This window comes from Halichoeres trimaculatus, unplaced genomic scaffold (genome assembly GCF_033239565.1).
Source record: "Halichoeres trimaculatus isolate MK-OKI-2021-1 unplaced genomic scaffold, fHalTri1.1 fHalTri1_scaffold_16, whole genome shotgun sequence".
NCBI lineage: Eukaryota > Metazoa > Chordata > Actinopteri > Labriformes > Labridae > Halichoeres > Halichoeres trimaculatus.
Genome location: NW_027437194.1, coordinates 10196121 through 10309919, shown reverse-complemented (window position 1 = coordinate 10309919; position 113799 = coordinate 10196121). Strand labels below are relative to the sequence as shown.

The window sequence follows — 113799 nt, the reverse complement described above, 5'->3', positions numbered from 1 at the left end:
CCAGTCTCCACCTCCACAGGGTCCAGGACTGAGCTTCTTCAGCAGTCTGTTCAGTCTCTGTCTCCTGGATCCTGTCTGCTCACAGCAGGCAAAGCTCCTCCAATGTGGTGCCGGCGTCCGATGACAGCTCTGTCAGCCACGTCCGTGAACAGCACGATGCCGCTGGATTAGCACAGCTAGCTCGTCCATCCCACCGGAGATAGATCCCACGTTCCCAACAACGATGGATGGGAGGACAGGTCCACGTCGTCACCTCCCAGCTCACACCTGAGAACCAGCACGTCGTCCTCACCTCCTCCTCCTCACCTTGAGGGAAATCATCAAGCCTTACACTAGTTAGCATTGACATGCTACAGGCTGCTAACAGCTAATTTCACATGTAAACAATGCAGCCATGGTTACATGTAGGATCTCCAGAAAAACACAGGAGAAAAGTAGTAGAAATATCACTAAAGTCACAAAAAGTTTGGTGTCCATGGCCAACAATGAACCATACAAAGATCCACTCCAAATGCAAAGATAATGAAAAAGAGACGAAAAAATTACAAGAAACGGACAAAGAAGAGAGAGCTGCTGCAACAGGCAGCTACTTGGGCAGTGCCTAGCAACGAAAAAAAAAAAAAAAAAGGTCAGTGGTTGTCCTGTGTAAAGGTCACACATTATGTCATGCTCATCCATCTCGAGACCATGTCAGCAGATGAACTGGTGACAGCCAAGAGAGGTGAAAGAAAAGAGGCCGTGAGCATTTCAATCCAATAATTTCAGCCAGTAAGGATGGAGTCAATACGCACCAAGAGACAGAGCCCTAAAACATACAGAACGTACATTTTACTTATTTATCTGCTTACTTGTGTTTTAGATTCATGAAACAGCCTGGCTGTTAGGTTTGCAGAGGCGGGGCGGCAGGGGTGGGGGTGTGTAATCAGCCGCCAGTATGATGAATGAGATCTTGGGGGCCCAGGGCTAACAGTTCAATGTATGGGCATTAAGGCTCTGTTTCCCATGAACAACAGCACTCACTGTCATCTCACAGCCTGGTGCTCTGAGACATATCCATAATGTGTAATGTGGTGAATCCTGGTTTTGTCCTACTAGCACTCATCTACCAAGCAGAACTAACGTAACCTCACTCTTCATTTTATTGATAGACTCACAAGTTAGAACAGACCACTGCAGACTAACTGCTGCACATGGGTTGTACATGATGACCTTGAGTAGCTCTCTTCTGCTCTGACACCCTGAAGACCAAGAAATCATTTTCTTCTAGAGAAAGAACAAATCTTTGCCGGCTGGGGTGGTGTCATCAAGGAGACTTCTGGTCTAGAAGTAGCATTTCAAAATAACCAGAGAAAATTGGACATGTTTCACAAAAATAAAAAGAAATAAGAAATCAAACATATTGTAAAAAGAAAGAATGAACAGGTGGGACAGTAACAGGCAACATGCACTGATGTTTTTTATGTACCATCCTCTACAAGCTGAAGAAAGTGATTGTTTCCTTCCAAAGTGCACCTCAGAAGAGTCATCTCTAACAGTCTTGTTATTCTGCAGCCAAAGGCACAGGCTCTATCTCTGTCCACCCTTTTTTCAGGGTTCACACTGCAGACTTTAAATTGTGTTTCCTTTGCCTCATTTTGTGATAACACACAGTCTCAGCTGCTGCTGCTGATACAAATTTACTCATTAGCAGAGAAACTGAGCTGCTGTGAGATAAAAAGCAAACACTGACAGATGCAGCTGCCAGGCGCTGACCTCTACGACTAAAAGGACAAAACGCTTCCTGATCAAGGCCTAATTTCTCACGAGGGCAGGTTGGATGTTGTCCGGCAGTTTGGATCATCCTCTGCTAATTTTCTGGAAGTGTGAAGCCTACAAGTGAATTTCGGTCTCTGCGGGACTCCCAGAGATGTACATGGTGGTGATGGGTCTTATTTTAAGCTCGGTGTCAGCCCAGCTCCTGAAATATAATGTAACATGACAAGTACATGGAGATATGATTTTTCCCACCAGCAGTTTGAGTCCCCGATAACAATGGCTGCAGGAGGAGGAGGAGGCAGTTTGACATTGCACACAAAAACAGTGAGGGAGGAAGAAGAGAGGGGTCTGGACTGCATTGGGGTTTACTGAGCATCACCATGCATGACTCAGGAGCATACATTAGCATTACTTTGTTTTATAAAAAGACCAAACATGAGGAGAATCAGAATTTCTTCCAAAGACCAAAAACATAAGGAAAAGCTCATCTGGAGTTTCAAACGGAGCCTCACAGGAGGACATGAAACACATTCCTCCTCCTTTTCTGTCTCAGCTTGTGGCCAAATGCTAAAACAGAGGACCCCCACCACCACCACCACCTCTCTGTTCGTGTTTCCTTGGTTACCTGTGATGGTACCCACACACACACAGATGCTGTTTGTGTCACACTCACACTGAGTCAAGAAGCATTTCAGCAGCCTGGTATGAAATGTGTTGATCCAGATTTTTTTTTTAACGTGAGAGCTGGTCTTTGATCACTTAACACACAGATTCATTATCTACACACACACACACACACACACACACACACACACACACACACACACACACACACACACACACACACACACACACACACACACACACACACACACGTCTGTCTCTGCTGAGACCATCATGGACATAAAACAAAGTCTGTCACTTCAAATACAACATCCTGCAAAAACGTCCCCGCTTGGCATGCGGTGTCCCCACAAAGACAGAAATACAAGCACATAGATAACACAGTTTATCTGCTTCAGTAACTTCATTTCATGACATCATGTCTCAAAGAAGCCTGAATTAAAATTAGGTGGTCTGTTTTTTAAGAGTACCTCTTCAATCATCCAGTCTGAGTTTCTACCATACACACATTCTTGTTTTTCTGTCACAATCAGTTTTATTCCCTTAACTCAAGTTAAAACCATCTGGAAGAAAAAACAATAAAATGAGTATTTCAGATTACCTCTTGCAACATTAGGAAAATAAAAGACCTGTAGAGGCTGACAGGAGAATGATGGCCAAGCTGTTGCCTTTGATGGACAACACGTTTCTCTCCTTTCAGAAGATTTTTACCTTCTTGTTATCGGTCTGTTGAGACTTTTAAATTGGTTCTTTACATGTTTCTTGTGGTTTAATAGTCCTTTACTGCTTTTTTGATCCATGATACACTTCCTTTATTATTCTGTTTGATATGTTCTTATTGTTTACACGATAAACAATAAGAACAAAAATAAGAATTTTTATACTATAAATTTCAAAGCTTTGGGACAAAATTAGTTTTATTCTATCTTATCTTTATCTAACCTTACATCACCTTTTGTGGGCTAGCCCAACGCTGACACATCCATGTATTGTACAAACTTTCATTACATGTGATGTGATGATGTCACAATTCATGCAAATCTCATGTCGATCTCACTAAAATCTCTTGTGACTTTTTGGACCAGCTGGAACCTCACCCTTTACCTCACAGTTTGAAACTTTGCCTGAGTTTAGAATTGAAATACGACATTATAACTACAATTTTTGCTTAAAACAGGCCTATTTTTTCCCTGAAAAGAGGCCTGACACAAAGGGCTTTTCTTAAGGTTGAACCCAAAACGTAGATTACAAAAAACACTGGGGTGCTCTTAGGGACCTCACGGACATGCCCTCGAAGTTTCAGAGCCCCACAGCTACATTTTGTAAACTTACAGCCCATTTGGTGAAGGGCTAAAATCAGGCCAATTTTTCCACGGACAGTGGCCTGGCAAAAAGGCATTTTTCCCACAGGGTGGACCCTGAACCCAGTTTTGGGACCTGGGGACACTCCTAGGGACCTCATGGGTGCACCCTAGAAGTTTTTCGAGCCCTCAGGCTACGTTTTGTAAAGTTACGTCCCATTTGGTTTAAGGCTAAAAACAGACCAATTCATCCCTTAAAAGTGGCCTGGCAAAACAGGCTTTTTTCTGAAAGTTGGACCTGGAGACCGGTTTTCAGACAGCTCAGCTAGGACGGGAAACTCCTAGGGACCTTACAGATGCGCCCTAGAAGTTTCAGAGCTCTTGGGTCATGTTTTGTAGACTTATAGCCCATTTGGTAGAGGGCTAAAATCACGCCCATAAATCCCCATATAGTGGCCTGGCAAAAAGGCAGAAAACCCACTTGGGATGCATGTAGGGACCCTACAGACACACACCAGAAGTTTCAGAGCGCTCAGGCTACATTTTGTAAAGGTACGCCCCGTTTGGTTTAAGGCTAAAAACAGACCTATTTATCCCTTGAAAGTGACCTGGCAAAAAGGGCTTTTTTTCTGAATGGTAGACCTGCTAGGGACTCATGTTAAATATGCAGAAGTTTCACATCCCTTGGGCCACGTTTTGGTTGGTTATGGCCCATTTGGTGAAAGGCTTAAAAAAAGGCCTAGACAATGGCCTGGCAAAAAGGGCTTTTTTCCTGGAAGTTGGACCTGTTGCCCGGTTTTGAGAAAACCCACTGAGGATGTTCCTAGGGACCTCACAGACATGCCCTAGAAGTTTCGGAGCCCTCACCCTATGTTTTGTGGAGTTATGTCCCATTTGGTGAAGGTTAAAAACAGGCCTAATTTTCCCCAGACAGTGGCCTGGCAAAAAGGCCTTTATTCTGAGAGTTGGACCCTGAAACTGGTCTTGAGAAAACCTACTGAGGGTGCACCTAGGGACCTCATGGACATGCCCTAGAAGTTTTTGTTGTGTAATGGCCCAGGTATCGCAGGTATTGCAAAACTGTTTCACCAGTAGTTAGAAATGTTGTTTGAGTGTCTTTTTGTGTGTGCAGGGTGTATGGCTTACTTTGTGACCTGTTGCACCCTGACTTACAGTAAACTTAAGTTCAGTGGATGTTTGATATCTGGTTATGATTTTCCTGCATCTTTATGAATTTAAAGTTTGAGCACGTTGTTTTTAACGGCTCCTCGTGAGTTCATCTTTCCGATAAAATATTAAGCCGGCAGATTTTCCTCTCGTTAGATAACATGCCAAACAGCTCCATGAATTATGGATGAGCCATCAGATAGTAAGTGTGAGCGTTCTTTAGAAATGACTGGGGGCGACAAACTGCAGAGGAGGATGAGTGAGATGAAGATCTAAGAGCAGAAAGTCAGCAGGTGGGGAGCGAACGGTGAGCGTGTCAGTTAATCAGTCCCTCTCTGTCATTATTTAAGAGTGTGCTGACTCCATCCTGCAGCTGTGGTTCATCACCCTGACAGCCATCAGCTTCACTCTCTTATCTTTTCTCTTGAACCTTGGAATAGAGCAGCAGCAAGCGAGTGAATTTTTAGGGCAGCATCGTACTCTGATAAATGATCCTCCTGCAGCCAAGGTCTTCAACCTGCTGAGACGAGAGGCTCTTTGGACACTGTGAGAGGAGCTACGAGGGCGAGGATGAAATATACTGAGAGAAAACAAACCAGTGAGGATTTCAACTCCAACACAGAAAATCTCTGTTTACTATGTGCTTGAGGCCTGGCTACATGGAGGCCCAGAGGTTTAGCATTTGTGCAGTCATGACCATATTTGGGGGGAGGGCTGCAAGGAAGGGATAATTTGAAATGTTAAACTAAACTTAACTTTGTTTGCGATGAGGTGAAGAGGTGGAATTTTTCAATCAGGTCACACCAGATCCAGCTCAGACACTGTATCAGATCTGACAGGTTTTAATTTCCCCCAGGTTCTCAGTATCCCCTCTTTAAGCTGATAATATGTGAGAACCCTAAAGGTGAGTAATAGCGTGATATCTGCCTAAAGGAGGGGCAGTGAGACACAAATGCAAACCACAGTTCTACCAAAAGGAACAACCACTAAGATCAGGAGCAATCAAATTGAGAGATGGACCCTAACACATATCTAAACCTTTAAAATAAAAAACAAGTCATGGTTTTACCAGCCTTTGTAGGAGCAAAAACAAATATTTTTAGTTAGTCGTTAATAATAATTTTCAGGTAAACATGTTTCTAATTTTTTTTTTTTACAGTAAACGGTGGTTAAAAACTTTTTTTTTCTGGTTGTGTAATTTTATTTTGAAATTCTACAGGGAGCATGTTTGTTTTTGGATGAGAGGAGCAGACCTTTATCAGATTTTTGACCTCGGAGTTATTATTGTAACTTTTGCATCTTTTATTGAAATTATTTATGGAAGCTGTCTTTTATAATTTTTGATTTCAGCAAGTAAACATTCAAAACAGACAAGATAAGTGGTGGATTTATTTAATATTTTTTAGCAGCTCGGTGGATGTGGAGTCTGGGGGACCTGAGCGTCAAGCTGGTAGCTTCACAACTACAGACCTGCAGCCTTTATTGCTTACTTCATGTGTTTAATGTTTTCAGGCTTAAATCAGAGACAAATTTCTGCCTTTCCCAGGTATTTTTCTGCTCTCATATTTTATGTCCCGTTCAGTAAACATACCCACTTCATAGTTATACATTACACATTTCCAAAACTTTACACCTTCTAGAAACATGCTCATTCAACTGGCTGGTGAATTATGAAAGGCTGCAATTTTCTGCATTATAGTTGCTGTGAACTTCATCATCCAAAATTATCATTAGTTTCAGCTACACGTCTCTGAAACGAAGAAACAAGTTCTTACCACTGACTATTTATCTCAGGAGTGTTGCAGTAAGTTTGCTTTATCTATAGTGATGTTTGACTGACACCTAGTGGACACTTCATAAACTACAAGTGTGATTTTTGAGTGCATGAATAAAATCTTTGGTGAGACGAGTGAGATCAGAGTAAATGATGATAAAAATGGTGTTGACTTCAGGATACAAAATATTTGATGTAATAAAACTGTGATGTGATAATTTTCCTCCAAAGGCGTCAAAATTTGACTGATATTTACAGAGAAACATATTTCTGCTGTAATAGGTGTAATATTTGTGTATGTGATTTCTGGTGTATCTGCTGCCAGCCCCAAGTGGACGCTCAAGGAACTGCAGTTTGTGGCACTTCAGCATCTATTAAACTTGAATCCCCTCCGTTATGACACGTTTGTTAGACAGTGTTGTTGTTTTTTTTACCATTGTTTATCAGTATCCGATAAATCAAAGAGACATTGAGCAGCAGACATTAACTTATTTATTATACTGAATTTACCAAAAGTAAAAGCAAACACTGGAATAAAGAGTTTTTTTTTTTTTTTTAACATTTGAAGTCTGTTTTTTTCCTATTGTAGTGGTTGCTGTTTTTGTTGTTGTTGATGTTGTTGTTGAAAAGCATTCCACTGTATACAAGGTTGATGACCCTTCACAACCTTATTAAAAAACATCCAGAAGCAGACGATGTGGACTCTCTGAGAGAAGGCAACACAACTCTTTCACAGTCACTGAGATGCTTGGAAATAAGTAGACTCATCCTAGTACACATAAAGAAGAAGGAGGAAGGGGAGGATACAAAAGCAGATTAGCAGCCATGCCGGCTCCAGACTTCATGTCTCTGTACACGGACACGCGTCAGACTTTAAATGAGGTTTTAACACTGAAAACAGAAACATTTCAGGAGGAATGTGGAGTTTTTCTTTGAACCTAATCTTTCTAAAACACTCTGGGTAATCAGACACTTTCAAAATAAAAGTCAACACTTCAACCCTTTCAAATCTAAAAGTTTTGTCAAAAAATATTTAAGTTGTATGCTTATGAGACTTAAATTGTAAAATTAGGAAAATAAAAAAATATAAATTAAGAAAAAAAACATTATCACACGTTTATTTTAAAGGGGAAGATCATAAAAGCAGCCTGAAGAAGCCAGGGTTTAATTAATTATTTTTTGTATCACATCACATCATGTAATATTATTAAAAAATGACATTAGATTCCTAATTCAATCTTGAAAAATTTTGACTCTTTTCTGGTATGACTTAAATTTCCTTAGATTCCAATTTTTTTCACAAAGCATTGACTTACATGTTTGTCTTGTCAAAAACTTTACTGAAGTCTCCGTCATTTAATGTAGCACCGGTCATGCACTTCGGACACCAAACTTCCAACAACCACCAACTTTAAAAAAACAGCTTTATGTTCTTTATAGAAGCTTTAAGAAGAAAAAAAGACTATTTTTGTCCTAAACACTGAAAATCACTACCACACAAAAAGAAGAAAAAATCCTAAATCTCTGGATTACCAAAAATGAAACTTAGAAATGTACGACAGAACAAACAAAAACAGGAGGCTAGTTTGGTTAGCAGCATGCTAAAAAATGCTCACTTTCAGTGGCTGTGTGTAGAAATTACATGTTATGAGGTTTAATGAATTAGCAAATTGACAGAAAAAATAAACCATTTACCGTTTTGATGATCAATTAAAAATGTTTATTTCTGGAGCAAAAACGTCAAATCCTGCTGATTTTGCCTCTCAAAGTGACGATATTCTATTCGGCTCGTGTTTTATGTAAGAGCTTTTGAGTGATTCAGAGGATTATTTAATAACACCTTTATGATTTTACAGATTTTAGGTTTAACCATGAAAACATTTGGCGTATTTTTACATAATTCAGACGAGAGCTTTAAATAACAGTACTTGGAGAGCCTCACACATCTGTCGATTTATCCTGAACAGCTGAGATCCCTCTGTTAAAACCCCAGATTCCTTCTTGAATCGTGTGCGTCCTGACTTTTGTAAACTTAAAATAAAAACCAAGGCATTTTCTACACTTTGTCATTTTTTAATCCCGTTGGCTGAAAGAAAGAGCCAACTCAATGACTGAACATTTTCCTCATCAACACCAACGCGTGACGGCATGTTCATGTAGAAACATTTCATTGGTAATAATGACAGAGAAAGAGAATTCAATCAGTCGGGTGATAAATTAACCGCATTCAATCCGCAGTTTAGGCCAGATATATATATAATACAGTGGTCATCTTCTTTAACCAGATTCCTATAGTACTGAAACCTTTGCACTGTGCCAGCTAACTCATGTCAAACAGACACAAAGGTGACAAAATGGACATCAAATAAAAATCTAAATCTTCGGTCTGGAATGGAAATTTCAACAGTAGCAAAAAAAAAAACATTCAGGTTTATTGACATGTGGTGATATTCTACAGCTCGCAGGGCTGCTGCAGGCAAGACCGCAATACTTCAACGTGGACTAAATTAAAGTAAGGTAGCATGGCCTGCAGGAAGAGTCCACAGTGCTATCGTCTGCCCTCTCAGATACCCTGACGGCCCTCTGTCTGTGGGGATGTGGGGATGTTTGGGGGGTTTACAAGGAGCAGGGTGCCGCCATCATCACCCCGCGGCAGGAAGAAGAGGAGGCCAATAAAAGGAGGTAAAGACCTGCACACATAAACATGTGTTTCTCTGGGAGGAGGAGGAGGGAGGAGAAGCAGAAGGCTGACAGCAGGTTTAGATAAAGACGATGCAGAGGTACCAGTAGTATCTCCGACAGTATGATGAAGAGGAGGGGAGGGGATTGAGGGCAGTTCTGGGGGCTTTAGCGGGTCGCCTGCTCCCCTTTCTAGAAGGTCTTCCTGTGGATGGCACGTGCTCTGTCTTCTTCATATTCCCGCTTTGACACCCACATCTTCTTAAAGGTATCCAACGATGCCAGGATGGAGCCGCTGTCAGGGACGAGGGGAGGGGTTAATGTCACATTTCATCACATTTTAGCATCAAACTTGATGAGCACTGAAGACTGAGGTCTTACCCGATCCATGTGGAGTACAGCCTCTCCTGAGGGGCAGAAATCTGAACAGAAACAAGAGTGACAAGTCAGGAAAACAGATTTGGTGCACTTCAGGTGAGGTCTACAGGTCTGCCACAAATCTCATCTATGCTGCTTGTAATTCAAAAGACATTTCGAGTGTTTCACATTAAAAAACAATACTCTCAAGATAAAAATAATAATAATAACTTTTGATTTTTAAAGCATGCATCTCTCCTTACATCTTTCCAGTTCTGTCACAACTCCTTTCACACATGCACAAAACTCCTGAAAATTTCCTGATTTGATGATTTTTTCACATTTACATTCTTTAAAGATTGCTAAAGTTTTCAGACTGTTTTCTGCTGACAGAGAAAAAAAATAATGACCACTCCTCCTACCCTGCAAGTCTGACAGAAAAGCTCCCACTGTGAGGTAAATGTGGGAACAGAATATCATAAGCCTGGGGCTGAAACGACCTTTTTTCTGTAAGTTGCTTTTTAGCTTGGACTTGGACCAGCTTGGAGATACAGTGAGCCAGGTCCTAATTTATAAGAGGACTTGGCTTAAACAAGACTAGACATCAATTTAAAATTTTTATTCCATTAAGCAGTAAAATGTCCTTTATTCTAGTTTTAAAATCACCCAAACCAACGAAATAATCTGCTTTAAGGTGATCTTGTAGCTCAGAGTAGGTTTAGCACAACGACACACACAGAACACTGCTCCAACTTGGGCGACTTTTTGGGTTATATAAAGCCGCATTGGTCCAAAACAGCCCTTAAACACCCCTGCTACCGTGAATGTACAGAGGGGTGGTCGCAGTTATCACACGTCTTGGACCATACTTCATGTCCTCGTGCTTGTGCACTGCATGAAGTGTACCGTGCTACAGTGGGCCAAAGCAGAGCAGTGAACTGTAATCGAGCATGACACACTTGCGGTCACACTGACCAGACAAACTGGATTTTAGAGTTGAAGTGTGCTTCAGCATGGTACCGTTTGCCAGTGTGATACCACTTAAAAGTTTAAACTTTGTCAAAAGTGCTGATATTTTCCGCTAAACTGTCTTCCTTGGGACATATTTTTGGTATTTTTGGGTATGAGTCATCTCTCTTTTTCCTGCAAATATCAAAGCCTGAAGTCCTGGATTGATTCAGAAAAATTTCAGGGGGTCATTTGAGAAAGCAAACTTTGAGGATGAAACTTAAAACACGTTTAAATACTAGTACTAAAACCAGAAAATGTGGGTAAACTACAAAGTCTGACTCACCTTGATCTTCACGTCTTTAGGTGCCAGCTTCTTGACTTCAGTTAGTAGTCGTTCCCCAAATCCTGAAAAGAAGGATCCAAATATAAGAGTTTTCGGAGTAAAGCAGAGTATTTTTGTTTCTAAATGCCCGTGGCAGTCTGGAGAGACGTGTGTCAAGCATTCATCGTTAAGTCTAAGAATGAACCTTTGATCAGTGTAGATCCTCCACACAGTACGATGGTGGAGAAGAGTGTGCGTCGCAGGTCCATGTCAGATTTCTGGATAGCATAGGCCAGGACTTCGTGGATACCCGAGCTCTCGTCTCCTATCAGGTCGGGTCTGAAGAGGAGCTCTGGGGCTCTGAATCGGGCCGGGCCGATCTGAAAAGGAGGTCATGTTTAAGAGTCTGTGAAGAATGAGGAGGAGGAGGAGGAAAAGGAACATGTCTGGATATGTACTCACGTTTAAAGTGCTTCCATCAGGCAGGACATACTGAGCCTTCTCTGTTTCTAAAGTCTCATCCTTCTGTGGGTTAAGGGAGAGATAGCAGGCTCTCTGCAGGAGAGGAGACACATCAGATCAGGAACAGGAAACATCATGCTTAATTCATAACAAATCTCTGTCCTCTCACCTCTTTGACGGTGCGAACGACCTCGAACTCCGCAGATGTGTTGAAGTTGTAGCCCTCTTTACGCAGGAGCAGACGCAGGTACCTAGACACGTCTCTGCCTGCGATGTCCACGCGCATGATGGAGTGTGGTATGGCAAAGCCTTCGTAAATGGGCACCACATGGGTGACACCGTCCCCAGAGTCCAACACGACACCGGTGGTACGGCCTGTGGCATACCTGCAGGGAACGGAGACAGAGATTACTCTGTGTTCACACTTTGACTCTGGACACTCAGGTTTTGCAGTTAAGTTATGTAAAAGCTTTCAGACATTAACATTTGAGAGTAGACCAAGTTATACCAGCTGATTTATGCAATTCTACGTCTCTTCTGAGATGCAGGAATGAGGTAAAAAAAGGTTAATTTAGTGCTAATGTCTACATGTTTTTGCTGTCTTTTCTCATGCCTAACAGACTTAGTAAAAATGCATTGAGGCAGTTATTCTTTGCAGTGTGGTTAACAGCAGACACATTTCTCACATTCATCCTCTCACTAACTTGAGTCTGAAGTCAGCACTAATGTTCAACATGTGCAAACAACGAGAATCAAACTCACAAGCTGAGGACAGCCTGCATGGAGATGAAGAGTGCGGGGACGTTGAACGTCTCAAAGAAAATCTCAGCAGCCTTCTCTCTGTTCTTGCTGGGGTTGAGTGGAGCTTCGGTTAGCAACACAGGATGCTGTGAAACACAAAGATGCATTCAGAGCTGGATTGCAGAAAATCCACGGTCTCACATGTGACCTTGTTATGATTCAGGGAGGAAGAGGGGAGGAGCTCACCTCCTCGGAGAAAGTCTGCAGCTGCTCCTTGGAGTAGACGTACTGCCAGATCCTCTCCATGTCGTTCCAGTCCTTCACGATGCCGTGCTCCATGGGGTATCGAACTGACAATAAGCCCCGGTGTTCCTAATCAGAAAGAAGACAGAAAAAGAAAATCAATTGAAGCTAAAATGCTTTCCTTCACTATTTCTGGATATTTTTTTCTCCTTCTGCTTGCTACAATCTCAAGGGCGGAAAAATGCAGCTAACCCAGAGGTGCCAAAAGATAGCAGTTCCCTGAGTAACCACTAGAGTCTGTCCCCAGCAATGAGTCAGTCCCCATAGAGCTCTGTGTTAAAAACTTTACGGCAGAAATAAACATGTTTACAGCAGACCAAGGGTTACAGAGAGGGAGAATTAGGAGGGTGTGGCTTCCTTGTGAGAGAGCTTCTAGATGTCCCTTCACACTATGTTTAAGCTACTATGTCTTTAAGAAACATCGCGGCACTTTTGAACTCAGCCATACGTGTCTTATTGGTGGGTGTTAGTTTATGAAGCTCTTAAAAAGACATTCACTTATCTGTGATGCCACAGATTGAGCAAATCTGGTGCCATTCTGGCATAATTCTCCTCCAGCTCACAGCTTGAAATTTTGCCCACCTTTAGTATCAACAGCCAACATTGAAATTTACCGTTTGTCTATGGAATAGTATTGCTAACTATCCCTAGCTTTGTAGCTTAGTCAGTGTTTGTCATACACTGATTTATTTTTATCTTGGAGTCAGGATTATTGTCGGATTCCCCCGAAGGGAGAAGATTACCGCCTGTTGTGATGACAGGATTCATACTTTATTGGATTATTTTAAGCCCTTAAAGCTTCTTTAGTCTGATAAATTAGCATCACAAACAGGGCTGACGGTGGTAAACTATGTCACCACACCAAACGGCACACCCCTGACAAATACATATAATAAACCCAACAGCTGTTTCCTGTCTGCATCAACTGTTTAATGGTGGAGTGGCAGAGACAGGCAGCACAGAAAAAGAGTCACATGACTGCTCATCTGATGTTTGCCGAGAGGATCTTTGGAGAAAGCAGAATAAGACTGCATGATCTGATAAAACCAAGTGTTTAAGATCTCACTCAATAACATGAGGTGGAGGAATTAAACCACTAAGCCCCTACTCAGGGTCATTTTTGCAAAGTTATCACAGAAAAGATAGGCTGGAACTGGTTGTGCTGTACTTCACTGTCTGCATCTCAGCCCTTAAGCTACATACGTTTCCCCTGCATGGTGTTCAGCTCATTTCTGGTTGATGCCAGTTGTAGGAAAACCAATCAACCAATCAGAGACTTGCAGGTGGGATTGACTAGCCTTATGTAGCCTCAGGTCTTGTTTACATGTAGGTGGGTATTTTCAAAAGCAAATATCCCCTCTCAATCGTTTTTAAACACTTTTGTCCACACCCAACTGGGCAAACCCAACAATAAGTGCTGATCAAAGCATGCCAAACCATGTGTGCCGGTGTTTTTCAGACATGTAACCTGTGCCAAATGACCCCAGTCATTTATTGTGACTTTGAAGAACCAAAAACTTAAGTTTCTTGGTGCCAACATGAAACCAGAGTTTTTCAAAATTCACTTTGGTTGGAGCTTTCAGAAAAAGTTGTTTTTAGTGACATAAAGCTACAGTTTTGTGTGTATGAGAGGCCAAGATGTAAAATATGTGGTTTCCCGGATACTCGGCTATGCCAGGACATGGTCTCACAGAACCACGTCCATAAGATCTAAATATATTAGTTCAGACGGTGGAAGTTGGTGTGAAAAATATGGAGTTTAAGTTCCAGTAGTCCCTTCTGCTCCAGTATTGATTGACACGTTTGAAGCATTAGTCATCTTTCAACAGTCTGGTGAAAACAACGCAAAATAATCCAAAAAATCTGCAACTGTGGGGGAGACAGCCTTTAATGTGGACCATCCAATGCATGCCTGAAGTTGCTGGGAAAGCTCTACAGAGTTTGAAAAGTGTTTAAAAATCTCCCTTTTAATGCTATTGCTTTAAAAACTCCAGAGCTGCAGTGGGGTGAGTGCTGGTCTAGAGCTCTCTTTAGCGCGGGTTTTATCTAAAAGTCTCTTCTCTTTGTTTCTTTCCTTCCTTTTTTTCCACATGCATGAAGAGCTGTAAGTGTGTGTGTGTGTGTGTGTGTGTGTTTGTGTGTGTGTGTGTGTGTTTGTGTGTTACCTCTGCTTTGGGTCCGATGAAGAGGTCTCCCTCCAAGGCTCCTGCCATCACGCGGACATGCTTGGGACGTCCCACACTGCATCACACATGCAGATAAATTCAGTCAGACAAGTGAGAACAAACTTAGAATAAACCAGAGTAGGGTCATCTGTTACTTCTTAGTGGTTCAGATCATCAATAAAGTTAATCTACAAAGAAAAGGGATATGGGATGATTCTTCTATCTCTGAAGTGTATATTGTTTACCTTTAGGTTGAACAACAAAACAAACAGCATGTATTTCTCAACTTTCTCAACTATCTCTGAAAACTCTGATGTGTTGGAGATGAGGAATCATCATAATAACTGCAGAATCAGTTGATATCAAAAGGAAATGTTCAATTTTAAACCCTGTGTTTGGGAGGATAAACACTTACTAGTTGGGGAAGCAATATTTGGGGATCTGGTCTCCTGCAAACCCAGCCTTGATGACCCCTGAACCCTGCAGGAGAAAAGACATGTATTTGACATTCAACATCAGAGGTTTACAGCTGAGCAGTGAGCTGCAGTATTTTAATCTCAGAGCAGAGTTAGAGGTCATAAGACACAGCCTAAGGCTAGCAGCAGTCACACACTGTGCCCTGCATCTCTGCTGTCTCAACAGACACTTTGTCCTCAGCTGATAGGACTACAAAGGCTGAGACAGAACCAGAACAGTCGGGGCTGTGCTTGAGTTTGCTTTCTGTTAAAGTTTCTGCTGCTTTTATTCATCAGTTAGCAGAGAAATATCACACAAAACGCAACTTAAGATAAACTATTAGACATTTAATGAGGAGGGGTAGCAACAAGTGCAACAAGGTATTCTATTTTTACGTAAAAACAGCTAAGTTAAGTATGTTGAGTTTGATTTGAGTTTGATTTTTTTTAACCATCCATCAAAGCAGATGGATGTCTGTTTTGCTCGAAACCTTTTTTTTAATCAATACAGATAATAAGCTGCATTTTGTATGGATATTAACTATTAATTTGATCAATCTCTGCAATACTTTCTCACTGTGCCCCTCAACAAGTTTGATCTTGAGTTTTGTTTTCACTCAGTGACATTGACAGTGGCATCATATTAAAAAAATGACCCATCCCAACTTTGGATTTAAAAATAGTACAGCTCTTCAAACTATTCACTTTTGAGGGGCTTAACATCCTAACATGGAAAGCAGGCTTAATTTGTTCTCAAGATATAAAATATTTATTTTCCCTGCAAATGTAATGGAATCAGAGGGTCAATGACCAAACACCCCCCCCCCCCCCCCAAAAAAAAAAAAAAAAACAAGAAGCTACATAATTCAACCCTAACCCTATCGAAACAGAACCGAAAGAGGTTTACCCAAAGTTGGTTTACACACAAACCAGGAATTCAGTGTTTTTGGAGTGAAAAAACTGAAGTATCCTCAGTTATGCTCACAAGTTTTCATATTCTTGTAGAAGATATGAAATTTTAGTGATGTTTTAGAAAAATATAAGAGCATCAAGCAAAACCCTTTCTGTTATTTAGAGCTAGCGGTAACATTTAGTCTTTTATTAACATAATAGTTGTGCTTGCATGCTTCTTTTGGCCCTAATCAAAAGTCGACAAACCCTTGAATGTTTCGTCTGATAATAATCAAACTGGTTTAGATGAGTATAATGGTTAAGTGTTCACACCTGTGACTTCTTTGCTTGTAAACAGAGTCCCTATATAAAGTTAAGTAAGTTTCTAAGCTGCATATTTCATCCAGTGCTGAGTTTGATAAGAACATTTCCAAAGACCTAAGAGAAAAGGCCAAACCCAGTCTAGTGATTCTGTTAAAGTCTCCTCTAGGAGGTGTATGTAAAACCTATGAGTACAGCTGTATAAAGGGTGACAGGAAAAGCTGTATAGTTAAGCAAAAGTGCGAAGACATTACAGTTATAAATACATTCATAACAGTGTTTCATGATACGAAAACATATAATAATGCCAAAACATGTAAACATGCACAAATAGCTATATTTCTGACAATAACAATCCGGTTTTGGTTGTTTGTCCTCCTCTGACAACAATACTAACATCCGTGATGGTCAAAGCATGCTAACAATACCAATGCAAAAACAGATAGCCTGTATCCTGGAGAGCTTAGGGTTCAGGGAATGACTCTCACATCCTCACTGACAGCTCAGCATGCTATGCTACTTATTTAGCATTAGGAACACGGTGCAGATCTATAATACTACAGCTACAGACACACAGACAGCGGGCTAACATTTGGGATATGCACATCTGAAACTGGGTTAGCCGGTGAGCTAACTACGGCTACAGCTAGCGCAGGGTTTTTAAGGGGTGCTACTTTTACAGGCTACAGGGGTAACGTTTGGAGATTTTGGGTGCAGAAATGGGTAGAAAACTGCATATTTAATAAGGCTTTATGAGGCTGTTCACCCGTAGTGTTAGCTGGCGTTATAACACAATAGTAGACCGGCTAACAGGGGCTAACAGTTAGCCGGCGCTCGGCCTCGGTTTGGGTGTGGATGAATGACATCATCATACTTACATTATCAATCACAACCGGCTGGTTAGCTAAGATGTCATAGGACTCCATGACGGACTGGATATTTCAGATTTGTTCCTTTCGATCCGTGCGTGTGTTCCCCTCTGTTTAGTGTTTTAATCATGTAAAGATAACGCCCTGTCACTCTGCACTGAGCCGTCTCGACGCCGCCGCTCCTCTGTGCTGCTGCTGCTGACGGTAAGCCCGCCTCCTCAACACAACAACACCAGCGCGGCGTCCGTATGAACAGCAGGCGCGCCAGCCAATCAAATTAGCCAGAATTTGACGGACAGGTCCTACAGCCTATAATATTGCTCAATCAACAGCCATGCGTTTCGGACTTCTTTGCTGTCAGAGGCAGCATCCAGCGCATCTCTTTGTGACAGTAACGCCCAGTTTAACTGCAATGATTTATTATTTTCATCTTGTGGGTCAAGTACAGGAGAAAGTTATCCTCAACAGTCGATTTAACGGCAACTAGTGTGTACAAAATGTGTCAACGAATCGTAAGTGATGAGCTTTAGGCGATTTCAATTGCAGTGCAAATAACCAAACATTTTTTCCTTTACAATATTCAAAATACACAGTTACTTTCAATGTCATCTAAACATTAATTATTATTTTATCTATTTATTTATCTTTTGTTAATTCTTGTACTTATTTTGTTTTAATATGCGTTGTGTAATTTCTCACTTTTAATTCACATCATTGCTATTTTATTATTTTATTTTGCAGTTTGTTTGTTGCATTGCTGCTGTAACACACATTACTGCGTACATTTGTAGTTTCCCAGACACCCTGAATGCAACAGTCACCCACCAATCAAGAAGCTTCTCGCTAACGTCCTGGTTGACGTCAGAGCTGTATGAGCAAAACAGAGCTGCTCAGAGCCACGAGAAGGAGAGTTGAAGGGTTTTATTTAGAGATTTATTCCTCGTTATCAGGTACGTGATGTTTGAAAACTATTACCAACTGATATTGAATACATTCTAAGGCAATGAATTGAAATATATTATTGGTTTGACAGGTTTATCGGTCGTTAACGAGCTTTATGTCAAAGTGTCAACTCCCGAGCTAAGGTTAGCATTAGCTGTAGAGTTAAGAGTTTGAGGTCAGGGCAGGTGTTTTATAGCAGTTCATCTACTATTACTGAAATCTGTGCTGACAAATAGAAATTAAGTAAGTTAAAATTTCAGGTACAGACTTTTTGTGTTGACATCTTTAATTTCGAATCGTAAATAATTAATGCGTCGGTAATTGGTAATTATTAGTTTCGGTTTAAAACAAGCGACGTTGTGTTCAAGGGCTGGCACAGACTTTGGAACGAAAACTATTTCTATCGGACAAAATTGGTATCAGTAGGTTGGTTTTATGTTCAGGCCAGTGGGATAAGATTAAGACAAGATAGACGTCATAAATCTTAGCTAAAACTCATATATGTGAAATATATAAAGTGAGGTTTAAATGCTCAGTATCCTGCGCAACACTGTATTGAATTGAAGGGCTTCAAAAACATATATATATATATATATATATATATATATATATATATATATATATATATATATATATATATATTTACAATATTCAAGCTCCTATTTTGTTTTCAGTAATTGATTATTCATTTTATTCTTGAAAGTGTTAAATATGAAGAAATGACTAATAAGGGTTTTATGAAGCCAAATGTGTCATGACAACAACCTAAAACCCCTCTATTCTGTTTTTTAACTGTCTAAGATGACACTCAATGCAGGAAACACAACTTTTATGACTTCAAATCAAAAGAAATTTGATGTTTTTGCTTAAAAATTAATGAGACCATCAACGGATAAGCAAAATTTGCATTTTATTACGTTTATTTTGGTCAAATAACAGTTGCAGTTGTAACAGAAAGCAAACAAAACTCATACATTGAACCTTCTGATGTAAATTCAGAATAGTTTTCACAGACTTTGCTGTAGAGAAGAATCGTAGCAACATTAGGCTCTGAGTTTTGCTTTTACATCCCACTAATCTTAGTTTCATTTCAGTTTTGACCTAGTAAAGATGTCTAACTATTTATCTATTTCGCCCTGAATAAAGTAAAAATTAAAGTAGGAGTGTGGATTGTACACAAATACAGTTTCTGTGGTGTTTAATTGAACAAAACCGGTTTCTTACAAAATAATCTATGGCGTCCTCATGCCGTAACATGTTCACCTGCCCCTCCTGTCTTACCTAACCAAATTTATATACGTCAGCTGGTGTAGAACTATCAAACTGAGTACAAAAATGTATGACCAATGACATAAAATCAAACATAAACATAATAAGAATAGTAATTTGCTCACTTAATATTTTAATGAAGAATTTTAATATACACTTATTTTAATAAAGAATCCATAGCTGTGCTTGTTAATCGTTCAGAGAATGGATTTTCTCCCTGCAGGTTCATGTAGCTAATGGTTCATGGTCACACTTAAGAGAACAGAACCCGTTCAGAACCATGGCCCTCGCTGAGGAGCAGCCTGAGAAGTAAGAACACATCACCTGAAAAAGGAATGTTTGATCTTGTGTTGCTGCATCAAAAAAAAGCTGAAAGAAAATTAGAGATTGAGTAAATGTTGCACAAATCTCATGATTTAGTATTACAAAAGCATTATTATGATTCTATGCTGTGGAGCAAGGCAGATTATGTTTGCAAGACTAACTCAGCAGGTTGCAAACGTGTGTTACTATTTACAAAATCAAGAAAAGGAGTAAACAACTCCATATCAGATTTCTTTAATGCACTGTGCAAGTGTGTAAGTAGAAAATTAATAATTTAAGGAAAAGCACATGTTGATGAATAATAATAAAAAAAAAAAAATTGATGATTGCGTGAAAACATCCCAGATGATGATGATTTCTTCTGCATAATTTGAGCAATCTGGCCTTTAAATGCGTAAAAAGCAGCTGTATGACGTATTTTTTAGAGAAAGTAAAAACTACATCCATAATCAAGTTTTATAATTTAGATGACAATTTTGTTATTGAAACAAACAAAATGTTTTATTGTGCTTGAGTGTTCCATGGTTTGAGTGAATGGTCTGTTAATCAGATCCTGCTTTACAGAGACTTAGTTAAACTGAGTAACTGTTTGTGTGTGTGTTGTGCAGACACTGCTGGGTGTGTTTTGCCACAGAGAGAGATGACCACAGTGCAGAGTGGGTGAGCCCCTGCAGGTGTAAAGGCTGCACAAAGTGGATCCACCAGTCATGTCTGCAGCGCTGGCTGGATGAGAAACAGAAAGGGAACAATGGAGGGGCGGTGAGCTGTCCACAGTGTGGCACCCAGTACCACATCACCTTCCCTAAGATGGGTGAGTCAGACTTAATTACAACAAGTTAGGAAGCCTCGCATCTCATGTTGTAACAGGCCGAGTCACATCTGAAAATGGCCCTGAACATTTGTTTATAAAAGTGAGCATGAATCTCCTCTGACTGTCTGTGCTTCAACTCCTCCATAGGCCCGTTGGTGTATTTCTTGCAGCAGGTGGACCGCGCTCTATCTCGAGCGAGCCCTTTTGCTGCTGTCGGCGTAGTGGTCGGGACGGTGTACTGGTCTGCTGTCACCTATGGAGCTGTGACAGTCATGCAGGTGCACAGAGAGGATGCTTGACTTCACATACAGATGGTTAATTCAGAGAGAGTTACAGGTTGTTCACCACTTTGTGTCCCTGTGCAGGTTGTGGGACATAAGAAAGGCCTGTATGTGATGGAGAGAGCCGACCCGCTGTTCATGCTCATGGGCTTGCCCACCATCCCCGTGGTTCTGGTTCTGGGGAAAATGATCCGCTGGGAGGATTACATCGTGAGGCTGTGGCAAAGATTTGCCTATAGGGGAAAGCTGCTGCCAGGTATGATCACACACACACACACAAAGTAGTGATGGGTCAATGTGTTACAGTCAGATTAAAAAGCTGTTTTCTCTTCTTGGGTTCAGGTCGGTATCTGCACCGGGTCCCATTGGATGGACCCGGATCAGGAGACCACCTCTCCGTGTCCAGGACTCTGTGTGGAGCTCTAATCTTTCCCACCATCGCCAATCTGGTGGGACGGCTGCTGTTTGGACGGACAAACTCAAATCTTCAACGCACTATACTGGTATATGACACAGATACAGTGAAACTGAGACCCAGCAGAGAAAGTCACAACAAGTCTAAGACACAGGAAACAAAAATACAGTGAAACTAAGTATCAGGGGAGACAATTACAGTGAATCTAAGACTCAGCAGATATAATCAAAGTGTAAGTGAGACTCAAGAAAGACACATACAATAAAGCTGAGACTTGATAGAGGTAAAGTGACAGTCACAGTGAATCCAAGACTTTTTTAGAGAGAAAATCAGACTTAGGGGGGACAGATTCACTGAATCTAAGACTTTACAATGAAATAATGCAGTGAAACTGGGACTTAATATGGACATTTACAGTTAAACTAAGATCAAGTAAAGACAAATACACTGAAACAAGGGTTCAGGGGAGACAGACACAGTAGGTCTAAGACTAAACCAAGAAAAAACAGCAAAACTAAGACTCTGCAAAGAATATACGGTAAAACTGAGATGCAGTAAATATAAATACTGTAAATGTAGGATTCTGCAAACAGAAATATGGTGGAACTGAGACTCAGTGACGACAGAAATAGTAAATCCATGCCTCAGCAGTGATAGTTACAGTGTAATTGAGACAGTAAATCTAAGACTCAGGAATGAAATACAGCCAAAAGAAACTGAGGCTCAACAGAGACAGATACAATGAAACTAAGACTCTTTTCTGTCCTGTTCTTCCTTCACAGGGCGGCATCGCGTTCGTGCTCATCAAAGGAGTGTTGAAGGTGTATTTTAAACATCAGCAGTTCATCATCCAGGCCAACCGACAGATCCTCAACTACCCCGAGAGAAACGGGGACGGACAATGTGAAGGTGCAGACGAGGACACGGAGGACAGTGGAAACGAGTAGTTTCACTGAAGACGACCAGAAACTGTTGGGCAGAACGAGATCCAGAGATGACTGTAGAAAAGTTAAAGATAATATGCCATATATCAGAGAAATAACCTGTCAAAATGAGGTGAGTGCTGAAAGAGAGGAAGGAAGTTTATAAGTTCTGTGTCTTTCAAAAGTGGCTTTCAAAATCCAAGAAATCTCTGGACATCTCTTAAACATGGGGTTTTCAATTATTACATCTCAGCTGCCAAATCTCAGATTGAAAAATACTGTTAAATGATAAAACAAGAAGTTACACTGTAAGAGACATTTACAATCACATTAAAGCCTTAAACTTTAATCTCACAACAAGGATACCTGAAGAGGTTCAAAATATAAAGTTTCACCTCTAATTTGAAGAAGACATCAGGGATTGGATTGAATTTATGACCATTGAGATTCAACAAGTTTACATTCATCTGATCCTTTGTATTTTCTGAAAAAATGACAAAACCACTCTGTCATGCATCAAACCAAACTCCATTGAGAAAACACAAACTTTAAGGCTGTTTTTTTCCCCCTTTCAGTCAGTTTTGTCAGTTACTGAATCCAGACTTTCTATAAATCAGCATCCCGATTTTATTATTTCAGCATTCTCTCAGCCTGTTTGTTGTCATTAAGTCAACTATATGTTTATTTTGGGCTCGTAGAACTATATGAGACAAACTTCAACTGACTGTAGTGTGACTGTTAAGGCTGTTGATGTTTGATGAAGGCAAAACAGCTAAATTAGCAGAATGAGCTGTAGAGAAGTGTCTCTACCTCTTGTTTTTATCCATCTTAGTGCAAAAAAACACAAAAGTTTGTAAGGTCCACAAAATGTAAGCAAGAATGTGGGTTAATATGAGTGTGCGCAGGATGGTAGACACTCCTTAAGAGGAGTATCAGGGCCACTACAACATTTTCAGGCAAGTAAGGCCAGAAGAGTAAAATCAAACTTGGCCTTCTTAAAAAATAAACTCCAATGTTAAAGTCTGTATTCTGAGTTTTTTTCTGTAAGTTTTTTGGATTAAAGTCAGAATTCTCAATTCAGAGTTGGATTATTTGATTAAAAAGTCAGACCTCTGCAGGAAAAGAAAATTTGAGAATTTGAGGTTTGAGTCAAAATTCATGAATGAATGTCAGACATCAGAAAATATAGTCAGAATTCGGAAAAAAAAGGAGTTTAAAAAAATCTGAATTCTGTTGTTACAAAAAAGATCCGAGAGTAAACACAGATTTCAGAATGGAATTTAGATTTCTGACTTTAATTTAAGAAAAAAAAAGTAATTGTAAAACTTCTCTTTCAGGACAGACCTCCAAATTGATTTTTAGCGGCCTTTATCTTCTTCTTAAACTTCAAACAAAATTTGTCAGGGCCAAAAAAACTGATTGATTGTAAGTGATAATGTGATGTGAGCGGGTGGCGTTAGGTGAGTTAGAGTAAGGACAGGGTGAGCAGGACCCTGACCCATTGCAGAGTGGTCTTTCTCCTAGCCTTGACAACCAAATCAATGAATTAACAAGCTGATGCAACATATTGATTTAAAGGTGATTTTACTGGGTTAAAACAGCTTATTGACCTAAAATAAGGACCCTCCAATCCCATGGTTGGTAATGGAGCTGTTTGGAGCCATGTTCACTTCTCCATCATTCAAAAACACCTAGCCTTTAAACCAATGTCTTCCAGTCCTGTGCCTTCTCTAACGCACTTTGTCTCAGCAGAAACAGCCTTATTACACAGCCAAAAGCCACTATCAAGGTCAGGTATCTACTGTTGTTTCACATTGTGTAGCTTTTTCCTGAGAACACCTAAAGCCGCTTTAAATGCGTGTTACCATTTCATTACTTCAGGTTTCTGGTGCTTGGTTTTCCTGTTCGTTGAAAGAGCAGTGCTGCTGTTTGCAAAACATTAGTCTTACGAGAAATGCATCCTTGTGAGTGATGTATAAAATCCTTGTGCACATCTCTTAGACAATTCACAGCTTACTATTAGAGTTTTAAATCTTAAATCTGCTGATTCATTGTTTTTTCAGAGGGAGTAGAAATAAAATACGTCAGAGCATTTCAGAGTAATTGCACTTTTTTTCTTGCTGCACAGCTTCAATTTGCTGTTGTTTAAAGAATAAAATAAATTAGAGATGTATCATGCTACTGGAGCTTCAAAAATCTGCCCCTCTAAGTTGACCTCTGGTTGTGAGTTTTAAAAGGTTGATGAAGAAATGCTGTTATCGCACTTTTGTTTGTCTTTTTTTTTTGCCAAATGCACCAGCTATGGGACTGACAGCGCACCATTGTGTTACAGCGTAAATTAAAAAGAAGCTTGTGTTTGAATGTATTGTTGAATAAATTGTCAAATAAAGCTCTTTTAAGAAAAAAAAGCTGGCTTTTCTTCACAAAAAAATCCAGATAAGACCTTTTTTTCCCCCAAGTTAAAGAGTTTTAAGATTAACAGGTTACATTGTGGAAGTCCTAAAAGATCATGATGAAATAGAAATTTTTTTCTCAGTTCGGTCTCAAGATGAAAAAAGTCACTTTCAATTTTCTTTCATTCTAGATTCATTTATTTTATTACTTGATGTAGCATACACAGTATCAGACTTTTTTAATGTTTTTTTTTTAATTTATTTTAGAATCTTTACTACTTTTTCTTGTTGTATTGTTACATTTCTAACTTATTTGTTCTTTCCATCTGATTGGTGTGACAACAGAATGTCACCCAGTGGGGTATGAGTAAATGTGTAATAATCTAAAGTGTTGAATAACCTTATCGTTTTTTTATATTCTGTTGAAAAAAAATTAAAGTAAATAAATGCAGTGCTTTAAAAAAGTTAATTATGGTTACAGATATGTGGTAAAGTAACAGAAATTAAAACAAATCTACGTAGAAAAAGCGTAAACTTGTAAAATCAGTAAGTTTACTGAAAATTTTGTGGCGGATTAAGGGTTTGTTTTGTGTAAAATTTAGCGCTGAAAGATAATTTTTCAAACAAAACTGATTATTCCCTGAAGCTGTTGATATCCCACCCACCCCGCTCTCCGATTGGCTGCTTGGTTTCATCGTAGCGTGCCTATTGGTTGGTTTCGCTTCCCTGGGCGTTCAGGCGAAGAAAGGAGAAGTGAAAGGGAAGAAAACACTGCGGCCAAAGCATGTGAATTGTTTAAAGGATATAAAAAAAGGGATCGATGTGGTTAAATTAAAGAATTTCAATAGTTTGTTGAATCGTTTTTCTGCCATGAGGAGAGTCACTCTGTTCGTTAACGGAACCTCTACTAATGGGAAGGTAAGCTGCGGAACATCAGAGAGGAAATAGGTGTGATAGCATTCATGGAGCATTCATGTAGCGTTTTAGCACGGTTAGCTCACCTGGAGTCTGCTTAATGTTTAATTTGAGACATGTTGTGCGTTATTTAGCGCTGTGAGGTAAAGGTGTGCGTGTTTCTATGTGTGTGTGGTTATCGCACAGGTGGTGGCTGTATACGGCTCTCTGGAGGATCTGCTGTCCGTCGCCAGTACCAAACTGGGGATAAGAGCCTCTAGTGTTTATAACGGGAACGGCGGCCTCATAGACGACATCACGTTGATCAGGTGAGACACAAACCAGCACAGGTAACTGGTTTCACACAGACAGGCAGCCAGAGGAGGGAAAGTAAGAATTAACACCCACTTGAAAAAAAAACAAAACAAAACAAAAAACTTTAAGAATGAAAACATGGAGATTTATTCATTTACTTTTGGCATCTTTGCTTCCAGAGACGATGATGTGCTGTACGTGTCAGAAGGAGATTCATTTGAAGGTAAAGAAAAGGTGAAAGAAGTATTTTGAAGGAGCCCCTAAAGTCCTGGAAAGATCAGAGTGCTTTATAAGAGGCATCTATGTGTGACACACAATCAAGAATAAACACACATGCTTCAAACATACAGTTTGAAAGCGTGCACATTAGAAACTTCTCATACACAGCAAAACATACAACTATAGAGGTATGCAGATGTTTGTACAGTAACTTAAACATACCATTATCCACTGTCCACATACTGAGGTATACCAGTAATATGGATTATTTTGGTGTGTATTACAACTTAGATCTAATATCACTATGACTCTTTTTGCATTTATAACCTCCCAAATATTTTTTTAATCTTTTTTAAATGTTTGAAATTATGACTTTATTCTGGTAACATTATGACTTAATTGAAAATTTAATCTTATACCATTAAGGTACAAGTTTTTTGCGACGTCAATTACTATATTACGACTGTATTGCAACTTCAGTCTCAAAGTTTGGACTGTCTTGTGGCTTAAATTCTGTAAATTAACCACTTTTATCTCCTAAATTTGACTTTGTTTTGACTTTATTTACATACATAAAAACTATGAATATATAATTTTTTAGTTTTTAGAACACTCCTTATCTTTTGTTATATACAATAAATAAATCAATTTAAAAAAAAGCAAACTCTTTGAAACATCATCTGCTGAAGTCTTCGCAGTCTTAATGTTTAATTTTTGACTGTGTTTAGATCCTCTGGACGACTTTGGCGGCCTGGAGAAGTGTCAGGCTCATACTGATTGGCTGACACTGAATGTTGGTGGCCGCTGCTTTACCACAACAAGGTAATGTGACTGAACTGGACCTCATTTCTTGTGCCATCATTTTTCTACATTACCCCTCATGTTTTCTGCAGCGTCTGCAGCTTGAACTTTGAGTAGAATTTGGTTCATAAAAACATAGAATGTGCATCAAAATGTTAAAAAATGGGGAATCTGACCATTTCTTTTTATGAAACTTTGCAAACCATGTAATTTCTTGGCATCTTGCAGCTGTAATGGCCATTAAAAGAAGAATATGCTAACAACAGAAGCAGGAGGTCTGCTTGTATTCAGCTAAAACAGAAACTTTGGTTTTAATCATCTTTCTCTTTTGATATATTTGTCAGGAGCACGTTGGTCAGCCAAGAACCTGAGAGCATGTTGGCGCACATGTTCAGGGAGAAAGGTGACTGAATGTTTGAGCCTTTATTTAGGAAGTGATAAAACTCTTGGTGATTCTTTGTAATAATGTGTTTTTTTTTCTTCAGATGTTTGGGGTAACAAGCGAGACTCTCAGGGAGCGTACCTCATTGACCGCAGTCCAGACTACTTTGAACCCATCCTGAACTACCTGAGGCACGGACAGCTCATCATCAACGATGGCATCAACCCCCTGGGTAACACTGACACAAAAAGTCACACCACCTGAAACTATGACTTCCCAAAAGACATCCACAACACGTGTTTGTTTTACTGTCTCTTCTGCAGGTGTGCTGGAGGAGGCCCGCTTCTTTGGCATCGAGCAGCTCGCAGAGCAGCTGGAGACCCTCATAAAGGTGTGCACACTCATTTTCATTGTTTCTAGATGAATTTATAAGACTCTTTTTTTTTGCAATAAGAGATTGTTAAGAGGTCGGTGGTTTGAGTTTCCTTTCTCTGGTTCAGTCCTCTCAGCCTCCTGATGATCACTCTCCTCTCAGCCGGAAAGAGTTCATCAGATTCCTGCTCGCCACCACCACCAAGGCCGAGCTGCGCTGTCAGGTAAACACAGTTAAAACACACATTTGCTCTTCACCTCTAAATGATGTTTCTGTGAGGAGTTTAAAGAGGTGTTTACTGTTCCTGTGGTCTGTCAGGGTCTGAACTTCACTGGAGCAGATCTGTCCCGTCTGGATCTACGTTACATCAACTTTAAGATGGCCAACCTAAGAGGAACCAACCTGACACACGCTAACTTGAGCGGGGCCAACCTGGAGAGAGCCGACCTGAGCATGGCCTGCCTCGATGTGAGTCTAGCTTTGATTTAAATGATTTAATGCTGAATCAGATACTCTTCTGAAAATTTTAAAGCTGCTTTGTGTTTTTGTATGTGTGTGTATGCGCTTCCAGGCAGCCAACCTGCAAGGTGTGAAGATGTTGTGCACAAACGCTGAAGGAGCATCACTGCGAGGCTGCAACTTTGAAGATCCTGCAGGAATCAAAGCCAACTTGGAGGGTGAGGCAACCATTTACAAGTCTGGTGCAGGTGAATCATCCATTCTGAGCTCTTACAGGTGTGTGATAACTTGTGTATGCATGTGTGTGTGTGCAGGGGCCAACCTGAAGGGTGTGGACATGGAGGGCAGTCAGATGACGGGCATTAACCTGCGGGTCGCCACGCTGAAGAACGCCAAACTAAAGAACTGCAACCTGAGAGGAGCCACGCTGGCAGGGACCGACCTGGAGGTGACACACACACTCTCAAACACTCACTTACACACACCTACTGCTGTGTGACAGTCTCTGATACATTCAAGTGATGTCTTCTTTTCCCCAGAACTGCGACCTGTCAGGATGTGACCTGCAGGAGGCAAACTTGAGAGGCTCGAACGTAAAAGGAGCGATCTTTGAGGAGATGCTGACTCCTCTGCACATGTCTCAGAGCGTACGCTAAAAAAACAACAAAACCTTCTTTGTTATTGTGCTTTAAACATGGAGGGAGCGTCAGTACATGTCACACACAAGTGTTTCATGCCCCTGAAGGACCAACGAAATGACCAGTGAGTTAATGCACCAACAAAACAACCTCACCCACAGAGGTCAGTGGAATTAGAATGGAGTAACTTCATGTTTTCTGGCCTTCATGTGATAAGAAATGAAAAAAAAGTATTGCAGTAACTTACTTTTAACACTGGAGGAGCCCTTGGACCATTGAAATTACAAAAATAGGGGTTTCAGAGCAGGCAATCATATCCTTTCAGTCTTGTAAGCTGCATTTAGATCAGAGAACACTGATCTTCACTGTGTCATTAATAAATCCCGTGGACATCGTAGAAACAAATGAGAATTAACAGCAAAAGCTGAGGATCTCATACAGCATACGTGTTTGACTGAAAAATGTATTTTTTGAGAGAAGTATCTCAAAAAACAACCTATTCCTATTTGTTCAGAGCTCTGGTGTACCAGTTATCTTCCTATTCCCCAACCCCCAAATATTTGATCATTGATGAGGAAAGGATCAAAAATAAGGATAACAAACTTTAGACTTATTGAGTCCTGTTCTCAAAATGAATCACACGTGTTTGCGACGAGCACTGACGCTGATTTCTCTCCTGATATGACTCGGTGAATGCCAAACTTTGTCCTCTGAACCAAACACCACTACTGATGGAGTTTATTTGCTTCCATCTGAGAAATATTTTTATATCATTCCTTGAAAACCCATCTGTGTCTTCAAAGGACATACGCTAAAGCTGAATGTTCACAGACTTGAGTGAAAGTACGCTTTGTTTCTAACGCAAAGTTTTGATTATTTCATGCCTTAAAAACAGAGACCAGAAAGATTTTAGTTAAATATGAGGAAAGCAGTGATGACTTAGAGGGGATGAGGTGGTATTTTCTGATGCTTGCCCCAGTTAAAGGCTAAAATAATCAATCTTGGAGCATTTAATGAAGCATAAACGTGCTGCAGAGGAAAAGTTAGCTTACAGTGGTGAATTTTTTATGAAAAAATGTCTTTTTGGTTCATTCTTCAATCCCTCAATGAATGGTTTATATCTGAACAAACTCCACCTCAATCATATTTACCTCTCACCTCTTGACAGGTGCTGCTTTGTGAAATGTATACTCAAAGCTGCCTTTGTAAGTGTCTGTAATGTAGACCATAATGATTGTTCACATTTGTATTTAGAGTTTAAAATAAACATCTTAGGGTATTTTAGAGATGTTAAACGTAAGCTTACTGATGTTTTTCTACGTGCTTCTTATCGTGCTAACAGAAGCTTGAGTTTTTGTCAGATCCTGCTGAATGGTGTTTTTTTTCTTTATGTCACACACTGCCTGTGTGAAATTAAATCCACACGGTGCTAATCCTGAACGTGAACCTACACTGTCTCAGTCTGTTCTGCTGTTTATGTTCAATAAATGTGTTTTTTTCTTAAAATCTTCTCTGGCTTTTATCCCACGATCATCCAAACATCAACCCAATCTTTTAACTACAGAGCAGATGTTGTAGCCAAAGCAGCCACCAGACGGCAGTGTCTATTCATCTGAGTGTTGCTGAATGTTGCATTTTTTTTTCCAGTTTCCCATAAAATAAAAGCAGTCTGCCACTTGAATTTACAAATTTTATGTTGCTTTCAGAAAAGAGGGGCTAGTAGCTTTGATTTGGCACTATTTTCAGTAGCACATGTGGCACTTCAGTGAGTACAAAGGGCAGCAGGTCAGTGCATGCAGAACTGAGTCAGATAAACTCTTTTGTTCGTAGTGTTGAGAGAATACAGCTCCAACCCTCCATCAGCTTCACTCCTTCTGTCTATCCTCCACATGTTGCTCTGGCCGCAGTTCTGAGGTTTCTTTACATATACACTTGTGTTTATGATGAGTGTAAACACAGGAAGATGCAAACAAAACAGTGGATCAGACACCATCGATGCACACTTAGCTGGTGTGTGTTTACTCGGGGAATGAGGCTGTAGGTGGAGGGCCCTGATTGGTGGTCTGTGGTTTAGGGGACAACAACTGGTCCTATCAGGGTTTAATAAAACATCCATGAACCACAACTGTAAATCACAGCAGCAGTGTTTGACGTATGAAGCTGTAACCTCACTTCCTCGAAGCTTCAGGACGTTATTTTTATCAGCTCTGGAAGGGCACAGTGTTTTTATTCATCTTCTCTCGGCTTTTATGATGAACCTGACAGCAAACAAGTCATATAGCATGCTCAATGATCACTCCTCCTATCTCTTTATTTACTGCTGATATGTTCCAGACAAACTGTAGAATGAGATTAAGGCAAAAAAAAAAGTTATTAAAGCTACAGAACACGGACAATGCAATTCAACGCTATAAAGGCAATAAAATGTAATCAAAGAAATGGAATGTGAATAAAGCAATACAATGTAACCAAATCAACAGAACAAGATCAAAACAATAGAAAAATAACAAAGTTATAGAGAGTTTGGGACAAAAGAAGAAAGTTTTGTTAGATGTGAGAAAGATAAAAGCAGTATAAGTTATCAAAACATGGTTAATGCAGTGTATGAAACTGACCCCTGCTGGACATGAGGAGAAATGCATATTTCTTTTTTCTTTGCTTCCCCAGACCCAGAGGTTTAAAACTTTAATAAGTTCCATTTGCTCATCATACATGCTTGCATGGATCATATTTTACAGCTCAGATCCTCATCGCTGCGTGTGATGTATTTTCCTTTAACCAGAATCAGCTGTTTGCTGCTCTGGCTGGTGTTAAACATCCTGACGGCTGCCAAACACAGCACACCCCCATGCTTTACTCACCGTGTGTTAAAGGAAACTGGTGGGTGTACTTCCTGAGCCCATGTTGCTTCAGTCCATGCTTGGTCGGGCCGTGCAGGGGTTCTTGGCTCAGGAGAAGGAATAAAATGCACGCTCGTGGGCTGGGAGTATTTATGTTAAGGAGGCAGCTCTCTGCACACCTTACCGGACTGAGTGTGCTGAGTTTAAGCTTGGTTGGTAACCCTCATGGGGTTGGAGGATGTGGTGTGTGCAGAGGGATGTTTGCTCTGCAGGGATGGAGGGTCTTCTGTTGGACATTTCAGACCAAGAAAACACAACCTGGGTTAGAAACGCAGACAAACTTTCAGTTAAAGGAGAGACTGTTGGCCAAGAGACCAGGGGAATCTGCATGCTCTGCTTTATCTACTGACAGATGGTCCTCTGTGGTTCAGAATGATTGAGATACATCTTTATACAGCTTATTATGTCTCTTTGATACAGGTGGATAAATAAATGTGACATCTGCACATGGATTGTTTTTTATATACAATAAGTACTTTTGGGGGGCATTTTTACGTTTCCTGATAAAAAGCAGAAAAGCACCAGTGGGGAGTAAAACTCATGCAGCCTCACTATAAACCTAACTAAAATTAAAGAAACATGACTTTTAACCTTAACCTGTAAAGGGTTCTGTGCTTAAATCTGTTTAGGAATTTAATTAGCCTGAATGTTACGAAGATGTGACCAAACATAAAGCAAAAGAAAGTGGTCCAAACATTGATCCCTGTGGAACACCACATAAAACTGTAAATACAGTAGCATTGAGTAAAGGTTTTAGGCTTTAAAATTAGCACCCTCTTGCCTCATTTCCAGTAGATTTTAAAGTTTTGTGAAGTCAACACAACAATAAGTTTTTACAGTGCAACATTAAAGTGAATTGCATCTTCTGGGAAGCATTAATATGAAAACAGTGAGAAGATTTAGGACACTAACCAAGCTGCCAATCTTTTGCCTACATTAAACTAAAAACAAACTACCTTTTTATCTAAGCTCCATCCATCCACATGTCTGTCCTGGCGTTGTTATGACACCAGCCCACTCGTTTGTGAGCTCATATGCACAAGTGTCTGAGTCACATCTGTTCCACTGACATCACGGAAACCACCATCTCAGCACTGTCTGTTTTATAAACAGGTCCTGTTGGTGAAATTATTGGAAAGGACTCATTTTATCCATATTTCTGACAGGCCTGAAGTTTTGATAGAAGCTACACAGGAAAGCCAACATCATTACACCCCAAAATATTAAATGTTTACACGTAGAGACTACAGCATTTTGAGATATATCTTGTCTCATCTTTTTTTTTATTTTTGGAAGTTGTGGGGAAAATTCAGCCCTGACTTTTGGCTTGTTACTGATTACAGCGTGCAAAATGAAAAACGTATGCTGCCAGCTGGCCAAAATTTCTTAAGTGCAAGAAATTTGTCTGTCCTGCCCACAATAAGCAATGGAGATAAAACCTGCACCTCAAGAGTCAGGTCTGGCCGGCCTGAGTATGTTGTTGATCTGACCTTTGTTTGTGTCATTGACTGTGTCCTGTTTTTCCTTCATTATTTCCATCTCTAAGTGTGTTTCTACCTTCCCCACCAGCACACCTGTTCCCCATTTCCTCATTATTGCCCTCCTGCGTACCCACCGCCCACCTTCCTCGATATTTTCCAGCCTTTGTTCCAATTTTTTTCTTCCACTTTAAACTCTGCAAACTCCTCTACTGACATTCAAAGAGAAGTGTTAAAATGCAAATATCAGACCTCAACGTGGACGTCTACTCTGAGTGGGCGTTGGTTCACGATATTCCTCATGTGGGTGTGTGTGGATGTGTGAGTGGGATGTGGCTTTCTGTGTGCAATAAGGGAACATTTTCTGCAGGCCAAATAAAGCTGCCCATGTAAAGTCCACATTCCTGAGCTTGCGGTGTTTCTGTCTCAAAATCTCTTTCTTTTATGGAGGGAGGAGGCTGTGTGTGTGTGTGTGTGTGTGTGTGTGTGTGTGTGTGTGTGTGTGTGTGTGTGTGTGTGTGTGTGTGTGTGTGTGTGTGTGACTCCTAACACAGACCACCAGCTTCACACACTCTCTGCTCGCTGCAGCTGAATGTGTAAATGCTTTAGTACCACTGAATGTGCAGAGGGACTGGTTCTGGTGCTGAAGGTGTTGCACCATCACTATGTCTACTTGTAGAGTCACAACCCCTCACAGTACAAGGCGAAGTGTAGTACTCATACAACTCTAAAGTTCAAAAAGTGCAGCCATTGTGGAGAGAAAAACAAAATCACATTCTATCAAGTGTGGACATGAGGCAGTCTGCAAAAGCCCAGGAATCCCTGTAATGTCTGATTTAAAGTCAGAATGTCATGAGAATAAAGAAGCAATATTACATAAACGAAGTCGTCACCAGAAGGTGGCGTACACTCTTATTTCCCCGTAGTTCTAATGGTTTGTTTCGTGACTGTTGACTCACAGATCAGCAGAAACTGAACAAAAGCTGCTCCCACCTCCTCCTCATCCAGTCCGACCAACAAAGAGGACATGACATTTAGCTCATGACACAAAAGAGCACTGACGAGAAGAGGGTTAGACTCTCCTTTGTGAACTTTCTTAGCCAGGAAAACTGAATCAGCAGACTTTTACTGACCTGAAATCCTCTTGGTTGTTACTTTATGTGTATAACTCATAGTAGTTGAATAGATCTAAGTGAATCGTCTCTGAGGCAGAAGCTTCCAGGATAGAAAGACGAACTCTCTGTCCCACCCAGTAACCACCAAAACCTCTAACCAGCTCCACAACAATCTACCCATGGCTGCATCCTCTGTGACCTCAGGAGGAGACACACTCATGATCCTGGAAAGAACCACACACACACGTGCATGCATGCACACATGACAGAGTGAATTATAGGTGACCACACAGGACGTTTTCACGCTGCAGGGTGTCAAAGTCTCTGCCTGATTTTAACTTCCTCTGTAAGTGCATGCTATCTTTTCCAGCATCACTCTACATTATCACCCAGCCTGAGCCGGGCCGGGCTGCTCCTGAACCAGGACTCTGTTATTAGAAAGCAGCTTCTCATCTTAATTACACACTGTTCTCTGCAGAACCTCAGGAAACCTTCAGAAGCAGATACAGAGAGGACACGTGAGCGCAGTCACTCGGCCCTCAAGGTCTCTGCAGCTTGAGTTTGCAGAAATGCAGATGAATTAATTTCATCTTCAATCTGTCATTTCAGTCAGAATGAAATCTTCTGCACTATTATCCAGACTTGGATGGCAGATTTCTTCTTTTGGACAGTATAGATATTCATCTCAGCAGTCCTAACTGTGAGAGCGACAGCTTTAAAACTCATTTCTAATTCTCCGCGCTCTCTTTCTCTGTGGTTTGTACCTTTTCTCTGTGGGTTGTTAATTTATTTATCCTGTCTTGAAAACTGTTTTCCCTCTATGGGTACGTTCTGTTTCCAAACGTTCTTCATAAATCATCATCATTTATTCTCTGGTGGGAGGAACCTGATGAGAAGAGCACCTGTGTTTGCTGCTGTCACAGTTTAAAGAAGTCCTGAGGTTAGCTTTGGTGACTGGGAATGTGTTTTTTACTGGCTCTGCTCTGTCCAGAGAGTGGGGTTTGGCTCTGGCTCCAGGTCTGGGTGGGTCCAGACTGGTCTGACTGTGTGGTTTAACAGGGTCAGTAGTTAGCTCTGGGCTGGGGCTGGGGCTGCTGCTGTGGCTTTGGCTCCAGGCCGCACAGAGACAGCTGTTCTGTGCTCTCACTGGGAACATCCAAAATAAGGGCTGAGAGCAGATCTGCTCTGCTGCAAGAAGCTGCAGGACATATCAATGATGCAGAGACATTAAAGTGCATTTGAGAGCTTAGAGCAGAGAAACTGGTATTTACAATTTACTGTATGTGGAGATAATAAACATAATATGACTCTACGATTTATCCTTAAACAGCAGAACTAACCAGGATTGTCAGGTAAAGAAAAACTGAAGTACAAAGAAAGCGCAGTTCCTGTCATGTCTGCTCGAGGACACAGATTATTATGCTTTGGTAGTATTATAAATTGTTTTAAATTTTATCTCATCTCAGTTCTCAAAGATATTGAATCATATCTCAACTTATCTCTAAGAACTATATCATTTCATATTATGGTAAGCTGTACTTCATAGTCATATTTTATCATATCATATATAACTGTGCAGAAGCTTTACAGAGTATTTTATTGCGTCCTCAGTATCTAAACCAGTCATATTCCATCCTAATGTCTCCTTTTACATCATGTTGTCCTAATTCTCAATTATCTATCATGTCATATCATATCATAACATGTTGTAATGTGTAATAATGTATCACATCATATCAAATCAGATTTTATTGTATTATATCGCATGTAGGGTATTTTACTTTTTGCACTTTCTATACACTTTCTTACTTTTGTTTTTCTTACATTGCTGCTGCGACTCCTCCTGAAATTCCCTCAGGGATCACTAAAGTATTTTCTATTCTATTCTATTCTATTCTATTCTATTCTATTCTATTCTATTCTATTCTAACTTTTTAGGTTGGATGTATTGTATTACCAGTATATCAACATATTGGCCATACGTTGTTGTATCTCAAATTATCTAAACAAATGACCTCATAATATATCAGAATCAACTGTAATGTATCGTAACTTACCATGATGTACAGTTTTTTAATACATCATAACATATTGTTACGTATGGTAACATAAAGTAGTGTATCCTAATGTACTGTACCGAATCTAGTGTACCATAACGCATCGCGCTGTATTATATTGATGTAATCAAATTGTATCATAACCTATGGTATCATAAATTATCGTAACTTGCAACTTATCTTAATGTATTGTAACTTTTTTTAACCTATTGTGTTGCAATGAACTGTATCAAAATGTTTTCAAATGAACAGAAATGTTTATTGATATATGTACTGATATCATACTATATGATACTGATATTTTCTCATATCAAAACATATTGTATTATATCTCACTGTAAAGTACATACCATATGTATTGCTTTGTTTACATCAAAGTGTTGTATTTTATCAAGTGTCCTGTTCTATCCTGAATTAAACTAATGTACCCTTCCCTATAATATCATGTATTTTTGTTTCTTATTTTCTTTCTTTCTTTTTTTATTGTAGTTTCCAGTCTTTTACTGTCTTGAGCTAAGGTTTGTGTGAATATCTAATGTATCATACTGATTTGTATTGTTTGTCATATTCAGAGCCTTACTTAAGTTGGAAAGCCAAAACAAGACTTTAAAAAATACGAGTAAGATCGTTTAAGCTATAGTAAATCAAACGTAAAGTTTAAGAGTAAAGTTCCAGAAATAAAAATATCTAAGTTCAAGTCAAAGCTACTCAGACATTTTGAGTTGAATATTAGAATCACTAATAAAATTCAATCACTTCCACAAGGAAATTTCTACCAACCCCCAATTTGTCATCTCTTACCCTCCTGGAAAATGATTCATCTCTGTGGGAGCAAAGAATTCATACTTGGATTGTTGCAGTAATTTACTGGAAATTATTGCCGTATTCAGCGGAATGAAAGATCAGCTGTACAGAAGTGATGTTTGGTAGAAATGATGCACAAAAACCTCTCTGTGTCCACTCTCGCACACAGGGAGACACAGACACTCGCAGTCATTGTTCACAGCCTGACACTCTCAAACACAGATTATACCAGGCTGAATTCACAATAGACTCCGTGTGTGTGATTGTGGGGTAGTGATATAAGTACAGTAAATCTGAACAGCTGATTTAGATCACAAAACATGCAAATATTGAAAACATTTCCTCACTCATGTTCACTTCTATCAAAGAATTTCTATATGTGTACATTGCTCAACTTAAAGCTCCAGTGATGTTTTTTTTTTTCTTGTTATGAAACAGACTAAATTAATACTGATGCCTCTATATGACCTTTTAATGCGAGCATCACCATTTGCAGTAAGACTAATTATTAAACATACTTGTTTTCGGTGCCTCAGAATGCGGCCAGGAGGTAGGTGTCGTTACCGGCAGGCCGCAGAAGTCTCAGAGTGTCATGTTTTGACTTTTGCTAAAACAAATTAAAATACATATGCAGGACAAAATCAGGAAAGAGAAGACAAGCAGGGAACTTATTGTATACTGGAGGCGCATTGAGCAGTACTAACAAAATTTCCTCACAGGAGCTTTAAGTACACAAAAGAAATGCCTTTTCTACAGCTGTTAGACAAGGAGTGTAACAGGACAAACTTTGAAGACAAAGTGGAATTGAGAGGGGATTAAGTAATTAGGCAAAGCAACTTTAAGTCTATTTTTATAGTTGTCTCTCACTTTTATCTGCTGAGTAGTGTAAAGTGTTTTCCCTGATGTAAAGTGTGGTAGTGTGTGTACTTTTACTTCAGTCAAGGGTCTGAGTCCAACTTCCTCCACCTCCTCTTAATCTCTAACCAACCCAATGAAAACAAATCATTGGTTAATCTGTGGTCAGACACCAGAGCACAGCAGGAATTTAAAGGAGAGGAAATCCTTTCCCTTCCTGCTCCTGCGAGACAAAGAGGGGGGAGGTGGAGACACACACACTCGCAGTAACACACACTCCTCCAGGGGGGAGAAGGTCCGTGCATGGGGCTGTTTTTTTCACTCCAATCGGAACATGGAGTCAATGAATTAGTGGCTCTGGGGGTAGTGTATGCAGGGGACAGTGTTGTGGGGGTGTGTAGGAGGGAACTCCCACTGAAGGCGTTTCTTACTGGTCAGTCTTCGTGAAGACTATACGGTGAATGGGCTTCACTTTTCCCACGATTTAGCCTGCAGACGGAGGGCTCGCGTGGGCTTAGGGAACGGAGATATTAACGGTTGAACCTTCTCCAAAATGTGTTTTTAAACGTGCCAAATCTGCTGAAATACACAAAACAACTTAAAAGGTCTGTGTGTAACAATAGACGTGTAACGGGGAAGAAAAGTCGCCTTAAGTCGATGTTTTGAACTTCCGGACAGCTCGTGATAACTTACCCGCTGGACCGTTGTATTCTCGGGACATAACATCTAACTCACACAGGTAAGACTCGATTTTCTCCTTAAAAAGACTTTATGAAACAAAAATAGTCTTAATTTCCTGACAGTAGTACTTTATGCTAACTTATCTGTTAATAGTGTTGGCTTAATGTTTACTCCGCGGTTTAAATGTTCGTAGAAGTTACTAAATACCTTCACAGTCCGCATGCTAAGTTTTACTTGAATAACGTGAAGCGTACGTAAACACGTCACTACTAAAATTACCTGCGTAACACTGCATTACTGCTAGTAAATATTCTGCATGAGAAGTTTAAGTGAAGATACATTGGCTCTAGTAAGACTTGAGGTTATCGTGCAGTGAGACTTAATAAAACATGCACAATATAACAGTAAAGATCAGTGTTTGCAGCAAAAGTAGCTAATTGTGATATTAAATGCAAAATTATGTCAAATGAAGCTGTTAATACGGCTTTTTATAGGATTTTGTGTTATAGAAGTTGGAACTAACTTCTAAAGAATGCATTACTGCGTGTAAACATGTTGCACAAGATGTTTTGAATAATTCACGAGATTTGGTCAGAGTAAAAATGAAGCTTGGAAAGAAAACTGAATATTACGTGCAAAGAATAACTGTTATGATCAGTGAATTCAACAAAAATAACTTAAAAAATTTAAAGGTATTACAAAGAATAAACGTTTGACTATGGATATGTTTACACCATTTACTTGAACAAAAGTAAAAGTGGACTTCAAAATAATGCATTACTACATGAGAAGTTTGGTTGGAAGTAAGCTAGTTTTACTATCAACAAAAATAAACCCAAACGTAAAGGTACTAAAATGCAAAAAAAATGTGCAATGTAGATGTTTTGTTGTCCTTTCGATAGATCAAATTATTAATTGAAAACATAGTAATATTATGTATTTTATTGTGAAAGTCTGTAAAATTTTTGTTTAACTTTAAGAAGTTACACCCTAACAATAAAACCCTTTTCCATCACAGTAATTATTCTGCAGGTGAAAGTAAGCTGTTAACCCTGGGTTGTTATATTTACAATATGTCAGCTGTGTATTGTGTTATTTTCCTCGTACGTCACTTCCCAGCAGCAGCAGTGTTGTAAATGAGAGTTTTACAGAGGGCGCCTACTGTCACAGCAATCTGATAGTGTGGCTCTGCCCAGCTGTTAAATCATCTCAGCCTGTACTGTCATGATGGAATATTTGGAGTGTGTATGAAGAGTGTGACTCACTTTTGCCTCTCCTAGACTTCACATAGCAACTATCCAGCAGCTCAGAGTGAAAAAAGCGTCATATAAATCTGCTTTAGTCTTGTTTTTACAAACAGACACATTCTTCTTTAAATAAATACTCTGTGAAGCTCTTCCATTAGCATGGTGTCTCTTTCTGTTTGGGTTGTTTTTTAGCATCCAAAGATGGAGGGATGCTTGGAGTGATGGGTGGTGTGGTTGGTGTGTTAGTATGAGAAGTATTCAGAGCTGTCAGTCTGCTGCAGAATCTGGTGTGTAGGTGAGGCCTTCAGCATGGGGAGCTGAACTCTGAGGCTGCAGGAAAGTCCATTTTGTCCGAATATCTGGAGCCACAAAAGTTCATTCTATCACTGTCAGGCATTAAAAAGGTGTAATCTCCAGGACTCAGACATAATCTTTCCTCTGACAGTGTGGAAACAGATTATCTATAACACATCCACCTTCTGTCTCATGACTACAAACACTGTGCAGAAATCAACAGTCATATCAAACGAATACACATGAAAGATTTAAACTAAAGTTTCTCTTTAAACCGTCATTTAAGTCATATTTACATTTTGGCTATAAAGAGGAGGATGAAAGAAGAGGAAAAGATCAAGTGGGAAATGTTTGTCCGCCTGTTTTTACTTGGACCTAGACTTTCTTTTTTTCAGGATGAGAGAGTTTTTTCAGCAGCTGCAGAAATGTTGCAATATTTTTTCCATTTGTTGCTCCCAACTTGCAGTTTGTATGCACAACTCTCAGTAGACGATGCTCTCTGTGGGAATGTGCACCACTTGCATTTTGGAAATCATATCTGAAATCGCTACAGGCTCATTTGGAGGCATTGCATCCCCAGTTTGACTGTTTCTGTTGCTTCTCATAGCTCAGGTACAGAATTGAAGTTTATTTGTTGGATTTTTTTTTTGCACACCCTGACAGAAATCGAAAGGTCCTCGGAAAGATACGGTGCAATTTTCCCCCATGGGGACTTTTGGAGTATACAAATGTTCTCACATGACTGCTGTCATTAAATAAGACCTTGGTACATTGATTATAAATCAATAAAAGCTTTTATTCCCTTTAATTTGGCTATCCTGACTTGGCATGCCACAGTGTTACACCCGGTTAATACCTCTGCATCAAATCTATGATATTCACTCTGCCGTAGGTCTGCGTAGCTTGTTTTTGGATCAAGAACCCTTTGCATATAGCCTGTCTTGAAGCACCCCTGAATGTAACTATGTGTTGTAATAGTTGCTGAAATAAAAGACATTATTCATGTTTTTACTTAAATGAATTTTTTCTCCTACCTCTACTAATGGAATGATCTATGTAAACCTGATAGACAATCAGAAGCCGTACCGATCTGTTCTGATATTTTCTTATCCGTGTGAGACATGTTGTCTGGATGTAAACGATGTTAGCTGCTGAAAAAGCTTACTGAATTTGAAAAAAAAAAAACTTATTAAGCTCAGGATCAGTTTGTCAACGATAAAACCATTTTACTGAAGAAATAATGATGAAAATTATGCTGAGTTTGAGGTACAGACCAATACATTGTGTATGTTTTTGGCAGAGTTGTTATGGTGCTTTACAGCTCTCTTTGTCTAGTTTTCGCTGATAAATCTGAAAGAAGACGTTCGTTTTGTATCTCTAAAGAGCTCCTGTGTTCGTGCTCTTGCAGAGTTTGTTCTCTGGATCTCTTCACTGTCAGTGTTTGCTGAATATGTCATTGTGTAAAAGAGTGGGAGGAAAGAGAGACCACAGTTTTTCCCAGAATGCCTCTGGAGAAGGGATCTGTCACCCTGAAGGTTTTCGTGACTCCAATCAATCAGTCTCATTAATTTAAGAGGGTGCTGGTGTGTGTGAAATATTAAGTATGTCTCGCCATGTCTGAAGGACACACTTGGAGGTGACGTGGGTGAGGACAGTGTCTTGTGTGACGTGGTGGTTTTAGGAGCAGAAACACACACACACACACAGGGTTCAGAGATGGCAGCCGACCAACGCTCATCTTGTTTATGAGGCTCATTAGATGATGAGTGTCCTGCTGCATTTACTCTCCTTTATTACTCTTTCAAAGTTCATGTTGTTCCCAAGCTGAAGCAGACTTCCCCTTCTGTGATGTGTGATATTCATGAGATGAAAAATGCAGCTGTAGTTTTGGGATAATGTTAAAAACACCTCCACAGGTGGCTTGTTTTTGCATTGGGTTGTTTGCTCTGTGAGGCTCCCCCTCAGCTCCATGCGGAGTTAATGCATCCAGCAGATGAGCTTCACACCTTCACGGAGACACATGCAGCAAATGGTGCTGCAGCCCGCCCGTGTTTATGTAAACCTGCATTCAGGTCTGTGGAGGGATTTACTGCTGACACCTGACACATATTTAGTGGTCACAGGTGGGCTGAGGGTGGGGGTCAGAGGCGTCCACATCAACACGTCCTCACCCCCTCTGAGGAATCGCTGCACAGGTGTGAGCAGCCTGTGTCTGCTCTGTGCTGTTGTTTCAGTTAATTCAGCTTCTCGTAAACTTTGACCACATCATGTCCTCTGCTCTCCCCACAGTTTACTCCTCATCTGATCTGATGTAACAGGACACAATGTCTCTTCCCCGCTGTGTGCTGCTGTTGCTGTCCTGCTTCCTGCTGGTTCTACTGGTACAGGTTCCTGGGACTCAGTCCAGACCGGCCACAGAGGACACAGACACAGGTGAGTTACTTCACAGATGTCGCTCAGTTGTAAAAACTGATTCCTTCCTTCCATTCAGCGTTTTTTACAGGTACACTACCGCTAACAAGTTTGCCAACAGCCTAATTTTTCCATTTTTTAAATTGAAAATTGAACATTTCATAATTCTACAGAAAAGCCTTGGTTAAGCCTTGAAAGTTGGTGCCATTCCTCCAGGTGTTCCAAGTTTTCTTGATTCCCTCCAACCATCTCTGTGTGTATAAAAGTAGAGCTGAACATACCATGGTACCAGACCCTCATGGTGAGCATTATTGAACTGTATGGTTCTGCAGAAAGTCGTGTAAAGCTCTAAAAATGAGCAGGAAAGACAATTCATAATGACTGAGAGACAGAGTATCAGAGCATTTACAAAAAGAGCTCTTTCCTCCAGAGAAATGAAGTCAAAGAAAGTCAAGGTGAGCTTAGTGAGGAGAGGTCCTTCAGAATCCAAAGACACTCAGAAACTGGGACTGGAAACTCAAACAGGAAGAGGTCTGGCAGAGCCAAAGCCAAACCAGAATCAGAAGACCAGTTTCTGAGACTCAACAGCTTCAAGCTTGAGCTTCAAAGAAGTTGTAGTGTCACAGTTTCAGTTACTGTGAAGAGAAGACTTTAAGATGCAGCTTTGATGGGGAAGACTGTAGAGAGAAAGACATCCATCAATAAGACAGAGTCAGAAGAAGACATAGAGGCTTGGCTGGGCCATCAAACACCACCAATGGACTACTGAAGACTGGTAGATGGAGCAATAGACTATTGGACCAAAGTTTAAAATCTTTGTGTCATCAACAAGTTTTTTGTACGTTGTATGTGGAGTGGGCTAAAGAAAGGATGGTTCCTTAGTGTGTGACATCAGATGTAAACATGGAGGAGGAAGCATGATGGTCTGGGGCTGTTTTGCTGGAACCAGGGTCTGGGATTAGTTCAGAGTGAGAGGCACCCTAAACCAAAAACAGCTTCTACAGTATTCTGCAGCACCCCCCATGCAGTACCCTCTAGAGTGATCCTTGTTGGCCAGGAGTTTATCCTACAGCAAGGTATTGAGCCCAAACATCAGTCCAAGCTCTGCTGAAATCACTTCAAAAATCAAGAAGAAGGTAGTCACAGTCTCAGTCTGCAGATTTAAACCCCATGGAGCTGGTTTGGGATGAACTGGAGGGAGGAGTGAATGCTTAAAAACCAAAATTTTCCAGGCTGGAAGTGTTCATTTCCCCTGTAGAGATAGATGTTTTAAACAAAAGGTTCTATGGAAAAGGACTCACTTTTGAACACAGCCTCAAGTGGAAATTCAGGGAACTGCGGTTTTCTGGATTTGAGCATTAGCACTAGATTTTTGAGTACTGTTTTCTGCTAAATATCCTTCTTAGCTTAGTTAAAACTTAAAATATAATCCCCTGCTGGTTTTACAGCTTCCTTCATGGTGATTTTTTGGTTCTGGGACATAAAGTCCTGGTGCAGTCTGCTGCAAAAACAACCAATCGTCTGGGACACGTGTGAATCTCCATAAAAGCCGAAAATAAGAGATTATGGTGAAAAAGCAGCTTTTGTCAAACACATCAAACAGCTTCTATAAAGAGCAGAGTGTTTGGTTAGACAGGGTTGGGTTTTTATAAGGTCTGAGTCGCTTCATGTCACTTACAGGAATATTTTACTGAGTCTCAGAGCAAACAGAGAGCCCGGCAACAAGGGAAGTGGTTTGATTTCAAAAAGACTCTGAGCTTTGTTTGAGCGGGGTGGAAATTGAAAGCAGGCGGCTACAGCGACAGAAACTAAATGTGATGTGAGAGAAAAACAAGAATTTACAGACCCCCAAAACAAAAGTGTGTCTCTCAGCTGGAGTGCAGATGGTTGGAGGGGAAAGCAAACACAGAGAGGATAAAAACTTGGATCTGCACATTAACACTCTCAGGAAGCAGTTGGTGAAAAGAGTTTCTTGTGTTTCAGTTTGAGTCTGCAAAGCTTTAAGGCAGCAGACTGAGAGCATCTGTTCCTGAGTCTGGACAGGATACACAGACCATAACCAGCACCCCCAGAGCCAAGCCTTGCTTACACCAGGAGGAATCAGACTAACCAGTTTCAGATGCCGAAAAGATTGAGCCAAACCTTTAAAAAGTCACTCTCCTGTTAAAGAAATTCTCTCATTGGAAAGTTTTATGAGACTTTTGAGTAATTCAGGGACTGAAACACCACGACCACAGCAGACACGAAAGAGAGTTGAGACAAAAGAGCCGAGGAGTCAAAAACAGGCAGACAGAAGCAGCAGGTCACATCCGTCTGCAGGAACACCGGGACACACTGCACAGAAAACTCCTCCAACAAGTGTGTCCACGGTATTCAGGTCAAGACTGCTTCGGGTTTTAATGCCATGTCATCGTAAACAGGCTCTTAGGCTGCAGCAGTAAGTACAGTATAAAAGGTTAAAAGCTGAAAACGGGTTAGTTACTGAGCTGTCACCAATGAAGTATGCAGGTTTGTCAACAAATCTCTTCTAGAAGTAGAAAAAAATTGTATCAACATCCCAGAGATCATTTTTTACTTGAACATAAGACACATACACAATTTTTGATCTCACTTGTTGCAACGTAGTGAGGTTTTTACCCATTCAGACCAGGGCACCATTTATATATACTACCCTTTATAAGTCCTGATGCGACATGCAGGTCATTTCAGGCAATGTCATCATTTTCAAGTCATGTGACCAATGGATTGCGCTGTGATTTGCTGACATAGAGAGAGTAGAGGGAGTGCAAAGTTTGTGTCAGGTTTTTTTCTTAGTATGATCAACTTTTTAACAGCTAAGGAGGACAACACTTTCTGAGAACACCCACACTTTGCAGATAGTCTTAAAGGGTAAAATGCATAGATGTGGCATCCGGTCTATGGGTAACAAATCCTCCCTTAAAGTACAGACCAGCATCCAAAATAATACTAAAAAAAAAAAGATATAAACACTTGTTTAGATTCACGATTTTGCAGGCAGTGTAGTCAGGTTTTGATGCCTTTCCTTGATGCCTATAATGTGAGAGCGTCACATGTCCATCCAGTTTAAGGTACAAAAACAGTGGGTCTTGCTTGTATTTATTAACAGAGTTGGCATTATGGCTGTGAAGTCATGTCATGAAGCCACATACAGATTTTATAGACACTGTTCTCCAAAGCAGTCAAAGGGGTTTAAGAAATTTAGCGACATTTTTCTCACATTTTAGCCTACTTTATGGCATGAACTCAAGTTCAGGGGGCCTCATACGAAGAGCATGTAAAATAGATGAGATGACTTTAACATCAGAACAAGCTGGACTAATTCAAATGAACTTAATAAGTCCAGACATATTTTAGCTGTTATTTCCAATATTCATTATAGTTGAAACATAACTCAAAGAAGTGTTCAGCTTCCCTTTCTGTCCTCTATAGCAAAGTTTATCTCTGCAGACCCAAGTATTGAAATGGAACTCAGTATCAAAAATATTAGATAATTAAGTTAAAAATGAATAAAAACAAAACCAAAACATTGGTACTGGGGGCCAGAAATGCTGATCAGGACATCCCTTGATATAATAAAATGACAAAAACTGAGTCTTTGGCTAATGTTAGCAGAGCTAGCACCACCTTCTTGCTGGTGTACGTTCTCTTTGCTCTAGTCGAGTGGTTATATGTCAGTTTAACAGGCACAACCTCAGACAACTCTCCATCTCCATTTACTAGATCACCATGCTAACAAGCCACACCAGGCTACAGCTTGATATCTGTGACTGTTTCGATCCAGGTAGTAAAGATTTGGAGCATTATAGCAGTAGACCTTGGGTGTCTGTGAGTGCATTTTTATCTTTATGTGAGTTGGTCATGTTCTCATCTTACAACACATTACTGGGATGCTACAACCCTTTGATCCTCTCTGTGAGTTTCCTTTGAGCTTTGTGCTGGTGCCATCAGTTGATTTAAGTTATTATTTTGCTACAGGTAAAACTTTTCCACTGAGTCTCCAAGGAGATCCATTAATGCTGTTATAGTCCATGAGCAGGGAGAGTCTGGGGTTGTGTGTGTGTGTATGTGTGTGCTGGTGTGTGGTGGCTGTTAATGGCCTAGCAGAGGGAGGAGGTCTGTGAAGTGTCGGAAGTGTTGGGGTGTAGCGCTGTGCTGTGGCGACAGCTCCTGTCTGCACACAGTTCGAACAGGAAGGCTCAGAGCCTCGTTCATGGGGACGCTCCTCTCTGATGGAGGTCAGGGGTCAGAGGTTAATCCTCACACTGCTTTCATTGTCTGTTAGGGGAAACATCTGAGGAGCTGTAAAGACTGCCTCTCTCCTGTTTGCACACACCGCTTTTAACTTGTCGCTTCTTTTGTAGCAGACGCTGTTAAATCTTCAGAGGACGAAGAAGACGATGAGTCATCCTCGGAGGAAAACAAACTGTCCAATGAGCAGTCAACGAGCAATGAGAAGATCCAATGTGAGCCTCTTGACATTTATGTACCTCTTCCTTTCTTACTGTTTTTTAAAATAACATAAATAAACATGATTGTGTGTCTCTGTCAGCATTGGCTCCACAGTGGGTGATGCCAGAGAAGATGGAGAAACGTCTCCACGCCGTTCCTGCCAGCAAGACGGTTAAGTTTCGATGCCAAGCCACTGGGACTCCCCTCCCCACTCTGCGCTGGTACAAGAACGGGAAAGAGTTCAGGAAGGATCAGAGAATCGGAGGGTTCAAGGTGAGTTTTCGACCGCTCCTTTAACAGGTAACAGAAACGATGAAGCCTTGTATTGTAACATTCCTGGCTTCATCCACATGTTTCAGATCAAAGATCACATGTGGACGCTCATCATGGAGTCAGTGGTGCCGTCAGATAAAGGGAACTACACGTGTGTGGTGGAGAACGAACACGGGAGTCTCAAACACACCTACCTGCTGGATGTAGTTGGTGAGTTAATCTTTTAAACATATCCAGGTCTCCGCTGGAAAGACTTTGGTCCTCAAAGAAACACCTAAACAACCAAAAAATTCAGGCTGCAGATGTTACTCCAAACATATTCTATCCATGTGTTTGAAGATATTAAATTAAAGTTTGTAATAGAGCAGCTGCTTTTACCTAACTTTTCTCAAAGCTACAAGAGTCCAAACTTAAGGAAGTATCTCTGGTCTACTCTACTGATCTACTTCAAAATAAAAGCACTCTTCTTGTCGTTTGAGTCCGCTGACTTTGAGGAGGGCAAAGTTTTTCTGCTAAAGACAGTCCTTCTACTAGACTGCAAAAGTTAAAATCTTAACAAGTGTTTTCTTATTTCAAGTCAAAGTAGTTTCATAAGATTGCGTAAGAGCTGAATTCACCTGACAAGTCCAGAAAAGGCCAGATTATAAGATGATAAAAGCCAAAATGACGCCTTGATGATTCTTTCCCCACTGACAGTTATTTCTAATTCTTTGCAAACAGTTCAGGCGTCATTTTTGTCTTTTAATCTCTTAAAATCAGTCATTTTCTGGACTTGTCAGATGAATGTGGCTCATGTTTGGTCTAATAAGACAGTTTACAAAAAAGGGGCTTTTTAACTAAAAATAATATCAACACTGGATTACATTTCAGTTTTTGCAGTGTGAAAACTTTTTCAGCTCTTTTGACACCAACAGCAAAAACATTATACACCAAAGCTTCTTCAAAATAAAATATGAACCCCCCTTGAAGAATTTTCACCAAGTCCAGGAAGTTTAAAATAAAGTAAACATCTCATTATCTTTACTTTGTAACCTGATTTTAAATTCAGGCACATTTCTTTCTTGTAATGTGGAGTCCGGAGGATGACTTGTGCAAAATAGGGCAGAAGACAGGAGGAGGTCTGCAGCTCCCACATCCTGTGTGGGACTCTCACTGTTCCTTTCTGCTGTATTTAAAGAGAGTGATGTAACTGCTCCTCCTGCTCAGATTAAAACTCTTTCTCATTAATAAAAAGCTGCATTCTCTCTGTAAAACTGTCAGACACTTGAAATTAAAACTTGAGACCGTCAGAAAAAAACATTGTCTTAAATGGTTTTGATACTGCAGCTACTACAGGCTGTTTCACTGCTGCTTTCTGGGAGAAAACCAAAGAAAAGCCAAAACTTTTTTTACTTTTTATAACTTAGACTCTAAAAATTTAGCATGATTTGATACACCAGAGCTGATGTGTGAACTTTGTCTTGCAGAGCGTTCTCCTCACAGGCCGATTCTGCAGGCGGGTCTGCCCGCAAACCAGACGGCCATCATCGGCAGTGACGTCGTGTTCGTGTGTCGTGTGTTCAGCGACCCACAGCCTCACATCCAGTGGCTCAAACACATTGTCGTAAATGGCAGCAGAGAGGGACCAGACGGGCACCCGTACGTCCGCGTCCTCAAGGTCGGTGTGCTCAACCATGATGCACTTTGACTCCATCATATAACATGAATCTTCTCTTTCTCATTTAGTTATTATTTAACTAGAATTACTTCATTGTTTCAGTTTGATGATACACTCAAGCTGCGCACTGATTCACCAACTTTTAAGAGTGTTTTTTCCAACCCTTCAGTCTTTCTTTTCATGTTCCTGGTTTGACTCCTCTGACAGAGCAGAGTGTAACCACATCTGTGTTCTGATGTGGACCCAGTGATGAAAGGCTCACTGGCTGTTTTGGTTTGTTGAGTCTGGCAGGAGGCCAGGGGCTCCTGCACGTATTATTATGTTGCTGTAAGAGTCTGAACAAAGGATGACGACAATGAAGGTTGGAGTCAGTGTGGTATGATTCCTCTGTGAGGCTGGTTACTCTGGATACTGGAAAATTATGCATCTAAAAATCAAACAGTTTTAGTGTTTCTGAGAAGATTTACTTCAGTAACACCTGAAGGGAAGGGTTAGTCTCACTGTTTAGGGTTATTTTTAGAAGGATAAGTTCATCTTTTTTTTCCCGAACTGTGATTTTGTGTCTTTGTGAACAAACAAACCCTCAGACAGAAATGTAAACTACTGGAAATGTTTGTAGAGTTCATTGTTCTTCAAATATTTGAAACGCCGCATCTTTAAATCTACATGTACCAGCTTACAATCTTCTTTCCCAGCTGCGGACAACCTTCCTGAACAGATGTAGATATGTTAAACCTTCTGTCTTTGTGTGTTTGCAGACGGTGGGTTTGAATACCACAGATAAAGAGATGGAGGTGCTGACTCTGAGGAACGTGTCTGTAAATGATGCAGGAGAGTACACCTGTCTGGCTGGAAACTCCATCGGCGTGTCTCATCACTCAGCGTGGCTCACTGTGGTCGACGGTTGGTGATGAACTGATCCGTTTGTTTCAGAGCATCTCTGACGTTTGACTCTGTGCTCACAGTCTCTGTTGTCCTCAGACATGCCGCCTGCCCCGGTGCCCTCTCAGACCTACCTGGAGATCTTCATCTACTGCCTCGGCTTCTTCATAATCGTCATCCTCATGGCGATAGGAGTCATCTGCAGGCTCTGCTGCGCGCCCAAGAAGAGCGACTTCAATAGCCAGTTAGCCGTGCAGAAGCTCGCCAAGAGCATCCCCCTGAGGGGACAGGTAACACACTGCTTTGTCATCTTTTCAACCCCTTGTTTGTTTTCTCTGCTTCTCTACAAACATTCACACTGTCTGATTTATTTATTTGGAACAAATTAAGCTCTGAACTCATAAATATCCTCAAACAGTCAAGACCAAGTTCTGCTTTAAAAAAGTTTTCCATCGTGTTTACCTTCTTTGATTTTTACTGAATTATGAATTAAGTGGGTTGGATTGGGATTGAATCACAGGCTGTAATTGATGCAAGCTGTTCTAATTACTGTAATGTTTCAACTTTTCGAACAAAGAAGAGAAGTTCAGCTTTTGGGGCATGAAATTCAGCTGAAGGGTGCATAAGAAACAGAAAGTATCAATAAAATGTCATCCTAAATCAAGAGGATACCTGGCATCAATATTAATGACATATTGATCCCAACAACTCAAATGACTTCATACAGACAACATTATAAAGTGTCTTAGAGCTGATGGAGCAGCGTCACCCTTGTTTCTCCAGGATCTCTTCCAATACTCAGGTGATTTGTCCTCCCCTCAGGTGTCAGTGGAGTCCTCGTCCTCCCTGCAGTCTGGGATGTGTTTGATGCGTCAGTCTCGTCTCTCCAGTGCAGCCACGACCATCCTGACTGGGGTGTCAGAGTACGAGCTGCCTCATGACCCGGTGTGGGAGCTGCCTCGAGACAGGTACACCCATGCCTAGATCACTGAGAACTGTTCAGATTAAAGATACTTCAGACTTACTGACACATCTCCTGTGTGTGTGTGTGTGTGTGTGTGTGTGTCCCCTCAGGCTAACTCTGGGGAAGCCTCTGGGTGAGGGATGCTTCGGTCAGGTGGTTTTGGCTGAAGCCGTCGGGGTCGATAAAAACAAACCAACACGGACGACAAAGGTGGCTGTGAAGATGCTCAAAGGTGAGAATCGCTCCTTAACATAGATTTTATTTTGATAAAACTGCATTGTATTAGTTTCTCAGACAGATATAACAAGTTAATCTGACTTCCTGTTTGTAGCTGATGCCACAGAGAAGGATCTGTCTGACCTGATCTCAGAAATGGAAATGATGAAGATGATCGGCAAACACAAGAACATCATCAACCTGCTGGGAGCGTGCACACAAGACGGTGAGCTTACATTCTGTGTCTGCTCAGACCTGAAGGACTTAGTTTAGTTAAACATGCTCAGTGACATCCCCCCTGTGTCCCTACAGGTCCTCTCTACGTGGTGGTGGAGTATGCCTCCCAGGGGAACCTCAGGGAGTACCTGAGAGCTCGCAGACCTGCAGGGTTAGAGTACTGGAGTGGGTCGAGGCAGGCGTCTCTAGACACTCTTGAGATCAGGGAGCTGGTGTCTGCTGCGTACCAGGTTGCTCGAGGGATGAACTACCTTGCCTCCAAAAAGGTTTGTCCTCTCAGCTGGTCTTTGATTTCAGGTTTCAGAAGATCCTGAACCTCATCTTGATGCTCTTCTCTTCTCCTGTAGTGTATCCACAGAGACCTCGCAGCTCGTAACGTCCTGGTGACAGAAGACAACGTGATGAAGATTGCTGACTTTGGTCTCGCCAGAGACATCCACCACATCGACTACTACAAGAAGACCACCAATGTAAGGATAAACATCTGAAAACAAACGCAAGGAGACTTTCAGGAGACCATTTTCGCTGACGTTTTACGTTCCTCTGCAGGGTCGTCTTCCAGTGAAGTGGATGGCTCCTGAAGCTCTGTTCGACCGAGTCTACACACACCAGAGTGACGTGTAGGTTCACCCTCAAAGACCTCTGATGTTATTCATCCCCTAACAGCTTAAAAAAAGTCATAAATAAGATATTTATCATGTCTGTGCTGATACAGGTGGTCTTTTGGAGTCCTGCTGTGGGAAATCTTTACCCTTGGGGGATCTCCGTACCCCGGCGTCCCTGTAGAGGAGCTCTTTAAGCTTCTGAAGGAAGGACATCGGATGGAAAAACCTTCTGCATGCACACAGGAGCTGTGAGTTCACATCAGATATGTTTAAGATGTTTAACTGTTTATTTTCCTGAAGAAAGAAACTAAAATATTTCCTGATCTCCGCCTCCCGTTCTGTCAGGTACCTGATGATGAGAGACTGCTGGCACGCGGTCCCATCTCGAAGGCCAACTTTCCAGCAGCTGGTGGAAGATTTAGACCGGACGCTTTCTCTCATGGCCAACCAGGTGAGGACTCCCACTTCAGCTCTTTCAAACGATTACAATAACATCCAGAATCTTCCGTCACGGGAGAAACTTAAGCCGACCTTCTTGGTGCATTGTTTTGTTGATACTGATAGGAGTAAAGAAGAACTGCACAGGTGGATTTCTGCAGACTTCACCTCCTGATAACACTGAACCAGTGGTTTCTAGTTTTGTCTTATGTAGGAAAACATACATTTAAAACAGGATACACTGCAGGCTGTGGTGGAATCAGCCATCAGGTGCATCGATTTTCATCGGTGCATTGCAATATTTTCTCCTTAAAAACCCCATTGGTGGCCATTTTTACCTTTGCATGGAATACAATAAGGTATCTTACCTTCAAGTTTTGAAAGACTTAAAAATATTCAAGATATTCTGTATTTTTAAGGGTGAAAGAAACCCAGTCTTTGATTTGCTTTTATTTTGAAGGGATGCAAAAGTTGCACTGCTGGATTTTGAACTTACAGGAGAACTCAAATCAGCTCAGAGAATGATGGGTAGTAAACAATGTCAGGTGTGTTTGCACCACTCAAAGGGATGTTATTGCTTGTTGCCACACATACGTACACATAAAGAGAAAGAAGGACCTCAAGTTTATGGATTTTATGATGTTTGATGAGGATTTCACATGCCTCCAGCTTTGCACACATCTATGAAGCAACAGATACAAACTGACATCTGAACACAGCCTTCTCGATCATTGTATTAAGATTTTAATAATTTTCCACGTTATTTTGTTTTGTTGTTTTTATCAAGAAAATTTCTCCCAACAAAAGTCTCTGCTATTGTCAAAGAAACTTTTTCTTTCAACCAGAGTTTGTTTTTAATTTCTAAGTCACATTTTTATTTTGGCTCTTGTTTTGTTCCCTCCTTTCTTTCCTGGAGTAAATTACTTCCTGTCAGCCCCTTCATGAGTCAGTGGTGCATGTAAAAGGTCCTGTAATAGGTTTCCAGATTTTACCTCAAGCTGCAGACATAGATAGTGCCCTCTGCTGTTTGAAAAGAGTATATATTTTTATTTCCAGCTTATTGAACTGAATCTGTTGCATGAAGTGTTACTTGTCACCTGAAATGTCAGCTGTGTTGCATCATGGGCGCTGAAGTCTGTGTTTAGTTTAGTTTCATGCTGACTGTAATGTTTGTGTCTCTGCAGGAATACCTGGACCTGTCTGTACCCCTGGTCCAGTATTCTCAAGTCCAGACCTCCTCTTCCTCGGATCATTCTAACTACACATAAACATCCTGAGACTCACTTTTTTAAAACTTCCTGGATCACCTTGGATCCTGTATCTGGGCGTCAGTCCCAGCTAGGGTTAGGCTCTGGGGATGAGCTGCTTCTCTGCGGTCCGTCTGCAGCAGCAGGAGCAGGAGCAGGAGCCTGATGTGAAGAGCAGCTGGAATGAGCTCCACGCCTTACGCTCTCCTTTATGGGGCACAGACTGAGTTTACCTGTCGATAGTAGACTGTGAGAGATGTGTTTGCCTCCTGTACAGTGTTTATAATGATGTTGTTTTGTAAATATTGTAAATAATATTTGTGTTTTTAAAGGATGAATTTATACTAAAGAAATAACTGATTAGACTTCTGTAATTACATTTATAAATATCTTCTCATACATCAGGATTTCATATCTTCATTCTCTCTTCATTACCCTTAATAATGAATAACTTGTTCATAGATTAATTTTCAAGTGCAGTTACATCATGAACTTATTTTGCACCTTTATTTATGCGCCTCTCGGTCATGTTTAGTTACAGAATCAGTGTCTCTAAAGATGTTGTCCAGTGTTACAGAAGAGTTTTGCACTTACGCTCCAAACATTTACAGAAATGTTTCCAGATGAATGTGTAAAAAACTGAATCTAACAGTATTAAACCATTTTGAGTTTTACTCTGCCTCAAATGTTTTTTGATGTTTACAGACAAGAAACTTGTCTCTTTTCTCTCAGCGTGTTCATTTCTGCGACCCAACCCTCATCTTGGTTGTCTATAAACACTCTCTCCTGATGAAGGTCGACCTCCAGGAGCAGAATAAAACATGAGCCCAACAGGAAGGCCTCACTCAATGTGTGTGTGCATGTGTGTGTGATAGTACTAAAACAGATGGATTACGGGAAAAGCTCCATTTATCACCCTCATACACACACTCCTGGCTCTCCCCGCGGAGCCTGCAGCAGTGTTTGCTCCCTCAGAGAGGAAACGTTGTGTTACAGATGACAAGCTCTCCATACATCAAGTGTTTGTGTCGTTCTCTCTGTAGCTGCTGGCTGATGCTATAACTCAGACCTGATGTGCTGTGCGTTTGCTCTGGCTCGTTCGTCCTTCCCTGCTTTCTGTTTCCTGCTGTAACAACATCCGATTTTCCCCTAGAGGGGTCTGGATTTCCAACAATCTGCATCACTCCAAAAGAAGTTGCTGGATTTCTTTAGAGAAGACTGTTTTGCAGATTTCCCCGAAACTTTTGCCTTACACAAACATTTTACCAGTATTCTGTGTAGCATGGAACTCAGATGTAGGATTAGAGCCACTGAAACTTTAGTTTCATAAAAGTACTGTATTATTCTTGGAATGATTCAACTATTTTTCTGAAAACTTTTATAATGAAGCTTTAATCTCCAAAAATAATACACTCAAACCTAATACTGTGAGTTTAATATTGTAATGTTGCAACAATAGACTCGTTACATTGCGTCTTTGTTTTTGTAGCTTTTTGACTTTAATCACACACAAAGTTTTTTTTAAACTCATTACATTCCAACTTAAATCTCATTACACAACAAGTTTTGTCTGATAACATTCTGATTTAAGTCACACAAACATAGTTTCTTCAGCCTTGTTTTACTCCCTGTTTAATGTTGTTACATTACATCCCTAAACATGACTGATATCTAATATTATTACAATTTCAAACTTGTCACATTATGTATTTAATCACTTAAAACTATGACTTAAAACTCATTTAAAACATTAAAACTTACATCTTTTGACTATGCATCTTAATTTTCTGACATCAATGCTTTAATCAAGTAACTTTATGACTTTCATCTTGTTTGATTACAACTTTTTTCTTGTTTCATTACAGTTTCAATCTTTCAACACTTTAACTGTAATCCAAAAGTTTTAGGACTGTAATCTTGTCACATAACTTCTTAAACCTTGTTAGATTACAGCTTTAATCATATTACATGCAGACTTCAGTATTTTTAAATTATGACTTAAATCTTGTGATCACTTAATCACATTACATTGAAGCTTTGATTAAGTGACATAACTTTAATCTCATAACATAACATTATACCTTCCATGTTACATGAGGACATGAATCTCGTCATGCAAGGACTTTAATCTGATAACATTAAAACATTATAACAAAATTACATCTTTGAACTTGATAGATTATAACTCAAAGCCTGTATAATGCTAGCTTACTCTTGTAACACTTTTTTTCTTATAACATTACATCTTTACTTTGGACATAATCTTTTTTATTCACTTCACAACAGTCTTTATCTTTTGTCAAAGAAACTTTATCTTTGAACTAACTTTTGTTATAATTCTTGGTTTGTGTCTGGTTCCCTCCTTTTACTTTTAGGAGTGGTCTTTTCTTGCACTTCATGACTTAGTGGTGAATGTAGCCTGTGGAAGGTTTCTTACGGAAACAAAGAGATGCTGTGACTGTGTGCTACAGAGCTGAAGTAGCATAAAATGTGTCTGTTTGTTTTGCATTTTTTTACTTCTGTTTTCACAGGCTGCTTCTTTATGTGCTTTTAATTCTGTAGTTACCTTCCCCTTTCTGTGACATTTGTGTAGAAGTTATCAAAATGCTTCCGATCGTGTTCCTGCACACCGTCAGTAAACACAGCAAGTGTCGTGTTTGTGTTTCTCAGCTCTGATTCCTGGAGATGGAGGTTGTTAACAGCTGCCGTCAGCAAAGACACCTCAGCAGACAGAGCCATCAGAGCTCCCCACTGAGCTGCCGTGGGTAAACAGTCCTTTGTGGGGTGTAAAGAGTCATTTTCACCCTGCCTGATGGGAGGTAATGGGCCTTAGCACCGAGGTGAGGAGCCATTATGGGTCAGGTATTAGCTCAGCAACAGATGGCTGAGTGAGAGCCATCATGGTGTCACTTTACAGCCCGCCATCGAAGTGGCACGCCTGAACAAACACTGAGGAGTGATGATATTTACCTTTTATAGAAGACACAGAGTACTCCAGCCAGAGCTTTCATTGAGGCTTCTTCACATCAGTTTGGACTACAAATAAGCTTCAAGGGCAAATTTTTTCATCAACAGGTTGAAAGGGCTCCAACATTTCATTAATTATTTTTGTCACTGACAGGCTCAGATTATTCCAAGAGTCTGAACACATTACAGAAAGTTCCTGACAGAAAGACAGAGCGAATCCATTTATTTTTTGTGAATGGTTGTGTATGTGGTTTGTGCTGGTTCTGCTGACAGCCTCTAGTGGGCACTCCAGGAATTGCATATTTTGGGGGTTCAACTTGGGCATCATATTTTTACGCTGAAGGTTGCTGCTTTTTTCATGTGTATTTCCTGGGTCTACTTGTCCCCTGTTTTATTTTGTTGTTCTTGCTCCCTGTCCTGGTGTTTTCCTTCACTTTGATTTGTGTCACTGGCATATACACAAGTAATTTTCCATTTACATTAGCATCTAGCCGGCACTTAGCTTTCTATATATCGTTTTTGGTTAATTCCAGGAGATGTATAACATGTTGACCCCTCTGTAGGGAGAGTGATTTACATTTCTCTGTGTGTTAAGTTCTTCAGTAAAACTTCAAGCAGAAAACCCTGAATAAAAGTTTTCTTGGAAAACTGCTAGGGGGGATAGTCAATGTGGCTCCAGTGGAATGTAAAGAATCAACAAAGGAATCATTGAGCATAAAGGATAACAATGTCAATGAACTAATCAATTTCTAACAAGTTATCAACAGACCAAGTTCCGAGTTTCGATCCCTATCAGAAAAATTTGAGATTAAATCATTCCCTTTAGTTTGTTTTTATGGTTTTTCTGTTGTGCTGCCGTCATGTGGCCAGTCAGTAAAGAGACATGCTGTGAGTCAGAAAACTGCAAGAGCTCCTGAAAGAAAGACAGTTCCCTGTTGTTTTATATATATATAAAACAACAACACAGAATTGTCTTTCATTCAGTGTTATATATATATATGCTTTTAGACCTTGAAATGTCACAAAATCTTAAGTCAAGTTCAAAGAAGTTTAGATGTAGCGAAACTGAAACATCTTTTCAGAAAGCAGTAAAGACTGATTCTGCTAATATTTTGCAGACACGTTAGTGAAAGGAACCCAGAGGGTCAAAGGACAGTTCTATGCACTGACACCACCTGGTGGCTCATTTATAAACTACACAAATACACAGCCACTGTTATTTTATGACCTTAACCAGAACTTCATTCCTTCACGCTTCATTTATTTAAGCAGGCAGTGGATTATCTGCACAGGTAAAAACATTACTTGAATATATTTGAATCTTACAGGAAAGAGTAATTAAGATAAAGTAAACACAACAGGTTGTTTTAGAGTCAGTTTACTCAGAAAAAAAGAATAAGGACATGTTTGTTGATGTCTGAGTGGTTATCCTGGTCTTGAAGCCTTAATGTTTTTACCAAAGTAAAATCTATATTCACAATATTTCCGGTCCCTCCTCCTCTGTCCTACCCAAACAGAACATCGAAAGCTGATCTGATTATGTTATGAAAAACACCTGTGGTCTCATAGGATAGCACAGGACGTGTGGTGACAGTGAGCCATGCTGAACGAAAAGAATAACCTATGGCGTTTGCAGCGAGGCAGGTGTACGATCCTGTATCCTCAAGAGTGACATTCTTTAGATTCAACACCCACCCATCTTCATTGGTACCTGAAGACTGTAAACAAAACACAAACTGAGAGTTAGCACCTCATATCCACATTACACTGTACACTTCCAGACCAGTAGAGGGCAGTACAACAGAAACAAGTTCTCGAGACTAATGCCCAATTTCCTTCAAGCGGTTCAGTTCGGTTCGTCTTGGTAAGGCAAACACTTTTTGCCGTTTCCTTTGACCAATCCTGGGACAGGTCCCCTAATTACCAACCTGTACCGTCCCACTTTTTGGTACCCTTCTGTTGGGGAACCAGACATACCACTCCAACCCCCAAGAGTAGGAGCTAGGGACACTGCAGTCTGGAGACCAATCCCAGTCCGAGTCAAAGCAAACGGCACAAAATGCATGCCATACCAAGATGAACAGAACTGAACCACTTGGTGGAAATGGGGTTTGCTGCCCTCTACTGGTCTGTTGCTGTTTTGTGATTGCTAAAGTCCCTGGACCCTCTGGTCCAAATGCAACTTGTGTTGGACTACAGACAGAAATCAGAACTTGTAACCAAAGGCTAATCGAGTTTAGAGGAGAATGTTCAGTGACCTGGAAGACTAGAAAGTATGGGTGTCCATTCGGGTCGTATCTGCTGCCGTTCTGTGTGATGTGTTTCATCCACTGCACGAGTGGTGGTGGTCTCCCACTCTCCACTTTACACTTGAAAGTCACATCACTGCCAACAACAACGGTCTGGTTGGCTGGCAGACCTGCCTCCAGGACTGGGCTACTAAGACGGGCCTCTGGAAGACACAGTGATCAAAGTCACCACAGGAAGTGTAAGTTCTTCTTGACAACTCTAGCGAAGCTTTTCACAATTTTTCAGTGCTAAAAAAGAGCTCCTTGTGCTACAAATCTTGGTATCAACAAATTTATTTCAATAGGCAATAGATGCTCTCACCAATCACATTCAGCTGGAAGGTGTGTTCAAGACGCCCATGTTTGTTCTCCACCACACACGTGTAGTTTCCTGTATCAGGTAGAACCACTGACTTTGTCTTGAGCATCCATAATCTGCGTCTGACCTAACGTTGGAAGATATAAAGTCAGTCTTACCATCACAGAAGTTGTTTTTGTTTGTAGATACACTCGGACACTCACCTTGAATCCCTCCCGTCCCTGGTCCATTGTAAAATTTTTCCCATTTTTGAACCAGCGCAGGGTGGGGACAGGATTTCCAATTGCTTGGCATTGAAACGTTACAGAGAGACCAAGACGAACAGACTGGAGACCCCTCTCCATCTTCTGTGGATTCACCCATCGTGGTGCAAAATCTGATGAGACACAAGATGTAAGGTGGTTTTGTTAAACCTGATCTGGGATAATAAACATGTTTAAGATTTATGATTTCCTGGTTGGACTGCATTACACAAATCCTCCTTCATCATGTGATCTTAGTCACACTTTGACCCAATTCAACTGCAAAGTCCTCACATAAACTTTCCATGAACTTCCACTGGTGTGTGTATTAACAAGATAAAACATCAGTTTCAGTCAACATATTTCGTAATCTTGCTTCATTTATTTGCCCCTCTGACTCATTTCTTATCACTGGATCACAAAAACATCCCTGCTGTTCAGATCTAAACTTTCTGATCCATCTCAAAAACAGATCAAGATACCATCCTCCAACACTTCATCATCAAAGAAACAAGGACTCTGACCTGTGTCTGTCTCTTCTGTAGACGGCCTGGACTGGTCCAGGCTCTGGACAGTCCCAGTAGCCTGGACCAGCAGAACCAGCAGGATGCAGGACAGCACCAGGAGGACGTGATGTAGAAAAGACATTGTGAATTGGTAACTCAGACAGGAAACACTTCAAACTCCCTGAAGCAAAGAGATTCCTCCTCCACGATAAGGTGAAAGAACTTTATGGCAGAAAGCCCTGGGAGCAAACTTTTATGCAACAAGGACGAGCTAATCACATTTCAGTAGCTGTGACCAATTAGAGCTCAGGAGGCGGGTCTGGCAGAGGACACAGGAACCTGCCTGTGGGAGTTAAAGGAGATACATTGACCCCTTTAAGACCATTTCGAACAGGTTGAATAAAACAATCTGCCAAAATGTCACATCTGGATATTCTTATCTGCTGCCACCTGTTAGCAGGTGTTGAGTAGTGAATCTGGGGCACATTTTTCCTTAAGAAAACATATAAAACATAGATTTTACTAACTTAAGGTATCATACTCAGTTTGTAAGCAAGCAACCTGATTATTATGGGGCTACATCTTACAGATGTTAAACATTCGACACAATTGGGATGTGTTTATTCATTCAACTTAGTCAGATCATCTATTTTAATAGCAGTTGATTTAGTTTGAAAATAGTCTCTCTGATCAGTTACATATTTTTTAACCAATCAGATGTCCAAAGTGTTGTTGTTGCTTTTGGGTATGAACCAGTATTTTTATGGTAAAATGCTTCAAAACAGCATTTATATAACTAAAAATGTACACAAGCCAAAATCATTCTTATATCATTTATTTCAAACAAAAAGCAGCCAAGTCGGCATACAGCCTTTTGTTCAAACAGTTTTAAACATATAGTGATCCCAGACCAGCAAAGCGTCTCCAAACAGGACTCAGAGAGCACTCCACGACCAGCGTGAGAGCATCCTCTGAGCCCTGCAGCCTCTACCTCTCTCTACATTAAATATAACAGCTTCATAAAATAACTTTAGGAAAATAAATATCAATTTGAATCACTGTCAGAGGGCCCTTTTCACACAGTCTGCTCAGTGGAGCCAGTTGGGAGTGTGACTGAGTAATTAAACATGAAACAAACAATAAGAACACGTGTGGTTGCTTAAAGCTTAAAGGTAATCATTGTGTAAAGCTGCGTCTCTGTGTGAGCGTGAAACAATCAGGACAGCGTGCATGTGCGTGACTGTGAGTGCGTGAGAGTCTTCTAGTTCTCTTCTGTAGGCCCGCCTTCCACGTTGTCCACGGATCTCCTTGCAAACAGGTGTGTGGGGTCACGTCCTCTGAAGCCGGGTTGGACGTTGAACACAGGCATGTTCCTCCAGCTGGATGGGTTGTTGAATGCGGCAGCGTTGGATCCAGGGGCACAGGGTTTGTTCTGGACGAGCTGAAGGAAAGTCTCCATGTCTGGACCTAGGCGGGCCATGACGCCAGCTCGCACTGCTGCCACTGTCTGCTCGTCACAGGCCTGGAGGACCTGCAGCAGGGTGCTGTAATATCTGAGGAACAGGAAAGAAGCATAAAGGTTTAGCTTTGACCCCTGGTCTGTTGGAGCTTGGGCCCCATTTAAAACATTCCTGGTCCAATTGACCTATAAATTTAAAAAGCTTTGATTTCGTCCTGTAGGTGGCTCCAGTTAGCAGCCTTGAAACAGGCTGTAACTGTGTAAACTGTTAGCTTAATCAAAATATGCTCAGTTACCCAAAACATGATTTTGGACCAGTTACTCTTAAAGGAACTAAATGGAACTCCTGGGGCCCAACTTTGTGTTGCCACCAAGGCCTGAAGTCCTATGAAGATTATTCAAATCGGACCAGTGACGTATGGTGGAAAGAAATAAAAGCAATTGTACTACACTTCCAGACCAGTAGAGGGCAGTGAGACAAAACAAAAGCCATTCAACAAAGATACAGCTGTTGAAAACTTTCTCAAACTGCTTCGACCAGCTTTGGACAGCTTTGTCTCTAGAGCTAGTTTCCTTTCAAGAGCTGACAGCAGGGAAATAAAGCCCCATCAAAACCAGGACCAGTCTGAGATCCTCTATGCTAACAGGCTAACTGCAGTGCTACATGGCTTGTCTGTCTTCTTATATGATGTAATTTCAACTGAAAGGCTGTCATTGTTGTCTAACTGTCCTCTACTGGTCTGGTGGCTCACTTGGCTTGTGTTCTGGGGAATGTTTTAACAGGAACTAAATAAAGAAAAAAAATTCTGGACCACTTAGTTCAAAGGCAGCTTTAGTCTTCAGACCTTAAAATATTATGATGCTCTGTTAGTCAACTGTGAAATATGTATTGCAGCAAACTGCCCATGCAGTAGAAATGCAACAAAAAGTTTGGTGTGCATCACAAGCCCTCACCTGTTAGGGAAGTGTGTGGGCACCTGGACCACCTCCCCGATGGCGTCAGGGTTGGTTCGAGCCACAGTGCAGATGTCCAGGCTAGTGTAGCACTCCTCTTGCACCTTTAAGATGATGAGAAAAACATTAGCAAACAAAAGAAATTTCTCCTGCTTTTTCAGAAGCAAAAGCCACTAGCTTAGTTAGCATCTACATCCATACGTCCCAACAGTCTTTGATGTCACTCTGACTGTACTCACCTCAGCAATCATCCTCTGGAAGATGTTGCAGCGGCGGATGGTCTGGAACACCTTGGCTGAGATTCCCTGGGAGATGCAGTGCAGGCTCTTCTTCACAAAGGTTTTACCCTTCAGGATGACAACACACACATGTGAGACAACACAGACCAACAGGTAAAGAAACAGGCAAAAGAACAGACAGGTGGACTAACTGACCTCTGTGCTGAAGGTAGCAGCTGTTTGGAGGAAGAGTTCACAGAGCTCGTGCATGCCGTCAGTGTCACAGGTGGAGTTTTCCAGACAGGAGAAGAATCCACAGCCAACGGCCACAGACCCGGTGAGACATCTGGCCACATCAGCTGCAAACACAGAAAAGCACAATTTTAAACTCATGTAGTTATCATCAACAAGTGAAGTAGTTTCACTTTCAGTAAAAGTCCAAAATTCAAGTGTTTAAGCATCCTTTACTTCAGCTTTGAAAGACACTTTGTCGGTTTTTATTACATATTTTAGCCAACTTATAAGTTTTAAATTAAAAGCATCAGAAACTTCTTATAAAATTAAGAAATAGAAGTTTGGGTCCCGTTATGCGCCAGATAAAAAATTATAATAATAATAACAACAGCTTGAGTGAAATTCAAGTAAGCTTTGTTTCGCTGAGGTTGATGGTCTTTTTAACCCTTTGATGCATGTCTGTAAATTTCAGAAAAATTCAAATATTTGTTAAAAGAATTGGAAACTGTTTCTTTCATGCCCTAAGACCAATAAAACACTTAGAGAAAAAATCTTCAAACTGGCTGAGGAGCACTGCATTTTACAAAAATGACTTTAAATAGCAGTCACCATGATGTGCCAGGGGTTCAGGCACACCAATTAATCTGTAACCTAAAAACCATAAAGTCTGAAAAGTGTCTGAGAAACTGGTTTAAGGAGTGTTCCAAGTTGTCCCAGTCTCCCCTATTACTGGGACAGTAGTAGTAATAGTAGTAGTGGTAGTAGCCTAGTAGTAGTAGTAGTAGTAGTTTTTGTTGTTGTTGTTGTAGAAGAAAAGTAAATACAGATATTCAAAGTCATTGGTTACCATAAGAAGAAAATAAAAGAGACACGTTTTTGAAAAAGACCGTAAAGCAGCCATCAAGTGCTGCAAAGAATCGGGACTCACACGGGCTGTTGGCAGAGAATCGTGCCCGGCGGGGAGCACCTTCTTCAGGCAGTAGCTCGAAGCACGCCGCAGTGGTGATGGAGAGGAGGAGGAGGAGAGCGGAGCCGGGCTGCATGCTGCTGTCTCTGAGCGGGAGGAGGAAGAGGATGAAGAGGTCTCTGTGTTTCAGGGTGCTGTGGACTAACACACTGTCCTCACCTGGTATTTCTATCAGACCGGCTCCAGGCTGACCAATCAGAGTGCACCTCTCTCGCGTGGGGGCGCTGTTAATGTTTTATTCATACAGGTAATTAACACTCACAGGTAATTGGATATTTCCACACATACCAAGAGATAAGGGATGTGTGAACTCTGGAGGTATTTATAAACTCAGATTTTCTGACACTGCATCAAAACACCTCAACTTTCCTTAGCATTAAATATTTCTAATGTATCCTATTTAAGACAAAAGTAAGAATTTATTTTAAGACAAAAGTACCAAAAGTAGAAGTAAATATCAATCGGAGTGTGTTTCAGTATGCTGCAAACATGCAAATAGACAGATACAGCAGGTTTAAACCGATAAAACAGAATTAATTAGTTTGCTGTTTGCTTTAATGAACACATGCTGTTTATCTGTAGCTCTAATAAAGTCTGAGTTTCTAAAAATAGGTGTGAGAACAGGAAACAGGAAGCCTCACTGAGATTCCAGTCACGTCTCCTGTGATGTGGTTCATTCAGGCAGAAGAAGCCGATCATTGATTGAGAACAACAGGAACAGTTTGAAGACTTTAACTGATAACAAACTCAGAAAAGCTCTACTACAGCTCAAAGTCCTGCATTTAAAACTTTTCTATGTCAAAACATGGAGGTAACATTAAGTTAAACCACAAGTCAGAACTGCAGGCAGGTCAGTTCATCACCTGGACTCTTCTACTACAGAGCCACGCTGCTGTAATCTGGTTTGTCATTGTCTCTCTGGAATATGTAAAGTGAACTAATGATTCAGGTGTTCACCTGGTCTGTCAGAGACGTGGAAAACTGTGTGTGTCTTATCAGTGTGTGAGCTCCAGGTGCATTGTGGGAGAGTCGTTAGTGATTCCGTTTCCATCATGGACCGGTTCACCACAAGAACCAGTGACCCCAGCAGGCCCCGAGGTCAACAGGCTGATAAACATCTCAGACTGCTCACACACACTTTGGTTTTCATTAACACACACACACACACACACACACACACACACACACACACACACACACACACACACACACACACACACACACACACACACACACCTTGTGGGAAAAGGTTTGACATGGAGGCTTTAAATAATTTATAAATAATTATTTAATAAAATCCTGATTTCAAATCCAACAGACTGATTAATCACAAAATCAAGTTGTTTTCATGCAAACACAAAAGAACGAGTAAACATCCTTGTAAATATATCTGTTCAGCAACATAAAAGAAGTCCTTAATAGATAAAAAGCAAAATATGAATTTAAAAATCAAAGGTATGATGAAGGATTAGACGAGGGCAAAAAAAAGGATATGGTTTTAATAAGATTTTTCATATGAATTAAATGTCCCAATTAAGTCATAATTCTGACCGATAAAAGTCAAAAATAAAGTCACATTGCAAACATCAACATCAAAGTCGAGATAAAGTCTTAATTGAGATCTGTTAAAGGTCGTGTTGTTACAAGTCATGAGTAGAAATTAAGTCACAACGAACAAAGTTGAAGTCAAAACAAAGTTGCTATGTTTTGAGATAAAAGAAAAAAAAAAGTCCAAATGTTGTGAGACTGAATTTGAGATGAAATTGGAATTAAAGCCAAAATGATGTTGTGATTTTACATGAACACAGTCTTTATAAAGTCAAAATGTTATAAGATTGAACAGTTTTGAAGTGGTAATTTAATTAAAAGTAAAAAGAAGCCCAAATCTTAGAAGACTAGAGTGAGATGAAATCTTTATTAAGATCCAGTTTAAGTTTTTATCTTTGGAGACACGACTAGACATAGTCATGATGTATAAAATTGCAGTCAAAATAAAGTTGAAATGTATTGAGATTAAAGAAATGAGTAGGTCAGAATGTTAGACCAAAACCTCTGAATGTGAATAGTAACTCAAAGTATAGAGTTGAAATAAAGTCAATATGCGAGAATAAGGTGTAAATAAATTCAAACTATGTCAAATTTAAATTACAATCTTGTGAGATTGAACTACATGGAAGAGTCAAAAAATTAAAAAAAAACAACAACAACTTAGAAAAATGTAACGGGGTTAGAGTTAAAAAGAAATCCAAATGTTTTGAGAGCAAAGTCAAAATTAAGTTGCTCTCAAAGTCTACATAAGTCCTGATGTTTAAAGATCAAAAATTTGGAATAAAGTTGTAATTGAAATGACTGTCACAAAAGTCAAGAAAAAAAAGGCATAATAATGAGAGGACTAAGTTGAAATAAATCCTTATTCAAATATTAATTTAGTCATGGGAATATAACGAATAGAGTCATTAGTATAAGCAAATTTGAGTCTTGGTCTAGTGAGATAAAAGTAGAACTAGAGTCATGAGGTAGGACATTGAAGTCAAAATAAATTTATTACAATAAAACAGTAAATAGGTCAGGATTTTTTACAAGATTCAAGTCATAAAGTCGAAAAATGAGTCATCACGCAAGAAAGAAGAGTTTTAAATGAGGTCCCTTAAAATTATGGGATAAAAAACTGGACATAAAGCGACCTAAAGGGAAAAGGTCAAATTAAGTTGTAATTAAAATTTTAATGATGCCATAATATCAGGTGATAAATGTCAACATAAAGTCAAAACGTTATGAAAGACACTTTAAGTCAAGATAAAGTCACAATAAATACTGATATAATGTTGTAATGTTGAGATATTGAAGTCATGAGATCAAGAGAAATATTTTTAGTGTTTTAATAAACAAGTTTTTATTTCAGTCTGTTGTTCATCGAATGACATTTTGACTTCATTCTGAAATCTTACTCCATTTATCTCTTTATAACTGTGGATCTAATATTATGTTGTGTATAAAACAGACAAAGCCTCCTCACTCTGCTATAATGAAACACAAAATAAGACTTTGTTCAACATTTATAATCTCTGTAGGGTGTTTGGAATGAATAAGCCTATTAATTGTAAGTACAAGTTAAAGCATCACCAGGATTAGCATCCAACAAATATCACACACAAACTATAAACCTGCACAAACAGGTCTCTAACCTGAGCAGCGCTGAGATGTAGCTGAGTTTTCTGAGTCTCTATCTTTTCTTTGTGTTTTAGATAAAAATAAATCTGGAGCATCAGAGGAAGAATAATAACTGTTCAAGGTTATCAAGCAGCACTCACTCTGTGACAACGTGTGAAGTTATAAAGCACATTATTCTCCCGTCAGCAGCTGACAGATTTTTACTCTGCTGAAATGTCACGTCTCAGAGCTTGGGGAATGCAGACACGTCCAGCTGTCCTTGTTTTAGTTTCCCCTGTGGAACAGATACTGGAATAACTCTGATGTCCCTGCAGACCTGGTACCTGAAGGCAGCACAGAGCGCTCAATTAGCGAGGTTTGTGTTTGAGACTCTTTGAGACTTTTGTCTCTTCATGTGAACAGTAAGGCTTTATTTATGATGTGTTAGTTTTTCCTTTTTATTTTTCTTCTACATACACTTAAATCAATTAAATTCTCCTGCTAAAACTCCAGGTCCCAGCCGGAGTCTTCATCCGGAGGCTCTTCTGTGTCCTCTGGGAAGAAGTCAAAGTTGCTGTTATCAAGGGGCCCGTCCACCTGCAGAGGAAAACCAGATGTTTATTCTTTCACCTGTGTCCTGTCTCCTGACAGACGCTGACAAACACTCACTGTGGGTGTGAACGGAGAATCCATGGTGCCTTGTCGGAGTCCGTCCCAGTTAAATCCTTCAAACCACCTTCAGGAAAAAAAAGTGTTACCATGACTACAACATCCTCTCCATCAGAAACATAAAGAAAGCATCTTCTCTTTCTCACTTGTGTTTTTGGATGTCCTTCACGCCGTTCTTCTGGTTCCCTAAGCGCTCTGATGGATTGTCTCTGAAGAAATAAAACAAGAACAGATGACTTTTTAAACCAGTCCAACCTCCTGTGTCACTTTCTGTATGATCTCCACCAACCTGCAAAGCCGCTTGATGAGGTTAGCAGCACTCTTTGTGATCTTCTTGGGAAACTCAATCATGTCAATGCCTCTCAGAATGTTGTTGTAGGTCTTCATGGGGTCAAATCCAGAAAATGGCGGACTAAAGACAGAGACATTAACACAGAAGCATCCAAAAGTGTCAAAGTTAGCCTAACTGCTACCAAAATAGAGTGTCTGTACTTCTTTGTACCTGCCACTGAGCAGCTCAAAGACCAGGATCCCCAGAGACCAGCAGTCCGCTGAGCTATCGTGTCCTTTGTTCAGAATGATCTCTGGAGCCACGTACTCTGGAGTCCCACAGAACGTCCATGTCTTCTTACCCAGACCCACCTTCTTTGCGAAGCCAAAGTCCACCTTGAAGAAACAGACACAGTAAAGATATTTCCAAACACATCAGATTCATGTCTTGGGTGAAATCTGAAAAATGTCTGGACCAGCTTGGCGTATCCTCTGTGGTCCAGGATAATGTTTTCTGGTTTGAGGTCTCTGTAGATGATTCCTCTGGAGTGCAGGAAGGCCAGAGCCTCGATCACACAGCCGGTGTAGAAACGAGTGGTGCAGTCGTCAAACGATCCCCTGGAAGACACGGAGTGATGCTGAGAGTATCATCGCAAATCTGAGTTTATGACACAAAACACACGATGCCTCACCTGTCCCTGAGCAGGGTCCACAGTTCACCTCCCAGGCAGGCCTCAAGCAGCATGTAGAGATATTTAGAGTCTCTGAATGTTCGGTACAACCTGCAGAATGACAACCAGATGGTTTGCTATGAGAAAGACTGAGTCAAAAGTGTCAGTTAAAAATAACGAGGCAAAGGTTTTTTTTTTTGTTTGTTTTTGCTCAAAAGAAGTTTTTTGGTTTTGGCTTTCTGAGAAAAAATGACTGAAATCAGCATCGTCTGACCTGATGATGAAAGGACTGTGTGCCTCCATCATGATGCGGCGCTCTGACAGGATGTGACCCTGCTGGCTGGTGTCCAGGATGTGACGCTTCTTTAACACTTTTAGGGCAAACGATTGGCTTGTGTCGTTCTTTAACTGCACCTGAAAACACAAATACACATTCAGGACGCACGGGCACTTAAAAGGCATGTAGACATACAGTTATTAATTTTGTAATTAATGGATTATTTGATTGTTTTATTGATCACAACATCAATAAGTCAATTGTTCAAAAATTCCATTGTTCCAACTATTATTTTTTTCAGATCAAATAATAACTCTATCAAATAATCAATCAAATCAATCAAATAATAATATTGATTAATTAATTATAACATTGATTAACCGATTCTCCATTTAGTTTTGCAAAGTATTGCAGATGATGCAATATTTCTTATACAAATGAATACTTTTTCTATGGATTTACTGAAAATCACATTGATCAATTAATGATTCTATTGATTATAAAACATTGTAGACTTATCAATTATTATATTGATTGCTCTGAATTCTCATAAAACTCAAGAATTGTCACTGAGGCAATACTTCTAATCCGAATACTGAATCAAATATTTCATTGATCAATATAAGGATGTATTGATAAATATAAGGATCAATTAAAAAATTTTTGCAATTCATTCCTTTATTGATAATACTTTTCATTGACTGAGTAATATATTGACTAACCGAAGTTTCTTTGATCATTTTAACCCATTAATCTGTCATTCTTTTTTTCAAACTAAAGAATTGCAATTGATGCAATATTTTTATGCGATTAATCGATTAATTGGATAAGAAATATTGTATTATTGCCAAATAATTTTGAAGTCATTCAGATTTAATTGAAGACTTGAGGCAGATGAATTCCTCTGAAGCTTTGAAGTAATCAAGTCATTCAAGGACTGGTTTCTACTTCTTTATAAACCCACCAGCTCCACACGGCTGAAGCCTCCCATCCCCAGAGTGCAGATGATGTTGATATCACTCAGAGACACACTGGAGAAGAAATCAGCCTCGGCCTGCAGCCTGCAGACAGCAGAAGAGGAGGAGGAGGATCATAACAGGAAGTGTTAAAGCAGGACAGAGATGTTTGCATCTAGAATACTGCAGCCTGTTTGAAGTGATTTGATGCTTCAGTTTGAGCAGAGATTGAGTCAGATGAGGACGACTTTTCTACCTCTCTGTGGCCATGAAACTTTCAACAGCCGCTCAAAATATCTCTGGTAGCAAAAGAGGAATAATTCTTCTTTATCTGAATGAACTCACTTAGCCTTGACCTCGCTGCTGTCGCACTGCTTGTTGTTGACATCATCCAGTCCTCCAATCAGCTGTTTGAAAGACCTGAGAGCACGGATGAAAAAGAGCAGCTGAACACAATATGTTCTATAAAAACAGGAGAACAAAGTGAAAGGCAGGCTTCACAGCTCTGTGTACGAATTGATCTGCTCACTCTCTGTCGATGACCAGACATGTCACATCACCCACCGCCGTCACACTGGCTGTACGAATGTCCTCGCTGCAGAGACATGGTTTATTAAACATCTGCGTTTTTGTTCCGATATACTTCTGAATATCTCTTTAATCAACATTATAACTGGTTTGTGTTTGTGTTTCACCCTTTCAGAGCCTGCTCTCCAAACCAGTCCCCTTTAGACAGAGTCTTCACCGCCATTGGCTCGTCATTGGTTAAGTTCTGCTGAGACACCTTCACCTGCAGACATCACAGATTACAGCTTTTAACCTCAGGTTTGAATCTTTTATTTCGTCCACTGCCTCACTTTGAAGGATTGTTCCAAAAGCTCCTCTTCTATTGCCTTAAAAGTCTCCTTAATGTGTTTATGTATGGAGACCCATGTCTGCCAATGACAAAGACCATAGCTGAAAAAGAAGTCATCATGCTAAGATAAAAAACAGTCAAACTAATGAAAAAGAAGTCATGATTATGAATCCAGAAGTCATAAGATTAAATGTCTCCATAATAATGATCCAATTTATGAACTAATAAGACTTTGAAAAAAAAAAGTCATGAAAAAATGAAACGATACAACAATTTTACTGAATCTTTTTTACTTTTTTTCCCCACACATAATTCATAACCTTTATTAAAACAAAAAACAAAATCTGTCTTTGGTTCAATTATCATGGTTTTTAATTTTATATTAATTCAATTTATTTATTCATTTTTTGATGGCATTTTTTTTACTAGGTTTGTCATTTTTATGTTTTATCAGATTATAGATTTTTTTTGTATAATAATTTTAATCTGCTCAGCAGAATGCTGACTTTCTGTTTAAGTATCTTAAACAATATTTCAGATTTATATCATTTAATTATTTTTCAGACATCTCCACCTAAAAGTTTTTTTTTAATCATTAATTTTTGTGTCTCTTGTGTTTTAATTTGACTTTTGTTGCCATGTTTACAATTTATCTTAAAAATGTATACCATATTTTTGACTTTTTACAAATGAAATCAACTTTTTATCCTAGGGCTATAACCTTGTATCTCCCAAATAAGCCTTTTCCCAGTGTTTTTATTTATCTATTTACCAGAAATCACAAAATTTCCCCTTTTTATTTAAAAAAATAAATAAATCTAGATTTAAACGTAAGATTCTGACTTAAAATGCATTATTTTTTCTACTATATATCTCTGTATTTAGACTATCTCATAACTATGACTCAAAACTTATAACAATAGCTTTTTTAATCCTAGTTTACATTTTATGCTATATTTAAGCTTTGTGTACCAAATATTAACATTTTATATAATATTCACAACTTTTTATTACATTATTTTGATAAATGTTGTCAGTGTTTTCATGTTTTAACTCATTTTATAGAATTTATATGTCATTATTTTAAACTTTTACTTTAATATTATTCCATATTTCTTATTGCAGATTGGACTTGTGCATCTACATTTGAATTACTTAATCATTGTTTTTGTTTTATAATTTGTTTTCGTTTAATATTCCTTTTTTTTCCATCAGTCTTTTTTTATTGTTTACAGCTCTTCTGCAGTTTGATTTTCTTGTAAAAGTTGTTACTTTATTTGTTTTAATGTCTTTAAAGTAGTCTGACCTGCTGAGACGTTACTTTTAGAGGATGACCGTTTTCTTTCTCATCTGTCAGTCTGTGCTAACAATCATCTGTCTCTCTCTGAATCCTCCCGTCTTTGTCTCGTCCCCTCCTCACCTGTCCTTCACTGATGATGAAGAATGTGTCTCCGGTGGCTCCCTGACGGATAATGTAATCAGAGTCGCTGTAATGAGTCTGAGGGAGAAAGGATACCTCAGATCACCAAACACAACATCTCCAAGCATTTGTATTCGTCAGCTGGAGGAACAGATGGCAGAAACAGATACTGTGAGAGCCGAACAGAGAAAAGTGTTTGGAGAATCATCACCTCCTCCAAAACATCAGCTAGCTTGCTGAGGATGTCCTCAGGTAGCGCCTGGAATGAGGGGACGCTGGAGGAGAGTTTGGAGTGAGAGGAATGAGTCATGCTGATGAGCAGAGAGCTTTAAACAGTCGCTGAGTGGTGGTGTGAGCTGTACCTGCGGAGGAAGTCTGTATACTGGGAGTGTTTGATGAGACCAGTCCTCATCATGATGGTCTGGAAACCCTGACGGTCAATCCCCCACAGCTTGATGTCCGTCAAAGCTACAGAAACAGAGTTCAGAGCCTTTATAACAGCTCAGATACACTGAAGACAAATTGACATGTTCTTTTCACCACTTCAGTGTCAGAGAAAGACACAAGGATGCTGATTTAAAGAAGAAAAGGGAGCAAGGAGAAGGTCTTTGAATGCTTTTTAAAAGCTGGATGATTATTTCTTTTTATACCTCACACAGATGACAGCGACAGCTCAGTAAACAAGTTCTCCTCAGAGGTGCAAAACACACACAAACACACTCACACAGTTTCATTATTCAGGGTCTCAGCATCCTGCCAGCTCTTCAAAGTGAAAAACACACAAACAGGAATCAGGCTGACTGACGCAGTTAGAGCTGATCCGTCATCTGAAGATGGCCTGTCAGCCGAAGAATGCAGAGATGAGAGATGCAAAGAAGAAACATGCTGAGTGCTGTGGCGTCAACACACAGGTGAAGGTCTGAAGTCTGAGCAGAAAACAGCTCTGAGCAAGAAAAAAAAAATAACGAGGCATGAAACTGTCTCCTTATGGAAAATGTCATCAAACAGAATCCATACAGCGAGCGTGAAACCTCATAAAACTTTATGTTATAGGGAATGTATGGGTCAGGAAATCCAACAAATGAGCTCTCCAGAGACAAACTGTACCCATGTTGGTTTCTGCTGGACACAGAGTCAAGTGGACACTTAGGGAACTAAAGTTATTTTAACTTCTGCACTCACAAGAATTTGCTGCTTTGTATTTGTAAATAAAAAAAGCCATATTATGGTACATGCACTTTATTTATGTTGCCTTTTTTGCAGTCATTTAAATATTCAAACTAATTCCAGTTGTACATTTATTTTTTGCTGGGTTGTTTTTGCCTGTCAGTAAATATTTTCCTCCCTGTTGTTGGGTGTCTTTCCATAAAAGTGCCTTTATTCCAGGGTGTGAATTTTCTAAAGTAAAAAATTTATTCATGTCTGACTTGGATCCAGATTACAGGCAGGAAAATGAGACCAAAGAGAAAACTGACTGTAGATGAAACTTTGATAGCTAATGAAAGCTAAAATTAGCTACAGGCTACAACATATCCAGTGTGGCTGCTGGTACTGTTTTATTGGGCTACATTAAGATTTACTGGATATGATTTATCAATGTGGCAGTTGAGCTCTTAAAGGGACAGTTCACCCAAACTAAAAACATATAAAAAGCAACATTAATGTAGCATTTAGCATTTCTCAAAGTTTCAGCTTCATTAACTCAATTAGTTATTTTCAAAACTTTAACTATCAATAAGAAAATCTTGAGAATTTTTGTAGATATGTTAGAGATTTCATAAGAGGTTGCATTGAAGTCACAGAAAGTCAAACTGATGTGATTTTTCTTTTTTTTCTGTGCCTTAATGTGTTTTTCTTTTTTCTTTTTTTTTTTAAGAAAACACAAAATCCCAATACTTAATCACAATTCATCACATTTTATTTTACTTTTCTATAATTCCATTCAATCAGCTGTTAAGCCTATATTAACCATGGAAAATCATTTTTACCAGTGCCTTGGATCCTGTTTTGAATGAATACTATGAAATGTTGTTGTTACTTTAATGTTTATTATTTAGATAAATGTTGCTCTACTTCACCAGTAAGGTCTGAAAACACGATTTAGTTGGATAGGAGACAGCGTCAGAGTGTTTCTGCTGAGTTTTGTGAAGCAGCTGCGCCTGCATGCTTGGCTCAAACTCAAAGTGCTTCCCTAACTCTGTTTTCACATGTCTCCTGATCTGCAGTCTTGTAAGCATTATTGTCTATTATGGCAGCAATGGGACACAGAAAGACACAAAATAACATGGTTTAAAAAATGTGATAACTTCTGACCTCAAACACAGGATGATTAACATAAATTAATGCTGACAGCCATGATGTTTTAGGATGAACAGCCTTTGAAAAGAGCTGTGCTGCAGAGGTAGAATGAAAGAAAAATGGGACTTTAACACCAAGAGGAAAAAAAGATGGCTTTAAAGTTTGACCCTCATCTAAATTCTCCTGTCACTGGATGAATAGAAGTTATTAAAGCACTGACGCTTGAATTTCTTTTTCATTCATGAGGTTCTGGCAGATGAAGTGTCCTTCAGCAACGGTGTCAGGGCCTACTGCCCCATTGTGTCACAAAATGCTGAACCATTTCTACTGTTTCTCAATGTCAAAACAGTTAAAGCATGTGCTTAGTGTGGGTGTTTACCTGTTACTGTTGCTGTGCGTGTGCAGTTGTAGAGAATGGCCAGCTCTCCAAAGACTTTTCCTGGACCGATGGTGCAGAGTTTCTGTCCCTGTTTGGTCACCTCAACCATCCCCTCTGGGAACACAAAATAAAACACTGAGCAGCAGATTCACAAGACTTATTCAGCCTCTTTATTACAAAATATCACAAAAAAAAGGAAAGAAGAATGTAAGGCTGCTGTGAGGAGTTTCACGCAGGCCATTAGAAGCACTGAGTTTAGAGCTGATGACTTAAAATAAGCGTAAAAACTGTGACTACTGGTGTTTTTTTGTAATGGCTGAATGCTTCTTCATCTTTTGACAGTCAGACAAACGCACCTAATGCCAAAAAGGCTTTGTGTGACATTTCCTCAGGCAAACAATCACAGAGAGGGGTTCATTTTGGCTGGAAATGTGTTAATATGAAATCAGCTTTAATCACATGGGGCGCTAGAATCAACACAAGTTTAGTGCCCTCACAGGAGCTTCACTTTTTACAAAACTGGATAACTTCTCAAGAGTTTAGACTTTTAATCAAAGAGCCTGGTTAAAACACCTATGCATATGCTTGATAAGTACGTGTTTCTTTCTTGATGACAGTTACTGAATTATGCTATTCAATATATCCTCATTGTAATTTTTTTCACTTCATACTTTCTTGTTCACTACTGTAACTCCATAAATTTCTCCACTGTGGGATGAATACAGGAATATCTTCTCTCAACTTATATTACTGATGTTGTATTGGTGTAATAATGACATATCATTAATGTTATATTGGCATGGTAAGAGTATAAAGTTGGTGTAGAATAGGCACAAGATTGGCATAATATAGGTTTTACATTGCCTTTATGTGAGTATTAAACTGGTTTTAAATTGGTGTAATAATGGTGCAGTGCTGGCACAGTATTTTTGTAAATTACATGTAATATTGGCCTGATATTAGCTTAATATTGGCATTACATTGGCATTATATTGGTGTAATATAAGTGTAGTATTGGTGTAAAAATGGCATATCATTGATGTGGTTTTGACATGGGTGTAACATTGGTTTAGTGTTAGTATGAGATTGGCATAAAATAGGTGTATCATTCGCTTTGTATTGGCATAAAATACATGCTTCATTGGTGTAGTACTGGTGTAATGCTGGCATAGTATTGATGTTATATAGACGTAATATTGGCATAATATTGGCTTTATAATGGCATCATAACATTGTCATTATGTTGGTGGGAAGTGGATGTTATATTGGCTTATTATTGGTGGTAAATTAGCACAATATTGCCATAGTATTGGCAATATATATTGGATGTAATATTGTCATATTTGTGTAATATTGGCGTACCAGTATCTGATTCCACAGTATTATAGCAAGCTTCTGTGCCTCTGTTCCCACACTTTTAAGATTGTTTTTTGTTTGTCCAACTCAAAGAAATGAAAACAAGGGTTTGGCATCTATAAATTCTGCTCTAGCTAAAAAGCATTAGTGATCAGCCTATTCTATTTGATTTTTTCTTGTAATGAATGTGATTGGGATGTTAATTTCCCACTGAAAGAAAAATAAGTCTTAGAAATGCGGGATAATAGCCTAATCTAGGTTCAGGTCTGACCTGTAGCCTTTGCCAATTTCTGTCCTCCTTATTCCCTCTCTACCCTCTTTCCTGTCTAAAGACGTAAAAAGCTCCTTAATGATCCTGAACATGATGTGCAGAGGCCTTCAGCCTGAGAGCAGATTTCCTGTCGCAGAGATATCAGTTATACCCTCTAATAGATGATTATTATACGACCATATCAGACTGAACACACTCTGCCGCTATCTCTTTGAATTCCTGAAGAGGTCTAGGATTTGCAGATTTGTGGACTTCTTCATTTGAAGATAATGGCGTCTTTTATTCAGCTTCAAAGCTTCAGAGGACACGGAGGATGAATGTTCAGAGAAATGGGATCACAACAATCGTAAACAGATATGTCCTCTTGGTATTTTCTAGATCACATCAGGACACTCTGGCTCTGACATTCATTGAGGACATTAACGTCTGCAGCAAGTGAGGACACTGCATGGCTGAGACAAGGACATTAATGCTGAGGACTCAGGAGGCGGCAGCAGCAGCCCTTTCAGTGACAGACCGTCTGTCCTTGAGACACAAAACTTATGTGTAGAGGAGTGAAAGTGTCAGGAACATATGTCTGAAGCTACAATGTGTTTGTGAGCGTTCAAACAAGCCGTATGCATGTCAGAGTCTGATCTCTACACTTCCAGAGTGTGACCTCTCTGTGAAACCTGTCTCCTCCTGCTGTTCCTCCTCCTAACGTCTCTGCTTAGGCTGTTTCTCAGATAAATGAGCTGTCTGTCCACATCAGTCCACGCTGATTATTCCTGTCTCACTGAGCAGGAGGAGCAGCAGAGGACGGTTTGTCTTCATTCACAGAGTCTGTGGATCCCCGGCTTGTAAAATGAAACAGGACGGCGGCTCGAGAAGGGTTTCAGGGTCTCTCTGTGTCATGCAAATTGAAACATCTGTCTTCATACTCGAGGTCTGACCAGTTTCCTTCACTCTGAACAATCTCAACACTGAGCTCACCCTCCAGCACGTAGACCATGGAGCCGTCATCCCCCTCCTGGATCACACAGCAGCCTTTTGCCAGACATGTGGGTTGCATACAGTCCATGATGGTCAGGATCTGCACACAGGAGCCATAATATTAAACCACACACACACACAGACCCGAGGAGGATCACTATCACAGGTGGGTCCTTACCTGCCCATGCTCCAGGTGTTTCATGAAGTCGTTGTCCATCAGAGCTCTCTGGATCAGCTCGCTGGACCTGCAGGGACACAGGAGGTCAGAATCCTGAGTGTATGCATGTTTGTGTGTGTTTTATGGTGTTTACACACTCTTTGCTCTTGCAGTAGCTGGTGAGCGTGACGTCGGTGAGCTGGGACGGGTCCAGTGCTGTGGGCTCTGCAGAGATGGCTTGTCTCTTTGTGCGCTGAGGCTCATCAGTAGTGGCTGGAGGCTGAATGGCTGCTCCTGAAAACACACAGAGGTCAACACACTCTGGAGGCATAAAGGTTAACAGGTCCTGAAAAATAAAGAACATTCAGCAGAAAGAAGAAGAGAAATAGACGGTGATGCCTGTGACGCTGAAGTTATCCTCGAGGGAATGGGCCCAGTCAAAGTTTGTCCTGTGAAAGATCTTGTTTTTGCCCCTGATTGACTAAGATTGAATTCATTGAGTCAAAAAACTGTTAGAAAATCAGTCAAGGGTTCAGAAAATTAGAAACGTATAACTGATAAACCTGCTGCTGACATAGGAAGTAGCCCTCTCAGTTTGTATGCGGTAACTTAGCTCAGAGGTTTCTCCACCTTTTCCTTTTTGTGCACCAAGTCGCCTTTTCCTCTGTGAACTCAGTGCTACAAGTCAGGAAATTTTATAAGAACTACTCTAAATAAAGCTGTTTCAAGACATTTAAACTACACAAAAACAAACTTAAACCAAAACAATAGAGCCCCTGAAGTGATATTTGTTGGAAAAAAAGTCAGTTAATCTCGACAATGAAGAATTACTAAGAATCATCTCCATGCATGGGCTGTCCATCGTTGCGTTGACTTCTTTTGGAACAAAAAATTGACTTGTAGATTGCCTGTATTTGTTGCCTGTCAGTCACAATGTGCCTTACTCTTTTAAAAGCAGAAATTAAATAGTTGCAGGGTAACTACATTAGCTTGATTCAAAACAACATGATTGCTCCTATTTGACAGAATTTCGGACGGGTTATGCAAACTACATATATTCTCATTTCTCACTCTGGTGCACTCTGGCAGCACTACACGACTAGATTGTCATAGAGAAACCATGCATCCTTTCCTGGGCACTCCCCAGCCATGGGCCGATACATCTGTGGTAGCTATGCCACTGTGTAGAACACTGCTCTGCATCTGCATATTTCGTAGCGAAATTTTTTTTATGATCTCAAATTTCTCTCCAAGTGGCTCCATAGTTTGGGGTTGCAGGTTTATTAGCTGATTTCTTGAAAAAAAAAAACAATTCTGTTATCGCCAACAACCATCAAGAGCAAAACACAGCCTGTGGTGTAACCCCTGCCCCCTGCTGGTGTGAAACAGTCTTGACTACAGAACAACAACACAAATACAAATGAAAACTCTTTTGAATCTACTTTCACCTTGGTTTCTACTCAGCATGCAAAACACTAGTCAAATGAGAAAACTCTCAAAGGAGTGAAATGTTCACGGTAAGATGGAACGAGTAAAAGATCCACGGTCTTCCTCCCACGCTGGTTCATCGAGTCCTTGAGGCTCAGTTAATAACAAAAAAAATGAACAGTGCATTATAAATATCTCAAGGTCTGTCTCTGCAGAACCTGCGGACGTGCATTGCAACTATAAATTTATAATAAATGTCTCTGGGGGATATTTTTAGGAGGTACTTTTGGAGGCTGGTAAATAAATGATTTAGTGTTTGCAGAAGTTTGTCCCTGAAAGAATAGAGGGACGCAGGATATGGAGTCTTATTCTCATACTCAGCCCTCAGATCCTTTCTTCCTATAAAAAGATGTTGGAGTGATAAGAAGAAGCCTTGACACCTGCAGGATTTCAGGAGATATACCTAGCTGCACTGACTCACCTGTACTGGGCGTTTCTGCCGTGCTGGTAGCCTGCGTGGAGGCGTTGCGGTGTCGGTCTAGCTCCACCTGGAGCTGTCTGATCAGATCATCTTTGGTGTCGAGCTCCAGCTCCAGCTCATCGATCAGGGAGTCCCTCTGTCGCAGCTCCTCGATCTTCAGCTGCAGGGCCAGCTGCAGGTCCCTCAGTGTGCCCTTAGACACTGCCATGGAGAGACACACACAGGTAAACACAGACAGACAGATAAATACAGACAGGTGAATACAGACAGGGGAACACAGACAGACAGGTGAACGCAGAAAGACAGGTAATTAAAGACAGGTGGTAATAAAGCACAGTGCATTTTAGGTTCCTCATAATTTACTCCAATATTTTGCAGATAAATATCCTTTTGGATTTTGGATTTGTTTTTTTTCCCCATTTTTCCCCTATGATTTTGTTTTGAAGCCCATTTATAAATGTGTGTATATATATATATATATATATATATATATATATATATATATATATATATATATATATATATATATATATATATATATATATATATATATATATATATATATATATATAATGAATGAATGAATTTATACGAACTAAGTTTCAGCAGCTTAACCACGTGCAAAGTTGGAAAAAAAATTGTTTTCATGCCTTTATAATTTTTCATTTTACACATCTGTCATTTCATAAAGCAAAGTCCTTCCTTCTTGATGGAGGGTGCTGTCTCGATAAAAATATATAGAGCATGATACTTCATTCACATAAAACAAAAACAGTTTTCTATCAAAGTAAAGTTTTTAGTCAGTAATATGAAGCTCTGAATCGTAAATGTATCATCTACTCACTTTTTCTGTCCGGATCGCTAAACGCCGCTGCAGTCAGAAGAGTCCAGCCGGTTGAGGGGATGCTTCTCGGTCACAAAGTCCCTGGTTCCAATATAACAATATAAATATTCATGAGTCAACGTGAGATGCCATGGTTCTACATTGAAGCGACACACAGCAGCGACGGACCAGAGACACAGACACGTTGAGCTTCAGCAGTTTCACTCTGAGGATGATGAACAGACTCGCAGATGCGCACAGCTGATTTTGACAGCACCCCTACAAAATAAAAGCCCAAGATGTATTTAGGGTCTAAAGTTTGATAAAGTACAAATACAGCAAAGGAAACAAATAAACTGTGACATAAGATGAATAAGACGAATGTTATTTTGAAAATTTTCACCGATACTGTCCGTATACTTTCCTGTAATTTTTTATTTTGTCAATGTCTTTATGTTCGCCTTTTTTTTGCATTTTACATTTTAATTAATCTTAATTTCCTCTGGTTGTTTATATTTTTCTCATTTTTCTAGCTTTCATTTTGACTAGTGAACTACTTCGCCGCTAGGAGGCCACAGAGCACAGTTTCTCCTCGGCACTTAACAGAAGAAGAATAAGAGCCCAGAGCGGAAGTGCTTCTTCTTCTACGGTAACATTTTCGTCTCATGATGGCGGCGATAGAAGCAGAAACAAATCATGAAACTGGGAAACTGGAGTTGTATCCTTTGATAACGGACCGTGATTTTCATTTTTGAATCGTATCGCTGTCTCAGATTTGTTTTTGATCCTTACAAGCCTTGGGTTGTAAATACCGTAGTTTTTAACGCATTCTGCACAGCACTGCCCGAGCTGTAGTCGGTTACAGATAGGATGCCTGCTGTAATTTCAGAGTAGTAACTTGGAGTAACTAGTGATGGGATGCTTCTATAACTAAATCTATATCATAACGACTCTTAAATCCCCACATTGAATGTAAAAATTAGCCTTAAGTTACAGAAACTATACCGTGTGTGTCCAAGAAACTGAGACTGATGAATGAGAGAAAACATTGTTTAGTTTTAGATGAAGACATTACTGAGCTACTAAAGCAGCATATTGACTTCTTTAATGATCTGCTTTTTTATGACTGTTGTTCGTCCCTAAAGAAACACATAAATGGAGTCAATAAGAAATTAAACTGCGAAAGAAAGCAAGAAAACCATTTCACCCTAATTAGACCAGAGTGATTTCCCAACACTCCTTTCAATCACACATTTGACTTAGCCAAAGGAAGAACAGCAACTGTTTGTGCCATGAAGAAACAACAGTGAAGAGACAAGTCAACCCAACATCATTTGACTCTTCTGAGGAAGACTTAGAGGAAAATTATTGTAGAAACATGTTGCGGTCCTGACCATCATGGACTGTATGCAATCCACATGTCTGGCAAAAGGCTGCGGTAAAAAGAAACAACACTGGACTAGTTAGAAGAGCCTTTTTGCAGTGTCGGACTAAAATTAACCTTTACAGATTATGATGAGTCTGGTGCAAATCTCTGCAGCTCTTCTTGTTTTCTTTGACCGTATCCTACAGCTCTCTGGACGTCCCCTTCCCTTCATCCCGTGAAGCCTCCATTGCTCTGCGCTCTCTCTCTCCAGACCGAGAGCCGAGGAGGGGCGGCATCAACAAAAAGCTGTCAGTGTGTGGCAGCACGCTCTCTGTGTGAGGAAACATCATAACCTTCTCTAGCTTCTCTATCTGATGTCTGTAAACACACGCTCATCTGTTTTCTTCTTTTTCTTTGTGGGTTTCAGGAGGTGGAGCGCAGATGAAGCTCGGATCCTCAGGGTGTCGGTGAATTCGTTTCTGGATCATCTGTCGCTAGTTTTGGAGACTATGGAGATGTTTGGTCCTCCTGTCTCTGAGTGAAGCATGAATCATGATACAGGACTGATCTGATCATCTCATCTCATCATCCAGGGTTTCCAGTGTTTCAGACACAACCCAGGAATGTGAGGGACAAAAGGAGAGGAGGTTTGAGCAGCTGGCAGCTTAAAACATGCTGATGTTTGAGACTCTGATATTTCTAAAGGACTGTAAAGTGGACAGGTTGGACTGGATCATATTGAAGTGTCCTTTGTGGTGCTGGTTACAGACAGGGCCTCAGAGAAGAGACGACTTTTGATGTTTTCATGGAAAGATAGTATAGTCGTCTAAATTTAGAGGCTCTGTTTGAGGGATTTTGTGTCTTTGATGATATCCTTGTGGTGTCCGGGTTACTGTGCTGGACATTTTTTTATTTTATATACAGTCTGTGACAAACACAGCCCATGGTTCAAAGAGGGAAGTCAACATTGAATGAATAAACCAGCTTTGTAAGACCTACCTAAGCTGGAGTAGCTTCCATTGCATTTTTATCAATTTATTTCATAATTGCATCAAAATTTGTCTAAATTTTCTTTTCCAAATGGGATTTTTGCTGCAAATAAGGCCATGACATAAGTATGGACACACTCAGTGTGTCCAGCAGAGGGTGCTGCATAATAAAAATTAATCCACCTGTTTGTTTTTTTTACCTGATCAAACCAAACTTCCTTTTTCTTTATCAGAGAGGAGAACAGACACATCAAACTTTTTTCCATCACTCCTTGTTTCAAAATGTTTAGGAATAAAATAAAACTTATTTTCCGACCTCGTCACAAACTTTAAGAGTCCTTTGTTCCACTGACACATGCTCAGCAGAGAGGAAATGAGGTTCCTCAGAGAGCTGCAGGACTGACGGAGGAATAATTAAACTTCAGATGAGAAGTCTGCTGGAAACACTTGGTTCATTTTGTCCTCAGTAACCTGAAGAGCTTCATTGTTGGCTATAATCATTTGGTTCCATAAAGAAAAGAGCTATCAAAGTAATTTCTTCATCTGAAAGCTTCATCTGAACTGATTAACCTGTCAGAGGAAGTCTCATTCTGAAAGTCTGTGGCTCATACTTTAAACTCAACAGACCTGCAGGAATTAAGATGTTTGACTTCTTATTTAAGTTTTTCAAACCTCACTAAGATCTAACTTAGATGCCATCCTCAGTAGAAGTGTTTATCCTTCATTTCTCTTTTGACTCCACGAGGGAAATCTCCCTCTGCTTATTTATCCAACAGCTTTACAAACACACTCTACCTCTCACTACTCCCACAAATAAAAAAAAAAACAGAGGATTCAGGGATGAAATGATCATCAGCACCAGCCCCAAACAAAGCTCCAGACTCTGTTTGTACAGGAGTGCATGAGGAATAATCCTCTGACGGTAGAATATATGATCCTAAAACAGCCACAGAAGATGTTTAGCTGCATCCTGAGAGCAGCGGTGCGCTGGAGTTTGCTATCAGCAGCTGTTAAAGCGGGTTTAATGGCCTCCCAAAAGTAAAGCAGCTTTGTCTGTGATGTTGTTTGTGTGAGACTTTACTCAAAGTTTTTATCCTGGAATATTACAAGTTATGAAGTCATGAGGATGCTGGCTTTTGGAAACACCAAACACTCCTTGAAGCCTCATCAGTCTTTACTTTATAAGCAGTTTAGCTGTTTGTGATACAGAACTCATATTTATTAAAAGTATTTTCTACAACTTCATCAAAAAGTAAGTTAAATTTAAAATAATTCATCCCTTTCATAAAGAGCATCTTTAGTCCTTACACTGCAAAACCTGAAATCTTATCTGACATCTATGTCTTATTTTAGTCAAAATGATCTTATGAGTTGCATTCCCGACAGTCAGGAAAGATGTCTTTTATCAAAACATTAAAAGACAAAAATGACGCCTTAGTTACTTAAAAAAAAAATTCCTACCGGGTTTAAAATAAGCTTTCAAGTTTCTTGAAATTAGAGTAATGTTTTAATATAAGAAACTTAACAAGCACATGTTTCTTACCCCACTGGCAGATTTCTTATTTTACTCTTTACTTCTTATTTCTGTCTATAATATCTTGAAACGAGACTTGACTTGTCAGGGGAATGTTGCTCATTTTAGACAGTTTCCACTAAAAATAAGATAAAACACTTGTATAAAGCTTTTTTTTTCCAGTGCAAAGAAGTGTACAAAGGTGGGCTTGTAGACTTGAGATAGAAGGCTGTAGTGTTTCAGTCAACTCACCTTGGCTCCTGATTGGGCAAAACTTGCAACTTTAACATCATCAAAATGATAAATTATTAAGATTTTAAACCTTACTCACTATGTAAGACCATGTTTTTATGGACTTGTTGAGTAAATGTAGCTCATTTTGACACAAGATAAGACAGAAACACTTGCTTAGATTTAATGGTTTTGCAGAGTAAGGAAACTACACTTACAAAGGGGTTAAAAAAAATTGACAATGTAAAAATCTATGAAAGTGTTTTTTTTTTTGGTAGAATTTTAAGGGATTCCTTTTTATTCAAACTTTTCTTTTCTGAGTGGTTTATTAAAAACAGCCGAAAGTTTGAATATTTCACTGATAAACCTGATTAAATATAGGGGGTTTGAATAATTTTTAACTCCTTTGCTTTAATGACGTGCTGCAGATGTGATGCTAAGCCTGATCCCCATTCCTCATGAACAACATTGTCCAGTTCACTCATATTCATTAGATTGCAATGGCCTTTCCAAAATCCCACCAGAGATTTTCTCAGGGGTTCAGGTCAGGTGACCATGATGGCCTTTCAGGATATCCCACGACTTCCTCTGAGACCAAGTCTTGCTGGACTTTGAGGTCAACTTCTGCTTAGATTTCCTCAAACTAGATTGAGTCCATCTCATTGTAAGTTTCGAGAAGAAGAAAAAAACCGGAGAGCATCACCAAGGCACCGTAATGCTTCACTGTAAGTAGGGTGACTTATCGGTGATCCAGAGGCCCAAAAAGATCCAGATGAGCATCTTGGAGTTAGTTAATAACAGAAACCTTTGTGTCTGCTTCCAACAAGTCACACCTGGATTTTATATGAGCAGAATTCACTGGGACATGAGTCCTGTTCTGAACTGTTAAAAGTTCAAACTGAGCTTCTGTAACTTTAGAGATACAGGCACACAAATGTTATAATGACAGATTTTCAAATAGAGTTCAGTTCTGATGGATGTCTGGGATTAAAGCAGCAAATCTCCATTTATAAAACCTGAATCTGTGTTTCTTTAGTTGCTTATTTCTTCTTCTAAAATATCCCAACACAGCTGTCAGATTTTGATTATTTCACATCTCTCTGTGACAAACTAAAGTAGTTTTAAAACACCAGGAGCTCTTTAAAGCCATGTTTTTTTTCCCAGAGATGTAATCACTCTGTTGATTCAGTCGCTCATTTAAATTTAAATTTTGTTAAACCCTGTCACCCTCCACATTTTCATCCTTTTTCATCCTTTTTCAAATGTTCTGTCTGGAGGTAATTTTTTAAGCATTGTGACTCAGAACAATGATCCATTATTCACAGACTCTGAATCCGTTTGTCTTTATTGTGTGGAGCTGATGAACGGCCTGGAAGAGCAGAAAGGATGTTTTAATGACAGAGACTTAAAACAAGCCCAGAGCAGCTTGTATGAGCTGACATCGTGTGTTTGTATGTTTGTGTGTGTGTTTGTGTGCGTATTTGTGTGTGTGAGTGCTCAGTGCCATTGCCCTCTGCACGACAAAAAGCCTGAATATCAAACAAACGGTGGGAGAGGAGAAGCCGGCTGCGCAGCAAATGGGCGAGCGCTTTCTCTTCACTTTAAAAAACAGTGGGTTAAATAAGGTGTGTGACAGGCGAGCATCATAACTGACTCTGAGGAAGTCAATGAAACAGTCAGAAAAATCTCTGCTTCAGACGTTTATATCGCCTCAAACACTTCGTAATAAAAACGTAGCATGCATCCTCACTTTTGATTCATTGTTGTATTTTAAATCTACATGTGTACACAAAAGCTATAACCTCCAGCTGTGAGAAAGAAATCTAAAGCCAAAGTTTTAGAACGTGCAAGTTACTCAAGTGTCCACTAGAGGCTGAATGAAGCAACAGCAGAAACCACATAAACAGCCATTCAAAAAGCTGATTCTCACAGCAGAACCAACATGATGACAGCCTGGTTCGAAACAGGATTTCAACCTGAATAGGTAATTTCTCTATCAGTACTTACTGAACGAAGAAGGAGTTACAACTCAGTAGTTTTGCAGACATTGATGCCGACTGTCTCTGCTTAGAACCTAACTGGAATCTGTGGGCTCAAGTGCGCCCCCCTTCAGTGCGGCACAGTACTACCTGTCTTACCTTTAACCATTAACAGAGACATTGTATTTGATTAGCATAAATTCACTATTCATTAAATCAAAACATTAAAATTTGCTGACCTGGTTCACTTTCAAACTGCATTAATCATGTACAAAGCAATGAACCATCTACTTCCTGGAAATAATCAAAAACTGTTATTTAACAGAGAAGAGGGTTACAACTTGAGGGGAGAGCTCAACTTTAAACATCAAAAGGCGCAAACAACATTAAAGAGTTTTTGTGTTTCTGTGTGTGTGGAGTAAGGCTATGGAACAGACTGGAGCACAAGCAGCGTCCAAGCATGACCCAGTTCAAAAAGCAGTACAAACACATGATATCCACAAGGTACAGGGAAGAAGAAGGGCTTTTAAAATTAGGTGTTTTCACTAATAATTTATGCATTGTTTATTTATTTTTTATTTTTGTAAATACTCATTATGTATTATGTAAATATGTATGTTTAACTAAATTGCAGAGAATGGGTGGGTTTTGAAATAAGCTTTTGCTTCATCCCACTCCTTTTCGGACAGGTTAAGGTGCATACTGTTATTGTTGTTTTGATTATTCTTGCTGTTTTTTTTCTGCTTTACTTCTTGCATTGTTCGCGCATGAGTTCAAAGTAAAGCATTCATTCACATATTCATTCATTAGCCTCACTAAGTACGTCAAACACAAATAGTAAGACATAAGTCTTACAATGGAGAGCTGGGGTCCAAAATAAAAGTGTCTAGTTTAATCAAGTTTAATCAATGACATTCAACAATTGGAGCAACGTGAATGAGGGGTTGCAGGTGGGGCTCGACTCATTGTTGCAGCACCTAGCCTCTCACCCCTGTATTTGAACAAGAAGTACACAAATATAACAATTTTGACTTCAAAATTGATTAAATTAAAGAAATCATACAGACAATCCATTCATATTTAAGCGTTTTTACTTTTTTTGATGCATCCCCTCGTCCTAAAGCTCCCACAGGAGTTCCAGTCTTCGTAGCAGTCCCTCGAAGCTGCAGCCAGAGCCAGATAAGTTCAGCCCTGGGACTTTTTGTAGACTCTTAAGTGAACCTAGAAGGTTGAAAAAAACAAACCCAACCAAACCAAACCCAAGACAACTAAACTGAAAAAGAAATAGATAACTCCTCTAGAGTGTCTCATTTGGCTCACTTTTGCTAGATAAAGCGTTGGGATTGGGACTTACACTGAGATAAACTAGCATGGACAGAAGAAAGTTTTAGTATGGTTTAACTCACTTTTTGTCACTCTAACGATGTTACTCCTCTTTTCTACAGCACCCTTTACAATAATACCCTCATTGTCATTTATGCAAATGAGATTATGACATCATTTCACTTCTTTGAAGAACAATTAAAAGCTCCCTTCCTTTCTTAAAGGTTTGAAACACTGCCCTATGCTTCAAACAACATCTCCAGATGATTCAGGTGTGAAAGCGTCCCTGGTGCACTCGGTAATAACACCCCTAGGTCCTGCTCACCCTGTCAAGATTCCTGCTCACTATACGTTAGATCTCTAACATTAAACCCACTAAAACCATATGGAGGATTCAGGAGAGCTGCAGGGCTTCGTGCATGTGTGTAAATATTCAGTGTATCATGTTTCGACCTGCCATCAGCAGACACTTCAGCCGTGAATCAGATATTCCTGTTTGTATTAAGTGGAGGCCACATCAAATATTAAAAGTGCATTTTTCAGGTTTGTTTCCTAACAAGTGACTCATCATTTCTGACCTTTAAACATCATCCCACTTTCACTAATGACGAGTGTCTGTGAGAGCGCAATAAAAGCTGCTGTTGTGATTTAACAGAGAGGCTGAAAGCAACGCCGACAGATAAATGTGTGGAGAGCGTTTTAAAATGTCAGAGAGGAGACGTGGTTTTCTAACTCTACTTTTTCTGGTTAGCAGCATCACCTGGAGGAACACCTGCAGAGTTAGACACTGCAGCTGCAGATCAAACAACAGATAGGTCAGCTCTCTCTCTGTGTAGGAACACTTTCTCTAATGTTGATACTTATTTCTACAATCTGAATCCATCAGGGTACAAAAAAAAGGAACTTTTAGTTGTCATAATGCTAAAGATTCCCCAATAAAACAAAAATATACTTCAACAGAAACATCATCTCCTCATCTTTGTCTCCTTTTCTGTGAGTTATCGTCATGATGAATGGAGCCTTTAAATAATCACCCTTCACAATAATCTGGAGCAGACTGTAATTACATTTTAGACTCAATGAGGCTTTTAGTGCCGTAATAACAGTTTCATTCACGCTTCAATCTGATTATTCCAAACGGCTCTTTAACCAAATATTTAACATTTACTTTTCTGCAAAGTCAGGGAAATTCAGCCTAGACAGGATCAGCAGTGTGGAAGAGTAGTTCAGGGTTTATGATGCATGTGGTCTCAAAAAAGAAGAGGAGGAAAAGGAGGGGCTTTAACTCTGAGAGCTGCTGAAGGAAGACCCAAGGTCACTCATCTCTCAAGGTGTGAGCAGGTAAATAGAGATGAAGTGATGCTAAAGATGCTACGAAGGATTCATTTAGAAAATCTCTTGACCTGTTTTGTATCGAGCTGTTGGTGGATCAGTTTGGACTTGATGTGGTCTAACTCTCCTTCTTGGTCTAAGTGGTCTTCTCTGTTGACTATGACTCCTTCAGGTGGAGAATAATGTCTTTAGCTTACAGCTGTCAGGTGTAATGAAACCTTCAACATGCTTATTATAAAACCAACACTGAGATAAACCTGTTGTAAACCATCTGTTTTCAGCATTTGTGGTTAAGGGTTTCATATCAAGTCCCCGGATGGTGGAAAAGGTGACCCACAGAGACCTTCATGTGTCCTTAACCTGTTGTTTGTGATTTTATCTTTCATTGAGTATTAATTGTGCATCTGTCTGCCTTTCTCCTCCCCTGTCATTGTGTGCATGGGTGTGTCTTCGAGTGTGTGTGCTGCAGGTGTAGAGCAATGGACTGTATGAATTATGGCCGCCCATCTGTCCTGATGCAGTTTAATGAAGCCGATTGTTGGCGGCGGCCATATTTGACATGACGTGGGCTTTGAGCCTCCTCATGTGAGCTGAACTGTGTCTCTGATTGGATGGCTACAACAATCAAGACAATGTTATGAGAATACAATTGTGATGTTATAAGATTGAAATTAGGTTACAAAAGTTGTGATGAAAAAAAGAATAGCTTTGTAATGTTATTATAATTGAGGTCATTATGAGGAGAGAATAAAGTGGTCATGATATAAGACTTGATTTTTAAAGTTAAAAGAATATTTACAATGTTAAGAGCTAATATTTTGTTATTTAACAGTTGTCATAAAGTTAAAGAATGAGGTTGTCTTGTTATGAGAATTAAATCGGAATGTTATAAGCACAAAGCTGTAATTTTATGAGAATTAAGTGTGTTGTTATGGGATTAAATTTGTAGTAATACAAGATTTAAGTCCTAAAAGAAACAAGATGTAAGATTGGAGTCATAACAGAACGCAACTGTGATGTAATGGGATTAAAGATACAAAGTAACAAGATTCAAGTCTTGAAGTTATCAGATTAAATTTAGAACATAAGGAGGAGAAGGAATGAGGTGGTAATGTAATGAGAATAAGGTTGCAAAGTTTTAAGCATAGAGTTGAAATGATGTAAGAATAAAGTAATTATTTCATAAAAAATAAACTGTAATATTGAAAGAATTAGGTAGTGATGTTACAAAAAGAAAGTTTTAATGTTACAAGCCTAAAGATGATTTTTCTCAGGAAATAATTTCTATATAACTGTACCTTTATGGCTGTATGCTAATGTTACAACTAGGGATGGGTACCTTTCACATTGGAAATGATACAGTATCAATGCCTGGTAGCTGGCAATTGGTACCGCTACTCAACAGCACCAATTTTCGGTACTTTTTTGTGTTTATGTGGTGAAAATATCAACTTTTTTTAATAATAAAGTACATATTTTTTTCAATTTAACATATTCATTCTTCAGTATATAACCTTGCAATGCCTTGTTCATGTCTAGCATGGACTCACTCACAGTCACAAGGATGCATTTAGGTACCCTAACATGGTACCTTTTGATTCTATGCGAATCGGTACTCGGTACTTTTGACAGAATTTGGTGGGTACCTATAAAAGTACCTAATCTGGTACCCATTCCTAGTTACAACTTTAACCTTTCCATACAACTTTTAGACAACACAGATCAATGGATGGTGTAAATATTAGTTTCATCTTCAGATTAAACATCCTAAAAATGTGCTTTTGGGCACACCCTGTTCTATGATAAGAGCTTTTATCTTTCTTTTTTAGTACCTGAAGTTCAGACCATATAGAAAAGATGACAGGAGAGCAGCAGAGATCTAGAGACAGATTTTTTAGCAAAAGTAAGTTTAATGTGAACTTGACTTGAACAGGGATCCTCCCATTGATACAGTACGACCCCTCTGAGGTTTCAGTGTATGTGAGAGGGTTTCTTTGTCAGACTCACACTACGACACGCTCACAGGCTAATATAAAACAGCACTGATACTCACACTGCTACATACTGGAGAGAAACTGAAACACAGAGGACTTCCTCAAGCAGGCCTCTGCAGCATTAGTCTGTGATTTTCTGTCTCAGGCCGTCTCCCATCTGTCTCCATCATCATTATCTTCCCTCAGTCTCCTCCTCCTCCTCTTCCTCACTTCTCTTCCTTCCAGTAATGTTTGCAAACTGGCTCAGAAGTCATCATCATCACATATATCCAGATAGACGTCGAAGGCCTCTCGGTTGCAGTTTCCATCAGGGGTGAAGACGTACTTATGGAAGGTCCCGTCCACACATATGGCTGCAGGAGGAGGAAATCAAACCAGGGAGTTAAAACACATCTTTGTTTGTTTTCTAGCAACGCTGAGTCGAGTGTGTGTGATACAACACGGTGAAGGACGGTCTGGAGCTCGTGTCTTTGTGAGACAAACACGTCTGACTGTTGCTGCGCGCTGAAGTGATTGGCTCTGTAATGAGTGAGCTCTGCCATCTGAAGTGTGGCTGCAAGGACGAGTTGGAGGATGAGAGAAGTGGTGTGGAAATAAAAAACTGGGCTTTAAAGGCGACAATTTTCATCGAGAGGATGCTGACATTAAGTCTTAAAGGACTGCTGCTTTAAAAAGTCAATTTAGGGACAATAGTTTGGCCTACTGGTTAAACCATGCAACACATTTGAAGGCCACGACCATTTGCTACATATCCATCTTACTTTGTACTCTCCACTTTTCAAATATGTAAAAAATAAATAAATGTTTGGATAAAACAAGAGATTTAATCTAGTGCTAGCAAAACCCCAAGTGTGTAAAAACTCATAAAATTGATTTCACTGAATCTGCATGGGAATAAGGCATAATGCAACCAGAATAACGTTGTACTCTTAAGGGAACAGAATCTTAATATCATGAGATGAAAGTCCAAAATATTAAAAGTTGTAATGTTACAAGGTTGAAATCATTCAGTGACAAAATCATTATCCCATCCTCAATAACCTTCGCACAATACACATCATGATACTTGAGAGACGATACAATATCACGATATCACGATATCACAATATCACAATATCACGATATCACGATACCACAGTATTGTGATAGATTGGGATATTCTACATAGCTAAATATTTGATCAAAAATAACTTTTCTATTTTATTGTGTTTGAAATAATGAAAGTTAAATGCAGTGTTTCATACACTTAAATTGAAAATATAAAATGTTAAGTTTTTCACTTTAACTACAGTGACATTAAACTGCTGTGCAAAAAAATTATTGTGAATAATGTGGTCAGTTGGTGAAACCAATTAATGTCACATGGTGTAACCAATGTTACTCATAAAAAATGTAATATTGCGAAAAACATTGTATGTTTATTATTTTATCAGCTTACTACACTGTAAAAATTACACTTTAAAACTTAAAATAATTTAAAACTAGTTTTCCCAAGAAAAGTGAGAAAACATTAATGTTAATCGCATCAAACCCACATTATCAAGTTTAGGAATAAAACATTTTGAATATACTTGAAATTACATTTATTATACAATTTATAGGCAACATACAGTGAAGTAGCTCTTTGGCGCCATCTACCTCTGTGAAGGTGGGGAGGTGTGTTGTACTTCCAATTCTTATTTGAACAAAAATATCAATTTTAAGAGCTAAAATATTGATATTTTATCACAGATCAAAGTATTGCAATATATTGCTATATCAATATTGATAAATTAACAAAATTAAAATCCTTGTGTCACTGTATTAATGATGTGTCAAGGGACTTAAATCATAATTTTAATGAAATTATAGTTGTAATGTTTTCAGATTCAAGGATTAAACTCTAGTGTTACAAGATTTAAAATATAGTTCTGAGGGATCAAAGTCACTGCTACGAGATTAATGGTGCAATTTTACAAAATTATTGTCATGATGTTACAGTATTTACGCCTTTGATAACAAGGTTATGTGAATAAAGATGAGATTTTACAAGACAATACTCCTCATTTCATGGGATTAAAGCTGTAATGTTATGAGATAAAGCCACAATGTTTTAAGACGAAATGCATTGTTTTGAGATTAAAATCATTTTGTTAAGGGATTTAAGACTTAAAATGGTGAGATTAAAGTTGAAAAGCAACAAAGATGAAAGTTATTATAACACAAAAGTACTGTAATGTCAGGAGTTAAATGTTATAATGTTAACAAAATAAATTCTTAATGTTATGGGATTCAAATTGTTTAGATTAATATCATAATTTAGGAAGATTAAAGCTGTTGTCTTACAAGAATGAAGTTGTGTTTAGTCTTCAAAGCTGTTTTTTTGTAATTGCCACTTAAGCTGAAAAAGCACAGTAAAGTTAGTCAACGCCAAAATAATGTTATAGGAAACTGAAGTCAAAGGATTCGTTAACTAAGTTTTAAATAATGATAATAATTATAGATAATGGATTCATGGATGTGTGCCAGGCTTCGATAGCAAAACAACCCAGAGAATGTAAAAGTAAAATTGATGCCTCAAACAAAACACTGATCTCCTTAATGAGCTTCAGAAGGGCATAACATCATCAGCATAAAGATTAATTATCTCGATAAAGCTTTTATTAAACGTCTAAAACTTCTGATGAAGGGCTAGCCGTCGGAATAAATGACTAATTCAGTCTGTAGGTGACAGATTTGACTTATGCAAACACTAGAAGACAACAAACATCAGAGATGTGCTTGTATTGGTGTGTTTTCTTACCGATGACAGAGTTGACGTTCTTCGACGTGTTCTTTCCAAAAGCACAGATACAGGCACACTCTGCCGGCACCGTGAAGCTCGCCAGTGACCACTGACTGTCCACGTACTGACCAATTACAGGGCCCACCTTCCCGACGCGCGCCAAGCTGAGACAGACAGGGTGAAAGAGTCCTTATGAAGATTCAAAGGTGGTTTGACTGTGAAAGAAAAGTGATAAGAAGTCAAGGTGTTCTTACGCAGAGCGGCGGTTCAGCTTGGTGTCTTTGAGGGCGAAGATGTGAACAGTTCCTTTATCACTGGAGGCGCAAAGGAAGGAGGAGTCATGGCTGAAGTTGATGCTGGAGAGAAAAACAAAGAGGACTGAGAGAGCAAACACAAATCCTGTGTGCAAGGAGAGATAAGGGTCAAATATCCTCTTTAATCTCTCTATCATACAAGATTCTTCTTTTCCGGCTGACCTCTGAGAGCCCAACCACATCATCTCAAAATGTTTCCATAGCATTTGAGTAAGTAGCCTGCATCAGCAGACCACTGTGTTTAGATCGATCTTTCTCCATTCGATCTGGACGGTTTGTTGTTTTTCATTCTGTTTTCAGCACCTGCTGAGAAATTTGCTTTTCCTCCCAGCAGAAATTTAAAGTCATCCACAAACCAAACAGTGCTGAACACGTCCGTCTGTTGTTGTTGTGCAGTCCTGCTCACACTGAAGAACAGTCTGTTAACTCGGTGATAAACACGTTTCATCTCCTACAGCTGCTTCGTGATAACAACCTTCCAAACATTTCTCTGTGAAAATCTAAGAGGAATTAAACTCAATCTGTGAACAGTTGTGTTATGTCTTTCTGGGTTCTGAGGGAGTTCTCAAAGTTTAAAAAATATCCCAGAGATGTCCTGAGTTTGAGCTGAGAGAGTACGCTTTGATACAGAGCACCTGAGGGTGATTCTTTGAAGCACACAGGTATTTTTCACAGAGGGGGAGTCGATTAAAAGAGCTGTAACCGCTTTCTTCCTTTAAGGGCTGTGTGTAAGGGTCATGGCTGCAAAGAGGCGGAGCTTAAGCAACCAATAGACACCTGACACAGCCACCTGTCAATCAAATGGCCTGCTGTCTGTGTGCGTTCTGTGAACATTCAGAAATGTATCAAATGTTATTATGGAATGAGTCTGAAACAAACACTGTCAAAAAAAAAAAATGGACGTCATCTTGTTCAGCTTGAAGTGAGGTCGCCACTATAACTGCTCCCCCTGGTGACTGGCTGCAGTATTGGTAAAAAAAAAAACATTCCCCCCTGCTCATTCCAGATGAGCTGTGGTCAAACTTTAAAAAATAAATACAGATCATAGAAATATGTCTCACATCCCTATGCTGAGGTGTTATGAAGATATTATTGGGCTGCGTTGTGTTTAAGCCATCTTGTTTCTGAAATGTTTTGCTTTCATCAGTTGAAAGAGGTTAAAAACAAGGCTTTACATCATACAGTGATATATGCTGTTGTTTGTCTTGTGGCAAAGTGTGAATGAAAAAGGTTATTTTGGGTGTTGTTGGCAGTCAGCTATTTTTCCCTTTTTTATTATGGGACTAGTTAATTTATATCTTGTGAGAGAAGTGGCAGATACTGCAAGAGTTTTCTTCCCTCTGCTCATTTTTAGTCACATTTAAAAAAAAAAAACAGTTTTTAATCATTTTTATTTATAAAACTGTTAAATAAAGTACAACTAACCAAGTAAGTGTTGGTATCTATTTTTAAATTTTTGTTTTGATTGTTTTTTTTTTAAATAAACTTTTTGAAATAATTTGCAATGCTAACATTCAAGCTTCAAACTAGAGTACTATAAATTGCCAATGTTTGCTGTTTATGTTCCATATGGTAACACCAGGTGCCTTTCTCTTTCCTCTTCTTTGGAAACTAAAAATTCAAATGACATAAAGTTGCCATCTTTACACTGCTTACTCATTTGTATCATTTCACAATCTAAATCTACTCATACTGTGTTCTCCAAACATCAGACTCCAGCTTTAAGAGACAATTTTGATTGGACATATAATGCTTGGAGTGCTTCTACATTTACTTATTTTTTCTTTATGTTTCTGCTTTTTTAATACCATGTCTTCTTTGTGTAAAGTTTACAAATGCCTGGAGCACAGACAAACTGGAGTATGAGTCACTGCTCCGGTGCATACCAATAGAGGGTGGCCGGGTCGGTTCCTCTGCGCAGCTCCACCAGCTTGTCTCTGGTCGTTGTGTCAAACAGACGGATCAGAGTTCCTTTACGAGACGCTGAAGCTGCCACGCTGCCGGGCTGATTCAGAGCCACGCAGGCAATCTCACTCTGGTGAGCGTTGATGGTGAACGGAGCGGATGATGTACCGGGCTTCGTGTTCGACAGGTCCTGAAGAAAACAAGATGTTGTTATTACAAACCTTCAGTTTGAGCAACTGAAACATGAGCTCTGTCTGCGTTTATTTATCACTTACAACAAGCTGCAGGCTGCCACATTTATGGCCAGGAAACACCAGCAGCTGTTTCTCCAGACTGGGACACAAATCACACAGTCCTGCAGGAGAGAAACAGACTTTTATCAGACATAAATGTTGATCTGAAGGAATAAAAGTCTGAAAAATAACAAAGATTGTCTACCTTTGGGGTTATCTCTGGTGTCAAACTCAAACAGTTTAACCGGGTTGTCTGGGAAGCTGTACACATAAATCCTGTTCTTCAAGACGATGATGATCCTAAAGGTGAAAGCCATGAATAATAATCATTCTGTTTGAGTAATACTTGGATTTAAGTTCGCTGAAGGGAAGAGTTACTCACTTGTCGTGCCTCATGCGGACAGCCAGAACAGATTTAGTGAATGTGAACTCAAGCACCAGTTTGTCTTTGGGGTCTCTGGATTCTCGAGCGTCGTCCCAGATCAGCACTGAAGAATAACATTAGAGTTCAACCATAAAAACAAGCAAAAAGCGTATGAGCAAACTCCATGCACCATCCTCTGGTGCTGCTCTCTGTCCAGTCTAACTCACCAGAAATTTCAGAGAATTTTGGGTTTACTCCTCCTCCAACAATGGCCAGCAGGTTGGAGCGATGCAGCATGGAGCACAGGGCCACACTGCCCACCTGCTCATGATCTGGAAACACAGGCAGAGGCCAATACTTGAGTATTTCACATCTTCTGCTTGATCTGTTTTGATTTTGTGGAATGTTTTATATATATATATTTACTTTTGCATTTTTTCTTGGTTTCAGTCTCTGTAAAGCACCCTAAATCAGTTTTTGTCAGAAAATAATCATATCAACAAAGTGTAATAATTTAAGTCTTGAAAATTTTCTCTGATTTTATTGTATTCATGTGTTTTTAACATACAGCTATGAAACTACAGCTTTGTTTTCTTCTGTCTTCCTCTTTTCAGTCATTGGTACCTCTGGTTGTGATAACATTTGGTATGCCAAAAGAGGGGGCATCTTTAAAAGCTTGTTTTGGGCTTCTAACCTCTACTACACTGTGTCTAAGACAATATCACTCTGTTGTTGTTTTTTATGATGAGCAAATGAACTAAACAAGCATCTTTAATCGTTGCCTCCCAACATCTGACAGAACAAGGTGTGAAAATGTTGTGATACTATTTATTTGTAATGTTTAATTCTTTAGGTCCACTCGTAACTTTTAATGAATGTGATTTATTATTATTATTATTATATTACTAGTTAAATATTCAAAGACTAACATACATAGACATAACGTCAGGTGTTTACGCTTGTATAACAAAAACTAGTAGAACATACCAGAAGACCTGACAAAGATTGGGAGAAAATAAGAACGTTGGCAAGAGCAGACAAAAACAGCAAAACAAAAAGGATAATTGGCATAGATAAGACAATAAGACAAACACGATACCTGTGACTGTCTTTCTATAGTGTGGACCTTTTTTTTTTTTAGCTTAAACTAAAGTACCAAATTACCAAAGTCAAGTAAAAATAGTTACTACGTGGGGGGTTATGTTTATTACTGATACTATTTTAGTAATAGCCTTGACAAAAACAGAAAAACAGAAAACTTGCCGCGTCTACACTGCCGGAAATTAACAAAGAAGAAGAAGAAGAAGAAGAAGAAGAAAACAGAAAACTTGTCTACACTTCACCTCAGAAGCAAAGTCCAACAAACACCCTGGTAGCAGGGCAGGTAAGTCCACTCACCCAGGTGTCCTTTCTCCATCAGAGGCTCCACATTATAGATCCTGACCCCGGTCTCCATAGCACAGCAGAAACAGCCTGTGGTTAAACGCAGAGATCAACGTTTTAAAATATAAGTATGACGCTGTTCTCAGTGTTAGCTAAGGATGTTAGCTCTCAGCTCACTCTGGTCCTGGTTGAACTGCAGGCTGTTTACTCCTCTCTGCTGAGCCATGGCTGCTGAACTCCCGTTACCGTCAAACTCCCCGGTAAACCAGCTGGACTCAACAGACAACCTATGCGAGGGGAAGAAACCCTCTATTTACGACGGGGTTTATTTCTGTCTGAACGGTGATATCAGCTGTCTGTTGTGAAATGTTAGCTGGAGAGAGTTAGCACACATTAATGGGAAACAAACGCAGTTTACACTCTAAATGTTTCTCTTTCAGCTCTGACATTAAAAAATATAAAGTCTTACCATGAACACGTAGAAATAAGACGGAGACGAGGTCTTGTAAACGTTAAAAACACGACAAGAAGCGAGGAACAACGACAAAGATGTTACAACACGAAGATTTGTTTTTGTTTTCGAGGTGTGACGTAACTGACACGTGCTTCCGGGTTTGTTCCGGGTTTCTTTTTCCTTTTTGTTCCTAGAAATAAAATTAAAAAAAAAAAAAAAACAGAAAAAATAGGTGGAGCGCAGAAGCGTGAAAATTATATGAAAATAAAAATGTATACAATCAGACGGAATGAAAATGAATAGATAAAACGGGTTGGTATTATTTGATGAAACTGTGTTGCGTTTTAAGCGTTTTAACACATTCCCAAAAGTAAATCGTTGGTTAGTTATTAATTGGTATTTCTTATAATAACGTGTATAATTTTAACTATGAATACTAAATGTTATTGCTTTCACTAGCAGGATTCGGGATTAGATAGATAGATAGATAGATAGATAGATAGATAGATAGATAGATAGATAGATAGATAGATAGATAGATAGATAGATAGAAAGAAAGAAAGAAAGAAAGAAAGAAAGAACTGAAAGCCCAGATTTGTCAAACCAATTTAAAAATCAAAACCTACAAATGAGGCAATCACAGCAACTGAAGGAATAAAAAAATTATATGAGAAACATTTTGGCATATAATTTTTTATTCATTTATTTATTGAATTCCATTTCATATAATTATTCATTTGATAAAAGAACAGTGTAATTTGATTGACATTTAAACAAAAGTCTATGTAAATACTCAGTTTAGCCAAAATGCTCATTTCATCAGTAGTTCCTTTACCTAATGTTTTTTGGCAGCATAAAAATTGTGACATTTTCTCAAGCACATTTCGAACAGAGATTTCGTTTCAGTGGGAGGATTATTTTTCACCATTCTGCAGTATAACATGTTCAGCTAAGCCTGCAATTAAGGGCAGGCACATTAAAAGCATTTGTACCAACAACAGAGCTAAAAGATGGTGTGCATATTAAGTTATTGCTGCATTTCTCCTTTGCCTGAAATAATACACTCACTTTCATCCACAATTTTTGTGTGGGATGAAATGAGGTTCCTGAAGGTCATGGAGCAGATTTATATCAAAAATAGATTACGACCCAAAGTGGAGCCCTGTGGGACTCCATGCTGTATATCTATTCTCACAATTAAACACTTACTAAAGACAAAGCTATATTAGCTTGGCTTTCAAAAAAAGGAGCAGTCTGAGACATAAACAAAACCATCAGATAATGGCAGGGTAAAAATAGAAGTATATCTATGCTGAGTGTTATGTGAAACTACAGGTGCTTTCAGCACAATTTTGTCTGCAGAGTTTAGTTTCAGTCTCCACTTTTATTTCTGCACCATCGACTCTCAAACAAAACTGAAAAATGGGCAAAAATCAGAATCTGACCTGTGAACTGTTCCAAGGAGAGGTGATGGAGGCAGACAGAGCTGAAGAAAAGTTCTTTGTTGAAATGTTTCAGAGCTGAGTCAGAGGCAGAAAAAGGAGAGCGGCACAATGAGGCACATTTTGTTAATTAGGTCTGTTTACACCTGAACAATATAAAGGACGCCACAGCTCTGTGAGATCAGAATTCATTATCATGTCATAAAAATAGTCCTTCAGGCTCCAGTGTTGGTCTGTATGTGTTCACAGCTCTAATCATATAGCAGAAAAAAAGCTGCTGTGTTCAGATCCTCTGCTGCCCAAAGAGATTAAAGTAAACATAATGCTTTTTGTTTTATATGGCTCTAAGGACACTGATGTTCCCGTCCCACTCAAAACATCTGTCCGGACTCTCTCACCTCCCATAAAATGCCATCAGGTTATATGAGTCTGTGATAAACATCAGGATGTTTCGTGTGTGAGAGGGCATGAGTGGTCTATCCTCTGGTTTATTATCAGCATGGAGGCACTCAACAGAGCTTTTTATAAACACTTTGACCTGAGCTGAGATCATAAAAACTATATTTAACATAGAGTACAAATAAAACCACTAAAACAAAACGTTCTTAATTTAATCAAAATAATCTGGGTGAACTTGGACCAATGAATTTTCAATCATAGGACACCCTAGCCAGTCGGAATTTACATAGGTTTCAGAGTTTCTCCAGGAAATAACATAATCATCACATGCAGCAGCTTTGAGCCCATGTGGTGACTTTAACTACAGAGTCACGTCTCTTAGTCTCAGGTGAACCTCTTCCTGTCTTTCCTACCGAGAGACTCAGTCTCTCTTGAGTGTAGTATTTGTACCCAGTCATGTGACTAACCTGTTGGGAGATGTCCTCTTACACAACTTGTTGCTCTGCATTATTAGAGTTTAAGACCTCAGCCTGTCTGTTACATCTGTCTTTGACACATAATTTTTTCAGGCCACGCCATCTGGAGTATTTATTAAAGGTGTAAGCTGCAACAGGAGCGAGGCCACACTTCAACATGTGTAAGGAATGGAAAAAACCCTGCCGGCTTCATTTTGAACCTTTCAAATATTTCGTCCTTAACCGAGTACTATCACAAACATAGCTTCCTCAGAGCATGCTCAGAGGAGGGTGTGGTTTCTATCAAAATAAATTCAATATACATCTAACAGTCAACACTCTGGACAGAGTTTAAACACAGCAGCTCTAAAGGAAATATCAAAGTAATTATCACCCCTCCATTGGTAAATACCCGCTCTGAGATAGAAGGAGCTGTTCCATCTTCTTAAATAGACACTGGCACGCTAAGAACAACTGTTCACCCAAGGCTAGGTTCCAGGTGAATGAAAGAGAAGATGTGCAAGCTCTTGGTAAGAATTAACCATCAGTAACACGGTTATTTAGTGTTCAGCACATCGTTATACCTCCGCTTTTTGGTCTGGAGGCTTGAAGCTACCTAATAGGACTTTCTCTTTGATCTTATGGAGTAGTTTTGGTGTCCCAGTCAAATCAAGTGAGTTATGACAAAATGTCAAAGCGTAATGATTTTTAGGTTCCAACATTTTCGACAATTTGCTGCAGCAATTGCTCAATAAATTAAACAAGATGAGAGTACCATTAAAAAAAAGACATCTGCATGCGACAGATCAGCACTGAAATAGGTTGTACCCCTTTGTCCACAGCTCTACTATCCACACACTTACTTGACATGTAACTAAAAGTAATTTACTAGTTTGTTTAGGTTAAAATTGTATTTTTTTATGGTTTAGCTCTGTGTGTAGCATAAAAATGTATTTTGCTCGAGCCATAACTGTTCGAAAACGGTAAAGGGTGTTATATCATAGATTTTTACTGGACCTAATGGCTTTTTGGGACAGCCCAAGATGATACCTGGGGTACTACAGCATTCAGAACTAGAATTTTTTGGCTTCTTATTTCAACACCTAAGTTTTCTGCTTGGCTGAAAACTGAGAAACAATAATTTCTTCCTTGTCTACAAAGCACAGTCACATTTATCTAACAGCCTTTTGCTCGTGAACTTGAACTTTCTGTTATTTTACAGTTTTTCCCATTAGAGGTTGCTTTAACGCCCCCTTAGAAAGGCTGCTTTCAGTTTTAATGGCTCTAACCTGAAGATCAACCTCCCTTTGGATCCCTGAAAAGAAAACAACCTTTGAATTTTTAAAAAAAAGAAAATCAAGACCCAGATTTCCGCCTGTGCTGGAGCTGCTCGTCGGTGAAGACAGTGCTGTTGTCAGGATGTGAAAAATGGCACCACATGTATTTAGGTTATCTTAATGAGTCTCTCCAGGCATTATTATTGGCGCTGTTAAATGTTGTTGCTGTATTTTTAATTGACAGAGCATATGTTAATCAGCGGATACAGTAAATGATTAATCTGCTCTCTGTAATGTCAGTAAGAAACAGAAACCAGCCCCCACACTTTGAATACACCTTTATTATAACACACTCAGCGGATTCAAAGACCGTTAGCTGACCTCTGATCAGATCTTTGCTCCTCACCTTGACTTGTATTTGACACTCACATCCTGTCTGTGTGTGTATGCTTCATGATGTGAAGCTGTGTTGATGTATGGGTTTTTTAACGGTTGGAGAAAACACGAAAGGCTGCTGTCATCAGTCAGAGTTTACAGCTGATTTGTTTTCATTAGCCCGTGGCTCACTCCTAATGTATGTTGGCAAAGTTAATTAATGTTTGGGGTTTTAATTGCTTAAAGTGCAGCATACGCAGCTTGTTTAAATATGTGCAGCGTGCAGACAATGCCTTGGCACGGAGCTACCGTCAGTAAACATTCAGTCTGGACAAGAAAAACCTACTCATAAGCAAAACTCAAACTTGCTGAGCAGAGACGGGAGAGTTTAAACAGCCAGAGAGTGAGCAGCGCTCACCAAGATGAGGGTTATACTTAAGGTCAAGAGCTGAGATAAAAACAGCAGTATCATTTAAATGCTGCAGGGCTGTCATATTTTATAAAGTGTGCATCACAAAGCTTCTGCTAAATGTGACTCAGATTGACGCAATGCTCCTTTAAACAGCTTTGATTCAAATTGCATGTGATATAACACCAAATATAACACCACTACCAGAGGTCCAGCCTGTTTGAAATATGGACGTAATCTGATGGAAGTGATTCGTTTCTGAAGCCAACACATGACAGTAGCCTTAGTTTGAATTAAGGAGGCAGATGCTCCATGCCCCTAATTGACACTTATCTAACTTTGTAAAAAAAGAAGAAAAAAAAAGAAAAAAAGTTTTAAAATTTGCCACCTACAGTAAGTACTGATTGAGAACTGACTATTTATGTTTCTCCGAATGGGTGTTGATTTGGTTTCTGGTGCTTTTTGAGCGAGCCTCTAGTGAACACTTGAGGGTCTGCAGTTTTTTGCCCAGTTATCTAGAATATACTTAACCATAAAGAAACCACTTTCATACACTCTACCTTTATCTGGTGCCCCTTGAAATTATTATTATTATTATTATTTTTTTTTCTTTGCTCTACAGTGACTGTCCCAGATCTTTCTTTTCATAATTTCCAGTCATTTTATCCCTCAAACACTTCTCAATTGTTCTTTTAACATTTTATGTGTTGATGGGGATCAGGGTCGGGGAAAAAAAAACATTGAGATTTTACAAATAAATCTAAATCAGAAATTTTTGTAAATAAGGATCTGATAGTCTATTTTATTAAATTATTATTATTATTAAATTTATTCTGACAAAAATTGGAGACTTAGGCCATAAATTCATATGAGGAAAAAAATGAGTGAATTTGCCAGATTAGAGTAAAAAGTTTATTGATATAGAGACATAGATTTAGGGTTATAATCTGCTTTTATGGTAAATAACACAAAGGTTAACCTTGGACAACAATTTTGACTTAACCTTCATAAATTTAGGACTTCAATCCCAAAATTCCTTTAATTTTCCATAAGTTGATACTTATATAATACTTTATATATATAGCCCTTTGTGACCTGTTTTAAAAAGTTCTATATGAATAAAGTTTCTCAATATCATTATTTTTAAAAACGTATATTCTCTTGTTCCTTGATGACACAGACCCCTTTCAAAAGAAGATAAATCTGTCATCTGATAACAGAAACCAAAACTCTGATAATAACCCTCTTCATTGCTCTCCCTGATTGCCAGTGGTGGCACACGCCATACAGCACGCTGTCTCTGATATGAGCATGAACGGCTGGCGTCCGAATCAATTAGTTAAATCCAGTCTTTGGAGACTGGGCTAATCGTCTGGACAGACAGTGTTTTTGGCTGATGATGAAAGCTGTCCATTTCTGTGATGAGTCTCCAAACCCGAAGCTTTAAAGAAGGAGAGGGAGGATGTTTGTGGGGGTTAGGTATGCAGGGAGCAGGCAGGCTGTCCAGAGACATTACTGATACTGATACAAGATGTAAGGGACGATGATGATGGTGTCCTTTCTTTAACCTTGGAGTTTGTACACCAGCTGTAATGTACTGGTTTTATTCTCACAAAGGACCACCCCATGTTGACGTCAGGTCAGACTTAACTTAACTACAACAAACTCATTCAGGAGTCAACAGGTCGGAGGTTTTTAGGGGGCAGTCAAGGTTAAGTCAAGGTGTGTTTCCTGATTTATTTAGCAGTGCTAAGTTCTGCTCTCATTAGTTTTATTTGTTGTTTCAGATGTTTTTATTTCTGCTTGTCCATAAGAGTCTTCCTTGTCCCTTCCTTTTACACTTTTTTTTTACATTCAGTTTTGCTTAATTAGGGTTAAAAAAAACAGGATCTTGTGGATGAAATTGTGTGCTATCCATATGTAAATGAGAGCTAGTATGACAGTAAAGCTTCTCCAGTCGATGGTCGTTGACAGACAAAGCACGACCACTTCAGAACAGAGATGCATCTGGCATAACTATCACACCTGCCAACACTTCCAGATTCCAAGGCCATCTCTTGCGCCTCCCTCTGTTTTGTTTTGTTTTGTCCCTCAGACAAAAGGAGAGCGTGCCGAAAATCAATGTGGGGAGAGGATAGCATCCATAAACATGAAACTAAAGTATGCCTGTAGATTTAGCAGAGTTTGAAGAAGCAGTTTTAATTTAGAAACCACGAGTCACCTTGAATGTGAAATGGCCAAAACTTTTTGCTCTGTCCTCTGACCTTTAACAAAATAAATCCATAGGCATGGCTCCAAGTTGTGTTCTGTCTCAATTAATCTAAAATCTGCTGTTTGTGTGTTCAGCATCACTAAGTTTGAATTAAAGGCAGTTTTGTTGATTGCGCTTTGAGGCTTTTTAAAAAAGAGCTTCACACTGAATTACTGACTCCTCTCTCATGGCACACATGGAGCGGCTGATAAGTGAGCTTTATTTAGACTTTAAGAAGACGTCTGCGACTGATTAATGGTATTATGTTTACTGAGATAAACAGACGGGCTATGACTATGTCCTGATACTCATTACCCTTGCCTTAACAGCTGTCACCCCACAGAAGAATATGTAATGTATGCTACAACAACAAAAAGGTGTAGAGCTGATGATAAGAATGATGAATGAGGTTTGAGCAAAATGGAACAAAGCCAAAAAAAAAAAAAAAAAAAAAAAAAAAAAAACAAGTAAGCAAAAAGACAGCCTTTAGAGCCAAATTGGTAATCTTTCATGATTAATGCCGCAGGGAGAGGAAAAAAAAACATGTTTCATTGAGTGAATCTTTTCTCTAACAAGGCTCTGATCTCCTTAAAGTGAACAAAACAAGAAGCTCACCTGTGGAATACTGAGTTTACCCCAGGCACAATGACAGAGCTTGAGGTCAGCTCTCAGAGTAAAAGGTTTCCTCACTGAACCAGGCTCATTTAAGCAAACTGAACAGTTCCTGCAAAACTACATTCACAGTAGATAGAACAGATGTCTCCTTAATTAACTTCTTGGAATCATTTTGTGGATTTATTCCAGTGAAATTATTAGGTTATTCAAATGCTGTGACCCTCTTTTGACAGACCTCTCACTCAACAAGGTTCGTCTCATAAAAAAAGAAGCTGCAGCTTCATTTTCTGGCATCACTTTCTTACATCTGGCGTTAAGAGAGATATCTGCTGTCATACACGTTCACTTTTTGTCTGCTTTATTTGCTCAGAGTGATTTTTTTCTGCTCCATGGTGAGGAAAAAAGCAGAGAGTAAATGTGTGAATTGAATGTTTTTCTGCCAATAATATCTGTCACTCAAAGTCACCACTGACGCTGCTTCTTTTTATACATTTAGTTTTAAATACATAGAATAAGGGCTTGTGTCCACTGATGGTGTTCTCATTTTTATCACTGGACGCTCAGAATGGCTTTAAAGAAAAAGGGAAGTATTCCTGAATCTTTTCAAGAATGACTTTGAAGAGTCTGGGATAATATATTCTGGAATGTTCTTCAGAACAGCTCTGAAGATTCTGGGGAAGTATTCCAGAGTGTTTCTGAGAATAGCTGAGAGGAATTATGGGATGTATTCAAGAATTTTTCTTAGAACAGCTTTGAAGTTGGAGGAAGTATTCAAGAATGTTTCTCAGAATGGCTTTACAGATTCTGTGGAAGTATTTTGAAATGTCTTCCAGGATGGCTTTGAAGATAATGGAAGTATTCCAGAATGTTTCCCAGGAGGGCTTTAAAGATAAATGGAAGTATTCCGGAATCTTTTCCAGAATGACTGTGAAGATAAATTGAAGTATTCCGGAATGATTCCCTGGATGGCTTTGAAGATAAATGGAAGTATTCCGGAATGTTTCCCAGAATGGCTTTGAAGATAATAGAAGTATTCCGGATGATTCCCAGGATGGCTTTGAAGATAAATGGAAGTATTCTGGTATGATTCCCAGGATGGCTTTAGAGAAAAAAGGAAGTATTATGGTAGCGATAATTAGCTGATGGGACATCAAGGCAGGTACAATTGACAACCTCTTGAGTGCCAAAAACTGCAGATCATAAATTTCCACTTGAGATACTAGAAACTACATTCACACTAATTCAAAAACTCATCCACCTTGACTCTGTCACTTTTCCCTAAATATAGATTGAGTCACCATTTCAGCTCTGTTTAGAGAAACAGAATGGTGCCTTCAAGGACACTACAACTATTTATTGTTGCCTGTTGTTTTGAAGCTGAGTGAAATTTATTCTTGTGCATAGTTTTGCTTGGATTGTAACATGCTGCACATATGCAGGCCACATTCCCGCACATTTATTTGCACATAGGAGGTTGGTATGGGTGGATGCAGGACGTTTGCGTAAGAGATTGTGCAATTCAGCCAATAAAAGTTCATGTCAGAGAAGTATTGTGCTTTTGATTAAAGCGTTATAAAGTAAGAATGTTATGTATCATGCTGGAGCTTACTGTTAGCTAACGCAAACCACCTTCTTTCAGCAGACCGTGGGAGTCAAGAAAGTACCATACAGCTGTTGCTATGACCAGTAAATATTGAAAGTAAATGTTTGGGATTTTAGGGACTTTTCAGTAAGTTACAGTCTTTTCCTTTTTTCTTTCAGAAACAAGACCACAACTCCAGGTCTCAATATGAGCTAAATGTGTATGTTTGGATTAGAAACACATGAAGGACCATCTTTTACATAGAAATAAAGTGGCAATCTCTGGTGTTGAAATCTGAAGTCAGTGAGGAAGAGCTAAAAATATAGATCTTCAAGTGTCCACTTTTAGGTTGCCTCAGAAGCAAGATACAAAGCTGTTCTTAGGACCAATTCAATTTAACACCAGTTGTTCTATTGGTTGACAATGTCTATGGGTAAGTGACATTTTTACACTCTGATGGAGGAAGTTGAAAGAAAACATTGCTGCCAAAGCCATAAGTCATTATCTGAGGACGACAAACCATTTTGATGACAACTACCAGTTTGTCCTGTGATGTTTTACCCAATCCTACACATTCTTGTCCTAGATTTAGAGCCAAGAAACAAACCTAGTTTTGGGATATATGGAGTTTTGGGGTTTCGTGAGACCATGAAGATCTTGATAAAAATTTGAAGCAGACTTTTTTTTTTTGGATAGGGGTCAACTTTGATCTGCTACTTCTGCAAGATGAAAAGTCAGATGATTACCAAAATTACAAGAGACCATGGATGATTGAGACAGATTTAGTAGCAGCCCATCTGAAGATGAAATAAAGATGCATTTAGCGATATTTAACCGGCGCAGAGATGTCATTTCTTGACTCCATATTTCTTCAATCACCAGTGACGTTGGTATCAGTGTTCGGTTTCAGAGCAACAGCTGCTCAGGGTGACCGGGAACAGGGACAAGGAAGAAAATCAAGGACCAAGATGTGGTGTAAAATATCAGCAGACAATCTTATTACATGTCTCCCTTGCTCTAACGAGCAATGATGTCACCTGCAATTAACCTTTTGGTCTGCTTTAATCAGATTCCACTGCTCACAGGATATCTGGAGCACATAATCCACACTGCTAACTGGACGGATTCAAATTAATGTAAATGGCTCATGCAAATGGATGCAGTGATGGAGACCTGATGCCTGGTTCCTTTAACAAGCAATTATTTCTATTTCATCTATAAAAAGTTTTTTTTTTTTTTTTTTTGAAGTGTAGATTTAAAGCAGCTGGTTAAACATCTGCAGAGAAGAGCATTAATTGGCATTAATCACCTCGGTAAACACGTCCTGACCACAGTACATTAATCAAAGTGAATTATTTTTAACTGTTACATGACAGCAGTGACTGACTCATGCAGTCTGACAAACTCTGTTTCAGAAAACAAAAAGTGTCCTCCCACTCTTTGTGCAGCCAGTCGGAGCTGGTTCGGTGGCTTCCAGCTCAGGTCTGCAGAGAGAAACAATAACAGAGTTAAAAACAGGAAAACAAAGGCTTTTCATCCAAATTTACTCACACATGCTTCTGTAGGGCTAAACGTTGTGTAAGCGTGTGACTCACATTCCTGACAATATGGTGGAGGACTGTGTATTGTGGAGTGGGCCTCTTCAGAAGCTCTTTCCGTGTCTACAGGAAGCAGGGAAGCGTTCAGTAACATGTTCAGAAGATGGATGCAAAAATAGGATCTGGGTAAATGGATGTATTTGTGCACACAAAGTTAGAACCTGTTGTATAACATCCACTGTTGGTCTGCAGAGGTGAAAACAGCAGGCGCATTAGAAAACATACTTTTAGGGAAAAGTCATACTGACTAAATCATTTTCAACCCTGCAAACAATTGAAAAAAACCTGACACAAAGGATGTTCACGCTGAACCAAAAGATTAAATCTGAAACTTACAAATACAGGGGGAAATTAAGTGAAAAATAATTATCTAAAAATAAATAATTAAGAAAAAAGAGTTTTCCAGGAGGTTAAAAGCTTATCACCTATAAAATATACACCGTCAAAATATCACAATATAATTTAATAGAATAATTCAGTAAGTGCAATATAGAACAAAATTGAACAAAATGTTAATATATGTAGACCTTTTAAATTTAATAATATTTTTGATAGTTTGATTTAATTTTAGTTTCTAATGTGTCATGGAATCACCAACAAACACAGTTTAATCAATTTTTAATTTCATACTGTTTGATGTTGGATGCTCAGGCACATACACAAAATTACACATTTGAAAAAAAATCGTATTTCTAACATCAGAGGGTTTATGTTATCTGATCAGTCAAATATTAAACTTTTTGAAGTTGCAGGTAATTGCTTAGTTAAAATAGTTTGTCACATTGTTAACTACATAATTACCATAAGAATATTTTGCATTTGAAAGATTTTTAAAGTCGTTTTGGTGGGACACTGTCATCCAGGAATTCCTTGTTAATGTGTATTGGTTGTTTTTTTCAGGAGTGTCAGTCCAGTTGCCTTCCCTGCTTCATATGGTTCTGTTGTTGCAGAAATATTATTTCTGATGATGGTTAGGACTATTATTTTGTACAAGTGATGTTATCCTGATGCATTGTAATATTACCAGGATATTTTGCTGCCATCTGTTGCTATAAATTTCTATAAATATGAACTCTGCAATGTCCTGGACTACAGATGAAATCAGCCTCATGTCAAACTACATTGATGCTACCCTGAAATATTCTTTAACCCTTTATTACTCAAGTATAATCTAGGCCAACAAGACTTTTTTGTTGTTATTGTGGCCGTAAAAGAGTCAGTGATCTTCTTTCAAGAACTGTTTGTATTTTTTTACTTGCCTAAATAGATGAAAAGCTACAGTAATAAGAGCTTGCATCAGCTACTACCTGTGATTGGATCCTTCTTGCATATGGATCCCTATCCATCTCCATAATACCTTGGTATCACCGGAAAGCGTGTCTTTACTTTTTAAGGAGCTTTATGGATTTTCTTGCAAGCCAAAATGGCTGAGGACTGACAGTAATTTAAACAGCACTTGTAAAATGGCAGTGCAAGCTTTTACAGCATTAACATGTACTGTCTCTTTAAATAATAAATGACTGGTCAGTTGAGTCAGTTTCCACCAAGCTACAACCTTCAGTCTTAAAATATGAAGTCAATGCACAAGTGTTAAAAACTGCAGTTCTTTAATTGTCCACTAGAGGCTGACTGCAGAAACCACACACACACACACACACACACACATCCAAAAAGCTGATTTTAACATCCGAAATAAACATGTTTAGAGCCAGGTTTAAAACATAATTTCAGTCTGAATAGTTCATTTCTCAATCAGCACACACTGAACTGACTGGCTTTGACGATATAAGGGCAAGGCTGACCGACTAACAGGCCTTAAAAACCCTGTTTCAGAGACAGATGGGTGACATCACAGAGACTACTTGCATGTTTTATTCAGTCTGTGGTGTAAACTAATCAATTTTAGAACCAGTATTAATCCATAACTTTTAAGGGGGTTGAAGGAGAATTTCTCAAGATATCTATATCCACGGAGAGTTTGACGTTCATATTGTATAACTAAATGTGTGATCTCTGATTTTTTTTTTTTTTAGATTTGACTGAGTTGCAGACAGATGAACTCAAAAACATCTGTATTGAATGCTTCACTGTTGGAATATTCTTTTAAATACATAAATGATCTAAAGAAACTTCTTCAACCTGAACTCAAAGAGCAGATTTTTCCTTTCATTTCTTCCGTCTTTTCGCTCCCTCTTTGATTAGTGAAAGCGGCACACAATCACAACCTCCCATCTGTGGAGGAAACAGCAGAAGAAGAAGACTCTGATGGACGATGAGGTTGATTATTGATCAGTAAAATAACACCAGTTTGCTGTGAGATGCTGACTGCAGAAAAAGCACCTAAGTGTTGTTATTATTCTGCATTAAAGTCAGATTTAGCCGAGAGAAAACACTAATATCAACATCATCTCACTGTGCCATGTGCAGCAGTCATCTTTTATTAATGGCACTCGGTAGCGGTGCTGCTTTGTTGCCCACTTGAGAGTTCATCCTGGGAATTTCAATCTTGTTAAATGCTGATATGACGGAAACACACATGCTCACATTGGGACATTTGAGCCCAAGCACACATATTCTGTCACTTTGTGTCCCGTTAAGAGCTAATTAAGACGTGAACGATTTCCTCGGGGGGAAGTGTTCTACTTAACCGCCTTTCAAGCGGCTCCTTGTGCCACATTAATCTCCGTCCCCAGGGAAACTCGGATATTGATCTGCTTTTTCCCATGACATCAATCTCACTTGGAGGAGATGAACAAGATTAAAGTGAGACGAGCACCACATCCGGGAAGAGAGGTGGAGGCGATGATGAGTGGCATAATACTGCAAAAAAAAAAAAAAAAAATGAGCGGAGTGAAATTATTCTTTATGAACAATAAATCCTTTAAAGTGAACTGTTAACTTTACAAGCATTCTTCTGGTGTTGAACAAATGGCCTTTCAATTTATGGCTTAAAAAAGTGACCAACCTTTAAGTCAATCAACACTTTTTTTTTTTTTTTTTGCTTGGAGCTAATGCTCTTTCACCCATCTATGTTGCATTTTATTATCTGTATTTTCTGAAGCCAAAATGTTGCTTTCTAACAAATTCTATGATTTTAAGCTAGCTCGGAAAAAAAGCGTCTCTCGCTTTGAGGCTTCAGTGTCCTCTCGCAGGAGCAGATTTTTCCATATCTGTAGGTTTCTGATCGAGCTGCCAATTTTTGTGGAAGTCATCAGTGTTGTTTTTGGCAGCCATCTTAGTTTCAGTCTTATGTTATGTTCCAAATTGCACACTTTTGGCAGTAATCTATATGAAATTCAGTGGGACACTCTGCACTTACTAGAACGGTGCATGGAAATGTACAGGGTAGTGTTGTCCCAAACCGAACACTGTGGCTCTGCACTTATCGGAAACTTTGATTCCATTTCACAGCTGTTCACAGGTGTTTATCTGCTTTTCATCGATAATATAGACTCACCGGCCACTTTATTAGGTACACCTTGCTAGCCTTAATACTTTGTGGCATAGATTTAACAAGGTACTGGAAACATTCCTCAGAGAGTTTGGTCCATATTGACATGATAGCATCACACAGTTGCTGCAGATTTGTCGGCTTCACATCCATGATGAGAATCTCCCGTTCCACCACATCCCAAAGGTGCTCTATTGGATTGAGATCTGGGGACTGTGGAGGCCATTTGAGTACAGGGAACTCATAGTCATGTTTAAGAAACCAGTCTGAGATGATTCCAGCTTTATGACATGGAGCGTTATCCTGCTGGAAGTAGCCATCAGAAGATGGGTACACTGTGCTCATAAAGGGATGGACATGGTCAGCAACAATACTCAGGTAGGCTGTGGACTTTAAACCATGCTCAGTTGGTACTAAGGGGCCCAAAGTGTGCCAAGAAAATATCCCCCACACCATTACACCACCACCAGCCTGGACCGTTGATACAAGGCAGGATGGATCCATGCTTGTGAATTGTAGCCTCAGTTTCCTGTTCTTAGCTGACAGGAGGGTCACCCGGTGTGGTCTTCTGCTGCTGTAGCCCATCTGCCTCAAGGTTGGACGTGTTGTGTGTTCAGAGATGCTCTTCTGCAGACCTTGGTTGTAACCAGTGGTTATTTGAGTTACTGTTACCTTTCTATCAGCTCCAACCAGTCTGTCCATTCTCCTCTGACCTCTGGCATCAACAAGACATTTTCATCCACAGAACTGCTGCTCACTGGATATTTTCTCTTTTTGGGACCATTCTCTGTAAACCATAGAGATGGTTTTGCGTGAAAATCCCAGTAGATCAGCAGTTTCTGAAATACTCAGACCAGCCCGTCTGGCACCAACAACCATGCCACGTTCAAAGTTACCTTTTTTTCCCATTCTGATGCTCGGTTTGAACTGCGGCAGATCGTCTTGACGATGTCTACATGCCTAAATTCATTGAGTTGCTGCCATGTGATTAGCTAATTAGAAATTTGCTTTAGCGAGCAGTTGGACAGGTGTACCTAATAAAGTGGCTGGTGAGTGTATTCCAACTATCATTTGATCCGTTCCCGCTCCTTTCTCTACGTAGTCAATATGGTGACTATTGAATGTGAAAAGTGTGCAGTGTTCCTCACTCAACTTTCTGACCAATTTGAGTAGGCCAGCTGAGAAATCAAACCTGCACTGCATTTTTCCATGCTGTCAGTGTGAACACATTCATGTGCTTAAAACTGTGTAAGTGAAGAAGTAGGCAATTTCGGACACATAAGTCTGTTTTATGAAAATGAATGAGGACAAGCCAACAAAACAAATGACAACTTGCACAGCAGCTCTTCTTTTAAGAATGGCCGTTGTCACTGCTGGGCCCTACCCCAGGCCCCTGACGTAGTCAGTGTTTCACTCCGGTCAAGCAAAGAGCTGGTGCTTGCTAAGCACCAGTTTTGAGCACCTGGAGCTAGTGCGTTGAAACACTAAAAACTACGTCAGACACTAGCCAGCTCGGTCGAAAAAGGGGTATTTGTGACCCAACAAGGAAGAAAGTGTCCTGGTCTTCTCTTCTTGGTGTTAGAATAACACAGCCTGAGCTTCTCCTTCAGAGGCTCCTGGAAGTAAACCAGGAGAAAGAAAAGATGTTTATTAATCATTTCCCACAAGATGCACCGAAGATGAGTGCCAGTGATGCCCCAAAAATTCTCTTTGTGCATCTCATTGCGTGGGTTACACTTTTCTTGATCCCTTGAAAGAAATGAAAGTGGGACTTTAGGTTTCCTCTCTAAAAGGAATCATCCTGG

At 39.5% G+C, this 113799-nt stretch overlaps 9 protein-coding genes across 12 annotated transcripts; 4 read left to right on the top strand and 5 right to left on the bottom strand.

Annotated features, from left to right (window-relative positions):
• Window positions 1-7176: 7176 nt before the first annotated feature.
• On the bottom strand, window positions 7177-17363 carry actr1b (actin related protein 1B). The gene is made up of 11 exons (XM_074691046.1): window positions 17147-17363; window positions 15017-15081; window positions 14602-14677; window positions 12380-12505; window positions 12155-12279; window positions 11562-11778; window positions 11393-11485; window positions 11136-11310; window positions 10952-11013; window positions 9682-9722; window positions 7177-9595 (listed from the first exon to the last, which is right to left on the bottom strand). The coding sequence occupies exons 1-11, from the start codon at window positions 17192-17194 to the stop codon at window positions 9493-9495; spliced, it is 1131 nt and encodes a 376-aa protein (XP_074547147.1). The 5' UTR covers window positions 17195-17363; the 3' UTR covers window positions 7177-9492.
• A 162-nt stretch (window positions 17364-17525) lies between these two features.
• On the top strand, window positions 17526-24430 carry marchf5l (membrane-associated ring finger (C3HC4) 5, like). Its single transcript, XM_074691095.1, has 8 exons — window positions 17526-17649; window positions 17929-18087; window positions 19572-19657; window positions 20281-20483; window positions 20631-20761; window positions 20849-21020; window positions 21107-21267; window positions 21962-24430. The coding sequence occupies exons 3-8, from the start codon at window positions 19629-19631 to the stop codon at window positions 22124-22126; spliced, it is 861 nt and encodes a 286-aa protein (XP_074547196.1). The 5' UTR covers window positions 17526-17649; window positions 17929-18087; window positions 19572-19628; the 3' UTR covers window positions 22127-24430.
• Window positions 24431-25216: 786 nt separating this feature from the next.
• kctd9b (potassium channel tetramerization domain containing 9b) lies at window positions 25217-30042 on the top strand. The gene is made up of 12 exons (XM_074691195.1): window positions 25217-25413; window positions 25597-25718; window positions 25884-25927; window positions 26652-26745; window positions 27069-27127; window positions 27210-27338; window positions 27430-27497; window positions 27607-27702; window positions 27798-27947; window positions 28051-28156; window positions 28253-28386; window positions 28478-30042. Exons 1-12 carry the CDS (start codon window positions 25366-25368, stop codon window positions 28592-28594), a joined length of 1167 nt encoding a protein of 388 aa, XP_074547296.1. The 5' UTR covers window positions 25217-25365; the 3' UTR covers window positions 28595-30042.
• Window positions 30043-38037: 7995 nt separating this feature from the next.
• Window positions 38038-54071, top strand: LOC141805194 (fibroblast growth factor receptor 1-A-like). 2 transcript variants are annotated; one of them, XM_074690024.1, is made up of 17 exons: window positions 38038-38524; window positions 42297-42440; window positions 46805-46903; window positions 46990-47162; window positions 47249-47372; window positions 48629-48819; window positions 49578-49722; window positions 49801-49991; window positions 50524-50669; window positions 50776-50897; window positions 50997-51107; window positions 51194-51384; window positions 51466-51588; window positions 51668-51738; window positions 51834-51971; window positions 52069-52174; window positions 53346-54071. In XM_074690024.1, the coding sequence occupies exons 2-17, from the start codon at window positions 42332-42334 to the stop codon at window positions 53427-53429; spliced, it is 2124 nt and encodes a 707-aa protein (XP_074546125.1). In that variant the 5' UTR covers window positions 38038-38524; window positions 42297-42331; the 3' UTR covers window positions 53430-54071. The 2 variants fall into 2 exon arrangements, with proteins under 2 accessions (XP_074546125.1, XP_074546124.1); XM_074690023.1 differs by having other exon boundaries at window positions 38039-38524; window positions 46802-46903; window positions 53346-54070.
• Window positions 54072-57880: 3809 nt separating this feature from the next.
• LOC141805766 (fibroblast growth factor receptor 1-A-like) lies at window positions 57881-59872 on the bottom strand. The gene is made up of 5 exons (XM_074690955.1): window positions 59749-59872; window positions 59186-59358; window positions 58986-59109; window positions 58634-58827; window positions 57881-58093 (listed from the first exon to the last, which is right to left on the bottom strand). The coding sequence occupies exons 1-5, from the start codon at window positions 59870-59872 to the stop codon at window positions 57881-57883; spliced, it is 828 nt and encodes a 275-aa protein (XP_074547056.1).
• A 755-nt stretch (window positions 59873-60627) lies between these two features.
• stc1l (stanniocalcin 1, like) lies at window positions 60628-63727 on the bottom strand. Its single transcript, XM_074690651.1, has 5 exons — window positions 63524-63727; window positions 62578-62720; window positions 62383-62490; window positions 62144-62247; window positions 60628-61283 (listed from the first exon to the last, which is right to left on the bottom strand). Exons 1-5 carry the CDS (start codon window positions 63636-63638, stop codon window positions 60992-60994), a joined length of 762 nt encoding a protein of 253 aa, XP_074546752.1. The 5' UTR covers window positions 63639-63727; the 3' UTR covers window positions 60628-60991.
• Window positions 63728-66450: 2723 nt separating this feature from the next.
• Window positions 66451-80225, bottom strand: LOC141805264 (cGMP-dependent protein kinase 1-like). 2 transcript variants are annotated; one of them, XM_074690204.1, is made up of 22 exons: window positions 80018-80225; window positions 79174-79374; window positions 77423-77558; window positions 77286-77352; window positions 77108-77207; window positions 74509-74622; window positions 72194-72299; window positions 72043-72106; window positions 71832-71909; window positions 70251-70345; window positions 70085-70150; window positions 69901-69975; window positions 69564-69660; window positions 68597-68736; window positions 68344-68433; window positions 68128-68269; window positions 67884-68047; window positions 67671-67793; window positions 67528-67590; window positions 67382-67448; window positions 67190-67309; window positions 66451-67056 (listed from the first exon to the last, which is right to left on the bottom strand). In XM_074690204.1, coding segments are annotated over exons 1-21 (2085 nt in total). In that variant the 5' UTR covers window positions 80019-80225; the 3' UTR covers window positions 66451-67056; window positions 67190-67213. The 2 variants fall into 2 exon arrangements, with proteins under 2 accessions (XP_074546305.1, XP_074546304.1); XM_074690203.1 differs by having other exon boundaries at window positions 66451-67309.
• Window positions 80226-80619: 394 nt separating this feature from the next.
• lage3 (L antigen family member 3) lies at window positions 80620-82668 on the top strand. The gene is made up of 3 exons (XM_074690689.1): window positions 80620-80714; window positions 81569-81697; window positions 81790-82668. Exons 1-3 carry the CDS (start codon window positions 80662-80664, stop codon window positions 81902-81904), a joined length of 297 nt encoding a protein of 98 aa, XP_074546790.1. The 5' UTR covers window positions 80620-80661; the 3' UTR covers window positions 81905-82668.
• Window positions 82669-90628: 7960 nt separating this feature from the next.
• Window positions 90629-98283, bottom strand: wdr45 (WD repeat domain 45). 2 transcript variants are annotated; one of them, XM_074690509.1, is made up of 11 exons: window positions 98156-98283; window positions 97864-98042; window positions 97702-97776; window positions 96531-96635; window positions 96322-96427; window positions 96145-96239; window positions 95982-96061; window positions 95688-95896; window positions 93742-93843; window positions 93506-93651; window positions 90629-91076 (listed from the first exon to the last, which is right to left on the bottom strand). In XM_074690509.1, exons 2-11 carry the CDS (start codon window positions 97910-97912, stop codon window positions 90967-90969), a joined length of 1077 nt encoding a protein of 358 aa, XP_074546610.1. In that variant the 5' UTR covers window positions 97913-98042; window positions 98156-98283; the 3' UTR covers window positions 90629-90966. The 2 variants fall into 2 exon arrangements, with proteins under 2 accessions (XP_074546610.1, XP_074546612.1); XM_074690511.1 differs by having other exon boundaries at window positions 90630-91076; window positions 97864-97973; window positions 98156-98208.
• Window positions 98284-113799: the final 15516 nt, after the last annotated feature.

Excerpts from the sequence above, each read along its gene's own strand:
- actr1b (XM_074691046.1), bottom strand. The coding sequence starts at position 17,194 with ATGGAGTCCTATGACATCTTAGCTAACCAGCCGGTTGTGATTGATAAT. Across the intron at positions 12,506-14,601 it reads TCATCGGACCCAAAGCAGAG|GAACACCGGGGCTTATTGTC; the intron begins GTAACACACAAA and ends CTTTCTGATTAG. Across the intron at positions 9,596-9,681 it reads CTGTACTCCACATGGATCGG|CGGCTCCATCCTGGCATCGT; the intron begins GTAAGACCTCAG and ends CGTCCCTGACAG.
- marchf5l (XM_074691095.1), top strand. The coding sequence starts at position 19,629 with ATGGCCCTCGCTGAGGAGCAGCCTGAGAA. Across the intron at positions 19,658-20,280 it reads GCTGAGGAGCAGCCTGAGAA|ACACTGCTGGGTGTGTTTTG; the intron begins GTAAGAACACAT and ends TGTGTTGTGCAG. Across the intron at positions 21,268-21,961 it reads ATCTTCAACGCACTATACTG|GGCGGCATCGCGTTCGTGCT; the intron begins GTATATGACACA and ends CTTCCTTCACAG.
- kctd9b (XM_074691195.1), top strand. The coding sequence starts at position 25,366 with ATGAGGAGAGTCACTCTGTTCGTTAACGGAACCTCTACTAATGGGAAG. Across the intron at positions 27,498-27,606 it reads AGCTGGAGACCCTCATAAAG|TCCTCTCAGCCTCCTGATGA; the intron begins GTGTGCACACTC and ends TCTCTGGTTCAG. Across the intron at positions 28,157-28,252 it reads AATCAAAGCCAACTTGGAGG|GGGCCAACCTGAAGGGTGTG; the intron begins GTGAGGCAACCA and ends GTGTGTGTGCAG.
- LOC141805194 (XM_074690023.1), top strand. The coding sequence starts at position 42,332 with ATGTCTCTTCCCCGCTGTGTGCTGCTGTTGCTGTCCTGCTTCCTGCTG. Across the intron at positions 51,108-51,193 it reads GGGAGCGTGCACACAAGACG|GTCCTCTCTACGTGGTGGTG; the intron begins GTGAGCTTACAT and ends GTGTCCCTACAG. Across the intron at positions 52,175-53,345 it reads TTTCTCTCATGGCCAACCAG|GAATACCTGGACCTGTCTGT; the intron begins GTGAGGACTCCC and ends GTGTCTCTGCAG.
- LOC141805766 (XM_074690955.1), bottom strand. The coding sequence starts at position 59,872 with ATGTCTTTTCTACATCACGTCCTCCTGGTGCTGTCCTGCATCCTGCTG. Across the intron at positions 59,359-59,748 it reads TACAGAAGAGACAGACACAG|ATTTTGCACCACGATGGGTG; the intron begins GTCAGAGTCCTT and ends GTGTCTCATCAG. Across the intron at positions 58,828-58,985 it reads CTTCCAGCTGAATGTGATTG|AGGCCCGTCTTAGTAGCCCA; the intron begins GTGAGAGCATCT and ends TGTGTCTTCCAG.
- stc1l (XM_074690651.1), bottom strand. The coding sequence starts at position 63,638 with ATGCAGCCCGGCTCCGCTCTCCTCCTCCTCCTCTCCATCACCACTGCG. Across the intron at positions 62,721-63,523 it reads ATTCTCTGCCAACAGCCCGT|CTGATGTGGCCAGATGTCTC; the intron begins GTGAGTCCCGAT and ends CTGTGTTTGCAG. Across the intron at positions 62,248-62,382 it reads TCCAGAGGATGATTGCTGAG|GTGCAAGAGGAGTGCTACAC; the intron begins GTGAGTACAGTC and ends ATCATCTTAAAG.
- LOC141805264 (XM_074690203.1), bottom strand. Across the intron at positions 69,661-69,900 it reads AGCAGCGAGGTCAAGGCTAA|GCTGCAGGCCGAGGCTGATT; the intron begins GTGAGTTCATTC and ends TGCTGTCTGCAG. Across the intron at positions 68,048-68,127 it reads ACAGAGGATACGCCAAGCTG|GTGGACTTTGGCTTCGCAAA; the intron begins GTCCAGACATTT and ends TGTTTCTTCAAG.
- lage3 (XM_074690689.1), top strand. The coding sequence starts at position 80,662 with ATGATGGCGGCGATAGAAGCAGAAACAAATCATGAAACTGGGAAACTG. Across the intron at positions 80,715-81,568 it reads GAAACTGGGAAACTGGAGTT|CTCTCTGGACGTCCCCTTCC; the intron begins GTATCCTTTGAT and ends CGTATCCTACAG. Across the intron at positions 81,698-81,789 it reads TGTGGCAGCACGCTCTCTGT|GAGGTGGAGCGCAGATGAAG; the intron begins GTGAGGAAACAT and ends TGTGGGTTTCAG.
- wdr45 (XM_074690509.1), bottom strand. The coding sequence starts at position 97,912 with ATGGCTCAGCAGAGAGGAGTAAACAGCCTGCAGTTCAACCAGGACCAG. Across the intron at positions 96,428-96,530 it reads AAAATTCTCTGAAATTTCTG|TGCTGATCTGGGACGACGCT; the intron begins GTGAGTTAGACT and ends GTTATTCTTCAG. Across the intron at positions 96,240-96,321 it reads GTCCGCATGAGGCACGACAA|GATCATCATCGTCTTGAAGA; the intron begins GTGAGTAACTCT and ends TTTCACCTTTAG.